At 53.4% G+C, this 110,321-nt stretch overlaps 2 protein-coding genes and 1 non-coding gene across 18 annotated transcripts; all 3 read right to left on the bottom strand.

Annotated features, from left to right (window-relative positions):
* Positions 1 to 6,054: 6,054 nt before the first annotated feature.
* Ahdc1 (AT-hook DNA binding motif containing 1) lies at positions 6,055 to 70,218 on the bottom strand. Of its 13 annotated transcripts, none has more exons than XM_047551849.1 (9): positions 69,726 to 70,051; positions 69,397 to 69,494; positions 27,455 to 27,632; positions 27,054 to 27,284; positions 25,322 to 25,473; positions 22,309 to 22,429; positions 22,123 to 22,160; positions 16,819 to 21,747; positions 6,055 to 6,335 (listed from the first exon to the last, which is right to left on the bottom strand). In XM_047551849.1, the coding sequence occupies exon 8, from the start codon at positions 21,671 to 21,673 to the stop codon at positions 16,862 to 16,864; it is 4,812 nt and encodes a 1,603-aa protein (XP_047407805.1). In that variant the 5' UTR covers positions 21,674 to 21,747; positions 22,123 to 22,160; positions 22,309 to 22,429; positions 25,322 to 25,473; positions 27,054 to 27,284; positions 27,455 to 27,632; positions 69,397 to 69,494; positions 69,726 to 70,051; the 3' UTR covers positions 6,055 to 6,335; positions 16,819 to 16,861. The 13 variants fall into 13 exon arrangements, with proteins under 13 accessions (XP_047407805.1, XP_047407798.1, XP_047407804.1 ...); XM_047551842.1 differs by having other exon boundaries at positions 22,318 to 22,429; positions 69,726 to 70,050; XM_047551848.1 differs by lacking the exon at positions 25,322 to 25,473.
* Positions 70,219 to 76,783: 6,565 nt separating this feature from the next.
* Positions 76,784 to 97,458, bottom strand: Fgr (FGR proto-oncogene, Src family tyrosine kinase). 4 transcript variants are annotated; one of them, XM_047517867.1, is made up of 13 exons: positions 97,303 to 97,458; positions 89,539 to 89,601; positions 88,363 to 88,598; positions 87,735 to 87,837; positions 86,494 to 86,592; positions 82,762 to 82,865; positions 82,137 to 82,286; positions 80,995 to 81,150; positions 80,724 to 80,903; positions 80,118 to 80,194; positions 79,689 to 79,842; positions 78,697 to 78,828; positions 76,784 to 78,600 (listed from the first exon to the last, which is right to left on the bottom strand). In XM_047517867.1, exons 3-13 carry the CDS (start codon positions 88,583 to 88,585, stop codon positions 78,392 to 78,394), a joined length of 1,587 nt encoding a protein of 528 aa, XP_047373823.1. In that variant the 5' UTR covers positions 88,586 to 88,598; positions 89,539 to 89,601; positions 97,303 to 97,458; the 3' UTR covers positions 76,784 to 78,391. The 4 variants fall into 4 exon arrangements, with proteins under 4 accessions (XP_047373823.1, XP_047373828.1, XP_047373825.1 ...); XM_047517872.1 differs by having other exon boundaries at positions 88,363 to 88,595; XM_047517869.1 differs by lacking the exon at positions 97,303 to 97,458 and adding an exon at positions 90,200 to 90,302.
* A 7,105-nt stretch (positions 97,459 to 104,563) lies between these two features.
* Trnaa-agc (transfer RNA alanine (anticodon AGC)) lies at positions 104,564 to 104,637 on the bottom strand. The gene has a single exon. It is a non-coding gene; the product is annotated as a tRNA-Ala (tRNA).
* Between the last annotated feature and the right edge of the window lie 5,684 nt (positions 104,638 to 110,321).

Below are 110,321 nucleotides of genomic sequence, written 5' to 3'. Positions count from 1 at the left end.
TTTCTGGGCATGGCTGCGTGTGCAGTTTTGTACCTGTGTGTATGTCCCCGTGAATGTCTTCAGGAACCCATCTCTGCACATATGTCATTGTGTGTCCCTGTGAGCACCCTGAGTGTGTCCCGGAGTGTGGCTATGTCCAGGGGCTGCTGGCTCTTTGCCCTCCTTGGCTTCACTCCCTGCTGCCTGAGTGAGTCCACACCTGCTCCCTGAGCACTGGGCCCCTCCCCCCACCTGGCAAGGACAAGGAAGGACACTGAGACAGAGGCAGACACAGAGGGGGACACAGAGCCAAGTAAGCTGGAGAGGTGGAGACCCAGAGTCATGTGATCAGCCTCATAGTCCAAGACCCAGAAGAGAAAGAGAGATGCCAAGATCCGGACATTAGAGAGAGGGACACCCAGTCACACAGAGACCCAGAGCACCAAGTCCGGAACTGCTGGAACAGAACAGAGATCAAGGATGTGGCTCTTGAGCCTCCCTCCCACCCTCCCACTCTCCGTGTTTCCAGCCCCAGCTGTGCCTCCCCCACATACCCAAGGCAAATTTCTCCTGGCCTTAGAACTGGAACCCAGCCTCCTCCTTACAGCTGGCTGTGCGGATGTGTGTGTGTGCACGCACATGTGTGTGCACAGCATCTGTGTGGTGTTCTGGGCTAGTACCTACCTTGCACACAGCCTTTCTCCCCCACCGTTGTCCACATTTTCACAGGTTCATGTCATGTACACCTTTACGCATCCACACATGACATATAGTCACGCTAATTTGAACCTGGAAACATGCCCTGGGCCTCCCTCTCTGTCACATCTGCACATAGGGTCAGAAGACCTAAAATGTCGAGTCGTACAGGTAAGTCTCTCCTGTCCTAAGCTCTTCCAGTCAGCCATTCAACCTTCAGTAACCATCAAGGAGGTCCACACGGCTGCCACTCATAGGGAAAGACACCAGCAATATGTCAGTTCCTTCAGACTGTACACTCAAAGGCAGGTGCCATTTGACTTGTTCACTATTGTATCCCCACCCAGTTGCCTGGACCAGCATCTGGAAACTTGCAGGTGCTAAGAAATATCTATTGAATGAATGTTCATACTGCATCTCCAGCAGTCACTCAGAGAACCCACAGTAACTTCCACTCGGTGAAAATGCTTATGGATTCACATCGTCCACACAGGAAGGCATCATAGGCACACCTAGGACCACACATTAAAGATTAGTGTGTTACATAGAGGTTGCTTGTGTGCAGACACTCAATATAATACCTTGGTCAGAGGTTCTTTACTTTGGGTGCACATTAGAACCATTGAGGAACTTTTGACTTAGGTGAACAGATTGGAAAACCTCGATATGGGGGTTGTTACCAGGTTCAATCGTTTTTCCTTTTGGTGCTGTGGATGAACTTAGGCACTCTAGAGCACGCTCCACCACTGGGCTACACCCCCTGGGTTCTCAGATTTAACAGTATAATGAAGCAAAGCTCTGACTCCTGAACTGAACTGCTTGTACCCTGCCCCCCACATACTGGGGACTGGACCCTGGGATGCTCTACCACTGAGCGACATCCCCAGCTCTTTTTTTTTTTTTAATTTCATTTTTATTTCTAGACAGGATCTCCCTAAGTTACTGAAGCTGGCCTCAAATTTGCCATCCTCCTGCCTCAGCTACCCAAGTAGCTGGGTAGAGACTTGTGCTATAGTACCTAGTAACACTGCTCACTTTGAACTCTGGTGTCACCATTTACTCACTGAGTGGTTTTTGCAAATTACCTCTTTCCACTTGAGTTTCCTATCTGTAAAATGGGGATAGTAATCGTTCCAGTGAAGCCCCATAGCATTGTTATAGACACCAAATTAGTGAATTAATATAAAGTGTTTAGGACAGCTGGTATGTAGTAAGTGCTATCTAATTTTCTTGCTATTATTGTATTTCAATTATTATTATTATTATTATTTTACTTAAAAATTTTTTTGGTGTGTGTGTGTGATGCTAGAGATCAAACCTGGGACCTGAAGCATGCTAAGAATATGTTCTACCACTGCTACATTCCTGGCTCTAAAAATTAAAAAAAAAAAAAATTTTTTTAAACATAGGTTTTTTTTTTTTTAATTGTTTTTAGATGTTGATGGACCTTTATTTTATTCATTTATTTATTTATATGTGGTGCTGAAAATTGAACCCAGGACCTCACCCATGCTAGGCAAGAACTCTACTGCTGAGCCACAACCCCAGCCCCTCTAAAAATTTTTATTATAGAATGGACTAATTTTCTGGTTTTAATAAGAATTTTTTTTTCTGGTGCTGGGTATCAAGTCCAGGGCCCTGTACATGCTAAGCATGAGCTTTTCCATTGAGCTACTCCCCAGTTCAAGTGGATTTTTTTTTTTTTTTCTTTAAATTGCTATGAAAGGGCTGGGGATATGGCTCAGTATGGCCCTGGGTTCAATCCCCAGTACCACACACACAAAAAAAAATTGCTATGAAAAATCAGAGGTGTGGAGTCAATCTTTGGACTCACCTACTTCTGCCATTTCCCATGTGACTATGGACAAGTCACTGTAGGGACAAGTCACTTACTCCATGTCTGTGAACTTGTATTCTCATCTGTAAATGACAGGAGTATCTTTCTCTACCTCAAGAATTATTTTGAAAAATAAGCACTTCAGGGAAGTATTTAATAAATGGTGGCAAAACCCAAATATCTAGGAGACATATGTCTCCCCGCAACTGGGGATTGAACCCAGGGCTTCACGCATGCTAGGCAAGTATTCTACTTCTGAGCTTAATTCTCAGTCCTTTTCACTTTTTTTTTTTTTTAATATTTTTTTAGTGGTAGATGGACATAATACCTTGATCCTATTTATTCATTTTTATGTGATGCTGAGGATCAAACCCAGTGCCTCACTCACACCAGGCAAGCACTCTACCACTGAGTTACTACCCTAGCCCTTCATTTTTAAAATTAATTTTATGTTTTATTTTTTGGTATTAGGGATTGAACCTAGAGACACTTAATCACTGAGCTACATCCCCAGCCCTTTTTATTTTAAGACAGGGTCTCACTAAGTTGATTAGGGCCTTGCTAAGTTGCTAAAGCTGGCTTTGAACTTGAGATCCTCCTGCCTCAGCCTCCTGAGCCACTGGGATTACAGGCATGCACCACCATGGCTGGCCTTTTTATTTTTTGAGACAATCTTGCTAAGTTACTCATGATGGCCTTGAACTTGTCATCTTCCTGCCTCAGCCTTCCAAGTAGCTGGAATTCCAAGCATGTGCCACTGTACCTGATTGCCACAGTCTTGATGCGTTCTGGGATCATGTGGCATCCTGGCTGTGAGGGCCTCAACCTCTAAATAGAACAAATCAAAATAAGGTGACCCTATCCCTGCTTGACCCACATGGCAAGGTCTTTGCTACCCTTTCTTCAGGGACCTCAGGGCCTAAGGACACAAAAACTCTTATATCCCAAATGCTAGGTCTTTGGCCCTGGAAGGTCTCCTGGGTCTGGTCTCCAAATTACATCTTATCCCTTCTCACCCCTTACTAAGCATTAGAGCCTAGACGAGACCATCTCTGCTCCAGTCTCCCATTCTCCCTCTGACCCTTCTCTTCATTTCTCATGGAGCCAGTTCTCTCACCAAGCCTCCTTCTCTGTGTCCCTCTTCTTGTGGTGAATCCACTTCAAGTTAAGGAACACATTGCCTATACTCCCCTCTAAACTCCCATTTCCTTCATGGGTCTCCTTCCTTACCCCAATTCCTGAGCTCCTGGGCCCATGACCCTTCACTGCTCTTCATCCCCTTCTTGAGGCCTATCTTGTGTGGCGCTCAAGTCCCTTTCACTGAATAATCCCAGTGCCCTCCTGAGTTCTCCATCAGACTCACCAGGCCTCACCTTCTCACAGAACTCAGATTCTTTTGGAAGCCAACTCTGCCCAGCCTGCCCCACCTGGCCATCTTCCCTACATCTCTTCTGCTCCCTCTTCTGCTCTGAACGCACTCATTTTCTCATTGCAGGTGATTCTTAGGGCTGTAAACAGGCTTCTCTTGGGTTGGCCGATCCCAGCCACCTCCCACTGGATTCTCTGATGCTCCCCCCAACTCCTCCCAGCCTCCTTGCAACCCCAGAGTGACCTTTCCAAAGCTCTTTCCCCTCCCTGAACACGTGCAGTATCTACTCCCAACAGACCTAACTTGGCTTCTACCTCCTGCCACCTCTCTCACACCTCTGGGCCTTTTCACATGCTCTTTCCTCCTCCAGGAATTCCCTAATTTTTCTGCTTAGTACCCTAGGTGAGGCCTTTAAAAGCTTTCTCCTCTGGGAAGCTTCCCGGGGTCTTACTGCTGCCTGTCCCCACTTCCAGCTACACAGGAGACAGTCAGATTGAATGTGATGGATTCTCTCCCTCTGCAGACAGGAAGGGTAGGACAATGTCTTCATCCTGGCAGGTTGATGAGCCTTTACATCCAGCACTGAGTCTGTTTTTCAGGGCCTGTGATCCAAATCCTCCAGTCTCTTCCAGACAAGGATACCCAGAAGATGGGGTGTGTTTTCCACTCAGACCATGGGTTCCTCCAACTCTCCCAAGGCCTAAGACTTTCTGGTTGGGTAAGGGAGGGAAGGCCACCTGGAGTTTTGGTGTCTCCCTGAGCTTCACTGAGGAGGGAAAATAAGCTACACTCGGCAGAACTTTAACATAATATGGGTCATGGGAAGACCAGGAGGCCAAAGTGGGCATCGATAGGAAGAGAATAGTCCAGAGCTCTCTGACAGCAGGGAGTGGGAAATGGCTCAGCCTTCTAAGCCCAGTAGAAATAGGCCCACAGTGAGGAGTTCTCTTTTTTTCATAGTTTACCAAAGCTGCAAGGAAACACAGATTTGGTATTTGAGGTTCAGCCGGGAAAGAAAGGGGAAGGTCGAGAAACACTGGAGTGACTGGCCTGCTCACAGCTTATGTTTTACATAAGCAGATGTGAGTGAGTTGGGGTAAAGTGAGGGACCTGGAGGCAGAGGAGACCTAGGACCTGGGATGAACCGACAGGGCACACTCCAGTCCTAGGGGAAGGGGTCTTACAGGGTTCTTGGACTTGGAATGAGTACCTCAAAGACAGGTGTCCCTGAACCATGACGGAACTGTGGGGCCTAAAGGCCAGGAAGACATGGGATAAACAAAGGGTCTGGGGGCAGAGCCCTGGGACCTAGGATGGAATAGGGAATGTGGAAGGAGGAGAGACCCAAGACCTAATTCTTCAGGGAGTGGAATCCAAATTTGAGGACATAAAAAAGGATCCAGAGAAAGGGAGATCTGGGAGTTGGGATACAACAGTGCGTCTTAGAGTCAGGGAAGCCCTGGGACAAAGTGAAATGAAGATCAAGAGGAGAATCCTTGAACCTGGGGCAGATTGCATAGGCCAGGGGTCAAGAAGTCCTAGGAAGAATAGAGAGCTCAGGGGCAGGAGGGCCCAGGGCAGGAGTAGAATGGGAGACCTAAAGGCAGACAGGGTAGACCCTGGGCCTGGGGTGGGATGTGAGGGCCCAGATGCAAAAATGACCCAAATGTCAGGCAGAAGGGAGGGAGAACTCAGAGGTACAGAGCATATGTAGGTGGGTCAGCTCCTCTGGGGAAGCAGGCTGGTGACAAATTCCAGCTGGATCCCTTCCATTCCATCCATCCACCCTCACTCACCCCCTTTCACAAGACACACGGTTAGTTTTTTTTTTTTTTTTTTGCTTTTTTTCATTTCTTTTTAATACAAACTTGGATCTTTGGGTGTGTCCTGCCAACAAAAAACAACAACAACAACAGAAGAGAAAACCCAAAAGAGTGAAAAATAAGAAAGAAAGAAAGAAAAAAAAAAAGCTCCCGCAAGAGGTTCTTCACCCTCCCCCCCACCATGCGAATTTGCACACCACGGGACCACAGCAGGTTTACAGAATGCAATATACAATCCACGATTTATAATAAAACAGTATATACAATAAATAGGATATTGTTCATTTTTGTCAAACGACCTGTAGATAAATTTCTCAGTGCATACTTGCAGGGGCTCTGGACACCTGGAGGCCCCGCTCGCAACCTCTTGCACACGCTCGCTCTCTCGCTCTTTTTTTTTTTTGTCTTTTTCTAAAACTGTGTTTTGTTTTTTAAGTTTTGTACATTTTTAAAAAGTATTTACAATTGCTGGTTTTGTGCAGAAAGGGCTCACCTTCGGCTTCTGCGTGGAGGAGATGGGTGTGGGGTGGGGGGTAGGGGTGCAGGGAGGCAGGGGAGGCAGAGGGGCAGGAGCTCCTGCCAGAGGACGATGTGGACGCTGGGAGGGGTCTTGGCGTTGGTTTTCTGAAAGCTGCAAAAAACACAAGAGGCAGAAGTCAGTGGCAGACACAGACAGTGAATTCTGAGACCAGGGAAGCTAAAAGAGGGACGACTTCATTCTTAGTTATTTTTTGGTACTGGGGACTGAACCTAGGAGTGCACCACCACTGAGCTACATCACCACTCCTTTTTTTTTATTTTTGAGATAGGGTCTAAGTTGTGAAGGCTGGCCTCAAACTTATGATCCTCCCAACTCAGCCTTCCAAGTTGCTGGGATTATAGCTGTGTGCCATGATGCCTGGCGGGACCACTCAGTTCTTAAACGAGATTATAGGAGAAGCTGACCCCGTTGTTCCTTTCCCTAGAGACTTCAAAACAGCCATCTGACTCTGGGACTGATTCTGGACTTCTTCTGAGCTCAGTTTCCTCATCTATAAAATAGAAATGCCCAAGCCCTCCACCAAGAGTTCGTGAAGGATGTGCTGGATAAGCAGCTGGAGTCCCAAGCCATCGAATTTGTTAAAAGCTTAGACTCTGGAGTTAGACCAGCTGAGTTCAAATGCTAGCGCCATCGTTTAATAGTCCTGGTACCTTGGGTAGATGTTGAACTCCTTGTTTTTTGTTTTATTTTTTGCTGCTGCTGGGTGTCGAACCCAGGATCCCCAGACTAGATACATCCCCAGTCTAAGACACTGAACTTCTGTGAGCCTCAGTTTAGTCATCAGTAAAGAAGAGACACTAGAACTACCCACTAGGTTTGTTGGCAGGATTCAGTGGTTTAGGGCAGAGGAAACCTAGTATGTAAGTGCATAATAAATTAAACTAATTACTCTGTATTATTATTTTCCTGGGGCTAGCTGAGCTCTCCAAACCTCTGTTTCCTAATACCACGATGAGTTTGTTTAGTCATTCTTCCAACATAGGCTGTTGAGGGAAGGATATGGGAAGAAGGCCTCAGCCCAGCACAGGTGTGAACGAGTGCTTCAATTTCTTGTAAATCCATCCCTTCTCAACCCTATGCATGCCATTCTGTTCCTCAGAGGTGAGGTGACAAAGAAGTCTGTCTGCACAAAGGGATAAAAACTGCCCAACAAGATACCATCTGTGTTTGGTGGAATGCTATCTTTCTGAAGCTTAGAAACCCCCACGTCCTCAGTCCCCAGAATCACCAGACACTAGAAGTTGGGCACACCCCCTTTTCCTAGATAGTCCTAATCATATTTGTGGGGCCCCGTCTTCCTTAACCAGATCCACAGCCTGCCTAGACCTACTGGATCCACAGTTCTGCTGAGGTGAGTGACAAGTGGCCAGGATAGGGCAGGGCTCTACCATTCCCAACTCTAGCCATTAGCCTGCCAGCCTCTGAGAGCCCTAAAACTCCTGCCTCCCACCCCCAGTGACTATTTCCTCCAGAACTGAGGGCGGGCTGGGGGTGCTAAAACTGCCTCCTAAGCCTCCTCTGTGAGCCACCCATCCTCCCCCACGCCCGCCAGCAGGAGCCAGGCAGCGACAGAAACCTCGCCTCCCTTGTACTTTCTTGGCTTCCCTTTCCACCAGGGCTATATTGACATTCTGCTCAGCCTCAGCTGCTGTCTGCTGGGCAGTCAGCCCTGAGGATGACTTTTGTCCTGAGGTTGGACTAGCCAGGACTCCCTGGAGGGCCAGGGGGACCAGGTGGGCTCCTGCAGAGGAGGGGCAACACCCCATCCTGGTGATCAGGCCATGCAGCAAGCAGAGGTCTGAGAGGGCAAAGAGCTGCCAGCTATGAAGCCAGCAGGTCTGCAGTGGAGGAAGGACAGGGCCTTAGTGGGAGCAAGCAGTGTGCATCTAGGGGGACAGCTGAATGGCAACTGGAGGGCTAGGCAGAAGAGCAGCTCTTGGGGCAGGCAGGGGTGCCATGGGGTTGGATGTCAGCTCTCCACAGTTAGGGTGACAAGCAGACCAACTGCAGAGATTGGGGAATGAACTGTGCATCTGGGGTGCCAGGTTCAGCCGAGAGCTAAGGATCTCCATGCAAAGGCTGGCTTATTGCAGTTCAAGGACAGCTGCCAAGCTGAAGAACCTCTGTGGGTAACAAGTGAGGGGAGACTGAGGGTGGGCTGCTCTAAACGGCTCAGCACACTGGCGGTGACAAACCCCAGCAATGCCCACTCCCTACAAGGGCCCAGGGCAGGCTGGAAGTCTCTGCACAAATCCCTGCCACCCCTGCCCCCACCAGCCCTTAGCCACTGCCAGTGACCCTCTCCAAGCCAGGTCTCCATGGTGATCTCAGCCCAGCAGGCGGCTCCTGCCAGAACCTTCCCGTGGCCAGGCAGCAGGAGGCTTTCTCACCCTCTGCTAAGCCGCCCAGCTCGGCTCACCTACCTCCTCCCACCGCCCTCCCAGCTTTCAGGACTTGGCCAGCCAGAGACTCTGGCAGAATGTGGGGGAAGGGGGTGGGGAGGGAATCAAAGCCCAGGGGCTTTTGGTGGGGGATGAACAGAGAATGCTGTGGCTGTGTGGAACCCAGATCTCACCAGGCTCAGTTCTCCACAAAACAGAACCAAATGCTAAGGTGCCAGGCAGCCCATGCCCGGCATGAGACAAAGCAGAGAACAAGACAGCTCTGGCTCTGGCCTCAGTGAGGCTCATGCAGCAGAGGGAGCAAAGCAGAACCTATATCAGGCCATCCTCATGCGGGAGACGGGAAGTCCCAGGGAGCTCGGGAAGAAGTAGGGGTCTAGCCCTAACTTGGCCGGAGGGACTGGGCTTTTAACCCACTGCTGAGCACAGTGCCCAGCACATGCTGGGGTCACAAATGTGTGTGAACTGAATGACATAGTGATGACTGATCCAAGCCTGGTCAGCATGTCAATGTCCAGTTCAGCTCTTGTGCGCCGCCAGGACGCCTCCTTAGACCACCCCGTTACCATAGCTACCAGTGCACTTGTCATTCCCTACCCTGTTCCTCCAGGGCAGAGGCCTGTGTGTGGTAGCTCTGTACCCTCAATGCCAGCATGCACCTGGCCCCAGGACACCAGTTACTGTTCGTAAGACTTAACCTTTTAGTGCCTCTGTAAGGAACCTCAGAGCCATGTTCCACTGAATTCTCATGCTCCAGCAATTTTAGCATCTGAGGTGCCAGGGTATTAAGTGGTCTCTGCCTGGCAGTGGCACTGAAGGGCACCTGAGCAGAGATTCAAAGTGCTATAGATGACACACAAAATCAGGTGTTCTGAGAGCTGCTCTCCCCATAAAAGGGCACACATTTGTGCATTCATTTAAGCAACTAGCAAACATGTATTCACACCCACTAACTGCCAGGGCCTGAGTGAAAGAAAGTCTACCTTTAACTCTAGTCTCTGCCCTTCAAAAGGGGATCTCAGTGTTAAGACAGTAGAGCAGAAGGCAATGAGGGTGCATGAGAATTGAGACTGATCTGCTGGGTGACGTAGGGTAAGGCCCTTCCCTCTCTGGGCTTCAGTTTCTATTCTGTAAAATAAGGGCATCAAACAGGCAATGGGAGAGATCTTTTGTCACTGAGATGGTGCCAAAGACAAGGTAAACTGCAACTGCCCAAAGGCTGATCCACTCCTCCAGCACTTTCAGGCTATTGGGCCTGTTAGACACATAGATGTATAGAGGATACTGCTTGAAGCAGAAATACCAACGAAGTAGGGTGGGCCCAGAGTCCACTGAAGTGTCACAAGTGCTAGTGGCTCTCCTTAGGGACCTGCTTCCCCCACTGCTGGGCATAGAGACCTAAAAGATTTGCTCATGGGACCAAATGGGTTCATATCATGGTCAGCCTCCCACCTCCCAGAGCCTCGCGTTCCTTACCCATCCCACGCTTGCACGCTCTGTCTTCCCCCTCCCAGCTAGAGATGTACTACAGAAAGACAGGGGTCACCAGTGATGTGTGCTGGACACGCAACTGAAGCAGAGGCTGAGGAAAGACGAGAATGTGCCCCTGGGGATGTCCAAAGGCCTGCCCGGTTCCACCATGCACTGCTTCAATGACCGGGTGGCTTTGGGTGAGTCTCTTTCCGTCGGGGAGGGGTTGTGCTTAGAGACCTCTTCAAGCCTGTCAATGGCTTATTCACACACCCCTTTCCCCCATGTTCAGGAGCATTTCCGAATGGGGGCTATACCTGTTCCCCAGAGCTCAGTCTTTCCTCTTACCGCTCTCCCACTTCTAAGTGCTTTTCACTGGCTCAAGTTCACGCACACTCACACACACACACCTGAAACTTTCCAGGCCCCGATGAGACACTGGGCTGGGAGTAGGACGTTGCACAGAGATGAGTAACTGGCCTAAAGGAGTTGATGGTGTGGTGAGGACATTCCCAGGGAGGGCTGTCATGGATGCATAAAGGGCGAGAGATTAATTGTGCCTGGGAAGGATCCTGGAACGCTTCGTGGAGGAGGTGATGTCTGAATGAAAAATAGGAACTGACAGGTGGGAGACCACGGTGGGCAGGAGAGGGCAATCCAGGCCAGGGAACTGCCAAATGCACAGGGCACATTCGGGAAAGACCCCTCGGACAGCTCCTCCTCCTGACTAGACATTCTCAGTCTGGTAAGGAAGGACGAGTGAGGCAGGCCGAGGCAGAAAAAGCCCCAAAAGAGGGTTGGATCCCTTGAACACCCTGCTAGGAAGTTGGCCTGTCTTTCGTGGGGAAGGAGCTAAAGAGCAAAGAATACAATCAAAAGGTGTGAAGCAATGGAATTGCAGGAGCAGATGTGCTTTAATCAATTCATCCAATAAATATTTTAGGGGCTCCAGACACCATGAATATAAGAATGCTGAAGAACAAGCACTTTGGAAGCCATAATGGGGAGAATGGACTCCAGTGGGGGTGGGGCGGGTCAGAAACCCAGATGGCTGAGGTGGGGCTCCAGTCTCTGAAGCCTCCAATTTGTAAGACCCATTTCTTGCCTCCAGGAAGCTCTTGCTGCCTGCCCTGCTCTCATGGTTCAGGAGAGTGATCCCTGGTGACCTCCTGGGAGAGTTTTAGTCCTTCCCCTGGAAAGTGATGCCCATTCCCAGATGGAGGTTTTTAATTTTATTTATTTATTTATTTATTTATTTATTTATTTATTTATTTATTAAATGATGTTGGGAGTTGAACCCAGGGCTTTCTGCATGCTAGCCAAGTGTTTCACCTCTGAGTTGCATTTCTGGCCCTTTTTACAATTTGAGACAGCATCTCTCTAAGTTGCCCAGGCTGGCCCTGAACTTGTGATCCTCATCTCACCCTCCAAGCCACTTGGATTACAGGAGTGTGCCACCACACCTGGTTTTCATGTGGAGGTTTTTGTGGTGCTGGGGATCAAATCCCAGGACTTATGATAGGAAAGCACTCTACCATTGAGTGCACACCTACCCTGGAAAAAAAAAATATCCCCCCCCCCCTCCCCCGGTACTGGGGTTTGAACCCAGGGGTACTCTATCTCTGAGCTGTATCTTTATCCTTTTTATTTTTTGAGATAGTGTTTTGCTAAGTTGCCAAGGCTGGCCTCTAACATGTGACCCTCCTGCCTCAGTTTCCTGAGTTGCAGGAATTACAGGCATGCACCTCTATGCCTGGGCGCTCTGTAGGCTTTTAAGAAATCTGTTTATAGGTTGCAAGCCCCGTGAGGGCAGGGCTCTGCGGGTCTCCTTCAGCAGCACCCTCAGAGCTAGATGCCCTCAGAGCTGGTTGTTGGCTGGTGTGTGCTGAACACAGAATTGACCTACGCCCCTCCCCCCCCCCCCACCTTCCAGCACAAACACAGGACACCATGGCAGTAAAGGTTATGATGACAAAGGCAAATCTGCCAGGGGGGAAATCATGCTGCATTACAAAGTCACAAGGAAGTTCACTTCAGATTATTTGTGTTGGGAGAGAGGCCTGGTGTGGATAGCTGTGTGGACAGGATTCCTGGCTGACGCAGATCATTTTTAAGTCTGGTTTCCACTCCCTTGGGGTGGGGTTTACCTTGTTGCTGTTCGCCTCTCTTCCCAGGACTAGGTACAGTTGCTAAGGCAAAGAACCAGGTGGCATTTCAAAAACCCCCTCCAAAGGCCCCCAGCCCATGCCAGAATACAGTACCCTTTGCAGGAGGGAACTGGCTCGTGGGCCTGAGAGATGAGAGTCAGGGGTTCGTGATCCACACACACGGGTCAGAGGCCCCAGAAGTTAGTCTTTGGGGAGGTATTTGCTCACCCATCTCCCACCCACTGATTACGTGTTTCCTGTGTGCAGGACTGGTGAAGTGCTTCACTAGTAATCTCATTTAATTCTCACAAGAGACGCAAAGAGGTGATGTGACTCATCAGGTCACCGAGCTGGTAAGGGATGGAACCAGGTTGGGCACAAAAGCCTGCCTATGAACACAACGGGCTCCCAGCCACTGCCCTCCAGTTTCAGGGATCTGCTCTGGGATGTGGGGGGTTGGGACAAGGTAAGAGGGTATGTTCATGAGGAGATGATATTTCCAGGAAACATGGGCTCAAAACAAGAAGGCTGGCCTAAATGTGCTTCTGGAGAGGCAAGAGATAGGATCGGCTGGAAGATGGCCTCAGAGTGGTGGGGGGTGGGGGGTGGGTAGGAAGGGAAGAGCTGGAGCCCAGAAGAGGCAGGGCAGGACTGGCTGAGCCCTGCCGTGAGGCCTCTTGCTCAGAGCCAGAGGCAAGATCAAGTGACCTCTCAAGGTTTCATGACACTGAGAAACAAAGCCCAGAGCAGCCGGGGCCTGGCCCAGGCCTGGGCATGCCTGCTGACCCCGGCTGGATGGTGGCCTTGGAAACTGTCTCCTGCTCCGGTCAGGCCCAGCTGGTGTAACCTTGGAGGACCTGTGACATTTCTCTTGGCCTCAGTTCCAGGCCGGAGAGGGAGTAGGGAGGGGAGAGGGACTTGGGATTCCTGAACACCTTGGAGGCCCTTCCTTTGCTGCCACCCGTCCCCAGTATCTGGCAGGGCCAATCTTCGGCTCACAGGGTCCCAATGTGGAGCCAGTCTGTCTGGCTCTGTTTTCTATCTAGGGGGTCAAAGAAGATGTCTGCACAGGCCCACGGCCCCCCTCCCTTGACCCACTCTCATCTCTGTCCTGTCAGCCACAGCTCTCAGCCAAGTCGTGGCCCACATTCCCCACTCTCTCCTCTGACCTTTCATCTTCTAACTCACACTGGGATGTGACCTGCCTTTGCCCACAGTTCTCACTGCCTAGAGTGCCCTTGCCTGTCTCCAAATCTTGCCTATCTTTCAAGGTCGAGCTCAAGTGCAGCTTCTTCCACAGAACTTCAAAATCCATTTAAAACATCAGACCCAGAAAGCAGCATAGGGTTCCTCCAGTCTAGCCCCCCTTTATCAGACGGGAAGCAGGGACGCAGGGCAGAAAGCGGCAGGCCAAGGCTCGGTTCCCAGGCTCTGGACGGGTAGTAGTGTGCTTCAAACTTGGCTCTACCACACACTAACCATGGAGCCCCTGGGCAAGGCTCCTGCTGTACCTGTTTCCTGCACTCTCTGATGGGGACAGGGAGCACTCCTAGACTACTGTGAAGTGTCTGTGGGGTGACGTTACACAAAGGGCCCAGAACAAATGTGTGTCCCTCTTCTCACCAAGCAAGCAGAGGGATACGTTCTGACCCAATACCCAGCTGCCTGGTCACAATCTTCACCTCTCCCTGCCTCTGGGCACCTGCCACTTCCTACCAGGCATTTTTAGGTTCTTTGTGTACTTAGTTTAGCTTCCGGGGTGGTTGCTGAACCCAAGGACAGGGGCCATGTCTGCTTGTCTCCCCAGCACATGGCACTGAATGAGCATGGAGGGGCTCAAGATGCACAGCTGAGCTAAACGACTGCTTCCCCCGTGCCAGTGTCAAAGCCGCTCACTGCCTGTTGGTGAGTGAGCGTGTCATTGTCTTCTCTGGTTAAGCCTTCTGTTGACAATGTGACTCCATCTATTAATTCTCCTTACTCACCACTCTGGTCCTATATACCAAACCCTGTCTCATTCCCACCATGATTTTAACTGGCACTGGAGGACTGCCCTCGATGGGGAAGCCTGTGTATTATCTTAAATAAGGGAGCCCAGCAGGGCACAGTGGTGCATGCCTGTAATCCTAGCAGCTTGGGAGGCTGAGGCAGGAGGATAGTGATTTCGAGGCCAGACTCTGCAATTTAGCAAAGTCCTAAACAACTTAGCGAGACCCTGTCTCTAAATAAAATATAAAAAGGGATGGGGACAGGATGGGGATGGGCTTGGTGGTTAAGCACCTCTGGGTTCGATCTCTAGTATAAAAAAAAAAAAAAAGGGGAGACCACCCTGGGCCAGCAGACCTGGCCCTGCCTGCCTCACCTCCTCATTCAGCTTCGCTTGTCTTCCCCTTGGTTCCTTGGAGCTGAACCTCTTCCTCCTCCAGGCTGTACACACTGCTTTCCCTCTGTTCAGAATGCTCTCCATCTAGCTGGCTAGCCCCCTTATCCTTTGATGAAGCAGCTCCAAGATCTGGTCAGCTTGCCACAGGCTGTCACGGCCCCACAGCCTCCCTTCTCTTGCACAGTCCTTCCCCCACTTGAATTATCTAGTGCCTGGAATTATCCCCTTTAATGTCTTTCCCTCTAAACTGGAAGCACTCTGAGGACCAGGTACTTCATCTGTGGTGTTCAGTGTGGTGTCCCAATGCCTGGCTGCACAGATGTCTCTGGAACAACTGCCTGCATCAGCTTGAGGACAGTGCTGTTAATTCCCAGCCCTGGGTGGGAAGCAGGGTCAGAATGTGGGGCTGGATGGCATCCCAGTCCCTCCTGTGTTCAGGCCTCACTGGGTGGTTCCATTATGTATTTCACTGAGCTGTGACCTGCCCAAACACCCAGCCCCCAGGCCCGCTCATTTTCCCACCCAGAGCCTGGGAAGAACGGTTTTTGGATTATTTCACATTTCTGGATTATCCATGAGACATCTCCCCTCCAGTGAGAAGGATCAAGAGTCTGACATTTTAAACCCTAAGCAGCTTCTCCCTGGTTTGCTTCAGATCGGCAGCTCTGCTGCTTGCAATGAGACGCATGGGGAATGGAAGGCCATTTTAATCTTGGCCTGGCTTCATTAGGAAAGAAAATATGCTGCCAAAAAAAGGGAGAAAAAAAAAAAGTTTGGTTCATTGTCTCTGCCATGCAGAGCTACGAGAGCCTAAGAGATTATTAAAGTCAATTTCCTTCAACAGATGGGGAAACAGAGGCCAGAGAAGGGCAAAAGCTTGGTCAAGGGCCTGTAGACAGCTGGTAGCTAATTGGAGATTGGTTCTCCCCAAGGACTCCTGGCTCCTGTGTCTGCCCTATGCTACCTTCAGGCACCAGGGGTCTAATAGAGAGGGGTAGTAAGTTTCCGCTGACATTACTTAAGGACCCTGAGTCACCCTGACCTTGAACCGCTTCCCCAGAGGAGGGATAGGACTTTCCAGGAGCCCTGTTAGTCCACCTCCAGGAAGAGAAACTCCCAGGAGGCTTTGGGGCTGGAGAGGTAGAGATCAAGGGTCTTGGACATGCCCTCAGTCCACCCTACTGCCAATTACCACATCTAGACCAATTCTGTGACAGATCTGATGTCCCAAAGTGGGGCCAGAGTGGTTGTATTCTGGAACAGGTAGCTCTTCAAGAAAATGATTTCTTTAAACTTAACTACTCCCCACTTTGATTATTTTGGGGCATGTGTCTTTTATTTTCTTTCTTAGAAATATCAAATCTAAATCTCGTGATACTTAATTCTTGGAGAAGCACCTGGCTGAAGGAAAAGGACTCAGTTTCCTAGGGTGAAGTCATCCTACATCTGGGGATAGACCCTTTGATTGTGGATTCTTGGGGACAATGGGACTACAGTGCCCCTTCTCCATTTCTGGATCCCTCCCCCACATACCTCAACCACACTGAGCCTACCTCAGATCAAAGAGGTTAAGAAATAACCTTTGAGGCTACTCAGGGGCAGTCAAGAGAAGATCCTTTGGGTCATTCTGTGAAGCCCTTGTAGGGTATGTGAACAAGATGTACTGGCCACACTCTGGCCCTGGACCTTGCCATGCTGTCTTAAGAGTCCATGAGGGTGCCCAGCAGCGCTGGAACTCTGGATTGTCCCTGGATGATTGTCTGACCTGCTTCTCCCTTCACCACCTCCCACAGAGCAATATGAATGCCCCCCCTCCCAACAGTGAAGTGGTGTGTTCTTGCTCAAGGCCATGAGAGAATGAGGGAAATCAACGCTTGACAAGCCAAACCAGGTGGTCCTCTCCAGTCTACGGTTCTCTGGCCATTCCAATTACCAGTACCCCCTGAGTGTCATGATGGCTTCCCCACCCAAGTACTCTGTCTCCTCCTCAAGACCACCCATAACCTCTAATCCTGAATCCCTTCTCCCTGCTGTGGGTCCCCAGTCTTACATTTAAATCCCACAGATGTTTCCTTCTCACCTCGCCACCTCTTCCCCATGCTTAAGCTTTAACACCCTCCTCCTTTCCACCCCCAGGCTTTTGCCCACTGCACCCACATCCCCAGACTCACCCAGGAACAAAACCTCGCGGTCCAGTCGGCACTTCAGTTGGCACTACAGGGAGGTGACGGTGAATGTGTCCTCAGGGTGAGGTTCCGCCATGGGCCCCAGGAAGCCGCTCTTGGGGCCCCCACCCAGGCCAGGATGCGCCTGCGGCATAAAGCCTGGATACCTGTAGGCGGTGTCCTGCAGGGGCAGCAGCGAGTCCCTCGGCACAGGGGACAGGGTCAAGTCACTAAGGAGTGGGCAGCCATAGCCAGCAGTGGCTGCAGCAGGGCCACGGGGTGGACCAGGTGGTCGGGCCATCTCCAGTGGCTCCTTGTCGGCCTTGGGCGTGGCCGGTGGGCTAGCCAGGTGTGGGGCACTGAGGCACGCGGCCTCCGTCCTGCCCAGGAAGTCAGCCAGCAGCCCTGTACCCACCTTGCCTTCGTATGGTGGGCTACGGGCAGCTGACCCTGGTGGGTACCAATAGGCTGTGCCCTTGCAACTGGGGGAATCGTAGTGAGGCTGGCCTAGTGGCAGGTCCCGGCAGCTCAGGTGGGCCTGGGCCGCAGCTGCATGGCCCAGGCTGGCCCCCTGGAGCCCATGCTTGAGGGGCTCGCAGGCAGTCAGCTTTGTGGGCGGCGGCCGCAGCTCTTCCTTGAAGCCCAGCGTGGGTGAGCAGGTGGGTGAATATGCCTTCTGCAGGCCAGTATCGAACACTGTGGGTGGGTGGGCCAACGGCGGGAAATGCTTGCCATCAAGCTCAGGAGCACCCAAGCTGGGTGAGTCGCAGTGAAAGCCTTGGCCAAAAGTGCCGTCAGAAGGCGTGGATGGGTTCATGGAATAGGGTCCCATGAAGTCACAGGGGTCTCGTTCTCCCACACTGAAGGCCCTCGACTGTGAGGGTAGCGGTGACATGCTGCTGTCCCCGCTGTAGTAGTCCAAGCCAAGGTCTGGGCTGTCCTGGAACAGCGGGTTGACGGGCTGTGGCTTGGGGATGAACTTGGCTTTGGCTGCTGCACCACCTCGCTCCTTCTTGGCGGAGCAGGCCCCGCCACCCCTACCACCCCTGGGCTGCCGGGGCCCGGTGCTCCGTTTAGATGGGTAGCCTGAGGCAGCGGCCGAGGCAGATGTTGAGAAGCCCAGATGTGAGGCTTCAAACAGATCCACCTTCTTCCGCCGTCCACGGCCAGGTTTGGAGCTGCTCTGGAAGAGGACGCTCTGGTTCCAGTTGTAGCCGGGGGCAGACGACGCCTCGTTCCAGTCCATCATCAGTTTCTCCAGACTGGACAGGCTCGACTGGCCCTCACTACTTGAGGCCTCACTGTTGGCACGCCGAAAACCACCACCGCCAACTGGCTGATTGAACTGGGTGCTGTCGGAGGAGGACTCGGAGAAGGTCTCTGATACGGCCGTCTGCTGCTTCACCTTCTGTGGCGTGTAGTTGGAGATGTCCAGGATCACATTGGGCTCGCTGACGTGGCAGTCAAAACTGGGATTGTAGAGCTGACTAAAGGCTTCTGAGGCCCAGTCCAGGCCTCCGTAGCCCTGCCGGAAAGGCCACTGAGAAGCCCCCGCAAACTGCCGACAGTTCTCAGGCGAGGGCTGAAAGGAGGAAGAGGAGGAGGAGGCGGCAGAGGCTGCGGAGGTGGCAGAAGCTGTGGTGCCCTTGGGCACCATGTAGCCACCGGGTGAGACAGTGCTGGCCCGGCTGTCACAGCGCAGGGGTGTGGGGGCTGAACCAGAGAAGGGGGTCCCTTCAGAGCTGTTGAAGAAGGAGGCCTTGCTTGGTGGCAGGCAAGGGCCCCCCGTAGGTGGTGGGGCGTAGCCAGCACTATGGGCGCTGCTGGGCGAAGCAGGAAGGCTATTGCCACTGCCATAGGCAAAGCTGCAGTCCTTGCTGTTAGCACAGTCCTGCCCTGTAAAGGGCTTAGCTGGGGCAAATACGCTTTGTCCAGCCCCATAGCCACTGTACTGGGCGGGGTAGGTGTTGGTGGGCGGGTGGGTTGTAGGAGAACGGGCCACAGCTGAAGGCGGGGGAGCCAGCTTTGGGAAGGTCTCAGCTGCCCGGCAGTCTGAAGTGGCTGGGGTGATACCGTAGCTCGCTGCCCGTCCTGGGGGGAAAGTCTGGCGAGTGGGCAGGACAGGCTGGAAGGAGGGGTCCGCCCCAGCCCCACTGCTACCCACCGCCACCGGGCTGGCCTTGGCTCCCCGACTGGGGAAGGTGGACAGGCCCCGCTGGGCAGGCAGGGCACTGGTGGGAGGCCCCGCATAGGTGCCTGATGCCTTCCGGGACTCCGGGCGAGAGGCTGAGAGGGCGAAGTCCAATAGGTCAGAGGAGTCATCCGAATCGAGCAGCGAGCGAAAATAGCCGGTGAAGAGGTTTTGGCGCTCCTGGCTGAGCTCAGTCTGGCCCGAGGGTGCGCCCGTGCTGTAGTAGCTGCTGCGGCCGGAAGCCCCACTCTCCAGCCCAGCGGAGGCAAAGGCCCGGGCCTCGGTCCCTTGGAAACCACAGTTTCGACCAGCTTGCCCACCTGGGTGCCCGTGGTGAGGGGCCCAGCCACCACCCTTGTCCCCGGCCCACTCAGCACCCGCCTCCCCAAAACCTGGGCCACTGGGCACCTGCTCTGGGAACAGAGTCCCGTTCTTCCGGGACCGCCTCTTCCGCTTGGGCTTCCCAGTCACAGCATCCACTTCCCCCCGGCCCCGTTTACGTGGGTGCCCCAACTCGGTGAGGCCAGGACCCCCTACCCCAGCAGCTGTCACTGCCACCACCTTCTTTTTCTTTCCAATGCCCTCGAAGAAGTCACTGAAGGAGCATCGGGCTGCCTTGGCTGCATGGCCCCCACCCCGGCCACCAAAACCGCCTGTTTTGCCCCCACGCCGCCGGAAGCCCTGCACACGATGCAGGAAGTGGGAGATGCTTTGGGTGTCAGGGGCCTGGTGCACTGACTCGGGTTCACTGGGCGTCCAGCAGCGGGGTGGGGAGCACCGCCCAGCACACTGGCTCTGGCGGTTCAGGAAGGCCAGTTTGGCCAGGACGTCCGAGTACTCGGCTTTACTGTCATTGGCGTCCGCTGCATAGGACGGCTGGGGAGAGGCCAGCTTCTGTTTCCGCCGACGCCGTTTCTTTACCTCTGGCATGGCCATGGTGGCTGCCGCCACAGTGGCTGCCTCAGTTGCCACCACTGCTGGCTCTTTGGGCTTGCCGGGACCCAGCAGCAGGTTCTTAGGAGGGCGGCCACGCTTTCGCTTGAGAATAATGGGCATCTCACCCGGTGGGAAGACCACCACCACATTCCGCCCATTATTCTTCATCTTTAGCAACGGAGTGGGCTCTGCTGACACACGCAGGCCCAGCTCCTTGCCCTCCACGCTCAGGCTGCTACTCAAGGATGACACTTTGTATGTGGTCTTGTTCCGTCGCCCCAGCGACACAGGGATCTTAGCCATCTTCACCACCATCCGCCGCACACCCCGGCACTTGCCTTTGCGGGTAGGGGCCACAGGGGTCTGGGAAGATTCTGTCTCCAGCTCTGGGACTGGGACTGGGCCTGGGCCTGGCAGGGTGGGAGGTGGTGGAGGTGGTGGTGGTGGGGGCTCCACCAGGGCAGCTGCCAGCCCTGTGGGCATAGGAAGGGGGAGTAGGCGGCCCTCAGGTCCAGCGTCTGCCTTACGCCCCCGTCCGGCTTTCCGCCGGCGACACAGGATCTTTGGCCTATCGGTGCGCCGCAAGGCATACTTGGGATGGCCCTCGGGCCCAGGGGGACCATGGGGTGAGCACAAGTCCAAGCGCAAGGGCTCAGCCAGCGGGCAGTGCCCCAGGGGCTGCTGGGGTTCCAGACGGCGACCTGGGACATCCAGCAACTTAGGCAGAGGGTCAAGGGCCTGGGGGTCAAGCAGCTGTGACTCTAGGGAGTCAGGCAGGGTATCCAGGGCCTGTAGAGCCAGGCCTGGCAGCCCCAGAGGATCAGCAAGAGGTTGCAGGGGTGGCAGCTCCAAAGTTTCCCCAAGTGGCTCTAGTGCCTGTGGGTCCAGGAAGCGGGGCTGGGGGTCCAGGAGCTGAGGCTCCGGCTCAGGAGATGGTGGCTCGAGGGCCTGAGCCTCCAGCAGCTGGGCCTCAGGGCAGGTAAGGGAGGCCAGCTCACTGAGGATGTCAGCCTCGGCGAGTTCTGAGTAATCAGGACCGTCTGGCTCAGGCTCTGGGGGCAGACCAGTGGCGGCAGCCGTGGCCCCAGGACTATGGCCTTGGCCAGGCTGGGGGCTATCTCTAGGCTCAGGTTCAGGCTCATAGAGAGGATGGCCAGGTCGCTCTGATTTGGCGTGAGGAGTGGCACGTTCCTCGGGGCTGCGGATGCTGTTGGCCAGGCTGGGTGAGGAGAAGAAGCTGTACTGTAGATCGCCAGGTGGTGGGGCAGGGGGGCGGCTCAGCCGCAGCCCACCACAGTCCAGATGCACACCGCTGTGCTGCAGGTCCTGGGAGAGTCGTGTCAGGTCCTTCATGATGTCAATCAGCTGCACCACTGGACGCAGGTTCACCCGCCCGTTATCCCAGCGGCGACAGGAGCTGCTGCTGTCTCCGGCTGGTGTGGGGCAGCGGGCCTGGGAGACGGGCCGGGCTGCCCTCGGGGACAGCGGGTCCTCTCCCTTGGCAAGGACTGGTGGGCGCCGGGTGCTAGGGTCCCGGCGTGGGGGTGGGCGTGGGTTCTCGGAGAAGGTGTGGGTAGAGAAGGCCTTGTCGGGTGGACTGGCGGGGGGCCGGGTAGGAAGCAAGGGCCGGGGGGTGGGGGGGCCACCGGGGTAGTACTTGGGCTCCCGGAGGTAGTCAGGAGAGCTGCACACGGCACTGGAAGTCACCACCAGGCCCTGGGGCTTCACACGCATCCTGACCTTGTCCTCCGCGGGCCTCCGGGCGGGGCCGGGGCTGACATGAGGGTGCGAGAAGCCGGGACCAGGACCTGCTGGGCGGGACAGGCAGGAGATCCCTCATTGAACATCGGGCTTCCTCTATTTCACCCAATGAGCCCCTGGTCCCTTCCCCAAGGTCTCATCCCCCTTACCAAGCTCAAGTCCCTTCCCCAAAGCCCAATCTTGCAATCCCCAGCCTTTCTCAAATCACCTGTGCACAGTGAACCCCTCACGGGCCCCAGTCACACATATGGACAACTGACCCCCTTCTACATCCTGGCTATGGGCTAAGGAAGCCCATCAGCAGCGGGAGGTGACCACGCCAGATCAAACTTAAAGAGAGGGCCAAAGAGTCTTATTGGAGGTATGGCCTTCCTCATTCCAGCCCCCACCCCGGGACTCCAGGAAGAACCCTGGCCACTCACCCTCGGCTCTGCCGCCTGGGCTGTCACACTGGAGATCTCTGTGGGCAGCAAGAGAGGCAACAGGAGATCTGAATCCCCCATGCGATTGGGTGGCCACACTCAACCTTTCCCACCTGCCCACTGGTCCAGCCTCCTACAGATGCCACCCCAAGTTCCTCCTACAGATGTCCCCTCCAGTGTGCATACCCGGCTGACCTGGGAGAGAGAGGGCCCCCGTGCCTGGGGGCTTTGCCCGTCGCTGGCTGTCAGTTGTGGGTGCTGTGGAGCAACTTCTGCCTGAGCCCAGGCCTCAGGCCGTGGACAGCGCCTGGAAAGGACCATCGCAGCTCAGGTTTAGTAAGCACCTACTGTGCGCCAGGTCCTGGGCTGGAAGCTGTCCAGGCATCACTTCATTAAATTCTTCATACCAAGCCTGTGAGGTAGGGGCTATTAATAACCACATTTTGCAGATGAGAAATGGAGGCTCAGAGCTGAAGTAACACCTTTCATTCATACGCTCATTTTTTATGGAATGCCCACCTTGCACAAGGACTGGGTAGACAGACATTGATCAGATAATCATAAGTGATTTCATGATTAGTGTGATAAGAGTTGCAAAGAAAAAGTGAAGGCTGCCTAGGTCAGCGGTCTAGTGATCACTGCGGGGGTGTCAACAATACAATCCTGTACTTGCGGGACACTTTCTCTGCTGCCAGTGATGGGCCAAGCATTCTATTTAGATGATCTCGTCCCATCCTTTCACACCTGAGATCAATACAATTATCTTCCCCATTTTTACAGAAATCATCCACTACAGGTATTAAACACCACGGGGGCAAAGCTAGCTGTCCCAATCAGCAATGCTCGAACCTCTCAACATCCAGAACCACATGGCCCAAAGGCGTCTGCTCAATGAATGTGGCACACACAGCCTCCACCAACCTGCCTTTTCCCATGAGGCTCTTTTTCTTCTCCAGACTCAAAAGTGTGACCCAAGAAGGATGCTGTTGGAGGACCAGAAACAAGAATGTGGAAAGGGACATTCTCCGACTCTCCTTTCCCCTTCATCAGAAAGACCCTCCGATGCTCCATCCTACCTCGGGCCTCTGTTCAGCCCCTATCTATTTCACCTGCATAGCATTTATCACAACTGTAATCAATTACTTGTGTGACTGGCTGTTTAGTGTGTCTCCCCAGAGAGTGTGGGCTCTTCAGGGGCAGGGATCACATCTGTCTTGTTTACCATTGTATCCTCTGACCCCAAGGGCCTGGGCTATGGATGCTACATAAATATTTACCGACTAACTCCCTGAGCTGGTCAGGGCAGAGCTGGGATTTACATCCAGGCATGTCTGACTCCCAAGGAAGCCTTGGGGACTCAGGACTGGGCTGATTCCCAGGACCTAGGATCTCAGGGAGCTGAATGGGCCCTGATCACTGAGAGGATCATAAAGACTGACACTGATCACTGCCTAGTGTTTGGCTCTGACCTAGCTTTGGATTCCCAGGACCCATTCCCTAGGACACATGTCTATTCTCACTTGCTGCCCTACTGTCCAGTGCTATCGCCCCATAGGCAGACTGCAGAGCTGACTCAGGGACAAGATGGTGTGAAAAGGAACATTCCTCTGCTCCCTTTTGGTGGGCAGCAATGTGCAATCTACAAGGCACCTCCACATATATAATCCACTGAATCTTCACAGCAACCTGGGAGGCATGCATGGTTTATTACCCCCACCTTACAGAGGAAACAGGCCCAGAGCAGTTGTGAAACTTGCCTGAAGTCACACAGCTGCTCAAAGGCAGGCTTCCTAATTTTGCCTAAGGCCAAAGTCTCCTTCCACTCCCTGCTCCTGCAACTCTCCTTCAGTCACTTCTGGAAATGCTCCTTCTAGAACTGTGGTCTAATTTAAGGCTGGGAGGAACCTTAAAATTATCTAAGCCATTGGCTTTCAAACCCTGGGCCTGGGGGAGCTGTGTAACATTCCAGATACCCAGGCCCTAGTCCAGGGGAGTCTGACTCACATGTCTGAGGGACATCTGGGAATCTGTATTTTTAATCAGCTGCCCCAGTGGGTACACTGTTCAAGTGCCATCTCATGCCCTCCCATTTTATAGATGAGGAAACTGAGATGAGAAGACTTTGTCCAAGGCTACAAAATGGCATGTGAAGGGCCCCTTTGTTGCTTATCCAGGTGGATCATCCCTCTGCCCACTGTTCCTTCCCTCCCTGCAGGTCCCAGGCTTCAGTTGCTCCTCACTGTTCTACCCCCGGGCTCACTGAGGACTCTGCTCTCTCCCACACTGGCAGTGGCCCTGGCCCCTCCCAGGTCAGGCTCTCTGTGCTCCTAGGACTTGGAGCACTGCTGCTCTTGCAGGAAGAACTGTGGGTAACAGCCTCCCAAAGGGGAGAAGGGGGTCAGACTATGGAATCCCAACCCCATTTCCAACAGTGTGGCTGATCCTTGGCTCTGATGTCCTGTCTGAGATACCCACCAGCAGCCACTATCCCTCCCTTACCGCGGGTGGGGCTCTGCAGACCTCCCACTTGGGGCCTGAGGGTGTGATCTTGGCAGAAGAGACGAACCTCCTCTCCAGTGGTTGCTTCTGTTCCACCCACCCGTGAAGACCTTTGGCCACGTTCTCCTGAGTGTCCACAGCTCTTTTTGCAGCCTCTAGGATCTGAGGAAAGCAGCTGGCTCCCCTCTCCACCACACCCCAGCAGGCAGCCTTCTCCTGGCCTCCTCCCAAGGGTACTACCTAGCCCTGGTCTGTGAACAAAGTCGAAAGGGTCCTTCTGCCCTCTTGTCTGCTTCTGGGTCAGTGTGTCTGAGCTTGCCCACAGGGACGCCAGCGGCTGGGAGGGGGCTGGGGGCCCCAACCTGCTGCACAGTGCCGGGAAGCGCCAGCCCACATCCTTGAGTCCCTAGCCCCACCCTCCCGGCTGTGGCTGTGACCACCCCACCCCTTCCCCACCCTCCTCCCCTCCCCCACCCACAGCCTCCCCAGGGGAGCCCGGCTGCCAGCCCCAGCACTCACTTCCGGCCTCATGACCCTCTCTCCAGCCTCATGCACTCCCCCCTCCCTTTCCCCTCCCTGCCTGGTGGAGGACCCAGGGACATCCTCTCAACAGTGGAAAACACTGCATCAAAGGGGCTATTACTGCTGTCCAGAGCCCTGAGACCTTTCCCATTGCCTCCTTTCCCTCCCAGAGCCTCACCTCTCAGGATCAGCCACCTCAGGAATGAGGCAGCGCTGCTCTCAGTCTCCTTCCCTTCACCTCCCCACCTGCTGATCCAACCTGAAGATCTTCCAACCAGATTCCAGCCCAAAATCATAAAAGTAATGATGGAAATGATAACGGCATCTTATCTGGCATTTAAAGATAGGCACAGAGAGGTTAACAAATGCCCTTAAAGACAAACAGCCATGCCAATTTGCCAGAGCTTGACTTTAGTTTCATTGGGCTCCCCTAAACCAGACTACTTTGCTATACAGGAACTCAGCTCCCTTCCAGCCTGCTGCCTCCAACTGTCCTAGTCCTAACTAGAAATTCTAATTGTTGACTTCTAACCTACCTTCTTCCTAGCTTCCTGTACCACCTCCCAACAGTCATTCAGATGCACTACCTTCCCTCACCACTAGGTGTCCCCTTGGAGCCACTGATGCCCCCAAGGGGAGCTGGTCCAGCCCAGCGCCAACAGCCCCCCCCCACTCCGCCCCTGAGCCATCAGGGCCCCCCCACAGCACAGCACACCCCGGCCACACAGAGCTCCTTTGTGCAGTCCTCGCCCACCCCCTTCCTGTCCAGAGTGGGGCACCTGGCAAGCAGGTCTGCCCCCAAACCGCCCCCTGCCAGCCCCCTGCCCTGGGTGCCAGGTGTGTAGGCGCCACTGCCAGTTCTTGCTGGACCCGAGGGTCACCCTGCTGGCGGCCCTCCCTTCCTCCCTTCGAGGTCACCCAGGGACTGTGCTTCCCGCCCTGCTCCGCCCCCATCCCCTCCTGCCCTTGGCCCTTCCAGACTCCCGTCCTTGTCTTTCCTTCTGTCTCCCAGAGGACTCCCTCCTCCAGCCCCACCAGGCCCTCCCCCCACCTCTCTCCCCCTCCCACCGCCCTCCCCGGAGAGCACCCCATTCGCCCCGCCCCTCCCACCCAGGTCTGTAGAACTCCTCCTCCTGGAAAGTCACTGCTGGAAAGGAAGTGACTTCAGCGATTTGGCCACAAGGCTGGGCACTGCTGAGCCCAGCTCAGCTCAAGGCTTGCCAGGCCCACCTCCAAACGGAGCCACGTGCACACACCACTCAAGCGTGCACCCGGAACCCTGAGCATACACCTTTCCACCTCAGGGTCCTCAGATCTTGTCCACACATCTCTCCAGTGTGCACTAGCAACTTGTGTACATATGTCAACACTCAATGTGGCACACACATGCCCACCCAGAACCCAACCTGCATCCCACATGCTCACCACTCCAGTGTACCACTTACCAAGCCCTTGAACGTCCCCCCCAGCTCAGCTGATTTGTACAACCCTTGCACACACAACCCTGAGCACCTAAGGACAGAGCCCTACACACACACCTGCTTGCACACAAGCCTGAGTGCCAGTAATTTACAGCCGGGTACACACAGCCTCATCCTCTCAGGGCCTCCCCACCCTTCCAATCCCAGGAGGCCCCACCCCCAGACCTCAGGCCCCAGGAATGCTCCTGTGGAAGTTGGGTGGGGTCCCCAGAAGGCTGGGCTCTAGAGAGTTTCCTGGAGCCCAAAGGCTTCATGTGTCAGTTTAGGGAGTTGCCTTTGCAGGGTAGGGCGGCCCCACCTGGCCTGAGCCTGGGTGGGCTAACCTAGCTTAGGAGTAGGGAGGCGGTTCTACCACTGTCCTCACCCCCTCCCAGTCTTTTGAGGGCATCCTAGCATACCTGGATTACCCAGGGCCTCCCAGCACCTCACCTTGGCCTCCCTGCTCTTTGCTTCCATAGAATCCAGTAGAAAGGTGTCATGGGGGGTCAGCTGCACACATCGGGCACTGTGGCTTCCACCTCTGCCCTGAGTCTTGGTCACTGTCACAACCCCTTTCTCCTCCCAGTCCTCTCAGGTCATCAAGGCGCAGCAAAAGAGTCCTCAGGTTAGAAGGCAGGACTCCAGGGCCTCACTGCATATCCATGAGCCTCAGTTCCCTTTCTGGATAAGGGGAATTTGAGTAAGCTGGGTTAATATCTTCTGACTTTATTTAAAGGGCCTCTTTGTGGCCTAAGCTAGGAGGGGGTCCTTGCTGAACTGGAAAGCAAGTCCCTGACCCCCACTTCCTGTGGGGTGGCACAGGAACATGCCTGGTTTCCTCACATGGTTACCTGAGCAGGCTGTGCAGAAAGGCCTAGTTCAGCAGGAAAGGCCTGTCTTTGCCAGTGTCTCCAGGGTGGTCTTCTCAGAGGCCTGAGTGTCACTTCTCACCCGGGGGCCTCTGCACAAGCTCAGTTGAGTGGGCTCTGGAGTCCAGGCCAATGGATAGACAATCAGGCAAGCTCCCATCTGTGGAAGCAAAAACAGCACATCAGGTATAAGCATGGATGCAGGTGAGCCAGCCAGGCGGGAGGGCACAGGGGCACTTCGAGCCAGCAGGCTATCCTAGATGGGGTCCAATCCAGCTCCAACCTCATTGCAGCGAGGAGTTTTGAAACCCCATCTCCAGTCAGAAAGCAGGGTCTTTGTATGTTTTGGTGTTTACACACACACATGTGCACATAACACCGTGGTTGGGGAGAACTAGTCTTAGGGAATCAACTTCTCCAGCCAGCAAACTCTTTGGTTCTCCATTTTTTTCCATCTCTAAAATGGGAAGAATAGATCTTATGGATGGAGAGGAACAATATGAAGAAGTTATATGTGCCCAGAGCTTGTCTACGGTGCAGGTGTGAGAGTTGCTGTTCAGGGTGATGGCGGATGTAGATTTCCATGAGGGTGCCCGTGCAGCTGGTACCTACCCCTCTCCATCAACAACTGGTTAGGTCTCTTGTTTTCTTTAATAACCATGGCCTTCTTCACCATCCCCCTGCTTCCTGCCCATTTGTCTGGAGGTCTGTACTGGGCCCCCCAAGGGATCTGGGAACCAGGCCTCATGGACCGCTTATAGGTCTTAGTTGCCTGGGAATTTGTATGTATGCGCCAGAGATTCTGCCTGTGTAAATGCATGCTGGTGAATGTCCCATTGTCTGGGTAAATACACCTGTATGTGGGTTCTTGGGGTCTACCGAGCCCATCTGTATGCTTTCCTGTATTTCTGCATGCTTAAGATAGTATATATATGGGACCACGTGTCTGCTCAGATGTGCCTGGTTGGTGTGTGTGTGCGCGTGCCAGGCCCAGTGGCTGAGTGTCTTCAGCTACACATGTGGGTATGTGCACTGTTTGAATTTCTATTCTTTTCACCTTTGTGTGTGCATCTAAGTGAGCCTGTGTTTGTACACCTGAGAGACTGAAGTGTCAGTGCCTGTGCGTGACAGGTGTGCCCAGCTGCGGTCAGACTGTGCCTGTTCCTGTGTGCTCACGCACTGTGCCTGGCTCTCTGTATCTAGCTGTGTCAGGAGCCAAACCGGCTCCTGCCTGTCTCAGAGCTCTCTGGATGTGTGTGTGGTGGGGGGTGGGGGCGTGCGGCTGATCCTCTGCTGTCCCTGCAGGTTTCCAATCTCCAGGCCTGTGACTGCGGGCACTGGTGTCACTGTAGATCAGCATTGCCTCCCTCCTATCTCTGCCTTTCTCTGGGTTTTCAGGGTCATGGTGTGATGGTGTGACTGGTCATGATGTCCCTGTTGGTCTGTTTCACCATGGGTCAGTATGTACTCGTGGGTGTGTCCCTGCATGTGTGGATTTGTGTGACCTTATCATTGTGTGTCTGTGCATCCCTGCGGGTCCCTGTGCTGTGTCATTGTATGTCTGTGCCAGTACAGCTGTGTGTCAGCGTCCACACATGTGAACAGGTCTGTGTGCCACAGTATGCCTGTCAGCACAATGGTGCCTCAGTGCCTGCGTGGTACCTTTGTAAAACGTGTGTGCGTGCGTGTGCAAGGAGAGACCCTTTGTGAGACAGTGTGTGTGTCTGTGTCACTGTGTTTATATGTGCCTGCTTCCCTCTTCCCTCCCTCCCTATCTCCTGCTCTCTCTCTCTCTCTCTCTTTCTCTCTCTCTCTCTCTCTCTCTGTAGGAGCCAGACAACTCCCCAAGCCTGGATTAGGGACAATTTATCCACAGGCAGAGAAGGAGAATTCCAACCTGCCAGAGCCTCCCTCCTCTGATCTGTCCCCCCTTCCCTGTGGTTGGGTGGGCACAGAAATGCAGCCTGGCAGCTCCCAAGCCCTTGGGGAGCCCCCACCTCTGCAGCTCCCCAGAGGCCCAGGAGGGCAGAGAGATGGAAATCTAGGTGGCTCCAGAGTCCTCCAGTGGAGGTGGACTGGCTGCCCCCCATCTAGGTCCCCACAGCTCAGCTCATCTTGGCCCTGTTCTCCTGCAGATGGTGGTGGGCGGGGGGAGTCTGCATGGGGTCTGCCTGCCCCCAGGGGTGGGGAGACCTACGGAGCAGAGCTGTCCCCAGCCCCTCCACAACCTGATACTCCCCAACTGATAAATGTCAGCCCCCACCAACATAAATGACCGGGGAAGTTGCGACTGTGCTGCTCAGGCTGGGGAGGCGGAGGGCAGTGTGGGGGGAGTGCAGCACGGGGGAGCAGGGCCGGGCTGGGACTAAGGCTCCCTTCACGGTGCTCCAGGCGCAAGGCGGAATCACATGTTTCCCATTAGCTGCTCTGGCCTCCTTGTTCAGGGGGTGTTGGCTGGGGGAGATTTGTTCTGGTTGCAGACACCAGCCGAGACCACACAAGAGAGAGAGAGAGAGCGAGCGAGCGAGCAAGAGAGGGAGAGCCAGAGGGAGAAAGGAAAAGAGACAGACAGACACACAGGGAGACAGAGATACAAGAGGGAGAGAGACAGAGACAGAACTGTGAGAGACAGACGCAGACACAAAAAGGGGGACAGAGACTGGTGGTAAGAGACAGTGGGGGACGGGGCAGGGAGGCAGGGGCAAAGTGCAGAGGCTGTGGGCAGGTATGGTCAGGTACAGAATGAGAGGGGGCAGAAAGGCCTGAGAGGGAGACACCAGCTGGCAGGGGCGCTGATGGAGATGGCAGTGGAAAGGGACAACCAGGGACCAGACTGTCCCACAGGAACCTGAAAAAGCACTGGCGAGGCAGAGACGGGGTGGGCCGGGGGAAGGGCAGGTGAGGGCAGGGGAATGGCCGTGCGGGGCGGGGGCGGCGGCGCCCGGCCTCCCGCCTCTGACCCTCCAGCCTCGGAGATAACAGGCCCGAATAGTGCTGACTTGCGGTTCAGAAATCCAATATCCTCCGCGGCGCACTAATCGACTACCTGAGCTCCCGGCCCGCGCCGAGCTGCCCCGATTAATCCTGCGGCTCCACAGCCTTAATTAGTTTAACAGTTTCAGGGGCAGAAGAGGCAGGGAATAGGGTCCCCAGGCCCGTGGGGGCACAGCCCCCCACGCAAAACCTGCCTGATGCTCCACCTTCGCAGTCACACACCTGCCTCAGCCCCAGAGGCCCCCAGTCCACATGATCTGAAAAACACTGGGTCCTTCCTCCTGGGGAACAGTCCCAAGGGTTGGCACCTGGGTCAGAAGGTAGGTCACGTGACACTGAGGCACCCCTCCACACACACACTTGTCCTATGCTCAGGGCCTCAGTGCTTCCTCTGGGTAGCCCTTTGGGGCCATGTGGTCTGCATGGGGAGGCCCCACCAACTGCCAGTCCCATGCCCCTGGGCAACATGTTGTCTCTTTAGGGTGAGAGACGGGCTACCGTGAGCTACCCCGATACTGACAACCTCCCAACAGCATGAGATAATCACACGTCACCCCCCACAAGAAGCACGAGATGGGCACACGGTGCTCTCTCTCACACACGCAACAGTCGGAAAGACAGGTCCACAAGTCAGTGACAACCCTCCTAACAGATGAGCTAAGCACATAACCTGTCGCTTCCCTGAAAGTGTGAGATGGTCACATCTTCCACCTCAGCGAGACAGGCCTCCAGGTGGTCATCCCTCACGACAGCATGACTACCACACAACCAGGCGCCTCCATGCCAGAGGGTGTGGGAGGCACAGAGAACCTGTCACACACAGCCGAGCAAAACAGCCGCACACACCCCAGTAAGACAAGCCTCTTTTTCTACCTGAGGGGAAGGCATAGACCCTCCACCCACCACAGCGTGAGGCAGGGCACAACCTCCCCCCTTCCTTGAGGCCTCCCTCCAGATTGTGGGATGGATATGTGACATGTCACCTCCCTGACTGCTTGGGACAGGTGACAGTCTGCCCACCCACACCCCTCCCCCACCATTGTCGCCAGCCTGAGTGGTGTGTCCTCTGCCTGCAGAGGCGTCACAGCTCACAGGGCATGAATGTCACCCCAGCACTGCCAGAGCCAGGCACAGCCACACGTTGCCCCAGTGACAAACACCACTGGCCCCAGGAGGAGGTGGAGGCACACAGGACTCTGGGTGTGACCTTGGTCCCTGGACACCATGAGGGGCGGTGCTGTGGCCTTCTGCCTGGGTAACCCGTGCTGGGCGAGAGGAGTGCTGGGAGGAAGCTGCCTGGGCACAGAGATAACCTGAAATGCCACCTCTCCAAGCACCCCCTGCCCCCATTTCTCATTTAATGTAGCTGTGTCTCTAGGCAGGGGGCAGGAGGGGGGGAGGGCTGTGACGGAGGCTGTTTCTGTCACACTATTTAGAGACTGGTGGGAAGTAGAGGGTCGAGGGCTTGCTGTCACCATGCACTCATGGAGGAGGCGGTAGAATAATGGCTTGAGACCACTGTGCTGTGAGGAGCACCCCTCTTCCTTAGAAAGGCCCTCTCTCCAAACTTCAGGCCATAGAGCTAGGGATAAGGAGGCCAAAGTCCAGGGGCATGACTCACCCAGGGAACAGGCCCAGCCTGCTGGCCAGAGTGGTGAGGAAGGCCAGGAGCCAAGAGGCCCGGGTTCAAGTCTGAGCTCCTCCCAGGCCAAGCTGGGTGACCTTGGAGCAGAGGCTCAGCCTCTTTGGCTTTGGGGAGGTGGGAAGGAAGAGGCAGGTCCAGAGAGAAGCTGAAGGGGTGGGCCCAGGAGGGGGAGGACAGAAAGGACAGTGGGCTCCTCCCCTGGCTCTGCTCTGCTGCTTCCTCACAAGGAACCTCATCTCTCTGCACCTCAGTTTCCTCATCTGTGAAGTAGAGGGATTAACATGAGCCTCACGAGAACACATAGCATAAAGTGGCCAGGTGCTCAAGAAACAGGAAGCTTCTTACTGAAAAGAGGGAGAACTAGATGAAGAGAAGGCAAAAGACTTGCCCAGGCTGGTTTCTCACCTGGGTTGTTTCTTTAAAATTGCCAGGAGGTGTGTGTGTATGTGTGGGGGTACTGTTAGATACAGAGAAGACCACCCGAGACCAAGGGATGCGACAGGAGTGTCAACCCCCTCACCTTTACCCTAAACTTCACTTTGCCCACTTCAAACCTTGGACTAGAGTGGCAGCTCAAAGCGAGCAGTGCAGCCCACACCCCAGCTCCCCAGGACCCCAACAGCACCTGCTGCTTGGAAGGAGCAGGGGATCTGGCTGTCAGCATCGTACAAGAGCCCCCCTCTTACAAGAGCCCAGAGAGGGATAGGACTAGCCTAAGGTCACACAGCAGCAGCAGAGCCCAGAGCTCTGGTCAGGGACAGCTTCAGAGCAGAGTTCCTCTAGCCCCTGGGGGTGGCTGGAGCTGGGGGGCCCTAAGGGACTGAGCAAAACGTGGCGACAGATGGCCTGCCGAGGCAGCGGCGATCTGGGCGGCTGGCAGGCATGCTCGCTCCCGCGCAGGGAAGCAGCTAATTTTAGCTGAGGCCTCGATGCCAGCTTTGTTCCCCCCACCCACCCGCCGAGGGGGCCCAGCATGCCTTGCGTGCAACCCGCCTCCCCCAGGCACCCCTACTCCCCCGCCTGGCCCCTTGGTGAGTAGTGCCCAGACCCCAGGGTCCTAGAACTGTCTGCCTGACCAGGCCTCACCACACCCAGAGGCAAGGGCTGGGCTCTGGAGGCCTGGCTGCCTACTCCAGGCCTGTTTGCCCATGACTCCAAGCTCATTCCTTGAAGAGGGATGACAGGAGGAAGGCTAGAGGCCACTGCCCAGACTGGGAGGGCCGGACAGCAGGGGCTGCCAGTGTTGAGGGGAGGCGGGCACTGTCCTCCACCCAGCACTTAAGGAGACAGGACCCTGATTCCACCAGAGCCTTGGTTCTTCTGGGCTGGAGTCTTCCCGCTGTTGGTGAGCAGGGGCTCAGGAGTTATTCAAGTCTTTCCTTGTTCCTCACAACTTTGACTTTGCTTCAGGGACTCTTATAATCCTTTAAAGAAGTCAGAGCTAGAGCAAGGGTTGTACCCCTGTGCCACGGGGGTAAACTGAGGCATGGTCCAAGAGAGTTACTATTGTATGGGGGGAGGACATACTCAGGAAGCAGTGAAGGCTAGACATGATCTTCTCTAAGTCCTATGTCTAAGGGGCTTCTTGGCTGACACAGCCCCTGGGACTACCCTCTGCCCCTACCTGGGCTAGTGAAAGGTGAACCAGGTGGATAGAGCCCATCCTCTAAAACCCTGCAAAGGGAGACCTGGCACTGCACTCTCTGCAGGCTCTTTAACCTGAGACCCTCCTCATTTCAGGTTCAACTACACATGCCCAATGGGTCTTTTAAATCATATGGCCCTCACTAGTAAGGGGGCTCTTCTGGGGTGATTCTGGAGGGCTCCCCTCAGCTCCAGGACCAAGGACTATGAGGGAAATGGCTAAGTAGGAAAGCGAAGAACGAGACCTGAAAGAAATCTGTATTTAGGAAGAGAGTCAGAGAAAGAGAAGGAAGGGGAGGGAGAAATCAAGGCAGAGAATTAGAGACAAAAAGAGGAAGATCATGGGGGCAAGAGAAACAGGGCCAAATGAGGCTTAAGGAGAAAGAGATAAAGGAGGGCTTGGGAGACAGTGACCAGGAAGGAAAGGAAAGGGACAGGGGTGGGAGGACACGCCAGAGGAAGGAAGACAGCAAGAAAGAGACTCAGGAAGGGAGAGAAGGAAGAAAAAGACAAAGAGAGACAGGCAGGATGATGCAGAGACAAAGACACACTCACACACAGAAGGGGAGAAGAGACAGACACATGGTGGGAAAGAGACAGAGGAGCCTGCCACAGGCAGGCCACGGCAGCGACCCAGGGAGCTGGAAGCAGGGACTGACACACCCAGAGACCATCAGAGACAGTAGAGAGGGTGAGACTCACTTCCAGAATGGGGCGGGAACAAGGGGGAGACACTAAGTGATAGATAGAGTGTGGGGGGAACAGCAGGAGTAGGCAGAGGCAAGGAGGGAGGGGGCGTAAGGAGGAGAAAGAGGAGGGGAGATGTCGTCGCCAGAACTGGGGGGGACAGAGGACAGAAATGGAATGTGGGTCTAGGCATGAGGCTCACAGATGCATCGGCTCCGGTTTCAGCTGGGGCAGTTGGCTGCTGGCGGGGGGAGAGGAAGGAGCAGAGCTGGCGAGGGAGGGGGCCTGTTGCCATGGCGGCGGGCACGGCAGGGGCATAGTCTGCTGGCACTTGGAGCTCTGGGCATGGTAGGGGGCTGACTGAGGGGGAAAAGGGGGGTGATGAAGAAGCCTTGCCCTTGCCCTCGGGGCTCTACCAAGAAGAAAGTTTCCAGAGAGCGGCTAGGAGATGCTGGGAGTGGAACACAGCTCCGGGCCCTGCCCAACCCCAGGGAGGCTGCCAAGGGGGCAACCTTCTCCAGGTTGCTTGTGCCACCCTAGGTTCCCACTGGTGTCTCATGCTGGCCCCTGGGACCCTTCTTCTCTGTCCCCTCTGGTCTAGCTGAAGATCCCACATGCTGCTGCTGCTGCAGCTTCTGCTTGCAGGGGAGCAGCAAGATTGTGAATTCAGGATCTGTAATCCTAACGCAGAGCCCAGGCCTACCGGGCTCCAGTTGCCAAGGAGACGGCGGGTCAGAGGGCAGAGCGGGGCGCCCGCTCCTCCAAGTCAGAATCCCAATTGTTAAAGCCCAAGAATAAACAGCTGAAGCGGCCGTGGGGGGCTGGGAGGGGGGCTGAGGTCTGCATCGGCTCAGTGTGGTGTTGTCAAGCGAGATGTCACTAATTGTCTGAAGGAACGGGCTGAGGCAGCTCTTAACTGCTTCTGTGCCACCGGAGACACCTTGGCTGCCTGGCCTCATCCCTGGGGCCTCCCAGCATTCCGCTGGGCCAGCTTGTTGGTGGGGGAGTGCTGGCCCAGCATAATCCCTGCCTCCCTTGCACTGAACCCCCACATACTTTGGTTCCCAACACTCTTTGCCCATCTTGGAACCTCCCACCTGCAAGCTAAATCTTCGTTCCTAGAACCAGCATCCCCCAATCACTGGAGCCACAATACTCCCTATAGCCCAGAACTGTTCCCTTTGGTCTGCAAAAGCCCATCCAGCTCTTCCAACATCTCCTCTTCCCAGCAGTCAGAGGTTCTGGTTCAAGCTGTATGCCCTGCAAAGGAAGGCAGACCTAGTTCTGCTGGTCTTTGCAGAGAGGGAGCAGTTGGACAGAGATCCTCCAGTGGAGAAGGGAAAGTCCTAGCAATTCTCTGCAACTCCCTACTCAGTCACGCATGAGAGCTAATGTCTGAAGAAGTCAGGAATCCTGGTTTCTAGTTTTGATTGTTCTACCTGCTACGTGGCTTACTTTCCCTTCAAGAGTCTGTCTCCTCATCTATCATCCATCCTAAATTGAGTGCCCACTCTGAGCCAGGCCATGTCTATAACCCCTGCCCAGAAGTCATCCCAGTCTAGTGGGTGAGAAGGGTTCAACAAGACAAGGTAGAAAGCTGAAAGCGAAGCATCAGGTAAGATGTTTCATGAAAGACAACAGCGTCCGGTACAGTCAACCACTCGGTGGACTGTGACTGGAGTTAGCAGAATTACAGCTCCTGCTGTGACTGTAGAGGGCCACTAAAAAGGCGAAGGCAAAAAAAAAAAAAAAAAAAAAAAAAAAAAACTAAAACAAAAAAGATGGTAAGACTCGGTTCTGAAAAAGACTTCGTCCAAAAAGTATTAATCAGTAAGATATGGACAGGTGGGTAAGAAGGCAGAGCACTCCAGGAGGTCTTGTGAGGTTCTTCAAGGAAAGCTGAGCACTCGGTCTCAGGGTCGCCTGGTCAGCCGGTCCCAGAGCAGGAAGGGCGAGGCCTTCGACTCTCCCCGCCCCATCGCCGGCCCTGCCTCCTCCCACACCTCCCGCCGGCTCCACCCACCGCACAACCCCAGCACCAGGGAGCCGAGCCGCGAGAGGGCAGGCCGCCCATAGGCGGGGCTCCTAGAGATTGGTAGCACCTGGAGTGACGTCACGAGGGCGGAACAGGCTTTGGTCACGCCCCTCCCTCAGACCCCCTTCTCCACACCCTCAGCCCCTCTGCGCAGGTCCCCGCGAGGGGGCGCTCAGACCATCGCGCCCCACAGGTGGGGGCCTGAGGCAGGCTGGGCTGGGGCGCTGTCCGTGGGCGGGGAACTGGGCGAGGAAACAGGGGATCCCCCAGAGAGGGCCCAGCCCAGCCGGGGGCTGGACGTGTACAAAAGGCGACTTGTTCTTTCTCGGGATGCCTGCGCCTTCTCAAACATACCTACAGCCGCACTCCGGGGACAGCTACACCCACACGGCCGCACAAAGCCTGCCAGGGTGGAGTATGGGGGTTGTTGCCAGGCGGTAGGATCAACCCTGTTTCAAACCAACCCCAGCCACATACTCAACACCATTCACCTCACCCTGTCCCATCTGAACACACCCACAGCCTCAAGCGCAGCCCTGGGCACACTGACCCAGTCCCATTCTCAAACTACCCTCTCCTTCATTCTGTCTATAACTTACCAATTCCTGCTCTACGGAGTCCCACTGCCAGCTGCAATCCAGGCTCCATGCTGTGTGTAACCTGTGTGCCACCTCATAAGGCTTACATTTTTTTTTTTTTTTCTCTCCAGTGCTGGGGATGGAACCCACCTCTGACACACGCTAGGCACTGCACCCCTAGCCCAGTTAATATTTTTTTACTGAGCACCTATTTTGTGCAGTCCTCACAATTATCCTACATAGTGGATACTATTTTTCCTATTTTATGAATAGGGAAACTGATGCTCAGGTTAGCTTGCTCAAGACAGAGGCAAGAATTTGAACCCAGGTCAAACCTGGCTTCAGAGCCTTTGTTCTCCCATGTGTTGTCATCTCTGCCTCCCATCAAACCTCTTACACAGTACCCCACCAAACATACAACCAGACAGCAAAGCCATCTCAGTCAAGGTGTGTAATTCACCCCAAACACATCTCAATGTCAGTCTAGTACCAGGTGGCCACCCTCACTAATCAAGCTGTGTGTGTGTGTGTGTGTGTGTTGGGGGGTTTCCTATCCCTAAGCCTCCCCTATCCCATGCTGGTCATTATAAATGGGGCCCAGAGCAGGCTACCTTTAACCTTTCCAGCAGGCTCACCTCCACCTCCCCTGACCCCAGGATGACAAAGCACTGCCATACTAGTTGAGGTGCCTGGCCAGCAAATCTTCCTGACCCCATGGGCCTGGACCCTCTTCTAGCCCATGACCCCTGCTGAGAACAAGTGAAACAAACTCCTTCCCGGGGATGTCAAAGCACCTTTCCTGGGGTGGCGGCACTGTGATCCCCAGAGCCTGGTTAGGGAGAAGGATCGCGTTACTCTTTCCCCAGCTGTGCTTGGACTCCTTGGGGCTGACCTTTCACCTCATCCAGGCCAGGACCCAAAGGGGGCCAGAGTCCAGTCCTCACCTCCGGTTAACCCTCTGCATTCTTGTCTTTTCATTCCTGGGCCCCTGCCAGGGCCTGGCAGGTCTCAGGAAGCCCAGCTGGGCATGCCAACCTTTCCCTAGCCTCCCATCCTAGCGTCCGGTTTCCCAGAGAGCTTTACAGAATGCTCCTCCCTGCCCCCTGCCCATGCTGCCCTGCTGGGATCAGATACCTCCGCCCAAGCAGCTGAAAATGACCTGGGCTATTTTCGCTGCAGGATCACGTTGCAACTCCCCCTAGAGCTGGCAGCTTCTCACACCTCTCCAGACCATCGCCCCCCACCCCTCATCTCTCACCCAGAAGCACTGACTCAAAGGGCAGGAGGGCTTTAGAAAGCACTGGCCTAAGCCTGTCAGATGGGGAGACTGAGGTCATGAGGAGCGAGGCACAAGGCTGGGCAGAGAACCAGGCTCCCTGGGTCCCTGCCCAGGTGTCTTACTGCTGTCTAGCACAGCCTGCCATGCACCTACATCTCAGAACCTCTGACCCACCCACCTTCCCCCAAGCATCACAAAGTCACACCAGAGTCTACCCACAAGTCTCTGTGCTGCTCTGCATGTCAGAAACTGCCTTTGCCACGTTCGTTTCTTTGTTTAAAATTGGGACCAGGTCTGTACCTGTGTCATTAGACACATGGACCCAGCCAGAAAGTTTCAGGGGGTGCAAACTGGGAGGAAAGTCAGGGAGACTGAGGCCTAAAGGAGTGGGAGGTGGATTCAGCTGCTTCTTGCCCCAGCTTCTCACTTGTGTCCCCCACCCTCCCACCCCAGGGCCTTCCATTCCTACAAACTCAGCCTTCTCCAGGTCTCTGTCTCTGCCCCTTGCCCCTGCCCCTGCCCTCTGCCTCAAGCCCCAACCCTCCTGGGTAGGAATGTGACTGGTCAGGTCTGAGCTGACCACATGAGTGACTATAAGGTGACAGACCCCCACCCTCCCAACCCCCAAGCCTGGGGGAGTTCACATACCAAGGCAAGTGGGGCAGGAACTGCTTTAACCCTTTGCAGCCTGGCTTTCAGGAGAAAAGGAAGGGTACTCTACTTCTTATGGTCAGTGTCACATGAGGGCTGCCTGGTGGTGGGGAGTGCGGGCAGAATACTTCAACATGAAGGGACAGAATGGGGTATCTGCCTGACTAGTCCCCATTAGGAAATACCCTCTGCCACCCTAAATGCTTATCTCATCTCCCACGACATTTGTTAAGTCAGGAGCCGGTGTTGAGGGCTGAGAAGGAAGAGGCATCACGAATCCCAACCTCAGGAGTCCCTGGTCTGATGGGAGAAATACAACCCTGCCCTGGGGAGTCTGCTGGGGGAGACCAGGCACAGAGGCTGGGACAAAGAGCTGAGCACAGAGAAGAGCATGGAGCTGCTGCAAGTGGGAGGAAGCCAGGGCAGGAGAACAAGCCAGGTGGGGTCAGACCGGGCAGGCTTCCCGGAGGCCCCTCAGCCCACACCCCTCCCCCCAGGCTCTGGAATCTCGGGGGTCAGGGCTGAGGGACAGCCCCACCCCCTGCTCCCCTCGGGCTCAGGAATTCCACCAGCCAAGTGGGGGGGTGGCTGCATCGGACTCAGTCCAAGTTGGCTCCCACTGGACCGGGAACTGCAACTCCTCCTCGCCCCCAACCCCCGCCCAAGCCCAAGCCCCTGGGCTGGCCCCCAGCCCCCTACCCTCCCCCTGCCTGGCTGGCACGGTGTGTGCCAGGCGCTGGCAGAAAACAAACCCGCCGGGGTGGGTTTGCAGGGAGCGGGGTAACCTTGACACAGTTGCGGCAGTCGCTAATGGCAGACACACACTCCGCCTGTTCTGGGGGGACTGTTGCCGTTGCTAGGAAACCAGCAGCCGCGTGAATGGAAATGGGTCAGTAAACCTGGGGAGAGATAGTGTGACACTCGAACCACTGCAGCTGCTCCAGCCCACACCGAAATCCCTCCTCTTCAATATTTATCACTCCCGCCTGGGCCCTCAGCTCCTGCCAGACCCTGCACCAGCCTGGCCCTCAGGCCCCCCCCAAGGGGGTGGAGGGAGAAAAGTGATGGAGGGGGTTGCTTATCCACTGTTGGGGGGGCAGGCGGGATGGAACTGGTTCTGGAGGAGATTGAACAGGAAGCAGAGTCTAATCCCGTGGTGGGGAAGGGGTTAAAAGGTCAATTCACGCCTGTTCCTGACTTAGGCACCGTGGTAAAATTACTTTGAGAGTGAGCGGGCTTGCGGCTGCCTGCCTACCTGCAGAGGGACTGATTAAGACAGGAGGCTTCCCTCTCTGCAGAAGAGAAGAGGCACCCAAAACAGCCAGGATTCGCTTGCTGCCTGAAAATACCATTCGATGGCACCAGTACAACCGGACAGCACCCCAAATGGCCAGGGGCTGCCTACTGCCTTACCACACACCCTGACACTCACTGTTCAGGAAACCTTGACAACACCCCTACACAGACAGATACCCTCACAAAAGAGCATGACAACTGCAATTCAGAACAGTGCTATTCAGCTCAACACCCATAAACAAGCTGATGGGCCTAGGCACACGCGAAACTCTCCCATCACTCCCCATGAGGCTGGAGCCTGCCAGGCAGCCTGCCCTGACCCAAAGCCAGGTTCTCTGGCTCATATATGGTTCTTTTTTCCTCCCTCCCACTGCCAGCCTCCTTGTCTTGAACACACCCTGATACACCGAGCGCCCCTGTGATCACTCTTCTGCACACTCCATCCCTCGAGCCAGCTGCCTTGTGCCCGGCACCCCACTACCTGGAGGCTGACCGGCCACTGACACACACATTCTCTTCCCCTATCAGCACGAAGTCTCATTGTCCCGACTGGTACAAGTACTTGTTCTTAAGCACAGACCTCTCTCCAGATAATATGAACCCTGAGAATCATCAGGGCCACTCACTTGGGTGATATGTACCCTCCACCCCACAATCTCCACCAGTATCCCTGTAAGGTGTGTCGCAACAAGGGAGGCACTTCAGGGGGTACCTTGACAGGGATCTCCCAGCTGACTTGGTTCTGTGTGCTCCTATCTCCTAGGATACATCAGTCAACACAGGCTTGGAGCCTGTCAGAGCTAGAAGGTGCCTTAGGGAGTCACTAATCCAGCCTCCTCCGCTAAGCAGGAGCAAACAGATACCCAGAGAGGGAAGCAGCCTGCCCAAAGTCACACAGCCCAACTGCTGTTCCAGCCTCTTTCTCTTTTATAGTCCCTCAGTGGGAGTCTTCTCTGGGGTGGAGAGGAGCTCAAGGCTGGGTTGGAGATATAACAACCCAGAAAGGTTCCCTTGACGCAGAGGCACGTGGGACTGGGCTAGTTAGGAAAGGAAATCCGTGGTCTTCAAGAGAAGTTCATGGTGACTGCCCAGCAGTATATTCAGAGATATGAGTCCTGGGCAGCCCTGGAATGAACGGCGTAAATTTGGTTGAATCCAGACTTTGCCAAAATGATTCGATGGACAATCATCCCTGCCCCACATCCTATCCCAGGGCTCACTGCCTTCCCAAACCAAAGCAGAGGTTATTCTCTTCCTATACCTGGCCTTCAGTGCAAATTCCCTCTAGTTCCAGGGCCTCCCTGCCTTCTATTATTTAAAAAGATCTCTCTGCCAGGATGCCTCTGGGACAGATGACTGAAGAGGTGTCTGGGACAGACGGGCAAAGAGGTGTTCTCTTAGAGTTTTTATTTCAACTCCATTTGTAGAAAAGCTGAGGCTTATAGGTAGGATAATTTGCTCATTTACACAGATAGCAAATGGAATCTCAAGCTTCTTTGAGTACCCCAGGGTCTCTCCCAGTGGCCAAGAAAGGTCAAACAGGAAACAGAACTGGGGAGTTGGTCCAGGCTGACCTCCTGGGCGGAGGAGGGGCTTAAGGGCATCAGAATTTGAATCTGGGTATCTGGCAGTGGTGGAGTGAAAGGTCAGCAAGGAACTGGGAGAGGGAGGAAAGCAGAATTCCACCAGCCTCAATTCTGCCTGGGTCATACCCAGGAAGCCAGGTCAGCATCTGGGCCAGCCCCCACCCCCAGTGAACAACTGGAGCATTGTAAGGGGACTCAGTCCCCTTTCCAGGCCTCAGTTTCCCCCTCTGTACTGAGCTGGCCTGACAGGTAAGACTTCTAAGGGCCTTTCCAACTTTAACCCTACTGTGACCAATGTTAGGTCTCAGTGGCTGAGAGTAACAACAGTAAATATGTATTTAATGAATGTTTATTGAGTGTTCACTCAATAAAACCATCTTTCCATCCTACCCAGCCTAAGAGGCACTACTTACCTTGGGAAGCCACATTTCACAAGACTGTTAAGAGGATAAGGGGATTCAAAGACTTTGAGGGCTGCCTCTGCTCCTCTGAGTGGGGCTGTTACACAGGTGCCCTTTATGCCCTCATACACTATGCTCATTGCTTTAAACTTGCTACTTTAAACCCCACAACAAGGCCATGACCTGCCTATTATCTGTTTTTCATGAGGAAAGGGAAACTCAGGAGTGAAAGGACTTGCCCAAGGTCACACAACCAGTGAGTGGCAGAGAAGGCATTCCAACTGGGTCTATCTTCATAGCTTTTGTTCAACGTGGTAAATGTGCGGTAGGTGGGGGCAGGAAATGGAACTGAACAGAGGCCACAGGCAGGGGGAGAAGGGGTCCACCCCAGGCGGGGGAGCTGCCTGCTGAGTTGCCAAATGGTTCATCAGTTTGCAGAGTACCAAATGGTGCTGGAACGCAGCAAAGTTGTGGGAAAGCATCTCTTCCTTCCCCTCCCCCACAAGGGGCAGGGTAGGCCTCTTTCCCTCCCCCACCCCAGTACCAGGAGTGAGTCCAGGGAGGTCACTTACCTACTCCCCTGGATCTCAGGACTCCAGTAAATGGAAGCCCCTCCCTCCACGGGGGCCCTTTTCTGGACTCCGGGACATACCGGGTGCAGAGCCGCCCCCAGAGAAAGACGCCGCCGTCTCCGTCGGGGAAATTATCCAGGATTTTTCCAGCAGGTCCGCCCCCCAACAGGCTCGGCGGCTGGGGGCGGAGGGGAGCTGGGAAAGGACTACTTCGCCTCCTTTCCAGAAGCCCTTGGACGCCTTAGTTCCAACAGAAGGCTCCAGGCTGCAGGTCCAGCCGTTCTGGGACCGAACAGTCCGCCTCCGAGTTTTCCCGCCGCCGCCCCTCTGGCTACCTGGCTGCCCCCCGATCCCTGCCACCCCCACCCCCTCGCAGAAGAGGCCGCAGGGCTTTTGACTCCAGAAGGAGGTGACGGGCCGAGAGGGAAACCAGGCGGCTGGGGGAGGGGCATTGCCTGCACCTGGCCCCTCTCCGCCGCCGAGGCCGGGAGGGGCGGGACTGGACCCCCGCCAGACCCGAAAAGGGCTGCGCGGGAGGGAGGAGGCTCCCGGCCCGCTCGCAGTTCGGGGCCGAGAGAGGAGATCTTCCCCGGCACCCTCGTCAGGAAGGCGCCCCCTAGGGCCGGGCCGCTAGCCGCCCCTTTCCGAGCCGTGCGCTAGGCCGGCTCCTCCGGCCGGCCGCGCTCTCCAGCTGCAGGAAATTCCAGAAGCTCTCCATCATCCCGGCGCAGCGCGCAGCCCGGGCTGCCAAGGCTCCCCGAAGGAGAGCCACATGCCGGCCGGCCGCGCGGCCCGCCCTCGCCCCCCACCCCGTCCAGCCTGGCGGGGCAGCCACGTCGGGCCCGGCTGGAGCCCGGCCCGCCTCCCCTTCCCGCGCCCCGGGGCGGGCGGAATGCATGGCAGCCCCAGCCTGGGGGCTATTTTGAGCAGGAGGGGAGCGGCGTTTTGGGCTTTTTCCTGGCCCCCAGCCCGCCCTCCTGGGCCCTCGGCTGCCTGCAGAGTCGGGGGGGCGTGTCACGTGGAGAGGGGGCCGCCGCGATCCGGATCCGACCCCGGCCCGGCGGGCGCCCGGCCGCAGTCCGGACCTGCGCGCTCCGCGCGGGCGGAGCGGCGAGATTATTAATAGCGCGCCTGGCTCTGGCTGAGGCTCCCGGGCGCCCGCTACCTGCACGCCCCTCCTCCGGTGAGCGCAGGCGGCCAGGGCACTCCCTCCCCAGCGGCGGACTCAGGCCTCACTGGATAGCGCCACTGTGCACTAGTGACCAATCACCGGCCTCGATTTCCTTACCTGTAAATTGGGGATGAGCTACATGGCTTTATATGGTAGGTACCTTATCAAGATTTTGCTTGCTGTGTAACTCTCCTTAGGCAAAACGCCTTCGCGCCCGGTGCGGTGGTGCACCCCCTGTAATCCCAGAGACTCGGAGGCTGAGGCAGGAGGGTTGCAAGTTCCGGGCCAGCCTCAGCAATTTAGCGAGACCCTGTCTCAAGATCAACTTTAAAAGGGCTGGGATTCCAGCTCAATCGTAAAGTGCTCCTGTGTTCAGTTCTAATACTGCCCCCCCCCCGAAAAAAAGGAAAAAGAAAAACGCGTATTGCTCAGTTTTCCAGTTTTTAATAAAGTGGGAGGTTTGGGTTTTTTTTTTTTTTTTTTTTTTTTTTTTTTTTTTTTTTTTAAGTGAGAGGTTTTAAAAAGGCCTTTTTCAGGGAAAAAGTCCCTCGTATTTGAACAACACATTTTCACTCAAAATCCTGTTGAGTCTAGCCACTACCCAATGGTAATGGCCAACACTAAGCATCTGCCTGCGTTATCAGCGTAAATTAATTCTTGATTAAGGTTCCCTTAAAGAAGGTAATATCCCCTTCTTGCTGATGAGGAAATACATGGACTCAGGAAAGTTAAGTGACCTGCCAAATGTCATACAATGGCATAGCCCAGAGTCATACAAACCAGTTTCAGAGAGGCTAAGTTACCACTGAACTATAGGGTCAGACACAAGATGTCCTTTTAAATTTTTTTAAGAAACCTAGGTTTAAATTGTGATGGCCCAGAGTTGCCTTTGGCTAGTTAGGCGGCCAGAGGAGAACCTAGGATAGGGTCCTAAAAATGGACACCAAGTTGTGTCAAGGGGTCTAAAGGACCACTTGGTGCTCTCAAGTGTCAGTCACAGATTTTAGGGTCCCCAGTGTGTACTAATTCATCAAATTCTACTCTCAGGGAGGAGAGAGGGTAAGGGAAGATGACATACAGGGGGGATAGCCTGGGACAGGGCCTGGAGCTGCTTCCTGCTCCCCCCACCCCCCAGCAAGGAAGCACAAAGGCTGGCAGGCCCCCCACTCCGCCCCGGAAACCTGGCGGTTTATTTCTGTCTCTGGGCCCCCTGTTTCCACAGAGTCAGTCCAGGAAGGCTGGCAGCAGCTGGTTTGGAGGGGTGGAGCTCCTGCTCCCTCAAGGGTCCAGCTGCCACTCTGCCCTCCCCCACCTGCTGGGTCAAACCAGACTCCGGAGTCAGAAGTGACACTGGGATGAGGGAGAGAGGAGCTGGGGGCCAGTGCTCAGGTGATGCCGATCACCCTGAGAGGCCCAGAGCCCCAAAAATTCCACCTGAGGCCAGTTTTAGTCATAACTCCGAGGGAAAGAATCCCCCATTCCCTAACCCAGAGCCCAGGTGCTCTCCCAAACTGGGACAGTCTATACCCAGTTCAAGTCTGCTAAGGGTGTAGCCTCTGGCATGTCCAGCCCTATTTATTCCAGATCATTTTGGGTCATGACTCCTCTGGACCCTCATCCAAAGAAAAGTCTCTTTTCTAAAAGGTAGCCACTTGTCACATGGGCCAGTCCAAACTGGGATATGCTACACACCAGATTCTGAAGTCTTACTTTTTAATTTTATTTATTTACTTATTTATTCATTCATTCATACCAGGAATTGAACCCAGGGGCACTTAACCACTGAACCACAACCCCAGCCCCTTTTTAAAATTTTTTAAATTTTGATACAGGGTCTCATTAAGTTGCTGAGACTAGCTTTGAACTTATGATCTTCCTGCCTCAGCCTCCAAAGCTGCTGGGATTATAGGCCTGTGCCACGGCACCTTGCATAAAGTCTTACTTTTTTTAAAAAATAAAAAGTATGTAAAATCTTAGTTTTTACAATGATTATATTGAGATAATATTTTATATAATGAGTTAGATAAGGTACTTTATTAAAATTAATTTTACTTCTTTATATTTTGTTATAAATGTGGGTATTAGACATTTTAAAATTATATATGTGGCTTCTATTACATTTCTGTTGGACAGTGCTGTTCTAGATCTTATGGTGCTCTGGCTTAGGTCCAAAGCTCAGCCTCCTCTAGATCAATATCTGTGTGGCTTTAACTCACCCACTTCCCCATATTCAGACCACAGTCTATGTGTGGGTCTAAATCTCACTATCCCATACCACCCTGCCCCAGCCTTCTGTGAATTTAGGCTCAGCCAGAGAATATAACTAAGTCTGCTTTAAACCACTGTCTAGTCCATTTCTTATTCACCAGTTCCCAAAAGCTAGATCCCAGTAAGAGTGTGGCTCTAGATCACTTTCTGTGTTAAACTTCCATGGATCTAGATTCCAGCCGGACCCCCCCAAGCTTGTTTGCTTAGATCACTGTCTAATAGAAAGTTTAAAATCTCTACACCTCTCAGGAGGAAGAAGGTTCTACACCAGGAGTTGGTAAACTATGGCCCACGGGCCAAATCTCGCCTGTTGTCTGTTTTTATAATTGGAGTTTGACTGGAACACAGCCAAGCTTATTTGTTCATGCGTTGTTTATAACTGCTTTCAAGGTATTAATAACAGACTGAATGGCCTACAAAGCCTAAAATTTTTTACTGTGTAGCTCTTTACGGAAAGACTGTGTTCTAGATGACCAACAAATCCAACCCACCATAACCAACCATTGAGACCATGACCAGTCTAATCTACACTACCTCCTACGATGCTTCCAGGTGGTACTGCCAACCAGATCTAAGCCATTGCCTAACATGGGCCTGTGGAGCCTGGGTTCCAGACTGTACTCTGATCTCAGCAGATGGGCCCCAGGATTCCTCTCTGGAATGGAAAGAGTGTCTCTACTTCTGAACTCCCCTAGAGAGATCAAGGCCCACTGGCCCTTCTCAATGGCCTTGGGATAGGGAGGGAGGGTAGATTCCAGAGACAGTACTGGAGGCTGAGTCAAAGAGTCAGGGATAAGCCCTTCTCTGCCAAGGGGGCTGAATGTAATCAGGCCAAGAAGCTAGAGTAGCCCCATGCTCCACCCTTCCCCAGCAGGCTCCAGAGCAGGTCACTTGGCTGGGGGCCATGTGGGGCAGATCCAAGCTCTGGAAAGCCAGGAAAGGGAGCTCCAAATGAAATCTTCACCAGCCCTCACCTCCAGCCACCCGATGCTTCTCACCTCAGGGCTGAGTTGGCACTGCTACCCTTTTTTCCTTTAGCTCTAGCTCTGTCTTCTCTATGGCTGTCTTTGAAAATCCTCCCCTATCTGCCCCTTCCTTGCCATTTCTCCCGCCTGTCCTAGAATCCAGGTTGACCTCAGTGGTAAGATCTTAAGCTCTGCTGGGTGTGGTGGCACACACTATAATCCCAGCTACTTGGGAGGCTGAGGCAGGAGGCTAACAAGTTCAAGGCCAGCCTGGGCAACTTAGTGAGACCCTGTCTCAAAATAAGAATGGCTGGTGGTGTAACTCAGTGGTAGAGTGCCTCTGGGTTCAGTCCCCAGTACCAATAAGCAAACAAACGACAAAAATTTTTAAAAAGAAGCTCTAGAATTGACAAAACCAGGCTTCAATTCCAGCTCTGACTCTGAGCAAGTTACTTTTCAAGGCGACCTCAGTTTCCTTATCTGTAGAATGGAATACACAGAATGGTACCTATTTCATAGAGCTGGTGCAGAGCTTTAACAAGATCATGAGGTAGATCACTTTGCCCAGCACCTGGCCCATAATTAGCATTCAGTGCTAGCTGCTATTTTTATTACTATTGATCATCTAGCATGGTTCCATGGATGGACTTTGGCAGGTTTGTAAACCTCACAAAATGTTAACTAAAACTTGGTTTTATATTCTTCTGAAATGGGTCCTTAGCCCAAAAGGCTTTCAAAAAAGAAAAGAATGAAAGGAAACTTTAGTTCAACCCAAATGGGGACACACAGGCACATAGAGGGCAGGAGAGGGACCAGCCCAGGTCCCTCAGAAAACCTGGGCAGACTCTTGGCTACAGCCCAGGAGTATCATCTCCCAGGCCTTACTTTTACCAGTTCAAGCTGTCTCTTTGATCTGACCTCCTCATTTCTCACTTGCTCAGCTGTGACCGCCTCCCAGTGAGCTGCCCACCTCTAGCTGCCTCCATGGAATCTCCACCTGGTGCCAAATACATCTTCCTCAAATCCCATTCTCGTGACACTGAGTCTCTGCTCTAAAACCTTTAATAGCTCCCTACTGCTGACGACAACCCCAAGGCTGAGGTCTTTGGCCTGACACTCCAGGGCCTCCGCAGCCAGCTCTGGCCAGCCAGACTCCTTGCTGTTCCCCCTCATCCAGTCATGGGCTGACTTCTTCCTCTCCTTCCTGCTCCCCTCAGTCTCGATGCCACCCACACACTCGCTCAGTGCTGGACAGATTCTACCCCTCTGCTCAATCACACAGTGTCTCAGGCCTAGCCTGCTGCCCCCGCTCTGCCCTCGGGGTTGCTCTCTGAGCTCACCCTCATCAGGCTAGGCAGAAGTACACTGACCGTGGCTCTGCTTTCCACTCAGCTCCGTCCCGGACACTGACATACCTTAGCAGCATCCCGACTCTCTCCCAATCACTCTCATTCTGTGCTCCACACTTTCAGGAACAGTATTGCCTCTGTCACAGGGATCCATGAGGCACGGCCAGCATAGCACTGTCCTCAAAGTCATGACTCCTGGCTCAGATGCTCCCCTGAGCCTCAGAGTCCTCATCTATAAGATGGGAACAACAGTATCTCTACTCACGATTCTCATGTAGGATAAATGCTTTGTAAACTGGAAGGTGCTTTTTCTACTGAAACCTTCGAACAGTACAAAAAATTCACCACAGCCTCCATTTTTTAAGTTTATATAGAATTGTGGTCGGTGGTGGGCATGGTGGTGTGGACCTGCAGTAACAGTTACTTGGGAGGCCGAGGCGGGAGGATTGCTTGAGCCCAGGAATTCAAGGTCAGCCTGGGCAACAGAGCGAGACCTCTGCTCCGAAAAACACAGAAATTTTTAAGAAATAAAACAAAATTGCAATAACCTTGCCACCTTGGCGCCCTGCCTTGTTTCATTTTCCTTCTCTTCACATCCCATCTAACAAACCACGTTTTACTTGTTTTCACGTTAACTGCCCGTTTCACCTGCTAAGTGTAAGCTCCTTGAGGGCAGGAATTTTTCTCTATTTTGTTCACTGCTGTGTGTCCTGGAAGAGTGTCTGACACCAAGTGAGCACTTGTTAGTTGAGGAATGAAAGAATGAGTCAAGCGCTTAGACAGGCCAGGCCCTGTGCACAGCACCTCTCAGACCATCTCATCCAAGGAGCCAGGTACTGTGGTGACCCCTATTTTTAAAATGAGATGTTAAGTGACCTACCCTGATCATTGGTGGGAAGTCCTGGGCTTGGATTGGATTCAGGAGCCTGCCCTGGTGATGGCTATGCTCTCTTTCCTTTCATGATGATTAGCTAAGTCTCCTGAATCTGTCACGCTCCCTATCTCCCTGCAGCTGTCAACCTCCTTATGCCCCTGAGGCCACCAGACCTCTCAACCTTCATTCCACTGGGCCATTTCCTCCCCACTCTTCAGCTCTGAGCCATGCTGCTCCTTCTCACCTCAGGGCCTTTGCCTGCGCTCCCCTGCCTGGAATACTCTGGCTCCCCATCTCCAAGTCGCCCAGTTCTTAAGACTCACCTTTCACCAGTCCCAACCCAGGGCCTTGTGTGTGTTAAGAAAGTGCTCTACCACCACGCCCCATCCCCAGCCCTAATTGTTTCCCAAATTTGAGGTCTTGCCCACTCCTCCCTACTCCCTGTGTCCCTCTCCAGGCCAGGTCTCCTGGCTTTTCTGCTTCTTCAATGGCCTTACCCACACCCCTTCTCTTAACCCGGTTTAAAGAACATGGCTGCAATTCCACCCCCAACTTTTGTTTCTTTGGGAGTCACTACACCTCTCTGAACCTGTATTCTCATCTACACAAGATGGATACACAGTAAATGTCTCATAAGTCAATGTGCCTGACACTGATTAAACACTCAATAAATAAATAACAGTCCACACCAGGTACAGTGGTGCACACCTATAATCCCAGTGACAGGAGGCCAAGGCAGGAGGATCACAGGTTCAAGGCCAGCCTGGACAATTTAGTGAGACTGTCTCAGGAAAAAAAAAAAAAAAAGGACTGGGGATGTAGCTCAGTGGTACAGCACTCCTTGATTCAATCCCCACTACTGCAAAAAATATATAAATAAACAAAAACCTCAGTCTCCTCCATTCCTCTTTCCTGTACAGTTTCCAGACTCAGCTGATAAGAATTGCTAACATGGATTGACCTCTACTATGTGCAATGATTGGACACATGTGAGGCACCTACCAGGTGCTCAGTATTACTTGTTGAATAATTTAATCTTTAACAGACCGATGGGGTGGGGAGAACTAGAATGACTATTATATCCATTTTACAGATAAGGAAATCAAGGCCAAGAGAGGGAAAGCCATTTGCCATGGTTGGGATTTAAACCCAAGCAGTCTGACTCCAAAGCTGGGCACGCCATTGCCCTTCCCATCCTGATCTGCTCTGATGCCAGCCCCCCGCAGGGTGCTTGCTTTCTCCAGGTTTTGCGATTTAGGTTCTAGATGTACACTCACTGAGCTTCTGCTTCAGAGCTCAACGCCTCCAGGTCATCTCATGTGAGCCTCCCAAAACCCTGGGGCATCAGTGCCATGATTATTTCCCCAAGACAGATAAGGAAACTGGGGCTCAGAGAGGGATCAAGAAATTAAAGGACACACAGGATTCAAAACCCAAACTCTTTAAACCATATCATGTATTTTGTGATGTTTTTCGTGATCTTTTTCCCATTGCCTTATACAACCATCAAGTACTGTTCACACACGTCTTATTTTTCCATCTAGACTGTGAGCTCTCCAAAGGCAGTCCTTCCATGCCAGCACTGGCAGTGTGGACTGTGCCCCGAGGCCCTAACTGCTGCAGCCTCGGGGCACATCCTGATGTGGCACATCCTAGGCACATCCTGGTGCTTTGCCTGTTTCTCCCCACAGCAGGTCTCAATTTGTGGATGCCATCTCTCGGGTATCAAGGGAACAGGACAGCATGGTGGTTCAGAAGGAGGACTCTGGATCCCAGACAAGTTCAAAGGTCCCGGTTCTGTGTGACCTTGACCCAGTCACTTAACCTTTCTAAGTCTCAATAATCTGACATAGTGGTCCTCCATCCTTATCCATGAGGGAACATTCCAAGATCTCCAGGGGACATGGAAACTGCAGATAATACCAAACCCTATAGATATTTTTTTTTCCTATAACATATACCTATGAGAGTTTAATTTATAAATTAGGCACAGTAAGAAATTAACAACTAGCAAATGGAACAATTATAATATACCATAATAAAAGTCATTTGAAACTTACAAATGTCTATTTCTGGAAGCATCCAGATAATATTTTTTGACTGCAGTTGACCACAGTTAACTAAAATTGTGGAAAGTGAAAGAGGATAAGGGGGCCACTGTATAAAATAAGGACAACAATAATAGGGACGTGACGGTGATTAAGTGAAATTATTTATAAGATTAGAAGAGGGTCGGGACATAGTAAACGCTATGTAAACATCTGTTAAATAATAGTCAAAGCTAGGGGGAGTGGCTCAGTGACAGGAGCATGTGCTTAGCTTGCATGAGGACTTGGGTTCAATTCCAACCACCAAAACCAAACAAGCACATAATAAATAAAGTGGGGCCCCACCTAGCCGGGGAAGGGTCCCTGAGGTGGGGTACAGTGTAAGTGACAAAGCAAACCCCAGTTCCAGACAACTAAAGTTACACAGGGAAACAGGTAGCAGAGACCTTACCCCTTCAGGAAACCCCTGTGGCAGGGACCTACTTCCAACCCACATCCTCCAGAGCCAGAGGACCCCATTTCCTACCCTAATCAGACTTCGGACCTAGCCCCTGCCCCCAAACTCTCTCCACCCAACTTAACTTTTCATATAGTCAGATGGATGATTATGGCTGAAATCCAGGTCCTGCTTCTCTGGGTTGCTGTGTGACCTTGGGCAAGTCCCTTGGCCTAGCTGAGTTTTACCTTCATTATCTCATCAAAGAAATAATCCCCCCTCTCCACCAGATCTGTCCTAGGGATTAACTATGAACTGAAATCATGCCCATGGATGTATCCACAGGTGTTAGGACACACTAATGTCCCTTTAGCCAGACTGCACAGACCCGCATGCTGTTTGAATACCAGGATAGGGAAGGGGGCTTCTAGTAAACACATATACTCCAAAAATATCCCCAGCAGCCCCAAAAATGTCCCCAGCAGCCCCTAAGCACCACCCAGGGCAAGTTCCTTAACTTGCCCTGATGTTAAAATACACTTTACTGGGGCATCTCATGTCACTCTTACTACTCCTGAGGCCCTGAAGCAGACCTGGGAGAGAAAAGAGGGATGGGAAGGGCCACGAGTGTTGGGGGAGGGGACAGCCCCTCAGGGAGAAACGCAGGTGGAGCGGAAGCACTGGCCCGCCAAGCCCTCCCTCCCCACAGCTAACCCAGCAATCACCCAGCCGGCTTCCCACCCCTCCAAAAAGGAAGAGGAGCCCGCGGCCGCATGTCAGGGTAGGCGATTACCTCTCTTAATTAATTAAAATAAATAGCAAATTAAATACAGCAAAATTAAAATAGCACAGGAAATTAATTCTCTCCCAGCCCCACCTCACAGGTGAGATGCTTACAGGGTCCCTCACAGCCCGGATCCAGGGCAGCTGGGGGCTCACCAAAACCTGCCTTGCACTACCACTCCTGGCAACCCAGATATCCATGGCAGAGCCCAGCCACCCACAGGCATTTACTTGGCTCTGCCATTCTGAGTTAGCCTCCGGGCTTCTTACTCCCAGGGGACCCCAAGCCCTGGGTCACATTCCTGAACCAAAGCTCTGCTCCCTGGGCAGTGGACAGAGAGGGTCCTGACACCCTCTGAGGAAGGGATTGGGCACTGTGCTCTCTGAGCCAATGGTCCATTGCCACATGGGTCAGGGTAGGAGGAAAGAAGAACCTAGGTCTTCTCTTTTGGGTCTCCTCTGGGGCTTAGAGTCTGATTCTAGAAAGATACTTCCGTTCTGTGTGAGCTCTTGGCCCCTCATTCAGGGTGCCCAAAATTCATCTCTGGCGGCTCCTCGCTTTGCTAAGAATGCCCAAGAAGAAAGCACTGCTTTCAGAAGATGCCTGCCCAGGTTGGCCAGGTCAGCCCCTAGGACATGATGCCAGGGTTCCCTGCTATGAAAGACTAGTCAGCTTATCACACAGATGGGGAAACCGAGGCCAGGCAGATCAAGCGACAGAGCCTGAAGTGGAATCCCGGTGGTTCTCAATGGACCATGTTCCCATCAAAACACTTTGAGTACAGCTCAACTCCATGCTGACCCCCTCCCCACCTCAGCCTAGCCCCTCTAAAAATCGCAGCCCCCAAAACTCTTCCCTCCCTGTGTCCTACCAGAGAGTGAAGGAGACTCTGTTCCTGCCCTGGGGCTATTGGTCAGAGGCCACTCTCCCCAAAGCACCTCCTCAACCTCTGCCTGAGGAAATTCTCCCAGCCAGCTCAACGCTAGCTTCTTCAGGAATCACCCAGAACCCTGATAGGTACTGCCTCATCGTCCTTTAAAGAAAAATTGATGTTTCACTCCACCTCCTCCTGGGGCCTTTGCTGCTATCTTCATGATACAGTTATCACAAAGAAAACTAGCACAGTACCCAGCACTCAGTAGGTGCTGAGTAAACCTTTGCATTTGATGTCCCCCAACATCCAAATGATACCTGACAATACGATTATCAGCTATCCTTTATTGAGCATCTACTACAAACCTAGTACCTGCTCTGTCCCATCCTCACATGATGAACCTTGCTCACGAAGATGTGCGTGCGTCTTTCCTGAGGTCACACAGCTCTGGAGCTGGAACCACACTGGCCTTTGCCCCTAAACAGATCCATCCCACATGCCTCTTCTAGGTTAAACCACCATCATCTCCCACATGTACTATTCAAACCTCCCAACTAGCCTCCCTGTGTCCAGTCTATCTCTATCCTATCCTTGGGCCTGTCACTAAATACTTCCCCTGATTCCTTATGACCCACAGGACAAAACAACCCCAAGCATGGCACCTGAACCCTGTGCCATCTGCCTTCTGCACTCTTTGCAGCATCTCCTCTGATGTCTGAGCAGTACTACATTCTCCCAGTGTATCATACTTCAATTTACTTCCACGCTTTGCATATGCTGTTCCCTCTGCCTGGAACACCCTTCCCACACTTTTCCTATTATGAATTCCTACACATCCCTGTAAGCCAAGATCAAGGGTTCCCTTCCAATCTAGTCAGAGGAAGGAAGCAATGACTAGGCTGGTCATAAAACTGAGACTCTGTGAAGAAAGGGTCTATGTCTGTCTTGGTCACCACGGTCTCCCCTAGGCTTCACCCGTAAACAGTGCTCAATCAGGATTTGCTGAAGGAATGAATGATCCACATCCACTTGTTAACCAAACAGAGGACAAAAGAATACAAAGCCACAGTATGCAGGGCCCGAGGTAGAGGAGGAGAGACTGAGGCCAGGAAGGGCAAGGACGCTCAACTGCTGAAAAGTAGTGACAAATACCATCAGGGACTAATCTGCGGCAGAGCCACTCTTGGCAGAGGGAGTGTTTGTGAGAGACAGAGGAAGGAAAGTGATGGGAGGCTCTGGAAGTGTGTGTGTGTGCGCGCACGTGTGAGAGGTGAGGATGCATGTGAGGCAGTGTGTGTTGCAATTTGTGAATTAGTGTGTGTGAGAGGGCGGGAAAAGGGGAGGGGAGGTGCGCCTGGGGGTCTGTGTGTGCACGCCAGGAGACTGGGGCACGCACAAGTGTGCAAGTGAGGGATGCCGCGTGTGATGGTGCCAGAGGTGGTACTTGTCTGCTGGGGGCAGAGTGATAAAGACAGGAGGGGGGCTGTTGGGAGTGCCTACGGGGAAGATGGTGTGCCTGTGTGGCCAAGGGGGAAGGGAAGGGAAGGAAGAAGTATGGAGGCTCTGCTGTGGCCTTGGTCACAGGCCTGGGGCCAGAGGTAGGGCCTGGCCCTGGGCCCAGGGTGGGGGGCACTAACAGAGTAGAAGACTCCTCAGAGTCCTTCCTGGAGCCACAGGCACCAGATTACTATGTCCCCAGGCAGGGAGGTCGAGGAGGAGGCCCAGATGTGCATGCGCCTCTACATCTGTCCACAGTAAAACCTCTGGGCATTTATTTGTCTTTGTCTGTGTCCGGGTGTGCACGCCTGTGCTTGTGTGAGCTCCGCCGGCTGTGTGTCTGCGCCCGTCTTTGTCTCTGTATGTATCTGGGTCTTTGTCTCAGAGTGTGTGGCTGTTGGTCTGTGCCTGTCTGCATGGCTGTGTCTGGTTTTGTGCGTGTCTAAATGTGCCTGGGACTATGAGGCACCATGTGTCCTTGACTCTGTGCATGTCTCAGCAGTGGGTACGAGCAACTCCCTGGACTGTTTGTTTGCATCTGTGGGTCTCTGTGACCTCGGTGTGAGTGTGGACACGGTGTTTTTGAGGTTTTGAGGTTGTGGGTCCATATCTTGGTGCATCTAAGTGTGCTTGTGTCTCTGTGTGTAAGACCATGCTGTGTGCTATAGCACAGAAATGCTTGTCTGTGTCTGTGTGATGTGTGTTTGTGACACCAAGGATATGTGTGTGTCTCCACTTCTGTGTGTGTGTGTGTGTGTGTGTGTCTGTGTGTGTGTTGGGTGTGAGGGGTTTGTCACAGACTGGTGAGCAAGTTAATCTCAGACTCCGTGACACGTGGAATAAAATCACGCTCCCATAATGGGATCATTCGTCTTCCTGTCCAAGGAGGGAACCAACTCTTCACCCTCCGCCCTGGGGGAGCCAATGGGGCCAGAGCCAGGCACCGGCCCCCACCCAGGCCCCTTTCGGGCCTCAGTGCCCCATCCTGCCCCCCCTCTGCTACACTAGGCGCATTTGGCCTCCAGAGTGCCCTGGTGCCCACTATGGGCTGGGCAGGGCTCCAGGGCATGTGACTGGGCCTTAGAGGCCTGTCCTGGGCCCCCCAGCCCCACCCACTGCTGAGGAGAGCCCTGCCCCAGATGAGGGGGGGGGTGCAGGAAGGAATCTTTGGGCCCCTCCTCCTCCCGGAGGGGAGGGATGAGCTGCAGGCCCTGCCGGGATTTTCCATCTCTCAGCAACAAGATTCCTGGTGAGCAGGCTGCAGGGTTTGGCAGGGCGCCTGCTGGAGACCCGCCCTCACCCGCCAGGATGCCTGGGTCCTGGGGCCAGGCAGCAACGGGTTCCCTGGGGAGCTGAGAGGGCCCCAGAACTCCAGCCTACGGTTGCCTGGGCCTGTGGGAAAGCTAGACCCTTCCAGGCTCCTACCTTCCAACCAAAGATGGCTCGCCAGCACCCCGAACCCCAGGCAAACCACCACCCTTCCTCTGGTCTCCTCCAAGCCTGGGTCTTTGCTTGAGAAAGTCTTCCCAGGCCAGCCACCCAGCACCACCCCTGCCTGACCTCAGCACACACCCAGCCTGGGTTCTAGACCTCACCTCCCGCTCTGAGGGCTCACAAGGGCAGGTCTGTGCTCCTCCGCTCAGAGTGGGGGGTTCTGAGGACAAGGCTATGTGTCCTCCATCTGCTAAATCCTTTTGGCCTCAGTTCTCCTTCCAGACCAAGCTGAGAGGCACCAGAGACGATTTCCCAAAGCTGGGGAAACTGAGACCGAGCAGCCCTCTGCCCCACCTACCACAATGAATCAAGAGTTAAGATGCAGGAGTCTGGACACGCTGTCTTAATCTTTCCCAGCAACAACAGCTGCATCTCTCTCCCATGGGTGCAATTTCAGGAGAGGGTGAGCCTCAGTTGGAGAGAGAGGGGAGTGGGCAGGTGGGTTCCCTCAACCCCCAGTACCTTGGATGAGCAGCTGGAAAGCAGGTTTGGTAAGAGATTAAGTTTGAAGAGAAATAAGAAGCTCCAAGATTTATGAGCCTCATTTCTCCCTCAAATTCCCCTCCAAGCCCCCCAGCCCTAGCCTGGTCCCTCCAGGGCTATGCTGTGGCCCCAGGCCAATGTCAAGGCCCTAACCCATCCATCAGCTGTTGCCAGGGAGTTTCCACCGCAACAGGTCCCAAAGGGAGGGGTTCAACTGACACTTGGGGCCCAGATCAATAGGAGGGGGCATGGCCCCAAAGACTCAGCCAACAACCCTGTACCCTCCCCTGAGCTGGGGGCTCACAACCTCCAAGGAAGAAACTAGGCTGGTGGGTGGGGCCCAAGAGAGGTGGTGTCCCAACTCTGGGACCACACCCAGCCCCACCCTTTCAACAGGCCAAGAGACCTGGGATCCCAAGAGGCCCTACAGCTCACAGGGTGTGTGACCTTGGGCGGCTGGCTGCTCCTCAGCCTCTCTGCCACAGCATGCAGGAAGTGGCTCAGATATCCCAGGTGTCCCCTATTCAGCTCAGCCCCTCAGCACTAAGTCCTGCCCTCTCTACAGTGCAGGGGTATCACCAGAACCTGGGCCAGATGGGGTAGGGCTGTGGCAGCTAGCTAGAGGAATCCCTGCAGTCACCCAAGTCAGAGCTAAAGACCTACAGTGATTACCCTCCACCACATAATCGATCTTCCAGAAGAGTGAAACTGAGAACCTGAGCTAGGGTCAGGTCTACACCAAGACCTGAGTCTTACTGGTGGGCTGGTTATGAGGACAAGCTCTGGGGAGAGAGATCTGGATTAAAATCCCAGCTGCACCACTAACTTGTTATGTGAAGCTCCAGCTTTCTCTCAGCCTCAGATTGCTCATCTGTAAAATGGGATGATAAAGCCTCCCTCTTAGGACTGTTGAGTTGAAATGAGAAAATGCATGTAAAGGGCTTGGCACAGTGCCTGACACACAGTGTGTTCATGAACAATGGCGCCATCATGACCGTAGTTAGTACAGTATGAACATAAATCCAAGTGGCCAGGGGTAAAGGGAAGGAGTGGCCCAGACCTGGTTAGAGGATGAGACCAGCCTCATCCTTAAGCCAGGTCAGGACCCCCAGGACCTCAGCTCAGGAGGGCAGCCAAATTCCTTGAAGCCCCCCAGCTGTCTCCCCTCTTCGTTAAAGGCCTCTCATTAGTGAGCCTGGGCACCTGCCCCTCCATGCGTAATAAGCCTCATTAGGATCTTAGCCCCAAGCTCTGAGCCCAGAGTCTATGTGTGTGCACACGCATGAGGGTAGGGGGGCTGCAACAGGCCACCAGCCAGGAGACAGCATCCTCGCCAACCACACCCCCTGCCTGTCATCCGCAGAGCCCGTCACCACCCAGCTTGTCACCTGCCTGCCTCGCACCCGCACCACCTGTCACCCACCCAGGCTCATCACCCACCCAGCCCATCACCTGCACCACCTGTCACCCACCCAGCCTGTCACTGGAACCGCCTGACAGGCATCTGGGTGGGGGGACAGGAGATGGGGAGGAGAAGACCACAGGGGTGTGGAGCTGGGGGCCCAGAGACCCTGTGGGACCCCCACTTCAGCTCGGCATCCTGCAGTATTGCCATGGCAACCTCTCAGCCGCAACCACTTTCCCAAACATCCCCCGCCCTCCCCCCCCCAGGCCCTGCTCTTAGCTGAGCTGAGGCTGAGAAGAGCCTGAGTGACAGCAGAATGGGGCAGGAAGGAGGGGGTTCATCAGCAGGCTGGCCTTGACCATCCTTCCGCCTTTGGACTCGTTTACTCCATCTGCAAAATGGAGGGGCCAGAATGGATAAAGCCCTTGTAGAGCAGGCCATCCCTCTTCAGCCTGGATTGGCTGAGTCAGCTGCCAGTTAACCTGTGAGGGCTGGGAGGTGGGACATAAGGACAGGAGTTTCTGGGTTCTTCCACACTCCTCTGCTTGGCCCAGCCCAGAGAGGCTGGACCTCTGGCCCACACTCACCCAGCAGAAAGGGAGGGGAGCAGGCTGGAAGGGAGAAGGGCTCTGCCACTGGACTGCTAGCTGGAGGCACCACACTGGGTGACCCAAGGTGACTGGGGGCCAACCTGGCCCCCACCTCCAAGCTGCATTATTTATAAAACCCAGGACGTGGAGTTGAGCAATGGTTGTAGCACTGGCCCTGTAGGGGCCACAGTGGGATGGAGAAAACAAGGTGCCTCTGAGAAGCAGCCTGGGGTCCCTGGCTCCCTCCAGGGCTGGCTGGGGCAGGGGCTGAGGTGGCAAAGGGGCAGCAGCTCTTCCTCCCCTCCCCTGCCGACCCCCTCTCCTCTCCACTCCTCCAAGCAGGCGGCGATAGGATTACTTCTGCATGACTGCCCGCTCCACAGGGTTCCAGAGACCCTCCTGCCTGCAGCAATCTTTAAAATTCCTCCAGCCCAGCCTCTCTCCCTTTCTCCCCGCAGTGAATGCTCCAGAGTCTACCGCAGTGTGCCCACTGCTGCCGCGCTGCTGCCACCACCACCGCCACCAAGCAGGCGGAGGCCCTGGTCCCTGGTGCCCGTGGACAAAGACGGACCCGTCCACAGAGTGGAGCCCCACAGCCCTCAGACCCTCTGGCCCTTGGTGCCGGCCCAGTCCAACAGACCATGGTTCCTGTTGGGTCAGGCATGCCAGCTGCACCAAGACGGGTGGGTGGGCACTAGGTGCATACACACCTGGTGGGTCTTGGCATGCCTGCCGGTGTCCTCTGTTGCTAGACCCTGGCTGCGCACCTCTGCTCTGACCCCCTCCCTATTTCACTACCTATCCCTGCTACCCCCTGGGGTGAGCAGACAGCTGGGCCAAGCCAGCGCCTGTGGCTCCCCAAGGTACAAGAGGCAGGCAGGAGATCGATCCACTGAATTTTTTAAGGCCCTAATGGAGCCTGCATCCCAGGACTTGCTGGACTGGGACACAGGCGATGTCTTGGGGACCCCTCCCACTGCACAGCACTGCAGTTGCTTCCTCTTTCAGGTCTTGGGGGAGTCAGAGAATCCTTCTATGAGCCTTCCCCCAGCAAGAGGCACAAGGGACCTCCAGGAAAGAGATCAAGACTGGGGGGCTGCGAGTGATACCAGAGCGCCCCCCTACCCCATCTCCCCAGCCCAAATGCAGGCAGAAGCAGCTCAGCCTCTAAATCACTCCCCTCATGCTGCCCTCTGAGGCGGATTCTGTGCATCTGTAATTAGGGGGTGGAACAGATGGTGGAGATTCCGTTTAAAATCATGCATCTAGTAAAGTAACCTTCACTGTCGGAACTGACTCCCAGGGAGACCAAGCCCCGCAGCCTGGACTGGGGGTGGGGGGAGCCAGCACCTTTCCCATCCCTTTCCCTGAAGCCCCAGCCCATGTCTTTCAGGTGAGCCAAGCGGGGAGGATCTGGAACACACTTGAAAAGTGCAGGCTGGGTCTAACTCCCCTTGGCCCCCACAGACATGCCAGACTCAGGCAGTGCTGGGTACTCAGCGTTCTTGGCTGAGAGACCAGGGTGACCAGGTGCCAAGGGGCTCGGCCCCACCCCCAAAGGGGCCCCAAGCCCCCAAGCCCAGGTCAGCCTGTTCACAGCACAGGGTCTTGGGGAGGGGGCAGCTTTGAACCAGATGTCCAGCCTCACTGTCCAGGAATGAAAGGCCTGGGGCAGTGAGGGGGTGGAGAGAGCTCCCCAGGCAGAGGAGGCTCTGGGAAGTGGGGGAGGCTGGGGCAGCAGACAAGTGAGAGCAATGCGTGTGAAAGGCAAGGCCTTCTGGGGGGACGGCTGGGGGGAGGATGTGCTGGAATGTTCGTCTGGTGGGAGCAAGGGCTACAGAACCAAGGCAGGGTATGTGACGGGGAGTTGTGGGGTGCAAAGGGGAGCAGGAAGAATTGCTTGTGAGCTCAAAGGGGCGAATGGGTCAGGGTTGTGACTCACAGAGGCTGTGTGTGTTGTGGATAAGCATGGCGTCATATTTGGAGAGGTGTAGGACTGTCCCCTGGCCCCTACATTGAGCAAAATCCTGGAGTCAGAGCTGGGCTACACCCGGGGAGTCTCTGGGACTCAGGCAGGATGGCCTGTGAGGTGTGGGGACCTGCAGGGAGTGTGTGTGCAGGCACACGCATGCTGGGGAAGGCATCAGAAGCTGTGAGGATATTATCTGGAGGTCCACCAGGAGCGAAGCGATGCGGCTATGAGAGAACTGTTGCTTCGGGGTCTGGGGTTCTGGCCTGGGAGGGTGTTGAAGCTGGGTGTGTGTGCTGGGAGAGAGGTAGTTTGGAAAGAGTAGAGGGCCTTGTGTTTGCGGGGATGGGTGCCAGGCCATACCTGGGGGAGATAAGTGTGTACAGCGTGATGCTGGGCTCTGGGGCCTCAATATGTGGGATGGTATCCCAGCTGCGTGGGTCCTGGATGTACCTGGGGGAGATGTTGCGGTTGGAGAGGGAGAGGGAGCTGACATGGGTGAGGATGTAGAAGCTGTGTGTGTGCTGTTTCTGGAAAGGTTACTTTGGCTTTAACTGGGCACCTGATGTGCTTGGGGGCTTGAGAGTGCTGCAGGCGCTGCTGGGCTGGGGCGGGAGACTGTCTGGGGAGGTGCTGCAGGCCTTAAGAACCGCCGGTTGTGGAAAGGTAAGAGTGGGTCCCTGATGTCAGAGAGGTGCTGGTGGCTCTGCAGTACACACATGGGAGGGTACCGGGGCTCTAACTGGGTTCCTGATGTTTGGGGAAGTGTAGCTGCGTGGCAGGTGTATGCTGGCTGCGTGTGAGAGGCAGTGGCATGTCAGGGAGGTGATCACATGTGGAGTGACTGTGTGTTTGTAGGTGTGTTTAGCAGTTGGCTTTGGAGGTACTGGCGTTGTGAGGGTGTATGTGGGCAAGCTTGTATATCTGAGTGGTGTTGGGGACTACGGCTGGGTCCTGTGTTCAGAGGGGCGAAGGGGCTACAGGGTGAGGGTGGGTACCCCTCTGGGGTCATGTAGAGCAAAGGCCTTTGCTCAGGGGCTCATCTGGGGGCTGCCCACTTCAACCCCTCTGCGGTGGGGTGCCTGTGTGGGGTGGGAGGGCTGTCAAGGCAGGCAGTCCATCTGTCTGCGCCTGTGCCCAGGCCTGAGGAGCAGAGCTGCCTCCTCACTCCCTGGGGGGCGGCAACGGATCCCAGCCCACCCATCTGCCTTCAGATGGTCCAGGCAGGAGCCTCCACAAAGCTGCCTGGAGGGCATCGCTGTGTTTGAAGAGGCACAGGCTGGGGGTGGGGGCACTGCACAGCAAACAGTCCTCATGGAGGCTCCTTTGAAAACCACTGACGCCAGGCGAGAGGAAGAGGGAGGACAGGGGCGGGCACGTCTGTCCTTGTGTGTCTCTGTGGGTCAGTGCCCAACTGAGAACACCGCAGCCCCTTCCCACGTGTTTGTGCTAATGGTCCCTGTTCGGGTAGCGTCTGGGCTTGGAAAACACCCCTCCAACCCAGGCAACAGGCCCACGCCTCACACCTGCAGCTACACCTCACACAGGCACGCTCCCTCCACTCACACACCAACACCCACACACCTCCACCTCTGCCTGGGTACCTCTGCACCCCCACACGCAGTTCACCCATGCCCCGTACCTCCACAGATACATGCACCATCACACAGACACCCCACCGCAAATCCTGTACAGCCACAGACCCCTGTTACACACACACCTATCACATAAACGAGCATCCACATCCACACCTGACAAGCAGCTATGAGACATACACCCACATACTCCGCTCCCTCCCGTCACACCCATACCCCATCTCACCCATGCTCTGTCTCTCACACGCACGACAGACACACGCGTGTACATGGTTCTATCTCTTTCTCTCTTGCTCACACACGCCCCCTCGCCAGCTCTCAGATAGCTCTTTCCTATGACAGACCCACCAGACCATCATTATCCAGGTGGGCCCTGCACCCTCTTAGAAGGGCTCCCACTGACTGAGGGGGCCTCCTGCCTCCTCACCCTGCCAGCTGGGCCAGAGTGGGGGTGTTCTCTGCTCAGGTGTGACTGCCACTGTATGTGTGTGTGACTGTGTGTGACAGTATGTCCTGAGAGCTCATGACAGGGCCTGTGTGTCACCACCTGGATAGGGAAGAAAACACAGGAACATGTTATGAGCTATGTTGTGAGATGCTCAATGAGTGACATTGGAGAGCTCCATGTCACAAAATGTGTGTGCGTGTGTGTGCACGTGTGCGCCTGCCTGTGCACACAGGTGTAAGTGTAGGGGGTGCGTTTATACAAGGAGCCATCTCCCCCAGTGAGCATGAGGAGACATTTTTGAGACCTGTAAATCTGTGCGTAGGGGTCGGAGCTAGGCAAGCTCTCTCAGCCAGCCCCCGGCTTCCAACAGAAGAGCAGGGAGGAAGGGGCTCTGCAAGGCTTCGCTCTCTCCCTCTCTTTCTTCCTGACCTCTTTAGCAGCTGGAAACTGAGCCGGGGGTGGAAGGAATGGAGACTTGGCTGGCCTGGGGGTTTGGGGAGGGAAGAGGCAGAAAACACCTTCCAGATTCTCATCAAATCCCTGTTTGTGGTTTGTAGCCTCCAGTCTCTCTCCCTCTCTCCCTCTCTCTCTCTCTCTGTCTGGGTTTTCCCCTTTCTTTATCTCTTCCTGTCTCTCAGCGCCCCCCTCCATCTCTCTCCTCACTCACCCTTTCTTCCTTCTTGTCTCCAAAGTCTCTGTTTCTCTCCTCAATCCTTCCATTTTTCTGACTCCTTTCTCTGCCAGCACCTCTGTCTGTCCGTCTCTCCCTGTCCCAGTCCATCTGTCCGTCTCTCTCAGTCTATCTGTGCGTGGGTGTCTCTGTCCATCTGTTCCACCACCCATCTGTCTGGCTGTCTGTGTGAGTCCTTCTAAGGGTGCCCACTCGCTCCCCAAGACCCCCTCCCCCAGGTCAGCAAAGGCCTCTCCTGGCTCAGGGGGTGAAGAAGGGGTGCAGAACTGCAGCTTCTGGAAGCTTCAGTAGCAGCTGGGCTGAACTGGGAGTTGGGGCCAGCCAGCTGCAGAAGCGGCCCCTCCCCTGGGCTCCCAGGCCAAGGACCCCAGAACAGAAAGAGGAGAGAAAACAGGGCCTCACTGCAGCTGGGTGTGTGCATGAGCAGCCTGCGGGGCCTCACTCTACCCTCACTTCAACATTCACCCCAAGCCAGGCCTTGCAGAAGAGGGCTCCTAAGTGCCCACCTTCCTCCTGCCCTAGCCAATGGAGAGATGCTGGGATCCAGGAGGGAGGGGTGGGGGAGGCCAGGCCTTGGGGAAGGAGGAGCTGGGAGCCAGGGCTTCCTGTCAGCTGGGCAGGAGGGGGGGCTCCTCCCCTCCTTCCCTCCAGGCAGTCCCTGGGGATCCCTCCTGCTCTGGTCCCAGCTCCAAGCATGAGGGGCTGGACAGGCAGTTCTCAGTCCCACAAGCCCATTCCCACCTCTCAGCTATTCACAGGGAAGTGGGGATCACAGCAGTATCTCCCCAGCTACAGCAGAGGTTTGTTATGGGTGTGTGGAGATCCTGGCTCAGTCCAGGCACTGGCCATCCTGAGAGGCCTCAAGCAGCCCACCCACCATTGCCAGACCAGCACAACATCCCCCACCTCATACTCTCACACACACCCAGTGGATCTCAACACCCACCACCCACCAAGCAATCCCCATGCCAGCACCTACTGTCGTGACACAAACTCAGGGTTCAACAGAGTCCTGCCTGGGTCTCACACCCTACCTTGCACTGGCGGCAGGCGCCCACAGTGCCCCCAGCACACGGTCAGCAGCTTGAGACCGCATCCCTCCCAGGCTGCACTCTTCCCTCCACTCCCTCTCCAAGAGCTCAAGGTCCAAATCCCACAATGGGCAGGGAAACTGAGGCCCAAAAGCAAGGGATGCGAAGACACAGTCATCCTTCTGAGACCCTGGGATGGCACAAAATATGAGGAACGAGGAAAGAAAGAGATGCTGCAGGGACAGAATCTGGCTCCTTCCTGACCCACCTCGGGCAAAGTCCATACCGGCTGCACCCTCCACACAGCTCTATGGCTGGGCCAGGGCCAGGGGCTGGCTGCCTCCCTCCCTAGCTCTCCTTGCCCCTGGCTGGGCCCCCTCCCTCTCCCCCGTTGGAGCAGCCCTCCCTGCCCTCTCCCTCCCAGCTCTGGCTCTCTCATCCTCAGCTCTTGGAAGCCTGACTCACTGTTTCCCCTCCTCTCTCCCCTCCCTCCCTCCCTCTCCAGGCAGTGGCGCCTCCCCCTCCCCTGGGGGGGCTCTGGCCACAAGGGTGCCCGCGTGCTGCTCTCCCTAGGCTCCAGCCCCCCTCTGCACCCAGGAGGCCCCCCGCAGCTGTTCCAGTTCTCTAGCCATGGTGAGACAGAGTGCAAGAGCCTGGGTCCTAGCCTGGCCTTGCAGAGAATATCTGCGACCCTGGATGAGTGGCTCCCCTTGCTAGACTTGGATTCCTCCTGTCAAACTGTCGGGTGGTGGGGTGTCCAGATGGATGATGCCTCTGGCATCTCTGGGGCCCTAATCTCCCTGCTTTTATAACCCCTCCTAGTACAGGGTACCTGTCAACCTGTAGGGTATTGTACCTGCCCTCAGGACCCTGCCCCCAGGTCCCAAAAAGAGCTCAGCTCTGTTCCCAGACATCTGGGGAGAACAGAGGGGAAATACTGCCCTGGGGCCTCAGAACCTGGAGCATTAGTCAAGACCCCTGGAACCCCCCCTTCCTCGTCATTGTCCTTCCTCCTGTGGGATTCTTTCCTTCTCTTTTTCTCTACCCCTCACCTGTCCTCCTCCCTCTTCCCAGAGACATCTGCTTATCTTTTCACCAAAAACAACCCAGCACCTGATCCCGGGTGAGAGGCCCTCAGTGCTCCCTCGTTTCTGGCTACAGAGCACAGGGTGGTGAGATATACCTGGACCCCTGAGTCTCCTGGGCCTCACTGCCAGCCTGTGACCCCAGCACTTCTAGCCTGTTTTCTATCTTCCCCTCCCTCATCAGTGGCTTCAGTCCCTCTATTCACCAGCATGTGGCTGTCTGGGTCTCCTCTCCCCAATTCTCTCTTCCTGGGGGGCCCATCTGCTGGCATTAGCAACAGTGTTGCCCTTGCTCCCTCCTACAGTCCCCAGCTCCACCTCATCCTGGCTTTGCTCCTTCCCCTTCTGTCCCAAGAGACTTAGGGGACCTAGAGACAGAGCTAGTACATCCCATAATATTCTGCTTGACCTCACCCAGCCAGACCAGAAAGGCCTGGGCATCTGGTACAAAGACATGGCACCCCCTGGTCTTGGGTGGCTGGCATGAGACACAGAGACACGGAGCTCTGTATTCCACAAAAGGAAAAAAAAAAAAAAAAATTGACCTGGGGTTGGGGGTGGGACATAGGGAGAGTGAAGGGGAAGTGAGGGAGGTCAAATTTGTCTGGAAGATGCCCCTGTCCAATGCGGAACACAGGCATAAAGGAGGGAGTGGTTCAAAACCTATTCTTCAGGCTGATTCAAAAATAAGCATTGTCCCTCTGGGGCTCTGCAAGCACAGCCCCCCCCCAAAAATGTCTTCTTCCAGGGATAGTGTATACCCCATGAGCCTCCAGCACAGAGACAACAATCAGGTAAAGACCCCATCTCTCAATCTCCTTTAAAATCCAAGTTCAGCCTCTCCACAGCACACTTGGCTCAGTAGGGGGTTCCAGAAGCCTCCAGCCAAACTCAAAGTATGTGGAGTTGGGGGAACGAAGCCCCCCAGCTCCCAAGTCCCTTCACCAAAGGTCCCATCAAGGGCTGCAGAGCAAGCAAAAGAATCCTGGAACCCTCCCTCACACATCAGTGCTGAGAAACTAAGCTGCCCATCAGCAGCACCTGGGGGTGTTGGGGGCTTCCTGCCCCTACGACCTCGTCCCAGACCCCCCAGTCCAGCAACCACAATAAACAGCAAGATCTTTTTCTTTATGACACCAAATATCTCCAAGCCCAACAGCTCCTTCCATCACTACCTCAGCCATAGATCACATTAAAAACTCACAGAGGGCAACTTAAACACATCACATTTGTTTCTCTCTATATTATTTCAAAAGTAACGGCATTAAAAATGGATTTTACTACAGAAAATAAATATCAGCACGTGGGTCGGGAGCCCAGGCAGAGAGAGAGCCCACCAGGGGAATGTCCCTGAGGGTTTGGGCACAACTTAGGCACTGACCAGGGAGGTAGCTGAGTGGCCAAACTGCACCCTGGGGTATGGGGGGATGCCTGGGGTGGGGGCAATGCTGGTTCACCTAAGCACCTGCCCGATACCAGACCAAGAGGGACAAGAGTCACTGGTTTGGACTGGTGCCCACTGGTCCCCCAAAGCTCATGCCCTCACTGGTTTATGCAACCTCTGAGGGTGGGAGCTCTGGGGCCAGAAGTTCACCAGTCTCTGGGGGTTACTCCAACTATTGACACAGTAGGAGAAAAAAATGAATTCAGCTTACTATCCAGTTTGATTTTCCATTACTATAAAAATAAATATACATCTGCTCAACGAGGGAGATGGCAAGCAGCATGCACATGCCACCTGGGGGGTCCCCCCACAGCTTACCACAACCAAGTCTGTCTGCCCCCCAACCCCCCATGCTGGAGGGGTGGACAGAGTGGTAATCTTTCACTTATAGCCCCAGTCACACAGCCACACACACCGGGCCACACGGAACAGGAACCAGCCAACAATAGAAACACCCCAAATGCCCCTGGCAGGACTCTGCCCAGGCCTGGGCACATGCCCCCGCCCTGCCAGCGGCAACAGCAGCAACGGGCAAAATGTGGCCACCCTGACCCGGAGGCAAAGCTTGTCCTCACACCCTGAGCTCAGCCCAGGGAGCTGGGGCCAAGTCCCGCCTGACACCAACTGGTCCGGCGGGAAACGCCTGCCCAGCCAGACAGGCACAGGCCCCCCAAGGGTCCCTCCTTGTGCTCAGGGACCAGGCTGGTGCAGCCTAGCCCTGCCTCCCAGGGTGACGCCTGGGCCCAAATTCAGCTGGCCCTGCCAGTCAGGCACTGGTGCAGAACCGAGGGCACCAGGCTCAGCCCCTCCCAGCCCAGCCCCAGGGCCCTCAAGCTTGGAGGGAGGGGAGACTCCCCACCCCTCCACATCTGGCCCTGGCCCCCAGGGTCTGCGGTAGAGAATTCCCGCCCCCGCTTCTCTCTCCCTCCCGCTCTGTGCCCGCTGCCCGCCTCAGGGACAGCCCCAGCTCCCGCCTCCGGCCAGTAAGGCCCACATCCTTCCTCCCTGGGCTGGCCCCTTTGCCTGGCAGGAGGCTAGGGGGTCAGGCTGCTGGGGAACCCTCCCCACCCCCAGCTCCCATCAGTCCTCATCCCCAGCCCCCAAACTCTGGGTTGCTGTCCCTTTTCCTGTAGAACAGGAAACAAGGTTATTTCCTAGACTCAGAGCCAGCCCCCTGCCCCTCTGGCTCTGCCTGGGGACCCAGACCCAGCAGGGGAAGGCGCCCTCAGCCAGAAAGCAGGGAGATTCGGCAATTCACCCCCAGCTCCTGGCCCAGGGGGCTGACAGCTGTCACTCAGCACCCCACCCCCTGGGGAAGAGGGGGCCGATTCAATCAGAGCCCCAGAGGAAACGCATTGATAGGTGATTATTTATTTATTTATTTATGCAAAAGTGAGCCGACTTTGTTCGCCAGGTAACCGGGCACGCGGCCCAACCCCTACGGCCCTGGCCGCCCCCAAATCCCTCCTCCACCCCACACCTCCTCCGGGTCATTAGGTCCCCGCCCCTCAACTCCCAGAGCGCCAGCGGAACCTTGGGATTTGGGGGTTGGAGGGGAGGGGCTCCTCCCTCCGCAGTCTCCCCGTTTCCCAGCGCCAATCCTAAAATCCAGCCTTGTTCTCCGCTCCCACGGTCCCCCTTCATCCCCCCCCCCCACATTCTCAGCAAGCTGGAGAGCAAATTGCAGTTTTAAATCCAAAGGCGGAGGGAGGGGGAAGGAGGAGGGGGCGCGCGGCAGCGCTGGGCGCGCACCTCGCCCCCGAGCCGGGGGAGCCGCGGGGCGGCCAGGAAACCCGAGAACCCCCCCTCCCAACCCCCCCTCTCGTCCACCTCCCCCTCCCCCTTCCCAGCGCTGCCTGCCAGGCTTCGAGCCGAGCCCAGTCGAGCCGCGGGCCCCGGTGGAAACAAAGACCGATCGCACCGCGGGCACCGCAGCCACGGGGTCCGGCGGACCGGACCAGGGGGCGCGGGGGACCCCCCTGGTGCGCTGCACAAAAGAGCCGGACCGGCCGGTCCCCAGCGGTGGTCTAGGGCTGGGGAGGAGGCGCCACTCACCGGAGTGCTGGGCTGCTGGCTCTGTGGGTCCGAGCCAGGCTAGGGGTTTTGGGGGGCGTCTGTCTTCCGGCGGCGGCAGCGACGCGGGCGCCCGGCTGCTGAAGAGAGGAGTCGTGGAGGAGCCCTGAGCCGCCTGCCGTCGCTGACAGCATGGCTCGCACCTCGGCTCACATTCTCCGCCGCTAACTCTGCTGGACACGGCCCCCCGCTCCCGCGGCGCCCCCCCACCTCAATCACTCCTTCGCTCTCTGTGCCCCCCTCACTCCCCCCGCCGCGCACACACTCTTACAGCCCTGGACACCCCCGCCCCCACCCCCCCAATTGCAAACCTGGGAGGGAACGCGCCCCGCGTAGTCCTCCTGCTCCTGCTCCTGCTCCTGCTCCTGCTCCTGCTCCTGCTCCTCCTCCTCCGCCCTCCTCCCTCCCGCTCTCTCTGGCTGTCTGTCTGTCTGTCTGCCTGTCTCTATTTCTCGCTCTCTCTGCCTTTCTCTGCTCTCCGAGCTGGGTGGGAAAAGGAAATGAGGACAGAAAGCAGACGCTGGCTTTGGGTGGTGGTAGCTGGATTCCCTCTCTCCCTCCCTCCTCCCTCCTCCCCTCCCTCCTCCTGCCTTCTGCTCTCTCCGCTGCTAGCGGGGCTGAGCGCAGCCTGGCGGGTGGCTCGCTCTGCCCGCCCGCCCGCCCGCCTGTCTGTCTGTCTGGTCTGCCTCGCTCGCTCCCTCCCTCCGTCTCTCGCCCTCGCCCTGCCTGCCTGCCTCTCTCCGTCTCCGCCGCCGCCGCCGCTGCCTCTGCGAGCTCGCCTTACCTTCGCCGCTCACCATCCGGAACCCCAGGGGGGAGCGCGCGCACGGCACGCCGGGACTTGTAGTCCCCGCCCCGGCCGCTCAGCGCGCTGGGCGGGCGGGGCGGCGCCCGCTGTTCCGACGGCGCGGCCGGGAACCGGCAGGGACCCTGTGCCTGGGGCACCTTTGGCGGAGGTGCGTCCCGGTTTACCAAGGGGCGCCGATCCTCCCCGAGGGTTAGGAATGTTCCCTATGTTCTCTGGCCCCTGCGGCGGGCTCTGGCTCGCGCTGAGGTTGCGGGTGGGAGCGAAGGGGCGGGGTCTGAGAATGGAATGGGAGTGGAATAGGGAATCTGGGGACTAGCCAAAGGGGCTGCGACTTTCTGGGGCGTCCCAATTACGTGGGAGGGAAAGAGGAGAGAGGAGAAGGCTCTCAATTTAGGGACTTTCTCCCTTTCTGTAAAGGTTTCCTATTGAATAAAAGCGAGGGTTTCTAGCAGGCACGCTAGAAACCTCAAAGCCCCAGCCAGCGCCTCCTCCGCTCTTGGTGACCCCTTCTCTGAAACACTGATCCTTGGGTTTAGCCCTTCCAACGCCTGCTTTCCCTAGATGTTCAAGGGTGGCGAGGGCGCAAAACCCCTGGATAATCCAACGATAGTACTCCCTCCCTCCTGAATTCGACTGAGCAATTGCGTCAGGAAGCAGGATTCAGATTCAACAGTTCTGAGCTCCTGCTGTGGCGGGGGGCTGGGCTCAGCACTTTCACCTACCTCCTCTTCAGGTCACATCTGTTCTCCAGCCCCTGGCTCCAGGCCCCCTGCCTGGCCTATCCCACAGATGGGAATGTGCGCTGCCGAGAGGGCCTCTAACCCCGGGGAGATGGCTGGACAGCCCTGGAAGTTGAACTGCTGTGGCTGCCATTTATTGGCCACCGCAGGGCTCTTGAGCTCTGCAACAACCCTGGAAGGCTGCATTGCTATCATTTCCATTTTAGATATGAGGGTACTGAGGCCCAGTTCCCCTAATTAGAAAGTGGGTGAACCCAGCCAGATTTGAGCCAGAATCTAGCTGACTCCAGAGCCCCTGTGCTTAACCCCTGGGCTACGGCAGGGAGTTGTCCTCCCTCCCACACTGACCTTTTCTCCCTGAATCTGTCTTCCCTTGGCACTTCAACTGGACCAATGTTAACTGAAGTATGCAGGACTTGCAGGAGACACAGGGATGAATGATGCATGGTCACTGTCCTGTCCTCGGGTGTCTACCAACACCAGCCTTGCTGGTCCTACTACTTGTCCCCATTCCTTTGTCCTGTGTCTGCTGGCCTAGTCCATCCTACCCCATGTCTGAAGTTCCTTCAGCAATGCCCTTGTTCTTAGACCCACTGTTTTTGACTCCTTTGGCCTGCAGATTGCTGGCCAGCGTATGACAAAGACAAGTGATGACATTTTGCCTACTGTAGCTTCCTCTCTCAATCTTCCCCAACCCTCCCAAAACCCTCCCATAGGACAGTCTGGAACCCCTAGAGGACAAAAGAGAGGACCTGGGGGGATTGTCTGTTGATCCTTTGAGGGGGGCAGTAGTAATAGGAGAGGCAAAAGGCTGTAAACAGTACACCTATTGATTTGGCATTATGACTGGCAAGGCCAGCTGGAAAGGCAGTCATTCGGCAGCTCCTCCTTGCAGACAAGCTAGGCTTTGGGTTCAAAGATTCATTCATTGAATGGGAAGTATTATAAAGTCAGATATTAGTAAAAGCCAGGGTTAAAGTTGATAGAGGTCCTTCACAGTCCCAAAGCTGGTCTGGAGTTATAGATGAGGCTCTGGCATCTTGCCCTAGCTGGTCCTACACAGGACAGACTTTAGCAGTGGGTGGGAGTGGAGGCTGGAGAAGCCCAGATCCCCTCTTCTTTAATCCTACCCCCTCACACACTATCCTTATCCACTAGTCTATATCTCAAGTTGTGAAGACCCCACTTAGTCTGAATCAAGTTTGGGGTTGGGTAATACAGAAGGGTTTCCAGTAGGTAGGGAGCCCCAGGTAAATTGGAACAAAGGGGAATTTGGGAAAGACAAAGAAAGAGGGGGTTTAAGTGACGAAGTGCTGAGGAAAAGATAATAAGGTCCATGGCCCTATGAATGAGAGGGGACTAGAAGTTAGGCTTTTCCAAGCATGTCCTTCCTACTGCAGATTGCTTCAGGTGCCCCCTCCCCAGACGGCGTGGGTGCCATTAGCCTCAGAGGTGTTCATAATCGCTGGAAACCAAGTACTACAAAGTCTCCCTATCATTTGGGGTCTGTTTTTTTCCACGGATCCTCTCCAAACTGTATTTGGGGTACCCTAAAGGCCAAGCGGAGTCTTCCTGTGGGCTGCTGCTGCCACCTAGTGTCTAATCTCCATGTCTGCTTCAGCAGCTGTGGGCTAGAGGAGATGGAGGGAGGAGACCCAGTTGTTCAGAGTTCTGCATCATCCCTTTCTGGGCTCAACTTGCTTGAGCCACTTTTGTTTCATTCTAAGCAAGAGATACTATGGCCAGACCCTAGAGAATGCAATGGGAAGTCTAGAGTTGTGGGGCGTAAGGTTTTGGAGGCTATGTGGACTGGGAACCAGACAACTGGGCCCGATTCTGCTTTTACTTGTCATGTGTCCTGAACTTGTCTGTGTCTCCCATGTGTGAAATTGAGGTAGAATTGTAGAGAAGATTAACTGAGCATATGGATATGAAACATTTTGAAACTGGCGAGGGGATAGGGAGAAATTATTAAGTCATCGTCATCATCATCATCATCATCATAACAACTAACGAGTCACAGCAGCATGAAGCCAGGGCCCTGGGGTTCATGGAAAGGGAAGAATGAAGTAAGCGTTGGGTAGGCAGTATCTCTCTCCCTGAACCCAGAAGTTCTTGGGCTGGCCCCACTCTTGGGACTGCTTCAGGGGAGATGTGGTTCAGCCCACATACTAGAGAGTGGTTCAGCCCAGTCCACAGAAGAGGAGAATGAAGCCTGGAGAACTTGAAGTCTTATCCTAAGCCACTGAGCTACAGATCTAAGAACATGAGGCTGATGGACAATTGGACCGGAGCCATTATGGCCCTGGTTTTCCCCTCCTTTAGATGGGAACAGCTCAGAGCTGGGGCCCAAGAGACCATGAAAGCAGGAAGCCCCCCTCATTGTGGTACAGTGGAGACTAAGGCCCCCAAGCCCCCATCAGCCCTCCTCCTGGGTCTGCCCCTCTCCCCTCCCCTGTACAAGGCCTCCCACATTCCTCCAGGCAACAGGAAACCCCAGCTGCAGCCCAGACTTCAAACAGCTCCTCCCTCTGGGGCAGGGGGTGTGGGAGGAGAGGCCAGAGGCCAGAGGGCAGAGGTCAGCTTTGTTCCTGCCAGAGGTGGTGAGGGACCTGGGGAAGACAGAGGGGGGCAGGGTAGGGCCCTTGACAGCCACACTGCATGTGTGTGAATTCTTGTGTCCATCAGGGTGTGTACGGTTCTGGCTGTTGGCCCGTGTTTGGGGATAAATGTGTGTCCTTGCTTTGATTTCTACTCATGGCCTGAGTTCCATATCTGACTGCATATCAGCACATGCTTGTCTGTAAGTGCTTAGCCTAGGACCCCGCTGATATGTCTGTAGGTGTCATCGAGCATATTGATAGGTCTGCTTCACAGGCCTGGTCAAAGCCATGTGTCCTTCTATGAATGTGACCTGGTGTCATTCTTTGTGTCCAAGAGGGGTGTCCCCTCTCCTGCCTTTTCTCTCATTCTTCCTCCATGCTGGTCACCAGAGGATTCTATTTGAAAAGTGAATGTAACCTGGTTACTCTCCTGCTCAAAACCCTACAGTGGCTTCCCATTGCCCGAGGCTTAGAATTCTAGCCAAGTGCATGGTCAACCAGACCCCATGTACCTCACCATTTTCCTCTTTAGCCACTATCCCCCCTCAAATTTTATAGTCCAGTCACACCTATCTAATTGTAACTCCCTGCACAGCCTCATTTCCTGTCTCTGAGCTCACTTAATTCTTTCCGGTCTGGAATGTCCTCTTGCTTCGTTATCAAGCAAATTCTTACTTTTTTGGGGAGGGTGTTTCTTTAGTGAAGCAACACCTCCTCTGAGAAACCTTCCAGACTTCCCCTTGTCCAGTTGTTAGGACCCTCCCCGTTCCCCAGCACATCCTACGTTGTCATTTTCTGACTGTGTCAGACCCCTGAATCCTCATCACCATTAAACTATGTGCTCTCTGAGAGAAGGAACTGTGTTATATCTCTATCCTGGGATGGGAAGTTTCTGAAGGGACATGCCCCCCCATCCCAGGGGGAAGTTTGCTGCACTTTTGGTGTAGTACCCAAAGTTTCCACTAGAGAGCGAGAGAACACCACTGCAGGACCATCCAGGCAGTGTGAGTGTGTAATAGACAAGTGTGGGAGGAAGGTTTCTATTCTGTACCTGGGAGACAATCCCTGGAGTGGATAGAGGACTCACCTAACTCAGTCCTGGAGCAGTGGCACTCAGGATAGACTCCCCAGTGGGTCCTGGGAGCCCCAGGTTTCTTTTTTCTGACTTCTCCCCGCAACTCATGGGCTGTCCCACCTGGATTCCCCCCTTCTACTTGACTTCTGGTCTTCCAACCTTCTTCCATGCTTCATCAGCACACTCCACCCTCCTGTAAATAATTATTTGCCCTTGCATGAATGGGTCATGCTTTACCATACCTCTGGGCCTTTACACAGGCTGTTCTTTCAGCCAAAGATGACCTCACTCTCTGCTTCATTAAGCAAACTCTTCTTTCACATACTCCAAGAAATTGCCCTTCGCTCTCAGACTGACCTTGCCCCTAAGTATTATAATTGTTTACTATTCTGCTTCTCTGATAGGACCAGTCTATAGGAGATATCACTAAATATGTGTGAATTTAATAAATGATTTAGTTCTTTTTTGAGTATAAGCTTCAGCACGTATGGGGCTACCCTAGGCTCTTATCTGCACCATGGGCTCTTATCTCCCTGGGCCTGACTCCAACTCAGTATTATACTTTCCCATGCTTCTCTATGAAATAAAGAGCATGAGATTTTGAGTTCAAATCCTGGTGCTATTATCCAGCTGTATAACCTTGGGTGAGTGTTGGAGCCTCCCAGACTCTTCATTTCCTCTTTTATAAAATGGTGATAATCTCACCTCTGCACTGCTTCACAGTGAGGATCAAATTAGACAATGCATGTGAAACACCCAGCATTTGTCAATTAGGTGTCCTCCTCCCCCAGCATGAACTCGGAAATAAAATTGCCCTTTGAGTCTTAAGCCAGTAAAATCCATGCATCATGGAGGAGAAGAGCCAGGTGGGGGAGTGAATGAGGCGAGAGATGGTTTTGTAAACGACCGAAGAGTTTTGTGAACGGTGCAAACCGCAATCAAGGTGACCCGCCTGTAATCTCAGGGAGGCAGGGCGAGGATGTGATTGAAATTGAGAAAGCAGAAGCCTAATCAATTGCATTGTGCTCTATCTGAAGGGAACAGAAGGCTGCATGGAAATGGGGGAGCAAGGGAGATTCATTCAGCTGCTCCAGGGGGAGAGAGGGGAACTGTAGACACAGGGAGCTCTGGTGTGCTGAAGAACAGTGGGGGACCTATGAACTTCAGATGGTTCACTGCCCTGCTGGGCCTTCACAGGAACCACATGGGCATCCAGGTAGAAGGCAGAACCCCAGAAGGCAGATAAGAATATTCTGGTTGCACAGAAAGACTACAGAGATTAAAAGCACTGGCTTGGGGGCCAGAATACTTGATTTAGGCTCCTTCTCTGCCACTTATGCCCTGTCAGCCTTGAAAAAGTTGATTTCCTTCACTGTGCCTCAGTTTCACTACTGGCAAAAGTGAAGACAGAACAGCCTTCTCTTTCCTAGGGTTCTGTGAGGAAGAGATGGCAGCATGCACTTAGCAGGATGCCTGGCACAGCGTAAACAGTGTGTAAATGGTGAGGACAAAGAGAGCTAATGTGTATGGAGCATTTTGTTGCTACTTCACAGATGAGCAAATTGAGGCTTGGAGAGATTAATACTTGCAAAAAATCACATCACCAGGCAGAGGCAGGAGTCACACCAGGCACTACAGCTCCAGAGGTGTGCTCTTATCTGCATACTCAAAGGCAGGTAGAAACATCAGGCTGTTGTGAGTTGGATGGTCAGAGTCTATGGCCCTCAGGAAGTTTGCTCCTGAGTTGTCTGCAGAGCTGTCTCCCAATCTTACGACAACCTCTCGAGCAGCCACTTGGACTTCATTTTTTGTTCCCATTCAACAGCCTCCAGCATAGGGCTAGGCACAGGGAACTCTCAAGTCACGTTGACTGCCTTGTCCCCCTTTCCTTTAGGGTCCCCAATTTGGGGAGATTTCCAGGGCCTATTTCTGCCAATAACTGGGAAAGAAATACACGCACATACCCCAAATATACTGTCTTCCCACAGCCTAGAGGCAGTGAGGTCTAGTGGAAAGACCTTGGCATTGGTGTAAGGCCTTCTGTATCACATACAGCAGTGTGATCCTGGTACATCACATAACCTTAAGCCTCAGTTTTCTCATCTACCAATGGGGCTAACACAGAAACAGGCTCAAGACTGGATTCCATGACAAAACAATTTTGATGTAAACACAGATGACATTCAGCAGGCAGACACTTAATAAATGAGTTATTATTATCATTATTACTATTACCTCTCCCCAGCCTGACTGAACTCCTTCAGTGCAGAGGCAGGTCTTATTTGTGCTGGTGTTCCCAGGGTTTGGCTTAGCAATTGATGACTGGTAACTGTTTGCCAATTGCAGCAGATTCTCACCTCCTTAATAAGTCACAGGGTCAACAAACATTTCCTGATGGGAGAAGTGGAAATCCTTATTCCCTGTTCCCTTGTTTCCATAGGAGGCATGTCAGTTGCCGGTTTCCCAAAGGAAGACATAGGGGGTGGGACAATTTGTCATTGCACAGGTGCGCTGCAGGTTGTTTAGCATCCTTGATCCCAGCCAGTAGGAGCCCTCAGTCATTGTAACATACAAAACTGCTTCCAAAAGCTCCCTGGTGAGATCCATTGAGTTAGACTAATCCTTGGGTCTCTCCTCTTCCTTCCGCCTTCTTTTGGAGAAGAGCTGCAGAGGGTCCTTTGGGATCTCTTCCCCTGCCTCTCTTAGGAAGGTCTCAGGTTGTCCCAATGTGCCTATGATGAGTGGCAAATCTTCTGAATCAGGTAAACGACTAGCAAACCCATTGTGAACAGACTGAAAGCCATATTGGTATTGGAGGGGACATTTGATCTGTTTCTAGTTGCCTGTCTTCTCTGTCCATCTCTCAACTCATCCTAAGTTCACATGGAATGAGTAGTAGGACTTTTGGGTATCCTAAAACTTTGTGTGCCTTATGCTTGTCAAGTGGTAGGGATCTCTTACTTTTCTCTCCTGCTCCCAATAGCCAAATCTGTCCTATTCACCTCTCACTGACCACCAAGGCTCCAAAGGAAGATTCAGAAAACTTTCATGGCTTAAGGATTCATATCGTCACTTTCCTCATTTACATAATCAATAAACACATTATTCAGAGAGGCGACCTCAGCAACTCTCTCCCTCATATCTGTGCCTGGACCCCAGTTCTGGAACACAGCAGCCAGCCAGCAGGAAAGGAATCCAGCAAAGAATTCCTGAGTCTAATTTACAAGAGAATTGAGAGCAGGGGACAAAGGCTTGGGGCCTGGACCAGAGTAGAAAGACAGGAGGATAGGAAAGCAAGGATTGGAGACCAGAGAGAGAAGGGAAATCCAATGTTATAAATTACTAGACAAGGTGTGAGCATCTTTGAAAGGCAGGGGAGAGAGGCCAGGGGCACACAGGATCCTAAGTAGAAAAAGAATAAACAGCATTTGGGGTCAGAGTCAGTGAGAGATGAGCTCTGAGCGTCCATTTCCTCCTCCATCTGTAAAAATGAGTGGGTTGCCCTAGATTTAGATATAAGTGGGAAGGGGAAGAAGAGTGCTTGGGGTCAAAGTGGGTGAGGGATGAGCTCTTACCCTCCATTTGCCTCATCTGTAAAATGAGTGGGTTGCCCTAGATGGTATCAGAACACCTGTCCTCTGACATGCTCGGAGTCTATAAGGTTCTAAGCCTGGAGGCTTTGGGACCAGAGTCCTGGGAATTTGTGAAGGGTGGTAGGCACCCCCAGAGAGGTGGTTGATTCCTGATCAGGCTATGTCTGGTCTCCAGGCTGGTACTGTGGTTCTGTGGAGGTGAAGTAGTCTTCTAGGAAGGACTGCAGGTACTCAAAAGTGGGCCTCTCCTCTGGGTCCAGACGCCAGGTCTGTTCCATGGCTTCATACAGGGATGCTGGGCAGCCTGGGGGGCATGGCATGTGGTAGCCATGCTCTACCTGTTCCAACACTTCTCGGTTGTTCATGCCTGTGGGGTGGTGCTCTGTCAGGGGGCTTGGCCCCTCCCAAAGGGACTGCCAGGAGGAAACCCTTCCTTGGGACCATCCCCCAACCCCCAGCGCACCTGGGTAGGGGACTCGGCCCTTGGTGATGAGTTCAGTGAGCAGGATCCCAAAGGACCACACGTCTGACTTGATGGTGAATCTGCCAAAGAGGGCTGCCTCTGGAGCTGTCCACTTTATGGGGAACTTGGTCCCTGGAAAGTTTGGAGAAAAAGGGAAAGTCAGTGAGGGGATCCCTGGGAACAGCTGGATTAAGAGAATAGGGATTTGAGAATTAGGGATCTTGGGGACCTTGAGCACAAGGTCTTTGAACACAGTAGAAAGGACCCGGTATCTAGTCCTTTATGTGTCTATGTGTCTAGTACATTGCTAAGCACTTTATAAACATTGTAATATTTTTTCATAATAATAACAGCTAACATGTGCCTAGCTTTTACTATGTGCTAGGCACTGTTGTGTATTCTTCCTTCCTTGCTCTCTCTTCCACTGGGGATGGAGAAGCCAGGGCCACTAGGCAAAATGTTCTAGCACTGAGCTACATTCCCAGCCCCAGGCACTGTTTTAGGTGATATATATGCATTAATTCATTGAACCCTCATGAAAACTCCATGACGTAGATACTATTATTGCCCTCATTTTATAGGTGAGGAAAAGGAGGCATTGAGTAAAGTAACTTTCCCAGCTCACACTGCCAACAAGTGGCTGGGATTCATACCAGGAATTCTGGCTACAGAATTCACACTAATACATCCTATTGCCTCTAGCTTAAGAATTGTAGTGTGAATGGCACATAGTAGGTGCTTGGTAAATATTTGTCAACTTATTGTTGTCTGAATATTTTCATTTTATATTCTTATAAAGGTTGGATGACTTGCTCATGCCACAATGTCTGGAAAGTGGCTGAGCTGGGATTTGAACCCTGAATTGCCTCTTGAACATATCTGAATGGGAGTGTCCCTGATCATCGGGTGGGGAAGGGTTCCTGAGTATGTGGGAACCATGGCAGCCTCTTGGAGCTTTGCAAACTCTAGGGAGATGGGGTGAAGATCAGCACCTTGCTGGGGGTTGTACTCATTATCTTCGATCAGGCGGGCCAGCCCAAAGTCAGCAATCTTGCAGACCAGCCTCTCCCCAACCAGAATGTTGGCTGCCCTCAGGTCTCGATGGATGTAGTTCATGCGTTCCATGTAGGCCATGCCCTCAGCTACCTGGTGATGGGGGATAAGGTGTGGAGAGAAGGGAGCTCATGTGGACTCATAACACCATACCCTGGGTGAGGGGTAAGGAACCATCTGAAAAATCCACCCTTTTGATGGGGATATTGAGACCCAGAAGAGTAGCAGCGCCCTGCCTCGGGTCTCACAGCAGATGCAATGGGCGGGGCCGCACTTCCAAAGGTAGGCTAGGTATTTAAAGGCACTAGGATTTGTGGAAAGATAACAGGAGCGAGATCTGAGAGACAAAGGCTGCTGGTCCAGTTTACCTGGGCTGCCATATCCACCAACTGGGGCAGCCTCAAGTTCTGGCCCTCCCGGTCCTTGAGGAACTCCAGCAAGCTACCTGGAAAGAAGAAGCCAGAAAATCAGCCACAAGACCCTACTCCAGGCTGGCCTTCTCTAGATTGTTCGCGCCCCAAACCCGAACCTACCGAATCTAGCCTGGCCCAGCCTCCTGCTCCCAACCCTCTCCCATCGGTCCACCCCCGACTCAGGATCCCGCCGGATGCCTCGACTCCCCTGTGACTCGCCCAGGTGCAGCCCCTGTACTGACGCGGTGCACACCTCGTTTCTTCTCCGCCTGGGCCCCCCGGACACGCCCACTTGGACTCTGCCGCATCCCGGATCCTGCCTTCGTTCCAGCCAGTTAACCACACCCCGCGCCGGAGGCTCCGCCCCGCCCCAGGCCCCGCCTTCTCTAACTTGGCCTGGCAGGGAATCCAGCACTCTCGAGGTTTCGGGTACTCCAGCTCCTCTCTAGGACTCTGCCCATTGTCCGTCGTCCCTTCCCAGGTCGTGGCCCTGTCCCACCCCACCCTAACCTCCCACCAACTCCCGGCCTCCCGGGCCCCGCCTCCTGCCCTGCCTCTCACCGTGGCACATCAACTCCGTCACGATGTAGATGGGTTCCTCCGACACCACCGCGTACAGCTGCACCAGCTTGTCATGCCGCAGCAGCTTCATGACCTGCGCCTCCTCCAAGAAGGCCTTCGGGGACATGGTGCCCGGCTTCAGCGTCTTCACTGCCACCTTGGTGCTACCATTCCACGTGCCTGCCCGGTGACGGCGTCTTGTCAAGACCCGCTCTCCTACAGCCCAGGCCCTCGCCCCAGCCCCTGGCCCCAGCTCCCGGGAGCTCCGTACCCAGCCACACATCCCCAAAGCAGCCGGTGCCCAGCCGGCGATCCAACGTGATGGAACTGCGGCTGATCTCCCAGGCGTCCTTAGCCAGGCCCAGCGTCTGTGGCTTCATGGTAGTGCAGGCCGCTGTGAGCAGGTGGCACAGCCCATCATTCACCTCTGCAGGTGCGCAGATAGAGGGAGGTCAGGGACAGGCCAGTATACCCCACACTCCTCATCCCATGTCACCCCATCCCAGCATCCAGATCTCAGGGTTAGTCAATCATAAATAACTAGGTACAGGCGAGGTTCCAGTCCAGGACAGAAGGCAACTCAGCCTGCTGAGGGTATAAACATTTTGGTGCCCAGGGAAGGGAGTGGCACCCAGAGGGAAAGATGATCCCTATAAGGATTGGGACCTTTTTCTAGGAGGTGGCCTCAGCTGGGACTTTAAGGATAAGGTTGGATTCTGACAGTTGGAAATGGGGTTTGGGATTCCAGGTGAAGCTGTGGACAAAAGGCCCACTCCCTTCCCTGGGCCTCCATGGCCTAACCAATCAAGGTGGAAACCTGGGCATTGACTCTCACCTTCTCCTCAATACCAAAGCCAGTTTTCCACGGAGTTTTTTCTGTCTCTTCTCCAACTTCAGAATTGTCCGCTTCTTTATTTTACTGCCACTGATTAAATCTGACCACCATTACCTCTCACCTGGAATGACCACTGTCTTCTAACAGACCCCTCCTTCTGCCTTGTCCCCTGGCATCCAAGCTCCCCTCAGCAGCCAGAGTTTCTCACTGAAGTGCAGACAAGCTGGTCAACCCCTGTTCAGGGCCCTGTGATGGTGACTTCCTGCCCTGGTGCGTTAGTGGGGCATTCAAGACATCACTCACCTTCAGTAGTTTCCAGATTTAGACCTTAAGACAAGAAAGTGGCCAATTCCCTGCTCAGACCTTAGGAGATGCTACTTGGCCATGGTGGGGCTTTGTACCTCGGTTTCCTCTGAATCCCACAGAGCAGGGTCCTAGACTGGGAACCTCCATATGTGGCTTCTAGTCCTGGCCTGGTTGCTATTGCTTTGGGAAAACTTCCCCTTCTCTGAGCCTCAGTCTCTCCATTGGAATAGCGCATCAACTGGTTTGCTCAGGGATCTGAAGCACCAGCTTACCAATGTAGTGCTGTACCAGCTCCTGCACTGACTGGAATTGGGCCCTTGTGGTGATGTAGTAGCCGCCAGTGTCCAGTTTGCGGATTTTGTAATGTTTGACATGGTCGCCTCTGTTCTGGTCCCAATCACGGATGGACAGGGAGTAGGCACCTGTGGGGAAGGGTCACTTTGGATCCAAGGTCCTCTCCCTCATTCTGGGAGCTGGAAGAGGCCCCAAAGACAGGAACTGTTTGTTGTTGTTGTTGTTGTCTGTTTTTTGTACTGGAGATTGAACTCAGCCTCTTGCAAATGGTAGGCAAGCATTCACCAGTGAGCTACATTTCCAGCCCTTTCTTTAAAATTTTATTTTGAGACAGGGTCTCTAAATTGCCCCAGTGGGTCTCGAACTTGGATCCTCATGACTCAGCCTCCTGAGCAACTGGGATTACAGGTGTGTGCCACCATGCCTGGCTGAGGCTGGGACTCTTTAGTATGATGGCCATGTCTCTAGAACCCAGGGCCAGGCTAAGCTCTGCTTCTCTACTTGTCCCAGTCTTGTCCCTGAAGGAAGCACCACCCGCCAATCCTAGCCTAGCCCTAATGGCTGGGCTTCCCAGATGCCAGTGGCATGTGGTGCAGCCCCCACCTTTGGTAGTTTCACTCTCCCGAATGAGAAAGGCCCCTCGGGGGTTGCCTGGTGAGAGAAGCTGCCTCTCTGCATCCTTCCTCCCGATCTTTCCAAAGTACCACCTGTTGGGAAGGACAGGCAAGAATCAGGTACAGTCCCTTCAAACTCCCCTCCACCCCATGAGCCAGGACTGAATTTCCTCACTTGTAAAATGGAGCTCAAACACCTACTTGATGGCTTGGGCATCAAGATCACAGAGCAGAGGAGTAGGAAATGCCTGGCACATAATAGGTACCCAAAAAAGGTTACGCTTCTCCTCTCTCTTTTTTTTTTTTAATATTTTTATTTACTTATTTATCTTTATGTGGTGCTGAGGATCGAACCCAGTGCCTCACATGTGCAAGGCAAGCACTCTACCACTGAGCCACAACCCCAGCCCCTCCTCTCTAACTTTTAAGTATCTCTTGGATTAAAATTGCTAGAACCAAGTCCCCAGTGATCTCATCAGGGTGTGAAGGGTTCCCTTAGTCCATCTCTGTGCTCTAACTCTCTCATGAGGAAGTTGAGGCTCAGAGGGGAAGTGACCTGCCCACGGGGCTGGCTGATGTACTCCACCTAAAATCCTCTGCCACCCACCCTAATTCTTTCCCCACCATCTCAAGCAATCTCTCAGCTGCCTCCCCAACCCCAGCTCCAAATACTTTTCTCCTCTGGCTTCTAGAACCCCCTCTCTTGCTTTTTCTTCTCCTCTGACAGTTCCTGACTGCTGTTTTCCTCTCATTCTCTTAAATTTAGGATGTTGTCCTAAGTTTCATCTTCGACCTCAGGCCTTACCCACTCCTGCTTTCTCTTGGGGATTCATTTTGGAATTCAATTATAGCCCTAAACCAACTGTGCAAGTCTATTGGGGGAACAGAAGTGACACGGGGGCCATAGAAGATTTGGATGTGATCTGATCACTAGATTGGCAGACCTGTGACCGTTTGGGCTCAATTCAAAGGAGCACAGTTTTCAAATCAAGGGAAGTAGAAGTCTCAGTGAACTCTGGGAGATAGAGTCCACACCTTCATGCTGGGTGCAGTTTGGGGGACAGGGGAGGTATTCCCAAATGGTGTGTCCAGGAGGGAAGGCAGGAGGAGGAAGGAGGAATTGTTGAAGGACCATGTAGACACAGTCCCAAGTGTTTTCAAAGCCCTCTTCCCACTCCCACCCATGACATTAGCTACTTCCTTAATAAACAGTATCTTATTTCATGTCAGGTTCTGCTTCATACATATACACGTATTCGTTTAATTCTCATAACATTGCGAGGTAAGTGCTATTAATATTAACCCCCGCTAAACAGTTGAGGAAATCGAGATACCTAGTGGTTAAGCAACTTGCCTGAGGTCTGTGATGCCGGAATAGGAACCCAAGCTGTCTGCTCTGGGGCCTGTGCTCTTAACCGAGACACTGCACTTAACCACAGCCTGCACTGGGCACTTCTCAGAAGTCTTGACGTGTACCCAGGACCCTCCCAAACCTCGCCTTCTGCATCATTACCCCTCCTCTCCTTCACGCCTCCTCTAACCCTCCCCAGAAGGCCTCACCCGCTGTTCTCTGGACCCTGCCCGTGCTTCCCTCTGCGTGAGGAACCCGCCCTCCATGAGCAGCCCACATGCCCCTTTCTGCTTTCCCCAAGGGAAACTGCTCTAAGCCCCATCATTTTTTCTTTTCTTTTTTCCTTTTTTTAATACTGGGGATTGAGCCGAGGGGTGCTTAACCACTGAGCCAGTCCTCCTTTATATTTTATTTAGAAACAGGGTCTGATTTGCTTGGGGCTTCGCTACATTGCTGAGGTCATCTTTGAACATGCGATTCTCCTGCCTCAGCCTCCCGAGTTGCTGGGATTATAGGCGTGTGCCACTGGCTCTAAGTCCAATCAAAATTCCTCTCAGTCTTCTCACCTTGCCTTCACTTGAAAGCTACTTCACACTTGGGTCTCCACTTCCTAGCCTCCCACTCCTCCCAGGCTCTGCTGTCTGGCCTCTGCCCTCACTTCACAGGAAAGATCTCCATCAAGGTCACTCCCATTGCCAAATCCACTGGCATCCTCTGACACTCTCACTTGTTTTCTGAAACATCTCGCCCTCCTGGCTGTTTGCTGTTGGCCTGGCTTGTCTCTCCTCTCTTCTCCAATGGCTCCTTCTCCTTCAGGGCTGCTTTCCCCAGACTTGGATCCTAGGGCCAATCTCTTTCTCAGCCTCCTCCCTCTTCCTTCACCCTCCTGTGCAGCTTTAATTATCGTCTCTACTCTGATGAATCCCACATTTCTACCAGCCCAGGTATGCCATCTGCAAGGGCCACAGCACACAAACAAGGAATCTTAAGTGCCAATTAGGAAAAGGTGACCTTCTTCTGGGCTTTGAGCACGGGCTGGGTGCCTCCCATACAAAGCACAATCTATTCTAATTGTTGGCAGCCTCCTCCACCAGAGTGTTCCTCTTAAACTTCAATCCAACATGTCCCCCCATAACCAATTACCTCTACTTGCCCCTTTGTCCTCTGCCTTAGCATTGGCGTCCCCACCCACCTGGAGTCACCCTTGATACCCCCACCCCACCCAGGCAAATACCAAATCAATCGCCAGGTCCCGGGGATTCCCATTCTGCAAGGACTCTTCTATCCTTTCTTTTCTCATAAATGTATGGCACCCATGAGGATAGATCTTAAAAAGCTGTTACGAACCCCAGTGTCCCGATCTATAAAACAGGGACACTAATGATATCAATAATGTTATTGTGAGAACTGAAAGAATCAAGCTAGGTAAAGTACCTATTGCAGGGTCTCAAGCGTTTAAAGGTACTCAGTGAATGGTAACTCCCTGTCTCTCTCTCTCTCTCTCTTTTTTTTTTTTTTTTTTTTTTTTTTTTTTGTGGGAGGTGTTGCTGGGGATGGAACCCAGGGAGGCCTGGTACCTGCTAAGCAAGAGGTGCTCTTCCCCTAGGCTACACTGCAGCTCCTCCCTGACTCCTTTCTTTTGTACTGGGGATTGAACCCAGGGGCACTTAACCGCTGAGCCACACCCCCCAGCCCTTTTTTGTATTTTGTTTAGAGATAGGGCTTGATGAGTTGCTCAGGGCTTCACTAAGTTGCCGAGATTGGCTTTGAACTCTGTGATCCTCCTGCCTCAGCCTCCCGAGTGGCCGGGATTATAGCTGTGTGCCATGATGCCAGCTCTCTGTCTCCTTAATAGAATTAACTTTAAGGAACGTTTCCTTGCAATTGTTTAGCCTCATGCCTACTCAACCACTGAACAAGACCATAGTCCCTATTTTATAGATTTTATTTTGTTTGTTTTAATATATGATGCTGGGGATAAGCTCCGGGCTTCAGGTATGCTGTACCACCCAGCCACACCCTCAGATCCACACACTCTGAGAGGCCATGTGGACCATGCTTAGCAAGTACTGCAGGACTACCTGGCTTCATACAGCTGCTCTGCCGCTCACTAGCCATGTCAACTTGGGCAGCCATGTGGACACTGAGCCTCCGCTTCCTCATTTGTAAAATAGGATAATAATAGAAGCACTTTAAAGAGCATCCAGAACACAGGACCTGCTATATATGCATTATTTACTATTATTCTCCTCATTATTGTCTCATTTTATTCCCACGGTAACCTTATAACGGCGTAGATAAAGGGCAGGCTCAGAGTTTGGACTCCAGGGTCTTGTCCATAGGACTGGCCTCCCCGCCTTCCCAACTCACTCTTCAGCTTGGATGGAGTCCACAGGGGCCACGTAGTTGCTGGGAATGTAGCCAGTTTGTCCGGATCTGAGAGACCGAGCCTCCCACCAGTCACCTTCACTGCAGGCACAGAAGGGGGTGGGGGAGGGACAGTCAGGGGCAGCTCCAACCCCTGGGGCACGCTGGGGCCAGACAGGGTCACACTGATTGACTGGATACTGCCAACCCCTCAGGGGGACTGTTCTGGGTCTGTTCTGCCCCCAGCCACCGCGGTTGCCCCAGGAGAGCTGTTCCCTGAAGAAGGAATCGGTTTGAGGACATCTGGACCTCCCGTTCTTTCCTCTTGCTCCTGGCCAGGCAGGAGTGAGTCGCTGACTAGGTCACTTGCCCCACTGAAGCTCCCCCACTATGGTTATATATTTCCTTCTAGATAAAATTCAGACAACTCATTCTTTTTTTTTTTTTTTTTTCCTTCCCAGTGCTGGGGACGGAACCCAGGGCCTGGCACATGCACTCCCAGCTCCTAAATCTCAGTATGTATGATCCACCTAGACCTAACTGCTTGGTGGTTTCCAGAAGTTATCATTTATTCTCAGACTCTCCTCCTCCTTTTTCACCTCTTCCTTCACTGTCCATTAACTTTTCTAATCTCATCTTTAAAATCTCCTCCTCCAGGAAGCCTGCCCTGATCACTACTATCCTGGAGACCAAGTTTATTGTTCTTTTTGTGCCCATATTTCCTCATGTTCCCTCCACCCACAAGGTAGCACTCACCCAGATTTTTTTTTTTTTTTTTTTTTGGCTGTGTGGGGTACTGGGGGTTGAACACAGGGGCACTCTACCACTGACCTACACTCCCAGCCTACCAATTCCCTTCCTTCCTTCCTTCCTTCCTTCCTTCCTTCCTTCCTTCCTTCCTTCCTTCCAGATAGGATCTTGTTAAATTGCTCAGGCTGGCTTTGAACTTGTGACCCTCCTGCCTCCACCTCGGTAGGAGGGATTAACCCCACCTCTGCCACTGTGATCACCCAGTGTTTTTGTTTTGTTTTGTTTTGCAGGGCTGGAATGGAATGTAAGGCCCTGAACATGCTGGGCACTTACTCTAGCACTGAACTGCACCCCCTGCCCTCATCCAGAGGTTTTATTGTCTTGTATATGTGTCCCCAACTTGTCTAAAGCTTTCTGAATACAGGGACCAGTTAGAACTCTTCTCGGGGTCTTGCTCTCAGTCCAGTCCTGAGCGAGGTGGCCTGGTCACTTACGTGTTATTCAGGATGTGGAGCTTCTCGCCCTTGGTGAAGGTGAGGTCATCCTCTGTCCGGGCCTCATAGTCATACAGGGCGATGAACATGGTCACCCCCGTCCCTGCAGTGTCAGGGTTGCTCGGTAGAGTAGGGAACAGAATGGGGCACCAAGGGAGCTGCACCCGAAATCCCTATTCCCCAGCCAGGCTCTGCCTCCCCACGGCCTCAGAGCCCCGGGTGCCAAAGGCCTTCGGAGGTCGGTGGATTTTGAACTTGAGCTTCACCACTTGGCCCCCACGTGGATTCAGGATGCACAGCTTCATGCGCTTCTCACCATGGGGAGTCGCCAAGTTGCCCACTCCTCCTCTTCCCCACCAAGAAGACCCCCCACCTGGAAAGTGGCACCTGAGCGGCCAAAAACATCTGCATTGGGGTGCCTCTCTCAGGTGAGAACAGAGCTCCATCTCCCTCTCAGACTGGGGTTCCAGGGTAGGGCTATGCACACTCCCTCCACCTGGGTAAGCTTGAGAGGAGAGCTGCACCTCCCACATCAGTCTGGAAGCTTCTAAGGAGAAGTCCACATCTCCCCTTCCCTCCATTTCTCTCAGGACCCAGGAAGCACCTGTCTCCAGCCCTCTGAACTCACCTGAGACACCCCTGATGATGCCACTATCGAGGAAGGCAGGGCTGGCGGGCTGAGGGGTGAAGTTGTTATAGTGGGGGATGTGGGCAAAGGAGGATGCGGGCCGGGCCTGAGTGGGGTCGGGGCCATAGCGGTCTGCAGCCCCATAGCTCTTGAAGTCCCCTTCCAGGCCAGCATCTTCCTTGGTGGTCCCCGGCTCCAACTTCTTGCAGAACACACAGCCCATTCCAGGTACCCTGCTGCAGAATGGGGGCGTGCCTCACTCAGGGGCCCCTGCCAGGTGCACCCCCCTATGCACATGTGTGCAAGGGCACACACACATGCACACACACTCCCACAGGCACCCAGCTCCCCCTCTAGGGCCTGGATGAGGAGCTTCCCTCATAAGGGGTAAAGGTGCAGCAGGACCACGCTTGGGTCTGCCTTCGTGCGTCTCCTCAGTGCTTGTCACCACCCCCCAGCCCACATCTCTCAGGCTGATGTTTTACATCAGGATGGTGCTGTGTTGCCTCCTATTGCTTTGAAATGTTGTTTCTGCCACTCCTTCAGGGTGCTTGGGCATGTGTCTTTGTGTGTCTCTAAGTGCGTATGTGGCTCCTGGTGAACGTCTGTGTGGGCAGGTTGGTGTGTACAGAAGTGTGTGTAAAGGTCTGCAGGTGTGTTTGGCTATGTGTGTGCCCATCCATATGAGTGTGTGAGTGTGTATGTGTGTGTGTGTGTGTGTGTGTGTGTGCACGCATTCACAGGTCTGTATGCGATGTCGTCTCTGGTCTGTGTGTCTGTGACCATGTACATAGCTCTGGGTGGAAGCTTATAAGGCTTGTCTCTGTGTGTGCCCATCTGTGAGTCTCTCTCTCTCTTTCTCTCTCTCTCTCTCTTTCTCTCTCTCTCTCTCTCTCTCTCTCTCTCTCTTTCTGTCTGCAGGTTTGTGTGTGAGTGTGTGGAGGGCTGTGTGCCTGCACCTGGAGATTCCCTGCAGAGGGGGATCAAGGCCATTTCCTGTCGTGGGTCCAGCCTCAGGCCTCTCAAGCTGCCTCATTCTGGCTCCCCCATCCGTTACCTAGCAACAGGGCCCTTGTAGGAGGAGGGGGCTGTGAGGCGGTTGTGGGGCCCAGGAAGGCCACCCCCACCCTGTTTCCTGACCCTAAAAGCCTTAGTCCTTTCCCCGCCCCCACTCACCCTACAGGCCCTGACTCCTGGGTCAGTGGGGCTGCTGCATGGTCCTTGGGAGGGGCTGGAGACCTGAGGGCGAGACAGAAGGCATGAAAGATGAGGGCCCTGCCAATGTTCCTGGCAGCCAGCTGCCCAGCTCCTGCCCTCTTCAGGAAGCCAGAAGGCCTGGGCTCCGCCTCAGCATGACTTCTGCCTTCATTTTCCTTCCCACCACCCCTGGTACACTTACACATCCACCCTCTCACGTAGGACACACCACCTACACCGACTCTCTCACACTCAGACCCACCTGACACCAACACATGAACACACACACCAGCACACAGTCACACAACACTGCTCACAGCATATGCTTGCCTGAGTGTGCTTGCCAACACCGCCACACACCAGCACAGCTCGAACAAGCCCAGGCTCTGATGCACGACAGCCCCCACGCACGTCCACATGCGTGTGCACGTGGATGTTTCCCAGGTTAACAGACTCACACGCTCAGACGCTCATATTTTTGTATTTAGACCCATCTCTCTACAGCTCCCTCACAGGCTCCCCGTCATTGTCTCCTAAAAATCAAGCCTTTCCCTGGAACTGGGCCTCTGCTCCCAGTCTGGGCTGGGCAAACCCCAGCAGCCCTAAGATCTCTGGTTCCAGAACAAAAGCAGACACCTACCTCCAGAGCTCCACTCCTAACCCCACGTCAGAGAAAGGTCCGGGGCAGAAGTTAGGGCCAATAGTCCCCTGGGGAGCTCCCCAAATGAAATAAGCCTTCCCTAGCAATGGTGTCCTCTGAGCAACAGGGCAGGCAAGTCATTGGGCAAGCTCGCACCCCTTACCCCCCCGGGCCAGAAATTCTGCCATTGCAACACTCAGAGAGGAACTAGCTGGGGAGAGGGCTCTGTTTCCCAAGATGTAAAAGGAATGAAGAGTTGTAGGGTGGGGCCATCTCAGAGAACCCCAGTTTCCCCCAGAGGGGCCTGAAGATCTTGGAGAGAGGAGCCTCTAATTGCCTCCCTTGGCTCCCCGGTTGCCCTCCTATACTGAGAGACCCTTCCTCTTTTCTCAGGATTCTGCCCTCCAGTCCAGAACCACCAACCTTTTACAGGAGGCCTTCGTGGATCCAACAGGTCCAGTTGCCCACAGTTCTGTCACAACAGTACCCAGACCTCTGCCCGAGCCCCACCAGCCCCTCTCACCCTTCACTGGAACTGTTCTCCCATGTCGGGGGTGAGGGGTGACACCCATGTGGTGAACTGTGAGGCCAGCTGTGGTGAGAGGTCTGCCCTAAAATAGCCCAGGTTCGCTGGGCCCCTGCTGAGGCCTTCACCCAGGACCCTTCTCCTGTGAAACCACTATGTCTAAAAGGCCAGGATGCAGGCTGGCTAAGGTCAGGGAGAGAATAAAGGAGGAGGGGATTGACATCTAGGACCAAGCTGAAGGGACTTCAGGGAAGGTGAGAGGAGAGATGGGGCTACAAGGTAAGAGGAAGACAAACACACACCTCAAAAGCTGCACCAAGCTAACGCCGACCCACACAGGCCTCTTGACATCTTCTTGGACATTATTTCAGCTACACACACATCATACAAACTCTGAGCTCCTCGGAACTGATTCCCATATACGTACATCTTCAAGTGTTTTCACACCACATATACACAAACCTCGGCCTTCATCCATCTGTACGTAGACATACACACAGCCTCTCCACAAGAGTAAATATGGCCTGCACCTGTAATTCCAGCAATTCACGAGGCTGAGGCAGGAGGATCACAAGTTCAAGGCCAGCCTCAGCAATTTAGTAAGGACCTAGGAGACTTAGGGAGACCCTGTCTCAAAAAAAAAGGCAGGGAGCTGGGGATTTGGTTCAGTGGTTAAGTGCCTTTGGGATCAATTCTCAATACCAAAGGGAAAAAAAAAAAGATGGCCAGCAAATATGGAATTTATAGCATTTACTAAGTAGCCACCACTACGTTAAGCACTGTGCCAATACCACCTCATTTTGTCCTCAAAAACACGCTATAATTTTAAGTATTTTTATTATGGATGAGGCAACTGAGGCACAGAGAGGCTCAGAAAGTTGTTCAAGATCACACAGATTTGGCTCCAAAATCTGAGTTCTCAACTGATTCTCTTCATTATCTGTCACAGGTATAGGTAGTTGCAGCCATTCCTACAACTGTGTGCAAATTCAGAGCCCCCATAGGACACACATAGATCACATAGCCTTCTCCTTGAGATAGCCCCACACATAGCTACACTGTTGTCACTTCCAAATAATACTCAAGTGCATGTTGCCACAACATCTCTCTATCGGCAGCAGATTCTGCATGCCTGGTATGGAGGTAGGATACGAGACCCTTAGTCTCTGAGGTCAAAAGCTCTGTGGGCTGAGGAGCCCTGGCAGGGCTGACATCTGGCCAGAGCCAGAAGCAGGCAGCTTTCAGGGCTTTATCACACCCAGACTTGAGGGGAGCCATCTGAGCCTGGCTCTTGGGACCAGCTCTCAGGGGCTGAGAGGCTGTGGGACACAGGGTGTGGCATCTGCAGGGCCCCAGAGAGGGGACATGCTGCATGTGACTATGCTCATGTCATTTTTGTCAGAGAGAAAAAGATGAGAAAGACAGCAAAAGAGAGAGAGAAAGCCGGGGTGGAGTGGGCAGAGAGAGAGAGAGAGAGAGAGAGAGAGAGAGAGAGAGAGAGCTACAGAAAGAAAAAAAAAAAATTGAGAAAGCCAGAGAGACAGAAAGATGGAGAAAAATAAGGAAGAAACAGAGACAAAGAAACGCAGTGTGGTGTGCTGGTAAACTGACTCTCAGAAAAACAAAACAGAAATCCAAGCCCTGATTTGTAGCATGTGCTGATGTCCGTGGTGTAAATCACCATGGCTGATTTAAGGCTACTAAAGTGTCTTTCTGAAGGCCGAGCCCAGCTGGGAAGGGATGCAAAGAATCAGCTCCTCTGAGCCAGTGCCAGGCGGCTCCCACCCATCACCCCCAGAAAGAACAGGGACAAATACAAAAAGAAAAGTGGAGACAGAAATGCAATGTAGAAAGAAGAGCAATGGAGAAAAAGAGAGAGACAGAAACAGAAAAAGAGAAAGGCAGAGATGAAAAGAAAGGTCAAAGACAGAAAACTAAAGAGATGCGGGTGGGGGCATGGAGAGGGCAGGACTAGAGAAAGCAGCCCGTGTTCTCTCTGCTTAGGCATCTGTATGAGAATAGCCTCCAGGACTCTTTGCCCCTTGCTCTGATGCCAACTCTCAGGCCACCAATTCTCTAGGGAGTGATCAGACTTCTTCAAAGTTGGGATAGCAGGCATTATTCATAAAAATATGCTAATTTATTAAACATGTACACAGTGGTTGGCATCATGCCAAGCGATTCCTATGCATGATCTCAGTTGGTGACCTTATGAGGTAGGTTTTATGTTTAATCTAATAAGGAAACTGAGGCATAGCCATTAAGTAACTTGCCCGAGATTACATTTCCAGTAGGAAGTCAATCATTTTGGTTCCAAAGCCCACCTAGGCACTGTTCTAGTCGAAGCAAGGATGTGTATCACTTTATGAGTGCCCACTGTGTGCTAGACCCTGTGCTATATGCGCTAAATTCTGGTTATGGTCCAGAGTGAAATTGATCTGCACCGTCCCTTTCCTTGGAGACCCTGAACTTGGCTGCCTGCTGACACTAGAAAGGGAGCAATTCAAAGAGCGGCCACCAGCATTCTGGGCACTTCAGTGACGAGTTTATTTGTGAATTTGTGTGTGTGCGTGTGTGTGTGTGTGTGTGTGTGTGTGTGTGTGCTGGGAATCAAACCCAGGGCCAAGCACATGCTAAGCATATGCTCTACCACTGAGCTATACCCCATGTCCTGAGTATGTCCCTTGAACATCTGGTTGACAGGAATAGGTTCTCAGAGCCCCATCAGGATCCAAATCAGATTATGGGTATCAGAGCTGAAGTCCAACCTTAGATCGTGGTGGTCCTCCACTTCAACACCTACGCCGGGTGGCCCTCCCTAGGTCTATTCTTTAGATGAACATCAAGCCCTCCGAGCCTCAGTTTTCTTTGTCTGCACTTCTGTGCACAACTGTTGTGAGAACTTCATCAGATAAAGCTCTTGCTTAGTTGCAGTGGCTAAGTTAGGCTGAGACCACCAATAGCAGAGTAGCATGGCTCCCAGGGACACTTATCAATCCGCTCTCCTCTTTTGTGCAGGTGAGGAGTGACTCACCTGAGGTCACAAAGCCAGGCAGAAGATTCAAAGCCAGGACTACTAATTCAGTCCAGAGTTCTGTTCCTGGCATTGTGATGCTGATCTCCAAAGCCCAAGCAAAATCATGCTGAGTGGTGAATGTCATTCTCCCTACTCAGTCCCTGGTCAACAGTTAACATCATCCTTGACATGCTACATGGCAGTTAACCACCCAGCGGGAGAACTGCCTCCCACTCACCCCTGCTGTAGTACATAGAAGCCCCAGGCCCACCCATCCTTTCTTGAGAACCATAATTCCCTACGGCATTCAAAGCTTTGATATAGACACGTGATGTCCTGCCCTCTCAACCCGTGCCAAGGACCTGGGGATCAGGAGACAGATTAAGGCTCACAGTCTACTCCTACCTGACAACTAGGTTGAGACATTGGCAATTCATTGCTATGAATTGAAGTTTCTTTGCCTATAAAACAGGAATACAGATCTCTACCTTACGGGGTTCCACCTGAGCATCAAATGCTATCAAGCCCCTGACGTAACAGGCACACAGTAGGTGTTTAGTGAACTTTCACTTCCTTCCTTTCCCTTTGAAGAAGGAGGGTAATGGGAGGATAGGTGAGAGTGCAAGGTTAGGCCGGGCTGAGAAGAAAGAGAAGTTCCCAAGTCAGGTGGGAGAGCTGAGCTTGCCCAGCATGCTGGGGATTTCACCAAAAGGGAACTGGGACTTGGGGTAGTGGCAGGAAACCACCTCCTGCAAGAGTTCCGGCTTGTCCTCAGGCTCCTGGCTAAGCGGGGGCAGGCCTGGGCTGGAGGGGCAAGTCTAAGGTCTGCAGAATCCCCCGTCCTTCACCAAGCCCTGAACCCTCAGTGAGTGCTTCCATATTCACCTGCAGTCCTTTGACTGAGTCCTGCCATCCACGTGACTCAAGGGCCCTTACTGAGCCCCCATTTCCCTCATTTGAGGCCTTCACTTCTCATCAACCCTCTTCTCTCTCACACCTTCCTTTCTTGAGACCTCACAGTCTCCCCACCCCTGAATGTGCAGGGGTCAAGACGTGCCCCATGAGACTCACTCTATCCCCTGGTGAGGCCAGGGGAGAGTGTGTGTGTGTGTGAGTGAGATCTCTCTAAAACAATAGTTCCACCCTCCACAGGGTCCTGAGGGTAGAAGCTGAGTTTTTTTCCACTTCTTCTGGGTAAAAGTGTTCTTTTCTCCTGAAAACCTGCCCACCAATCTCTAAAAGAGGGGTCTTTAGAATCTCCAGGCCTAAGACCCAGGATTTTCAGAAAATGGGAGCCAAGAGTGGTTGATGGGGAACTAAGGGAATCAAATCTAGGTTCCACAGGTGGCCAGATGGGAAGCGCCCCCCAGGGCGCAGGGGTCCAGCAGGGGTAGGGTGGGAGGGACCTTGCCCTCTCCCATCTTGACCAGCCCAGTCTGCTCTGTACGGAGAAGGCTTCTTTCTCCAGATTTGGACTTCACTACCCAGCGTGCCAAAGTCTGGTCATTTCCTTTGCCACATGGGCCCCAGGTGGCTACAGAGAACACCCAAACACCCACGCATAAGCTCCCAGGCTCGAGCTCATTCACTCAAAGCCCAAATCAAACTCACTAACACTCTCACACTAACACTCACAGCTTCACACCCACTGAGGAGCAGGAGCTAAATGGGCCCCACCTTTTCCTCCCCAGTCCACCATGCCCCTCTCCAGAGGGCCATAAGAGCTTGATCAAGAATGGAATGAGGACTCAGGCCTCAGCTCTGGCTACCTCCTGCACCATATTAACATGAGATATCCCGGATTCAGGGCCTCTGGTGCTGCCCTGTGAGTCACTGACTCCCAAACCTGCATCTGCCCATCCATGAAGTGGCAACAGAGCCCTGCTCTTCCATCCCCACCACAGACCTAAGATGCAAAGGCCTCAAGATCCCTGAGAGACTCATGTCTGAGGGGCAGCCACCCTGACGTGGAACCATAGAGGGTGGGAACAGATCCCAAACCCTGCTGGGATCCCCAGCATGAACCCTCAACAGATCCACAGACACTTATTTATTAAATGCCAATTGTGTGCTGTTAGTCCCTGAAGGTGCTGTCAGTAAGACCCAGGCTTTCTGCTCCCCCTTCATGTTTTGAGAAGGTGAAGGATGTCACACTGGGTCAGTGATGACCCTTAACCCCTTCAGCAGAAGTGTTTTCTCTGTAACCCCAGTTGGTAGGCAGACTGAGGCAGAGGGTTCCAGAGCCAGGCCAGCCTGGGCAATTTAGCAAGACCCTGTCCCAAAATAAAATAAAAAGGACTGGGGATGTAGCTCAGAAGTTGAGCTCTAGCCTCGCATGCCTGAGGCCCTGGGTTCAATCTCCAGTAGAGCATAAACAAAACAAAAACTGCTTTTCTGCAGGTGATTCACAAGAGAGAGAAATAATTTCTCCGTGCAGTTCAAATGAGGAAAAGGAGACTGAGAGAAGTCTTGTAACTTGCCTTTAGTCACACATCAATTAGGAGACCAATCTTGCTAAGAACCCTGCTCGCTGAGACTGCAGATCCCTCACCCCAGGATCCCTGAATACTGAATGTCATCTCCTCACTGCTCGGTTTGGCAGCACCCCCAACCGAGGATCCAAAACAGGGACGAAAGCCGGACCAAAGGGGGCCGCCAGCAGCGAGCCTGCAGTGACCCAGCGCCCGCTGGCCTCGCCGCCCTCTAGTTGCCATGGAAACAGCCCCTCCGGGCATTCGCGGTCAAAGGCAGGATTTCCGTCGAGGTTGCCAGCAATTCCCGGATCCCGAGGGGAATGCTGACCAAGACCGCTACTGAGGGCGGGGAGGAGGCACCCAGGGAGGCCCATCCCTGCTGAGGGCGGGGACTTCCCCAGGAAGCTGGGACCCACGCCTCTAGCGCCTTGAAGGAGTCCCCTCGCCACCCGGAGCCCGCCCACCACTGCGGGGCGGGAGGGTAGGGGGTCTGCAGTCGCGGCAGCCTCGCCTGCCCCGCCGGCCATGGGCTTCTCCCCGACTTTGGCCGATTCCGGACCGGGGACATTCCTGGGTCCCCGGGACTGCGCCTCGCACTGCATCCCACAAACCGTTCTCCCTGACTCCCTTCGCGTGAACTCCCGCACCTGATCCTCCCAGGGCGCCCACCTAGACCTCCTTTGCCAGAGCTCTCAGCCCTCCCCAGTTTCTTACTCTCAAGGTCTCCTCAGTTTCTCCCCAAGACCCTTCGGGGGTACCCTTAGTCCCTTCCCTTGATTCTGCCCTCTTCCCAAAGTCTAGCGACCTCACTCCATAGATGCCCTCCGTTTTCCCCATCAGCCCTTTTTTGGGGGATCTCTTTAGTTTGCTTTCTCCATATTTTCTCAGCTCTTTCCCCCAGATGTTTTCAGTCTCACTCTGCAGATCCACCACCTCCTTAAGCTCTTTCGAGGTGGTATCCTGGTGGTCAGCACCCTCAGTCTCCTCCCCAAGTTCAAGCTTGTCCCCAGGCGCTCTAGAGTGTCACTGCGGGCGCAGGCGGGACACCACCTGCCCTTCCCAGCCCCTAGCTGTCACGGCCGCCTACCTGGTCCCAGGGGAGCCCGCTTCTGACAGACCTGGGGCGACCCAGCCCCAGTTCCCAGCAGCCACGAGTGCTGACGTAGGGGAGAAGTGGGGTGCTGCCCGCCTCTGCCCGCTGCCCCTTCTGGGCAGAGAGGAGGAAGCCGCCTTGGACTTCTCTCTTATTGCGGTGGCGGCGGCGGGGAGAATTCTCAGTCACGCCCCATCCCCTAGCCTGCTGCCCGCAGCAGGGAGGGGCCCCAGATTCAGGGCCGCCCGCCCCCACTTCCCGCCTTCCTGGGTTACCGGGGGTCTGCTCTCCCAGTCCCCTCCCGCCTGCCCGCACCCCAGCTCCACACTCAGACCTGAACGCTCTGCGCTGCCCACCCAAAGCTCCCTCTCCAAAGGGACAGGTTCCTCACCCCCAGAAGCACCTTCATTTAGAATCATTGTAGTGGAGAGCTATAGTCGCTTTTCTCTGTCACTGAGCTCCCCCACCCACACCACACACGCCACTTTTCCTGCTGGGAAAACTGAGAACCAGATCAGAACTGACCTTACACAAGTTCTCAAAGACAGTTGACCTCAGACTGCTGTCACCAGAGCCACCGTGGATCCTGTCACCATGCTTTCCTTTCCTTAGGAGGTGGGGAGCAGGGAAGACCTTGTCCTTAAGAAACTGCTTTTCAGAGGAATCCATTCTCAGGCTAGGATCACAGCCCAAGTTTTAGAAAAACTGTGTCATCCTTTATCACTGTTCCAGCCTTTCCTAGTAAGGATCCCTGACCCCTACCCAACCTGGGATTTACCCCTTTCCCCACTGTTACCAGGAAAAATGCCTTCTGTCTGGGGAGGAGGAGGTGTGCATGAGAGGGTTGTTCTGTGAAGAAATAGTTTGATGGGCGGGGGGTGTAAACACACAAGGGGGATAGTTGATTGTAGGCAATGACATGATGACTTTGGCTTTGGAATGAAAAACTGGGACAGGTGTGTTTCTATGTAAGGGCAGGGGTGTGTGTCCAGCAGGGTGTCTGGTGTGACTTTGGGGTGACAGCGAGTGGTAGGATGTATATAAGACTGCTTTCTCTTAGGAAAATGGGAGGGGGGATGAGGAGGAAGACAGGAAAGTCAGTGGAGGGGCAAGGACTTTGGAAGGGTGGCCTTGCCCTGGCTGGGCAGCTTACCTCCACCATTGGGCACCTCCTGATGGGCCATTGGTCCCCATGTTTTATTTACAAATAAACATTTATCACTGCCTGTCAGGTGCCAGCCTTAGGGAATACAGAGATGAAGACACTTGTCCCTGCTCTTGGGGGAGCTTCTAGTCTACCAGGTTTGCTCTGTCGTCCTTCAAGGTCTGGCTCACAGACATCTCCAGGAGGTCTTCGATGGTGGCCACCCTCATCCCCAGCAGAGCACTCAGCAACTCCTGCCTGGCATTTCAGTGGCCCCAGCGGGTGGGTGTGAGGGATGTGTTCCTCCAGGTCAGGACTGGGTCTGGCTCACTTCCATGCCTCCAGAGCCTACACGGGTCCTGGCCAAGTAGCAATCTTTCTGGGCACAGGAATACATGACTCGGCCAAAGAACAAGAATTAACAGGAAGGGACTGAGTAGTGGCTCAGTGGTGGAGCACTGGCCTAACAGGTGTGAGGCACTGGGTTAGATTCTCAACACCACATAAAAATAAATAAGTAAAATAAAGGTCCGTCAACAACTAAAAAAAAATGTTAAAAAAAGAATGAACCGGTAAACAAATGAAAGTCCAGTGGAAAAATGAATAATTAAAGGTAAGAATGAATAAATTAAAAAATCAATGACTGAATAATCAAATGAATGGAAGAACAAAATTGATCCTGATTTGTATTTATTTATAACTTAAATATATATTGTATGTATGTGTGTATGTGTGTGTGTGTGTGTGTGTGTGTGTGTGCGTGGTCCTTGGGATTGAACTCAGAGGTGATTTACCACTGAGCTACATCTCCAGCTCTTTATTTTTATTTCATTTATTTTTTAATGGAGAGCATCTTTTTAAATTTTAATTAATTTAATTTTTTTTTTTTTTGGTATTGGGGATTGAACTCAGAGATGCCAAACCACTAAGCCACATCTCCAGCGATTTTTTGTATTTTATTAGAGACAAGATCTCGCTGAGTTGCTAAATGCCTCAGTAAGTTGCTGAGGCTGGCTTTGAACTCATGATCGCCTTGCAGGCAGTAGGATTACAGGCTTGTGCCTTGGTGCCCAGCAAGCGCTTTATTTTTCATTTACAGATTCTCACCAAGTTGCTGAGGTTGGCATCTAACTTGTGATCCTCCTGCCTCAGTCTCCCAAGTCACTGAGATTAAAGGCCTGTATCACAATGCCCTGCTTTATTTTTTGCTTTTATCTATCTATCTATCTATCTATCTATCTATCTATGTATTTATTTATTTATTTCAGGGCTGGGGATTGAACCCATGGCTTCATTTATGCTAGGCAAGTATTCTACCATTGAGTTATGCCCCCTCCCCCCCCAGTTATTATTATTTTTTATCTTGAGATATGGTCTTGCTAAGTAGTGGAGGCTGGTCTTGAATTGAGATCCTCCTTCCTCAGTCTCCTAAGTAGCTAGGATTACAGACATGTGCCACAGCACGCAGCTGGATGCTCCTTTTTAAAATACATATTGGATCACATTTCTTCCGTTTTTAAAATCTCCCAGTGGCTTACTTTTCATTTTGCTTGGAATAATAAAAATAAAATACAATAATTAAAAAAAAAAAAAAATCCAAAGGCCTTGCCATGGCCTCCCCCATCCCTTTCTAGTCCCACCATGAACCATCTTCCTCTTTAGCTCCACCGGAGTCCTCTTCAGTTCCTAGAGCACATTGAATGTTTGCCTCTGGGCCTTCTTGCATACTGTCCCCTTTTCCCTGGACACAGTTCCTCTTGCTCTTCACAGTACTGGCTCCTTTCCATTCTTCACTGGAAGTGCCATCTCCTCCCAGAGCCTTTTCTGACCACCTCAGCTAAGGAGGTCCCCTCATTCTGAGTCTTGGCACCTGGTTTTTCTTCTTTGTGGCCATTACCATCCAGAATGGTGTATCTCTGTTCTGAGCTCTGACCTCAGGGGACACCTGTAGTACTCAGCACAAAGACGGGGGCATTCTAGGCCTTGTTCACTCATGCAGAAGAGCAGTGAAGAACACAGACTGTTTGATTTGTAGAGCAGTCTGCCTCTTCCTGGCTCCATGATCTTGGACAAGCTCTCACCCTTCAGTAACTCGGTTTTCCTCATCTATAGATTGGGATAATAGTAGACCCCACCTCACAGAAGACTTGGGAGAAATCAGAGAGCTGTTAGACTAATGCTTGCTACATAGTAAATGCCATATAGGTGTTTGTTTTCATTCATTCACTCACTCATTCATTCAGCCAATTTGAGTCACTACTTGGTGGCTATGCCCAGTCCCTTTCCCCTGTGGGGCATTTGCCCCTATGTGGCACAGGAAAAAGCACAGAGCATACAGGCCACAGGAGGGGTCTTTTGAAACTGTCCACTCTCTGAACAGACTTCTTTCCTTACAACTCTGTGCTTACAAGTTCCTTTAAAACAAGTTCCTGATGCAAAAATGGAAGCAGCAAGCCTGTGTGTGTCCCATCTACTCATCCCTTTCCTCCTATTCTCACTTCTGCTTTCAACCAGCCTAGATTCTCTGTCCGTCCTTAGAGCCCTTCTTTGCCAAAATCCTGTCCTGCCCTGACACCTCTCCCTCCAGGGTGCTTGCCTGGGAAGCTCTGTCCTGCAGAGCTTCTGTCCTTCTCTCAGGGAGGAGGGGAAAACCACGTGCTCTGCAGACAGGGTCACAGCCCCAGTCTCAAAAGAGACCAACCAGGCCCAGCCATCTCTGGTGAGTTTCCCAGTGAACTGACTCTATCTCTGCCCAGATGGCCAGATGGTGCCCAGAACACCCTTAGTTCTGTCCTCCAACTTCCCACCCCTTTTCCATGTGGCTTCCGCATCCTTTCACCCTCAGAGGAACTTCACACCTGTAATCCCCTTTCCTACACCACATAGCTTCTCTCTCTCTCACCGAATTATCTTCTTGGCATACAAACACATTCTAGACTCTCCCATTTCAAAAGAAAAAAATTTGAAAATTAAGGATCCATCCTACCTTTTTGGGATGATGGTGCTCATTCGTAGTTGATGAGGGAAGGCACTTCTTTGGAGGAAAATGCCCGCTGGATGTGAGCACACAAGAGAGTGGCAAGCAGGGCACCGTGGCACATGCCCGTAATCCCAGCATCTTGGGAGCCTGAGGCAGGAGGATCACAAGTTCAAGGCCAGCCTCAGCAACTTAATGGGGCCCTAAAAAATTTAGTGAGACCCTGTCTGTAAATAAAATATTAAAAAGGACTGAGGATCTGACTTGGTGGTTAAGCACCCCTGGGTTTAATCCCCAGTACCAAAACAAACAAAAAGAAAAAAAGAGGAAAAAACAGAGAGAGAGAGAGAGAGAGAGAGAGAGAGAGAGAGAGAGAGAGAGAGAGAGAGAGAGACTGCCTACAGGTGGAGGGAAGAGACTTTAGGATGAACTTTACCTTGCCGGCATCTTGATCCTGAACTTCCCAGTCTCCAAGACTGTGAGAAAATAAATTTCTGTTGTTTAAACAAAGAAAGAAAAAGCAAGATGTCTGCTGATAACATAAAAAGAATGTGAGAATTAGAAAAATTGTTTTGTGATCCTAATTAAATCAATGATTTAGGGTTGCAGGTGTAGCTCAGGGATACACCATTTGCCTAGCATGCATGAGGCCCTGGGTTCAAACTCTAATTCCTAAAAACAAAGATCATTGATTTGAAGAAGTGTCAATGATGCTGTTTTAGTCTTCTTGGGCTGTCATAATAAAATACCACACATGGGGTGGTTTATACAACAGAAATGTATTTTCTTCCAGTCATGGAGGCCAGAAGTCCTAGATCAAGACGGAGCAAGGTGGGTTTCTGGTGTGGGCTCTCTTCCTGACTTGCAAATGGCCACCTTCTCACTATGTTCTCACATAGCAGAGAGAAAAGCGTGTGTATGAGAGAGAGTTTTGTCTGGTGTCTCTTCTTTTTGGCAATTCATCCTGTCAGGTCTTCATTTATTCTTTCTTTTTTTTTTTTTTTTTTTTTTTTTTTTTTTTTTGTGGTGCTGGGGATTTGAACCCAGGGCCTTGTGCTTGCAAGGCAAGCACTCTACCAACTGAGCTATCTCCCCAGCCCTTCATTTATTCTTAATTGCTTATGTTAAAGGCCATCTCTCCAAATAGAGTCACATTGGGGATTAGGGATTTGACATATGAAAGAGGGGCAAGATTCAGTTTGTAGCAGGTGCTAAGATAGCTAGGTAAAAGGTCGTAAAGAACAGCATGTTGCCAGGGACACAGGGTCACATAATCCCAAAGACTAGGGAGACTGAAGCAGGAGGATCACAAATTTGAGGCCAGCCTCAGCAGCTTAGCAAGATCCTGTCTCAAAATAAAAATGAAACGGACTGGGGGTGTGCCTCAGTAGTAAAGCACCCCTGGGTTCAATTCCCATTACCAAAAATAAAAAATAAAACCAAAAACCAAAGGCTCATCTGGTGGGTACCTCTAACGGACACTAAGCTGGTGGTATGCGCCTCCTCCTGAGGTGACTCTACAGTATATACCTTCTTTGTGAAGAATCTGTCATCTTCACAGCTGTTTAAACCAAGTACAATCAAGAGGTCAGCAAACCATGGGCCAAATACTGTCCCACCTGTTTTTGTGTAGCCCATGGACTAAGAATGGTCCCCTCCCCTCCCCTTCCCTTCCCTTCCCTTCCCTTCCCTTCCCTTCCCTTCCCTTCCCTTCCCTTCCCTTCCCTTCCCTTCCCTTCCCTTCCCTTCCCTTCCCTTCCCTTCCCTTCCCTTCCCTTCCCTTCCCTTCCCTTCCCTTCCCTTCCCTTCCCTTCCCTTCCCTTCCCTTCCCTTCCCTTCCCTTCCCTTCCCTTCCCTTCCCTTCCCTTCCCTTCCCTTCCCTTCCCTTCCCTTCCCTTCCCTTCCCTTCCCTTCCCTTCCCTTCCCTTCCCTTCCCTTCCCTTCCCTTCCCTTCCCTTCCCTTCCCTTCCCTTCCCTTCCCTTCCCTTCCCTTCCCTTCCCTTCCCTTCCCTTCCCTTTTTTCTTTTCTTTTCTTTTCTTTTCTTGTGCCGGAGATTGAGTCCAGAGCCTATGCATGCTGAGCATGGGCTCTACCACTAAGCTACACCCCCTACCCTGGTTTTCACATTTTTTAATGGTTCAACAAAATCAAAGGAAGGATAATATTTCATGACATAAGAAAATTATGTTAAATCCAAATTTCAATGTCCATAAACAAAGTTGCATTGGAACACAGCCAGGCTCCATTTATGTATCATGCATGGCTGCTTTCATGTTACCATGACAGAGCTGAGTAGCTGCGACCAAGACCGTATGGCAGGCAAAGCCAAAAATATTTACTTTCTGGTCTTTTACAGAAAAAGTTTGCCAAGCTCTGCTCTAGACTTAAGTTTCAGTTATAAGAGATAAGGGTTTAAAGGAGTAAGATAAAAAAACACTGAGGGAACTATCAGACCCATCTACAGTGTGAAACATTCTATAAGACAACTGACCTGGTTGCTTTTTTTTTTTTTTGGTGGCACTGGGGATTGAACCCAGGGTGCTCTACCACTGAGCTATATCCTCAGCCCTTTTTATTTTTTCATCTTGAGACAAGGTCTTGCTAAGTTGCCCAGACTGTCCTTGAACTTGTGGTTTCCCTACCTCAGCCTCCTTGCTGGAATTGTAAGCGTGTGCCTCCATGCCTACCTGACTTGGTCACTGACAAAGTAATTGTCATTAAAAAAAAAAAAAAGCAGGAATGGGTGACTATTTTATATCATAAGAGACATAAAAAAGACATCAGCACCAAATGTAATGTGCAAATCTTGATTCGGTTTCTTTTGGAAAAGCTGAGTGCTGTGGTCCATACCTGAAATCCCCATGACTTTGGGAGGCTGAGGCAGGAGGATCACAAGTTCAAGGCCAGCCTCAGAAATTTAGCGAGGCACTGAACAACTCAGAATAAAAAATAAAAAAATAAAATAAAATAAATAAAAGGGCTGGGATCTAGCGGAGTGTAGAGCATCCCTGGATTCCATTCCCCATGCCAAAAAAAAAAAAAAAAAAAAAAAACCAAAACATCTTTTAGAAAAACACCCAGCTTTCATCGTGTGTCTTGCTCAATGTGTTTTTCTTTTCTTTTCCATTTTTGGTGCTGGGGCTGGGAACTGAACCCAGGGCCTCATGTATGCTAAACATGTGCTCTACCACCGAGCTACACCCCAGCCCCTGTTGATCCATTTTTCTCTTTCCCTCCAGTACTGCAAGCTCTGCTAGGGCGGGGGTTTTGTCCATCTAACTTACTGCAGTCGGACCCATATCTTACAAGAGTCTGACACCCACGGGATGCTTAATGAAAGCTGGCTGAAAACGGGAATGAAGGAAAGAAGGAATTTTCTTGGGTTGGGGGATCCCTTCCCAAAGGAGGGCGTATCTAAGTTGATTCAGAAAAACAAATAGTAGGTCGCCCCCAGGTGAGATCCAGCTCAGTGCCTGGGACAGCACTCATTTTGGGGAGCTCGAGATAGCAGAATTCTGACCAGGAGTGCAGTTTCAAGCAGCAGACTTTCATCTTAGGCACAGAAAGAGATCAGCGCAGAGCCGCTGGTCTCGGGAGATGCCAGACTGAGCCAGCATGGACAGGGGAGGGGCCTCCGTGGTCCTTCACACTACAGTGATTTCACCACCAAGCCTCACCCCAAGTCTTCCCACCTGCCGGCCTAGCTTTTTGCCCAGGAGCAGCTATCTGGGGCAGGCAGTATTCTAAGTATTTTCCCTCTTCTGTAACCTTGAGCTTTTTTGGTCTCCATCACCAGGAGCCCTTTGGTTCCATGTGCCTTTTATGGGCAGGCAAGTCCTTTTACCTGGGTAAGAGGCAGGGTCTCTGAGAGGCTGTGTGACCTTTAGTAAGTGTTTACCTGTCTCTGAGCCTCTGTTTCTGGATCTGTATAAAACAGGGTGGGATAAGATGCCTCATGAGACCTTTGCACCTCCAGATAGATGTCTTGCTTAGAGTGTGGTCCTCTGATCTTCCATAGCACTGGGGAGTCCAAGGGGATGCAGATGGTATTAGCCAAGGCCCCTGTCAAAATCCCCAGGGAAACCTCCCTGGATCATCACCCAAAATGTAGAGGGACCCTGGTGACACCCTTTCCTCCCTCTTTGCCAAAGGTAGCATGGTTCAAATTTGGGAGCCACAGGTTACTAACTGTGTTACTTTAGGCGGTGACTTAACCCTGGGCTTCTCTTTCCATATCAATAAAACGAGAACAGTCATAACCAATTTCTAGAAGAGGAGTAAAGGGAATGAGGGCTTTGAAAACACCTGTATGTAAAAAAGTGTACAAAAGACTTCTAGGAGCCAGGGCTTAAGGTCTGCTCAGAGCTTTGGAATTTCTCTAACACCCTTCATTCTATCGTCATTGTCATAAACTGATGAATGCAGGAAGAAATAGGTTAATATTTCTATCTAAAGCAGGCTAAGTACATAGTAGGTTTGCAATAAAGTATTTGTTGAAAGAAAGATTCATTCTGTAACTACCATTTCACTTGAGTCTTGAAGAGAACCAGTAAGGGGAAACATAAGGGTTATGATCTCTATTTCAAAGGTGAAACCATTGCAGCTCAGAGAGGGAAAGTAACTTGCCCAAGGTAACATAGTAGAGCAGGGCTTGAAACTCAGTTCCTTCCAGCTGCAGCACTCATCCTCAGGACCCCCGCCCTCACAGACCCCTTCTAGACAGGGACTTCCTAGGCTGCACCTACACCCTCCTCATATAAGGAAGTGGCCTAGTTGGTGGCACTTTGCCAAAGCAGGGAGATAAATTCCCCTAGCACGTCCTGGGGAACCAGCTCTGTTCCCTGATGACATGGAGCCCCTTCTGGGTTACTGTGATCCTTGACCAAAGGCATTGACCTTGGTCTAGCTGTCCTTCTACCAGTAGACCCACTGAGACACAGGACAGCTAACTCAGAGCTACGCAATGGGGGACCTGGGCCAGTACTGGGGCTGAGCCTGCAGAGTTGCCTCTCGGGGGTTGACCCAGCCTGGGGGTCTCATGGCAATAGAGTCTGGCAGGTCAGGAGCGCGCCATCCCCCAGAGCCTGGTGCCCTTGACTTTTGGTGATGATGAGCACGTTTCTGATCAGTGGGGTTCTTAGCCCCTGGACTCTGCTTGGCTGAGAGCGCCACAGGCTGGGGCCATGTCGCAGCCCCATCCCACTGAGTGCTGATGTTCCCCTTCTAGGCCACCCAGAAGTCCTTGGGGGCCTAGAAAGACATGAAAGCCAGCAGTGACTGGATTGGGTACACTCAGGGCAGGACTTGGAGTCCATCCTTCCCTCAGGGCAGGACATGACATTACAGAAATGTTTGACTATCAGAATGGAGGCAGGGTATTGTGAACCGGCTGGAGGATTTTCCCGGGGGTGGGAGTGAGGGCTGAAGTAATAAAGTGGTGCAAAGTATAAGGGATGCTGCCATATTTCAGGGGGACAGGAGTATTAAAGTTGGAGAAAGCCAGGCGTGGTGGTGCACGTCAGTAATCCCAGCGACTTGGGAGGCTGAGGCAGGAGGATCTCAAGTTCGAAGCAACCTAAGAGAGAGATCCTGTCTCCAAAAAAAAAATAAAAAGAGCTGTAGCTCCGAGTTAAAGTGCTTCTAGGTTCTATCCCCAGCGCTTTGCAGAATAATCATAACATTATTAATATTTATTTGTTGGGAGAAATTTTTTCTCAAGTTGAGATTGGAATTTAACAGTGGGTATTCTGGTAGGGGCTGGAATACTTTGGAGATGATTGGAATTTTGTACAGTGGGGGCTAAAGAATTCCACTGAAGGCTGTTTTGTGTCAGAAGGTTCTAGAATATTCTGGGGAGTGAGAGAGGTCCTATAATATTTCAGAGGGAGGCTGGAATATCATAGGGAAATTTGGAGTCTTCCAGGGGCGTCTGGATTACTTCAGAGGAAACAGGAATGCTTCGGAGGGGTTTGGAGTGTGTCACGGGGTGGTCTGGGATGTTTGAGGGGCGAGCAAGAGTGCCAGAGGCCTGGCGTATGGCCTCAGGGGCTGCCCGGGGAGCCCCCTTTACCCCCAAGTCTGCAGGCCAAGGACTCTGAAGGTCCCTGGGAGTCCAGACCTGGGCTCTCTCGTGTCCCACAGGATAGTCACAGTCGTCCTTCACATGGGCTACAAGGTCGTGCCGGTGACCCTGGCCTTGGGGGCCCATGTCTGCTGTTGCCTCCAAGTCAATGGCACCAGGAAGCAGCCAGTCCCGGTGCAGAGTGAGCGCTCGGGCTTCCCCCGAAAATCTACATGGCCATCCATCTGCCTCCCGGCAGGATTCCCTTCCCTTGCCCAGCAGTCTCCTCCCAAGAGCGGGACTTGCAGTGAGGCAAGGAGCCTGCCTGGGTCTCCCCGTGTCCCGGGTGCAGTCCTGTTTGAGGGCTCCCTTATTTCCTGAGTCTGGGAACCCTACTGGACTTAAAGAGGCTACTTTGCCTCTGTGACCCCAGGACCTCCTGCAGCCTGTGAAAACAGGCCTGTGGGGACCAACAGTGCTCAAGAGAGGGTATCAGTGGGTGGAGGCAGAGGAGGTGTGAGCTCACTCTGAGTGGCACCAGGCCCCTTGGGGACAATCCTGTCCTTTATGCCATGTGCAGCTTCAACGAGTCCAGCTGAGCTGGGTGGGTGGAGCATTCCTGTGATGCCAGTGGCTCTAGAGGCTGTCGGGAGGATTGCAAGTTCAAGGCCAGTCTCAGCAACTTGGCGAGACCCTGTCTCAAAATAAAAAGGGCTGGGGATGTGGCGCGGTGGTAATGGGAGCCAGCACCCAAACGAACAAACAAAAACCACGCGTCCAGCTGGACTGTGTCAACTTCGCTAGCTGCTGTCCACACCAAGACAGGCCCCCTCCCCCAGGGTGAGTGGCCCCAGCACTTCTGCGACCAGGACGAGCCCCTCCCTTCTGAACACCCACCCCTGTGTCCACATACCCAGCCACACACTCTGCAATGAGGTGACACAATGCTGCGGTTTCTCAGAGCGAGTCGGGACCAGCCTCCCTGCTCTCTGATGGGGCTTCGTGTCCAGCAGCCCGAAGACCTCCCTCCACACCCCAGCAGACAGGGGCTCCCGGGGCATCAAGAGACCCTGGGTGAAAGTGGGAAGTGGGGACTTTGTGCAGCCCCTCCAGGCCTTATCAGCATGGGAGGAGAGAAGACAGCGTTGTCTGTGAGACAGCGACAGCTCAGCTTGACTTGGCGCCTCTCCAGGCCCGAGTCCACTGGGGGAGTGAGGGAAGGAAGGGAGGAGGGACATCCCTGTGGAGCATCTCCGTTCTAGGCATGTTCTCTCCCTGTGGGACAGAATCACTCTCCGTGTTGTATGGACAGGGAAACTGAGAACAGAGAGCTCCAGAGATTTGCTCAAGGTCACACAGCTAGCAAATGAGTGAAAAAGGGGTTTGGTCCAGGCTCTGACTGAACTAATATTGCCTCTTCTCCATAACCCTTCTGTGTCCTTCTGGACCAATCCTCACTCCTCCCCCTACTGTCAGGGCAACCTTTCACAAGCTGCTTAAATGAGTTCAAGACTCAGTCTTCTCATCTGTAAAATGGGCATATTAACAAACCCTATGTTATGCAATGAACCGAGATGATGCATGTGAAGTACCTGGTAACCAAGGCACAGTAACTGTTAGATACGCCAGCAACCGGAACACCATGAAGGGACATAGCCCTGCCTCCGATTTAGGGAAAGAGATAAAGTTCTCTGCCTTAGGGGTCCCCCAATCTGAAGGAGACTAAGCTAAGGGACCGAAATCACCCCACTTGGGTTGGGGTTGTGGCTCAGTGGTGGAGTGCTTGCCTCACAGGTATGGGGCACTGGGTTCAAACCTCAGCACCGCACAAAAATAAGTTAATAAAACGAAGGCATTGTGTCCACCTACAACTAAAAACATTAACAACAAACAAACAAAATCGCCCCACTTATAATTTACCAGGGTCGGGAGAATGGGGATCCACACTAGAGGATAGGACGGGTCAGTTCTGAGAGACTCTCCCATGGGGTCAATCATATGTCCTTATTTTACAGATGGGGAAACTGAGGCCCAGGGAGGCAGAGCGACTTGTGCTGGAAGGTGATTTCTCCGTGACTGGGCAGGTCAAGGCCCTGCCCTGGCCACGCGGTGCCCTCTGGCTCTGAGTGGAAAGATGTGCTGTTTCGGGGTGCTCCCGTGCCCCCACCCCAAGGTGCGCTTTGCACAGAATCCTCAGCCCCAGGTGCAGAGCTGTGTCCCAGAGAACCCGTGACAGGCTTCTCCAGCGTGGCAGGCCCTGGCCCTCTGCCGCCTGGAGCGCTGCTGTCCCCGGCCCTGGAGGAGCTACGGCGGCAGAGGCTGGGCTGCCTCGAAGGGACTCGCTCCACAGCCTCCCAGCCCCAGGTGGGCCCGGTGCGGCTGGCACGGCTCCTGCACCTATGGGCTTGCCATCTGCCTTCCTCCCGCCTCTCCCAACCTCCCTGCTGCCCAGTGTGAGGATCCCCACCATTCAGAGGAAGAAACTGAGGTTCAGAGTGGGGAAGTACTCATCCAAAGTCACACTGAGAGAACTCGGCAGAGGCAAATGGAAAGCAGGGCCAGCTGGCTCAAGCCCAAGTCCTTAGTCCTGCCCCCCATATTTTTCAGGCATTAGTCTTCATCCCAAACCTGTCTTCTCCCTGGTGGGACCGAAGAGGCTGTGCCTTCCTTGGGGTCACCAACAGAACACCAGGCAAGAAGACTGCTGGCCCCACCTTAACCCGGGTACTCTATTGCTTGCACCTAATTTTGTAAATGTTGGTTTCTCCATCTGCCTTACTTGCTGGACCCTTGAGGGCCTGACCCGGAGATGGCCTCTCTCAGTGTTTGT

The sequence above is a fragment of the Sciurus carolinensis genome, chromosome 1 (genome assembly GCF_902686445.1).
Source record: "Sciurus carolinensis chromosome 1, mSciCar1.2, whole genome shotgun sequence".
Classification (NCBI taxonomy): Eukaryota; Metazoa; Chordata; class Mammalia; order Rodentia; family Sciuridae; genus Sciurus; species Sciurus carolinensis.
The sequence above is the reverse complement of the archived record's forward strand: the minus strand, read 5'-3'. Positions and strand labels throughout refer to the sequence as shown.

Coding starts and splice junctions, on each gene's coding strand:
- Fgr (XM_047517867.1), bottom strand. CDS start 88,585: ATGGGCTGTGTGTTCTGCAAGAAGTTGGAGCCGGGGACCACCAAGGAA. Junction 82,866..86,493: donor GACTCCATCCAAGCTGAAGA/GTGAGTTGGGAA, acceptor CCTTCCCAACAG/GTGGTACTTTGGAAAGATCG. Junction 82,287..82,761: donor GGAGAGTGAAACTACCAAAG/GTGGGGGCTGCA, acceptor CCTTCCCCACAG/GTGCCTACTCCCTGTCCATC.
- Ahdc1 (XM_047551844.1), bottom strand. CDS start 21,673: ATGCGTGTGAAGCCCCAGGGCCTGGTGGTGACTTCCAGTGCCGTGTGC.